General features: G+C 43.5%; 1 protein-coding gene and 1 long non-coding RNA gene across 2 annotated transcripts; one reads left to right on the top strand and one right to left on the bottom strand.

The window, feature by feature from the left end:
• The first annotated feature begins 38,506 nt into the window (after positions 1–38,506).
• ADHFE1 (alcohol dehydrogenase iron containing 1) lies at positions 38,507–102,889 on the top strand. Its single transcript, XM_040432921.1, has 15 exons — positions 38,507–38,600; positions 40,714–40,822; positions 49,030–49,067; positions 50,924–50,961; positions 52,172–52,225; positions 53,988–54,142; positions 56,430–56,626; positions 57,827–57,904; positions 76,162–76,267; positions 76,363–76,515; positions 76,685–76,783; positions 79,583–79,661; positions 87,804–87,900; positions 92,794–92,951; positions 102,353–102,889. The coding sequence occupies exons 2-15, from the start codon at positions 40,767–40,769 to the stop codon at positions 102,434–102,436; spliced, it is 1,392 nt and encodes a 463-aa protein (XP_040288855.1). The 5' UTR covers positions 38,507–38,600; positions 40,714–40,766; the 3' UTR covers positions 102,437–102,889.
• A 1,422-nt stretch (positions 102,890–104,311) lies between these two features.
• On the bottom strand, positions 104,312–120,651 carry LOC121002217. The gene is made up of 3 exons (XR_005779252.1): positions 120,480–120,651; positions 106,914–106,917; positions 104,312–104,321 (listed from the first exon to the last, which is right to left on the bottom strand). It is a non-coding gene; the product is annotated as an uncharacterized LOC121002217 (long non-coding RNA).
• Between the last annotated feature and the right edge of the window lie 23,528 nt (positions 120,652–144,179).

Below are 144,179 nucleotides of genomic sequence, written 5' to 3'. Positions count from 1 at the left end.
GCAAGTGAAATGCATGCTCAATCAGATTCAGGTCAGGTGATTGACTTGGCCATTGCATAAGATTCCACTTCTTTCCCTTAAAAACTCTTTGGTTGCTTTTGCAGTATGCTTTGGGTCATTGTCCATCTGCACTGTAAAGCGCCATCCAATGAGTTCGGAAGCATTTGGCTGAATATGAGCAGATAATATTGCCCGAAACACTTCAGAATTCATCCTGCTGCTTTTGTCAGCAGTCACATCATCAATAAATACAAGAGAACCAGTTCCATTGGCAGCCATACATGCCCACACCATGACACTACCACCACCATGCTTCACTGATAAGGTGGTATGCAGTTCCTTTCCTTCTCCATACTTTTCTCTTCCCATCACTCTGGTACAAGTTGATCTTGGTCTCATCTGTCCATAGGATGTTGTTCCAGAACTGTGAAGGCTTTTTAGATGTCGTTTGGCAAACTCTAACCTGGCCTTCCTGTTTTTGAGGCTCATCAATGGTTTACATCTTGTCGTGAACCCTCTGTATTCACTCTGGTGAAGTCTTTTCTTGATTGTTGACTTTGACACACATACACCTACCTGCTGGAGACTGTTCTTGATCTGGCCAACTTGCGTTCCTTCTTTTTAAGAATGTTCCAAACAGTTGTTTTGGCCACGCCTAATGTTTTTGCTATCTCTCTGATGGGTTTGTTTTGCTTTTTCAGCCTAATGATGGCTTGCTTCACTGATAGTGACAGCTCTTTGGATCATATCTTGAGTTTTGACAGCAACAGATTCCAAATGCAAATAACACACTTGAAATTAACTCTGGACCTTTTATCTGCTCATTGTAATTGGGATAATGAGGGAATAACACACACCTGGCCATGGAACATTGTCCCATTACTTTTGGTCCCGTAACAAGTGGGAGGCACATATGCAAACTGTTGTAATTCCTATACCGTTCACCTGATTTGGATGTAAATACCCTCAAATTAAAGCTGACAGTCTGCAGTTAACGCACATCTTGTTAGTTTCATTTCAAATCCATTGTGGTGGTGTATAGAGCCAAAAATGTTAGAATTGTGTCGATGTCCCAATATTTATGGACCTGACTGTGTATATATATATATATATATATATATATATATATTCTGTGTATGTGTGTGTATATATATATATATATACACACACACACTATATATGGTGTGTGTGTATATATATATATATACAGTCAGGTCCATAAATATTGGGACATCGACACAATGTTAACATTTTTGGCTCTATACACCACCACAATGGATTTGAAATTAAACAAACAAGATGTGCTTTAACTGCAGACTGTCAACTTTAATTTGAGGATATTTACATCCAAATCAGGTGAACGGTGTAGGAATTACAACAGTTTGCATATGTGCCTCTCACTTGTTAAGGGACCAATAGTAATGGGACAATTGGATTCTCAGCTGTTCCATGGCCAGGTGTGTGTAATTCCCTCATTAACCCAATTACAATGAGCAGATAAAAGGCCCAGAGTTCATTTCAAGTGTGCTGTTTGCATTTGGAATCTATTGCTGTTAACTCTCAAGATGAGATCCAAAGAGCTGTCACTATCAGTGAAGCAAGCCATAATTAGGCTGAAAAAACACAACAAACACATCAGAGAGATAGTAAAAACATTAGGCGTGGCTAAAACAACTGTTTGGAACATTCTTAAAAAGAAGGAACGCATCGATAAGCTCAGCAACACCTAAAGACCACGTAAAACAACTGTGGTGGATGACCGAAGAATTCTTTCCCTGGTGAAGAAAACACCCTTCACATCAGTTGGCCAGATCAAGAACACTCTCCAGGAGGTAGGTGTATGTGTGTCAAAGTCAACAATCAGGAGAAGACTTCACCAGAGTGAATTCAGAGTGTTCACCACAAGATGTAAACCATTGAGGAGCCTCAAAAACAGGAAGGCCAGATTAGAGTTTGCCAAACGACATCTAAAAAAGCTTTCACAGTTCTGGAACAACATCCTATGGACAGATGAGACCAAGATCAACTTGTACCAGAGTGATGGGAAGAGAAGAGTATGGAGAAGGAAAGGAACTGCTCATGATCCTAAGCATACCACCTCATCAGTGAAGCATGGTGGTAGTGTCATGGCGTGGGCATGTATGGCTGCAAATGGAACTGGTTCTCTTGTATTTATTGATGATGTGACTGCTGACAAAAGCAGCAGGATGAATTCTGAAGTGTTTCGGGCAATATTATCTGCTCATATTCAGCCAAATGCTTCAGAACTCATTGGACGGCGCTTCACAGTGCAGATGGACAATGACCCAAAGCATACTGCAAAAGCAACCAAAGAGTTTTTTAAGGGAAAGAAGTGGAATGTTATGCAATGGCCAAGTCAATCCCCTGACCTGAATCCGATTGAGTATGCATTTCACTTGCTGAAGACAAAACTGGAGGGAAAATGCCCCAAGAACCAGCAGGAACTGAAGACAGTTGCAGTAGAGGCCTGGCAGAGCATCTCCAGGGATGAAACCCAGTGTCTGGTGATGTCTATGCGTTCCAGACTTCAGGCTGTAATTGACTGCAAAGGATTTGCAACCAAGTATCAAAAAGTGAAAGTTTGATTTATGATTATTATTAAGTCCCATTACTTTTGGTCCCTTAACAAGTGAGAGGCACATATGCAAACTGTTGTAATTCCTACACCGTTCACCTGATTTGGATGTTAATACCCTCAAATTAAAGCTGCCAGTCTGCAGTTAAAGCACATCGTGTTAGTTTCATTTCAAATCCATTGTGGTGGTGTATAGAGCCAAAAATGTTAGAGTGTCGATGTCCCAATATTTATGGACCTGACTGTGTATATATATATATATATATATATAATATATATACTCTGTGTGTGCGTGTATATATATATATATATATATATATACACACTCACCTAAAGAATTATTAGGAACACCTGTTCTATTTCTCATTAATGCAATTATCTAGTCAACCAATCACATGGCAGTTGCTTCAATGCATTTAGGGGTGTGGTCCTGGTCAAGACAATCTCCTGAACTCCAAACTGAATGTCAGAATGGGAAAGAAAGGTGATTTTAAGCAATTTTGAGCGTGGCATGGTTGTTGGTTCCAGACGGGCCGGTCTGAGTATTTCACAATCTGCTCAGTTACTGGGATTTTCACGCACAACCATTTCTAGGGTTTACAAAGAATGGTGTGAGAAGGGAAAAACATCCAGTATGCGGCAGTCCTGTGGGCAAAAATGCCTTGTGGATGCTAGAGGTCAAAGGAGAATGGGCAGACTGATTCAAGCTGATAGAAGAGCAACGTTGACTGAAATAACCACTCGTTACAACCGATGTATGCAGCAAAGCATTTGTGAAGCCACAACACGCACAACCTTGAGGTGGATGGGCTACAACAGCAGAAGACCCCACCGGGTACCACTCATCTCCACTACAAATAGGAAAAAGAGGCTACAATTTGCACGAGCTCACCAAAATTGGACTGTTGAAGACTGGAAAAATGTTGCCTGGTCTGATGAGTCTCGATTACAGTTGAGACATTTAAATGGTAGAGTCCGAATTTGGCGTAAACAGAATGAGAACATGTATCCATCCTCTGATGGCTACTTCCAGCAGGATAATGCACCATGTCACAAAGCTCGAATCATTTCAAATTGGTTTCTTGAACATGACAATGAGTTTACTGTACTAAAATGGCCCCCACAGTCAGCAGATCTCAACCCAATAGAGCATCTTTGGGATGTGGTGGAACGGGAGCTTCGTGCCCTGGATGTGCATCCCTCAAATCTCCATCAACTGCAAGATGCTATCCTATCAATATGGGCCAACATTTCTAAAGAATGCTATCAGCACTTTGTTGAATCAATGCCACGTAGAATTAAGGCAGTTCTGAAGGCAAAAGGGGGTCCAACACCGTATTAGTATGGTGTTCCTAATAATTCTTTAGGTGAGTGTGTATATATATACACTCTATATGGTGTGTGTGTGTATATATATATATATACAGTACAGACCAAAAGTTTGGACACACCTTCTCATTCAAAGAGTTTTCTTTATTTTCATGACTATGAAGGCATCAAAACTATGAATTAACACATGTGGAATTATATACATAACAAACAAGTGTGAAACAACTGAAAATATGTCATATTCTAGGTTCTTCAAAGTAGCCATTTGCTTTGATTACTGCTTTGCACACTCTTGGCATTCTCTTGATGAGCTTCAAGAGGTAGTCCCCTGAAATGGTCTTCCAACAGTCTTGAAGGAGTTCCCAGAGATGTTTAGCACTTGTTGGCCCTTTTTCCTTCACTCTGCGGTCCAGCTCACCCCAAACCATCTAGATTGGGTTCAGGTCCGGTGACTGTGGAGGCTAGGTCATCTGGCGCAGCACCCCATCACTCTCCTTCATGGTCAAATAGCCCTTACTTTCAAAGTTTTCCCAATTTTTTCGGCTGTAATGATGGCCACTCATTTTTCTTTACTTAGCTGCTTTTTTTCTTGCCATAATACCAATTCTAACAGTCTATTCAGTAGGACTGTGTATCCACCTGACTTCTCCTCAACGCAACTGATGGTCCCAACCCCATTTATAAGGCAAGAAATCCCACTTATTAAACCTGACAGGGCACACCTGTGAAATGAAAACCATTTCAGGGGACTACCTCTTGAAGCTCATCAAGAGAATGCCAAGAGTGTGCAAAGCAGTAATCAAAGCAAAAGGTGGCTACTTTGAAGAACCTAGAATATGACATATTTTCAGTTGTTTCACACTTGTTTGTTATGTATATAATTCCACATGTGTTAATTCATAGTTTTGATGTGAATCTACAATTTTAATTCAGTGTGAATCTACAATTTTCATAGTCATGAAAATTAAGAAAACTCTTTGAATGAGAAGATGTGTCCAAACTTTTGGTCTGTACTGTATATATATATATATACACATACATACTCTGTGTATGTGTGTATAAACACACTCTATATGATGTGTGTGTGCATATATATATATATATATATATATATATACATACACACACTATGCGTGTGTATTGAGGTAAGGTGTACAGTGCTGGAAGGCGTGTTGTCCCACTCGGGTACCTCAGATGGGAGAGACAGATAAAATCCAGAGAGTGGCAGTGGTCTCAGCAAAAGCATAGTTTGCTGAGACAGTTTTGCATACATTTTCTGGGCTGGATTTTACTTGGACTGGCAGTTAGGCTTGGTAGAGGGAGCTGCCAGTCCACACTCTTCCGGCACAGGTATTGCTTTTCACCTGAGGTGATCGCAGGTGAGGCCTGCTCTAATCAGCACCTCCCAGTGTGAGATTCATTGTGTAACAGAGGCCTGCTGGAGTCTCTGGTAGAGTGGTCTCAGCCGGGCTGGCTGAGGGGCCATGGGGCTAGGTGTTAGCCGGAACGTTGGGGGACTCCGCGAGGTCCGGGAAGTGACTGTCGCAAGGCCAGAGACAGGCAGACTTCTGGACCACAATCCTCCAAAAGGACTGGACTTTGTTACAGCCTAGGAAGTGCTGGAGCACAGGCTGGAAAAGCCGCATGATCGTACCGTGTGTGAACGGTGTTATAAGTGAGGTAGGAATACTCCTGTTTAGTTAGAGCCCAGATGGGCAAGGTGTTTGTTTTGTTGTTTTGTATTTTGTTCTGTGAAAATAAACCTCACATTTGGACCTGCAACCCGGCTGTTGTGGAGATGATTGTGCGAATGACCCCCGAGAAAGAGCTAATCCCTCACAGCGTATATAAAAAAAAATAAAAAAACGATTAAAAGACCGCGCTGCTCCCAACAGATCCAGATCCGGCCAGTCTAAAGTATATAGGCAATGTTCTCTGGCAGGCTGTTCCGGCGGGTGAACAGCCTGTCGGATCCGTGCTGCCGCTAGTGCACGCGTGCGGCCGGAACTCCGCTCTGGCCTCATTCACTATAATGGGGGCGGGTTGGAGTTCCGGCTGCAGTACGGCAAACATGCTGAGAGCAGCCGGAATAAAACTATGACATATCGTAGTTTTATTCCAGCCGCCTCTTGGCATGTTTGCCGTGCTGCGGCCGGAACTCCGTCCCGCCCCCATTATAGTGAATGGGGCCAGAGCAGAGTTCCGGCAGCACGGATAAGACAGGCTGTTCATCCCACCGGAGCACCATGCCGCTATTGTGAAAGTACCCTAATACCCCTAAATAAAATCCACTGTGACCAATTTTAAGAAGTCACTAAATTGGCTTCCCATCTGCGGAAAGGCAAGCTCAGATGTGAACTCAGCCTAATTAATAATGTCCACCTGTGTGTAATTCATTCTCATTCAGACAACCTTCGTTCATGCATGCCCTTGCTGCGGACCGCAAATTGCAGACCACAATGCACAGGCACCATCCATGCGGTTGCTGTCTGTGGACTTGGGTGCATTCATTTGAATGGGGCCCACAATCTACATCCGACGGTTCCGCAACACAAAAGAGTAGTGCATGCACTACTTTTTTGTGTTCCTGATGGCATGGACTGAAAACCCACGGAAGCACTGTATTACTTCCGTGGGCTTCTGTTCTGTGCCTTTGCACAGCACCATATCTTCCAGATGGTGGATCCATTAAAATCGATGGGTCCACATCCGTGATACAGCATTCACAAGGCCAGGCCCGTATATTGGGGATCCACACATTTATTTTTTACATACGTACGCGGTCAGCATTTAATGCGGACAGCATACTGACGCATAAGAAATCTAGGTTGTGTTCACATTACAGATAAATTTTAAGTTCCATACATAGTTAAAAAAAGGGAAGTATATACAACTTTGATCCTTGTCCTGGAACAAAAGTGTCCCTGCAACTGTATGGACACGTAAAAATCATGGAGAGAACACATATAGCATCCATGTTGCATCTGTTTTTCACTGAAGACAGATAGGAAAATGCTTTTGAAATAAATTTTCAGATGAACAACGTCAATGGATTATGGATGACACACTAAGGGTAAAAACGGACATACAGACCACACATGGATCCTTCCCGGACATTTGCACAGATTAAATAATGTTATTTTTTTCATGGATGTAATAAGGGCATGGAAATGCAAACAAGGTCTAAGTACAGCAGTTCTGTGAAGGCCTAAGAGTTTTATTAGAGAACATTATTGATTAACCCCTTAAGGACCCTGGGATTTTCCATTTTTGCGTTTTCGTTTTTCACTCCCCGACTTCCCATAGTCCTAACTTTTTTATTTGTCCATTCACATAGCCTTATGAGAGCTTATTTTCTGTGGGACAAGTTGTACTTTCTAATGGCACCATTTATAGTTGCAGACCATGTAGTTGGGAGCGGGAAAAAAATTCCAAATGGGGTAGAATTGGGGAAAAAATGCAATTCTGATAAAGGTTTTTATTTTTATTTTTTTACACTGTACACTATGCGGTAAAATTATCTTCATTCTCGAGGTCAGTATGGTTCCAACGATACCACACTTGTATAATGTTTCTTGCATTTTAACCACTTCAGCTCCCCTAGCTTAAACACCCTTAATGACCAGGCCACTTTTTACACTTCTGCACTACACTACTTTCACCGTTTATTGCTCGGTCATGCAACTTACCCCCCAAATGAATTTTACCTCCTTTTCTTCTAACTAATAGAGCTTTCATTTGGTGGTATTTCATTACTGCTGACATTTTTACTTTTTTTGTTATTAATCGAAATTTAACGAAATTTCTGCAAATAAAATGACATTTTTCACTTTCAGTTGTAAATTTTTTTTTTAAAAAACGACATCCATATATAAATTTTTCTAAAAATTTATTGTTCTACATGTCTTTGATCGAAAAAAAATGTTTGGGTAAAAAAAAAATGGTTTGGGTAAAAGTTATAGCGTTTACAAACTATGGTACAAAAATGTGAATTTCCGCTTTTTGAAGCAGCTCTGACTTTCTGAGCACCTGTCATGTTTCCTGAGGTTCTACAATGCCCAGACAGTAGAAAAACCCCACAAATAACCCCATTTCGGAAAGTAGACACCCTAAGGTATTCGCTGATGGGCATAGTGAGTTCATAGAACTTTTTATTTTTTGTCACAAGTTAGCGGAAAATGATGATTTTTTTATTTATTTATTTTTTCCATACAATGTCTTCTTTACAAAATGGGGTCACTTGTGGGGTAGTTATACTGCCCTAGCATTCTAGGGGCCCTAATGTGTGAGAAGTAGTTTGAAATCAAAATGTGTAAAAAATGCCCTGTGAAATCCTAAAGGTGCTCTTTGGAATGTGGGACCCTTTGCCCACCTAGGCTGCAAAAAAGTGTCACACATCTGGTATCGCCGTACTCAGGAGAAGTTGGGCAATGTGTTTTGGGGTGTTATTTTACATATACCCATGCTGGGTGAGAGAAATATCTCGGTCAAATGCCAACTTTGTATAAAAAAATGGAAAAAGTTGTCTTTTGCCGAGATATTTATCTCACCCAGCATGGGTACATGTAAAATGACACCCCAAAACACATTGCCCAACTTCTCTTGAGTACGGCGATACCAGATGTGTGACACTTTTTTGCAGCCTAGGTGGGCAAATGGGCCCACATTCCAAAGAGCACCTTTCGGATTTCACAGGGCATTTTTTACACATTTTGATTTCAAACTACTTCTCACACATTAGGGCCCCTAGAATGCCAGGGCAGTATAACTACCCCACAAGTGACCCCATTTTGGAAAGAAGACACCCCAAGGAATTTCGTGATGGGCATAGGGAGTTCATGGAAATTTTTATTTTTTGTCACAAGTTAGTGGAATATGAGACTTTGTAAGAAAAAAAAAAAAATCATCATTTTCCGCTAACTTGTGACAAAAAATAAAAAATTCTACGAACTCCCCATGCCCCTCACGGAATTCCTTGGGGTGTCTTTTTTCCAAAATGGGGTCACTTGTGGGGTAGTTATACTGCCCTGGCCTTTTAGGGGCCCTAATGTGTGAGAAGTAGTTTGAAATCAAAATGTGTAAAAAATGCCCTGTGAAATCCGAAAGGTGTTCTTTGGAATGTGGGCCCATTTGCCCACCTAGGCTGCAAAAAAGTGTCACACATCTGGTATCGCCGTACTCAGAAGAAGTAGGGCAATGTGTTTTGGGGTGTATTTTTACATATACCCATGCTGGGTGATAGAAATATCTCGGCAAAAGACAACTTTTCCCACTTCTTTATACAAAGTTGGCATTTGACCAAGATATTTATCTCACCCAGCATGGGTATATGTAAAATGACACCCCAAAACACATTCCCCAACTTCTCCTGAGTACAGCGATACCACATGTGTGACACTTTTTTGCAGCCTAGATGCGCAAAGGGGCCCACATTCCTTTTAGGAGGGCATTTTTAGACATTTGGATTCCAGACTTCTTCTCATGCTTTAGGGCCCCTAAAATGCCAGGGCAGTATAAATACCCCACATGTGACCCCATTTTGGAAAGAAGACACCCCAAGGTATTCAATGAGGGGCATGGCGATGAGGGGCATGACTTTTTTCTCACAAAGTCTCCCTTTCCGCTAACTTGGGACAAAAATTTCAATCTTTCATGGACTCAATATGCCCCTCACGGAATACCTTGGGGTGTCTTCTTTCCGAAATGGGGTCACATGTGGGGTATTTATACTGCCCTGGCATTTTAGGGGCCCTAAAGTGTGAGAAGAAGTCTGGAATATAAATGTCTAAAAAAATTTACGCATTTGGATTCCGTGAGGGGTATGGTGAGTTCATGTGAGATTTTATTTTTTGACACAAGTTAGTGGAATATGAGACTTTGTAAGAAAAATAAATAAATAAATAATTTCCGCTAACTTGGGCCAAAAAAATGTCTGAATGGAGCCTTACAGGGGGTGATCAATGACAGGGGGGTGATCAGGGAGTGTATATGGGGTTATCACCCCCCTGTCATTGATCACCCCCCTGTAAGGCTCCATTCAGACGTCCGTATGTGTTTTGCAGATCCGCGGTGTCCGTGTTTTGCGGATCCACGGATCCGCAAAACACATACGGACGTCTGAATGAAGCCTGACAGGGGGGTGATCAATGACAGGGGGGTGATCAATGACAGGGGGGTGATCAGGGAGTCTATATGGGGTGATCACCCCCCTGTCATTGATCACCCCCCTGTAAGGCTCCATTCAGACGTCCGTATGTGTTTTGCGGATCCGATCCGTGGATCCGCAAAACACATACGGACCTCTGAATGGAGCCAGCCTTACAAGGGGGTGATCAATGACAGGGGGGTGATCAGGGAGTCTATATGGGGTGATCAGGGGTTAATAAGGGGTTAAAAAGTGACAGGGGGGGTGTAGTGTAGTGGTGTTTGGTGCTACTTATTACAGGGCTGCCTGTGTCCTCTGGTGGTCGATCCAAGCAAAAGGGACCACCAGAGGACCAGGTAGCAGGTATATTAGACGCTGTTATCAAAACAGCATCTAATATACCTGTTAGGGGTTAAAAAAATCGCATCTACAGCCTGCCAGCGAACGATCGCCGCTGGCAGGCTGTAGATCCACTCGCTCACCTACCGATCCTGTGAACACGCACGCCTGTGTGCGCGCGTTCACAGGAAATCTCGCGTCTCGCGAGATGGCGCATAGATGCGTGACTCTGCCTGGAGCTGCCGCCTCCGGAACGCGATCCTGCGTTAGGCGGTCCGGAGGCGGTTAATAGTGATTTTTTTTTTTTTTTACCTTTGAGGGGGAAAAAAAAGTAATTTTTTTTCCTGCTACACCATTTGCCGTATGCCATTAATATTGTTATATTTTAATAGTATGGGCATTTTCGCACATGATGTTTATTTTTTTTATTGGTTATGTATTTTTATTTTAAGGAAAGGTGGGTGATTTTAACTTTTATTTTTGAATTTTTTTTTATATTTGTAAAAACTTTTTTTTTTACTTTTTTTTAAGTCACCATGGGTGACAATCAGTGGCGGATTATAATTGGGGCGTTTGGGTCTGTAGCCCTGGGCCCGGCACCCAAACTACGGCGGGGCACGGGAGCGCATAGTTCCCTGCCTCCCGATCACCGCTATAGGCTTCAGGCCTAGTAGGCCTGAAGCCTATGCGGTAATAAAATCCCGGCGCAGGCGGGCGTGATGATGTAATCGTGCGCCTGTACCCAGACGCAGCACACTGGTGCGCGCCTGCACCATCTACGAGTGAGCGCCCACTGGGACACAGGTAAGTATTAGCTTTATTTTATTTTTTTTGTGTGCCAACTTTGGGGGACATTACTGGGGGGCACAGTACTACATGGAAAGCAAACTACTACATGGGGGCAAATTACTAGTGTGGGGGAAATTAATACTGTGGGGGCAGTGTGGGGAACAATTAATACTGTGAGGGCAGTGTGGGGGCAAATTACTTAATGAAGGGCAGTGTGGGGGCAAATTACCTAATGAAGGGCAGTGTGGGGGCAAATTACTTAATGAAGGGCAGTGTGGGGGCAAATTACTTAATGAAGGGCAATATCGGGGCAAATTACTTAATGAAGGGCAGTGTCGGGGGCAAATTACTTAATGAAGGGCAGTGTCGGGGGCAAATTACTATATGGGGCAGTGTGGTGGAAATTACTATATGGGGCAGTGTGGTGGAAATTACTATATGGGGCAGTGTGGTGGAAATTACTATATGGGGTAGTGTGGTGGAAATTACTATATGGGGCAGTGTGGTGGAAATTACTATATGGGGGAGTGTGGGGGAAATTACTATATGTGGCAGTGTGGGGGAAATTACTATATGTGGCAGTGTGGTGGAAATTACTATATGGGGGCAGTGTTGGGGAAATTACTATATGGGGCAGTGTGGGGGAAATTACTGTATGGGAGCAGTGTGGGGGCGTTGCTATTAAGGGACATTATTTCTGGGGACACTATACAGGTATTATTACCTGGAGAAAAATATAGGGTGTTATTCTTACTGGGGGCACTCTAGGGGACATTATAACTGCTGTAAACACTATAGAGACCTTTGGATCAAACTGGTGTAAAGTAGAACTGGCTTAGTAGCCCACAGCAACAGATTCCACCTTTCATTTTTTACAGCTCCTTTGGAAAATTAAAGGTGGAATCTGATTGATTGCTATGGGCACCTAAGACAGTTCTACTTTACACCAGTTTGATAAATTACCCCAATTATGAGAACTCTAATGTGTCTGTGTAACAAACTCTGTAGAGACGAGATGCGGCTGAAAGAATTAGTCATGGTTGTCTGGTTCAGACGGAGGAGAAGAGGAAAGAGAAGATTTACATGACAGGAGATGTCACTGGATGTAACAGGTATGTGGTGCTGTATTCCCCTATATGTAGAGCTGGCTCACTACTGTGACCTGTGTCTCATCTTCTCCTCCAAGTCTTTTTTTTATCATAATCATATGTATTTTAAATTTGGCAACTAAAATTTTAATTTGTCACCTGCAGTCCTATGTAACAGCCCAGATAACAGTGATAACGTTCTGTGTGTAGTTAATGTAGTAGATGTTCCATGCAGTCCTATGTAACACCACACAACACAATAGTTCACTGTGTTATGTGGGGTGTTACATAGGACTGCAGGTAACATCTATGACATCTGTACTCAGAGAGTTATGAGATGGTGGGGGTCAGACTCCTGGCACCCCCGCCAATCAGCTGTTTGAGGAGACCGCAATGTCCCAGTAAGAGCTGCAGCATCTTTGCTCCTTACCAAGCACAGTTCTGTCCATTTGATAGCACTATGCTTGGTATTGCAGCTTAGCCCCAATGGGACAGAGCTGCACCTAGACCATGTGAACGATGTCATATGGTCTAGGAAGAGACTGTGGCGCTTACAAAGAAAAAAAACTAAAACAAAAATGAAGGGGGGGGGGGCGAGTTGGGTAGACAGCCCCGGGCCTATCATGCACTTAATCCGCCCCTGGTGACAATAACTGGCAATCATTCAATTGCCCATAGTATTCAGTGATGGCTAAATAGCCATCATTGAAGACTTCATTTGCACTATATCAATACAAGGCTGACACCTAGTGGCCTGTATTGATATATACATCTAATTGACTCTGAAGCCTGCTTGAGGCTTCCGTCAATTAGCGCAAGGTAACAGGTTCCCCGATCTCAGCCAGGAAAAGCTGTTACCGGACCGGAAGCGCGCGACTTCCGGTTCCGGTCTGCGCAGATGCCATGGTCACATTTGACCACAGCATCTGAAGGGTAAGATGTATGCGATCAGCCTGATGGCTGATCACATACATGTGCCGCAGGTCTCTGCTAATTAAAAATAGCAAAAACCCAGCGGCTAAGGCGTCCGCTGCAAGTGCGAGTGGGCGCCATGTTTAGGGATCGGACCCATGACATACAGCTACGTCATGGGTCCTTAAAGGGTTAAAAAGCATCATGAAAATCAAGAAACACACCAGACAGGTCAGAGATAGTTGTGGAGAACTGTAAATCAGGGTTAGGTTTTAAAATAATATCAAAGCTCTGAACATCTCGTGGAGAACTGTTTAATCCATCCAAAAAATGGAAGGAGTATGCCACAACAGCAAACCTACCAAGATGGTCATCCACCAAAACTGACAGCCTGTACAACAAGTTGTAAATTATTTTTAAAAAATATATTAAAATAATAACTCATGCAACCTTGATTGTGTATATTAGATTTCATTTTTTAACTTGTGCTTTTAGGTCTATCGATTAGGACCATATTTTGGAAAATTAGGTAAACAACAAAATCAAGTAAAATATATACAAACGCAGGAACCCCTGTCTTCTAATAGAAGGTAAATCTGTTCAACAGTTAACAATAGTAAGCTAAGTATTAAAAGTAATATGTTTACAAGAAATTACAATATATATATTTTTTATTTTACATTTAGAATGCCTTCCTGTATTGTACAGGGTTGTACATCTAGCAGTCATAAAAATGATCCAAATATTAGCCTTCATATCTTCCCGAGCCAGCAACACAAAATACGCAAATGGCTTGTACAGATAGGACAATTTGAAGATAATCTTGATTCTATGGTCCAAACAGTTCCATATGGCAAAGTAAACGATGTATACAGAATGTGCTCGTTACACTTTACAATACAAGACTATATTTATACTGAAGAAAGATGTCGTCTTAAGGCAGACGCTTTTCCAACTGTTTTCAACCCATTGAAAATTACTAAATTGCACAGTAAGAAAAAACAACTCAGTTCGAGGACAGGTGAAGCAAACCCTAATCCATGCAGTACAACTGTGACAACAACCTGTACTGTATCATATACGGCTTGTTCCACCATTATGACCACAACTACTTCAACAATGAATTATACCTCAACCCGAAGTAGGCTAATGTCTTCTGGACAACAATTACACAGTATGGTTGATCCTGTTCTTCTGCCACCCACAAAAAAAATAAAAACTCATCACCTTACAAAACTTACGGGGACAACAGACAGCATTGGGTCAAATACCACTTAAAGGGAACCTGTCACCAGGATTTTGGGTATAAAGCTGAGGACATGGGTTGCTAGATGGCCGCTAGCACATCCGCAATACCCAGTCCCCATAGCTCTGTGCGCTTTTATTGTGTAAAAAACTCGATTTTATACATATGCAAATTAATCTGAGATGAGTCAGAGCTTGAAAATATGACTCTTCTCTGGTCACACAAGTAAGATATGACTCTTTTATGTTAATTTGCATATGTATCAAATTGTTTTTTTTACACAATAAAAGCACACAGAGCTATGGGGACTGGGTATTGCGGATGTGCTAGCGGCCATCTAGCAACCCATGTCCTCAGCTCTATACCCAAAATCCCGGTGACAGGTTCCCTTTAATGCACAGAGACAAATTCATTACCCTTTAGACTACAAAATCAGGCTTCTTCTTCCAATACCTTAACATTTGGTCTAACAAAACCTCCTCCATATGTTTTCATTAAAAAAGTGGAAAAAAGGGATAAACACAGACCACTTCACAAGGAAAAAAAACTTTGCGGTGAATACAGACCACCATAGAAACAGGAGAAATATACAAACACAGACATTGATCCAAAAAAAACACAGCAAAATACAGTGTAATTTGGCACCAACGATTGACCAAGAAGCTACAGTTTCAATTATAGAGCCGGATAACTGGACTTGTGAATCAACATCATATTTGGAAGAAGATGATGATCGCAGGACATCAGGCCAATGTTCAAGAAAGCAGGATTATACTGAGAAGGAGATTGATTTCAGAGATAGAGAAGACATTATGCCTAATTTTTTCACGGGTGATGGTAAAATCTCTACTTCTACACCTTTTAAAGCTAAAAAGTGTAATTCTCAACCTTCTTGTTTATTGAATGAACATGATTACACATCTTTTTCTTGGTTAGATAAAGGATCGTCTGATTGTGTACCACAAAACGAGCATGGTATTCCATTGTCACCAATTGAGCAAAGTATTTTCCCCTTATAACCTGTGCCTGACAGCAATGGTGTACCAGACAGTGCAGACACTTCTTTGGATCCATCGTTTTTTTCTTTTGAGAAAACTTTCATATTTCCCGGTGCAATGAGGATACTGATGATACTGTAATTACCTCTTGCGAAGACAAAATTGAAAATACAAACAATTTAGAGGATTTAGACACTGAGTGTTCAAATCATGCCAAAGAGGAAAAATTTGTAGTTTTTCAATATGAACTAAGGAAATTATTAATGATGGTGAAGTGTCAGTCTAAAGAAAAACTGTCAATGCAACCTTGTGGCGTTCAAGAAGCGTTATACTGGGAGTATGGTTTCTATTGAAGTCAAGTGTTCTAACGGACATGAAAAAGAGCTTTGGAATTCACAACCGAAACATAAAAAGCAACCATTAGGGATCGTTTTAATCGTATCTGCTGTCCTTGTAAGTGAATTCAGTTTTCAGAAGACGAGATATTGATATTCGAAGCTGCGATGCATTGGACAAATGACTTTTTTTTTAAATCAAAGGAAATATCTGTTTCCTGCTATTGATATACAGTAGCAAAAATAACAAACTGCAGTCCTAGAGGAGTTGAAAAATGAAACATTGTGTTTAATAGGGAATGGGCAGTGTGATTCTCCAGGTTACTCAGCTAAATACTGTATCTCTACCCTGATGGATTATGAATCAAAGAAAATAGTTTATTTTTCTGTAGAGCAGATAGTTCCTCCACTCACAGCAGTGTCTCTAGGAAAAATTGCCTTTGAAAGAAATGTGGACTATTTGATTAACAGTGCAGTTGATATCAACATAATTGCCACTGATAGGAACATTTCAATTCGTAAAATAATGCGAGACAAATATAAATCAATTAAGCACCAATTTGATGTGTGGCACATGGCAAAGTCTATTGGAAGTAAGATGTTTGCTGCCTCCCAAAAAAAAGAAAGTACAATTTTGGCGAATTGGATACAACCAATTAAAAACCACCTATTGTGGTGTTTGCAAACCTGCGGTGGGGATGGAGAGCAACTAGTAACAAAATAGAAATCATTACTGCACCATGTCGTGAATGTACATGAATGGTGTAATCCCGACTCCTACAACTCATGTCTACATCCTCCAATAGTCCCACAAACTGACAAAAATACAAAATGGCTTTTCCCAAAATCTCCTACCTTTAATACTCTTCAGGCCATTGTACAGAACAAAAACTTTATTCGGGACATAAAACAACTGAACTACTTCTGTCACACTGGTGCACTTGAAACCTACCATAGTGTATGCCTCAAGTACCGACCCAAGCGCATTCATTATTTTTAGGCTGGCAGCCTTAGATCACAATCACAATGTTAAAAGATCTCTTGCAGTCATAAAAAAATCTGTAAGTACAGGTGACCCAGTTGGCACCAATCGTCATCGACTTGAGTTTTCAAAGGCAAGAAAATCGTGGGTCATTAAAGCTCTATATGCACCAACAAGTCAAGAATTTATGACATAAATAATAGAAGAAGTGATGAGAATAGTTTGTGAAGAAACTGTCCCAACATGGAGGTCAGCTAGACTGGACCTCCCAGCAAATATAGCATCCGTGTCTAAACCAAACAAAAACAAAATGGTAAGGCAACATAAAACTCGATTTTAAATTGAGTTCATGGCGTTCACAAAATACTTATTGGAAAAAAACTTTAGACTACTATTGAAGAATTTTAATTTATTAGTCACTGTCGTGATTTCTTAGTTTCTCCAGTTACTCTTTACCTTATCAAATTGACAGAAATGTCTGACATTATTAAAGTTATACTACAGTGTACTTATTTTATTATTACTCTTTACATTTCATTTGCATAATGAAATAATTCAATCACAGCCATATAACTTTATAATCTTTATTTTGTAAGTTTAACAAAAAAGCAAAAAAAGGACACCAGTGAATAAAAATCAGTTTTGTATTGATTTAGTGGAAACCTGTCATGCTGAAACTCCACTTTTCGAACAGTTAGAAATTCAGATGAGTTTGCAGGTCACCAGTTGCATATTCTGAGTACCATCTGAATCCTGTATAGTTCTCCTCGTGATCCGGGTACAATTCTCTTAACTTCGACACGACACAAGAAGGCACAGGAATGCGGTGACTGTTCTGCTTCGCGTTATTGAACTGTTGTATAACACTAGTCAGACAGCTTAACAATAATTCAGAAGTCAAGAAACGTGAGACATCAGATCTGTATGTATTCTTTTTTCTGAATAACTTTGTAAAACTACAACATAAACAAAACATATGTGTCAGTACATAAAACATAATACTGCAGCCTCACTCCATCAGTGAGAGTATTCACAGACAATTCCATCATAAGTCCAGGAATAGATCAAAAGCATGCAGCCTGCTAGATCCAGGAGCAGTCATGAAATGGAGGAAATACAGTTCCAGGTTAAAGGTTACTGCCTCTCACTCTGAGAAAAATACACTTCCTGTAAAGTTCTGGCAAAGTAGTAACTAACTTTGACCACTAGATGGCAGCAATGTCAAACATAACATTGCAGTATAATCTTTACAGCACATTACATACATTTATTATGCACAATATGGGCAGAACACTCCCTGTCTGGCATAATTTATTATGTCACTACTTAAATATCAACTGCAATGCAAAAAAAACATATAAACAGGAAATGGAATCCTATCTAATTTGAAACTAAAACTATAATGTCAGTTATAGGTCTAAGATAAGTTTTGGAAGTCCCATTTTTTACAATCTTGACCTCCACCTTCCTAACCTTGCCATCCCTGCTTGGTAGAGCATTGACAATAAGTCCTACGGGCCACTCGTTCCTGCCCTCTTGGCTGTCCTTCAACAGAACAACATCACCCACTTTTACATTTGGGCGTTCCTCAGTCCATTTCCTACGGTGTTGCAGATTTGACAGATACTCCCTCTTCCATCTTTTCCAAAAGGTGTCTGCCAAGCATTGTACTTGCTTCCATTGTTTAGCTTGAACTTGTGTTGTACTTATGGTTCCGGATGGAGCAGACAAAGAGTTCACCAACATTGCTGGGGTAAGGACCATAGGTGTATCTGGGTCAGCTTCAGGCTCTATGAGTGGATAAACATTAGCAGTGTCTATCTGCTCACAGTGTGGTTGGTACAGAAAGGATGGGCCTGAGAACCATATAGAGTTCTGAAGGCATGCTGCTTGAGTAGGCCTAGTGGCATACTCTGCAGGGTTTTGCTCTGTAGATACATAGAACCACTGATCTGGGTGTGTAGATTGCCTGATTCTATTCACTCTGTTGGAGTGTCACGGATGGTGTTGCAGAAAGCTGGAACTTATAAATAAACATCCGACTGGCTTGATCCCAAACTAAGAGCTCTCCCTGACTGCTATGCCCATGCAAAGGTCTTTATGGTAGACGATTGCATGCCCACGTACCTAGACTGTGTGACACCTGAAAACCCTATAATAGTAAGGGGACACGACCACCGGCCCCTGCACTTAATACGGACGGAGTCAGGGTCACCTAGAATCAAGCCAGCAAGGAAACACAAATAAAGGAAAAAGACTTATCTGAGGAATCAGCAGTAGCAGCCTCCAGCAGTGAACACAATCCAGGAAGAAGTATAAACCGCAAAGTGAGGCAGTATGGGAGGGAATATAAAGGGAGATAATTAGTGTAAATAGGTGACAGCTGGGAGAAGGAAAGGAGATGACAAAGTGAAATCAAAACAAAGAACGTCATGCAATAGGTAGAGAAGAACGTCTAACAGACCTTCTCACAGTACTGGTGGTGACATGGAGACATACAGATAGAACCTCCTAGTGGTGTTGCAAATGTACCCCAGGACAGTCTTGCTATCAGTGTCTAGTTCATCTGTGATTAGCTCAGACATTTCGACTGCAAGTAGAGCAGCACACAACTCTAAACGAGGAATAGTGTGGGCTGGTTTAGGGCTTAATTTGGACTTTCCCATGACAAATCCAACATGACACACATTTTCTGCATCAATTACTTTCAAGTAAGCTACTGCACCTATAGCTGTGGTGGATGCGTCTGAGAAGATGCATAATTCTTTCCTGCAAGCTGATGATAGAGATACGGGCACATAGCATCTGTCTATCTTTAGGTGCTCTAACGCTTGCAAAGATTCTGTCCATTGAACCCACTCACTTAGTCTCTCCTGTGGAAGCAATGCATCCCATTCACTTTTCCCAGATGACAGTTCCTGGACTAAGACCTTACCTCTTATTGTAACAGGTGATACAAACCCTAGGGGATCATAGAGGCTATTTACGGTGGATAGAAATGCCTCTACGTGTAAAAGGCTTTTTCTCTGAGGAAACTCTGAAAACAAAACTATCTGTTTCTAGATCCCAACTTAGGCCTAGGCTTTTCTGCAGGGGAACGGTGTCTGTACCTAGGCAAAGATCTTTAAGGTCCTTAGCTCTGTCTGCTACAGGGAAGCCTTCCATTACTTTTTGGCTGTTGGAAGCGATTTTATGAAGACGCAGATTGGATTCCGCCAGCATTTTCTTTGCTTTACTGAGGATGGAAATTGCATCTTCAGGTGTGCTAGTAGAAGCGAGTCCATCATCTACAAAGAAATGTCTCAATACAAAGTGTTTGGTTTCTTATCCATAGCACTCTGCATTTTTCTGGGCAGCCTTTTGCATGCAGTATATAGCGACGGCAGGAGAGGGGCTATTGCCAAATACGTGCACTTTCATTCTGTACTCGACAATTTCTTTGTCTATGTCATTGTCTTTGTACCAGAGAAAACGTAGAAAGTCTCTGTGGTCTTCTCTGACAAGAAAGCAATAAAACATTTGTTGCACATCTGCTGCGAAAGCAACAAGCTCTTTTCTGAAGCGCATGAGGACACCTAGCAAAGTATTGTTTAGGTCAGGGCCACTCAACAGTACGTCATTTAAAGTGGTGTGGACCACTCCATCCTGTCATTAGACGCCGCAAAGGCGTTTGACAGGATGGAGTGGTCTTTTCTCTGGGCTACGATGTCCCACTTCGGTTTTGGAACTCCATTTTTGGAAATGACTCAGATGCTATATGCACAGCCAGTTGCACGTATTAGCATCAATGGTATGAGCTCCTCTCCTGTGTCGATGTTCAGAGGGATGAGACAGGGGTGTCCCCTGTCTCCCCTTCTCTTCGCGCTCTTTATCGAGCCATTGGCTTGTCGGATTCGTTTGGAGAATCGTATAGAAGGCTTCGGAGTGGCGGGAGTGAGCGATAAAATAAGCCTATATGCAGACGATGTGATTCTGTTCCTGGATCAGGGATGGAAAATCCTCCCGTATGTCATAGAGGTAATAGAATCCTATGGTAAATTATCAGGATATATGATCAACTGGACAAAGTCATCGCTCCTCCCTCTGAACCGGAAAGCTGTAGATGTGGGGAGCCGAGTCTGCATTTTGGCCCCTAACGATTCTTTGAACTATTTGGGGGTTAAGATCGGGGTTCCAATAAGTAGATTTTACGATCTGAATCTTGCCCCAGTTTTGAATAAAGTAAGAACTAAAGTTGGCGTTTGGCGGAAGCTAAGATTGGCACAGACAGACCGAATTGCATTGATCAGGATGATCATTCTACCTATAGTCTTGTTCCCGATGTGTGCTTCCCCTATTTGGATTGATGACATCTTTTTTCATAGATTGGAGACTCTGATTAATGACTTAATCTGGGGTAGGAAGAGAGTTCGTATAAAGCAGAGATATCTATGGTTGTCGGAGGCAGATGGTGGGCTGGCACTACCCTTCTTTCAAGGTTACTATTTTTGCGCACAGATTCAGCGGTGTTGTCATTGGAAAGAGAGTTTATTATCACGATACTTGAATAAAGTGATTGACACACCAATAGATAATATTTTTGTATGTTTGGAAACTGGTACTATGGGAATGAGGAGGTCCTTGCTGGTCCCTTACTCACTGCAGAGGGTGTAGAACAGGCTGAAGGAGATTTTTAAAGTCTCCGGTCCGTTTGGCTTCACTCCTCTGTGGGGGAATGGGGCGCTGGAGGAGTTCTTCAAAATTACAGATTTTGGTTACTGGACACGTAAAGGCATCTATATGGTGTCTCACCTTTTTTACTTAGGTCGGTTTAAAACACTTTCAGAATTTGGATTTAATTATTGTTCACCATTGGATGTATTTATGTATACACGTTTGAAACACTTATTTGAAGCCTCCAGGAACAGGGGGTGTATTTTCCCACAAGAGAATATATTCCTTGATTACTGTTATGCCCAGAAGGATGAGAAGATGAAAATATCTAGATTATACTCTAAACTCCGTATAGCATTGGTGGCTGTAACGCCTTTCAAAAGTCCAAGTAAATGGGAGCAAGAGCTGAATTGCCCCCCTTTGCATTGGTCTTCTATCTATAGGAACGTGAGAAGGGCGACAGTCTCCAGTGCACATAGACTAATACAATTCAAGATCCTCCATAGACTCTATTATACGCCCCAAATTCAAGGAAAATTTCCCCAAAATAGGGGTCGGGACTGCTGTTGTCCTAAATGTGGTCATATTAATGCGAACTATGTCCATTTGCTCTGGAGTTGCAATAAAATAAGTAAATATTGGGGCGAGGTATTCTCTGCTCTACAAAAAGAATCCTCAATGAAATATAACCCGGGGATATTGACAGTGATCTTAGGAGATTATGGTTCGGAAACAGAAGTCCCCCCCCAGGTTAGACGGATTTGGATGAGGGGTTTGATGGCGGCGAAAGCTATATTGGTGAAGCACTGGGGCTCAGCCTCCCAGCCCTCTTCAAGGGAGTGGGACTTATACCTTCAACAAATAAAAATTTATGAGGATATGGAAAGGCAGCGGAGAGCAGCACGCAGAGCCACGTAGGTAGATATTTCTGAATGTATTTACTGCTATCTCGTATCTGAGGAATTAAGGAGAACGACAGCCAATGGGGGGGGGGGGAGGGATATAAGGATATGTATGTCTGTTTTATTATATATACTGACTTACTTTAAATTGGTTTATGTATTAACTTTGTATACTTTCAAAATAAAAATGTAAAGAATAAAAAATAAATAAAAAAAGAGACTCCTTTATACTCTGCGCTGGAATCAAAAACTATTCTGATTTGGTTAGTTTTGTGTGGATGGTAAACACCAAACATTGGTAGATACCAGTGTTCCCTGTCTGTCTCAAGTGGTCCTGCAACTTCAGCGTGATCATTGTCTAGCATCCCCTTAATGAATTCAGTGAAATCTCTTTTCACTTCTGGCTTTCTCTGCAGTGTTTTGCTGAGTGAATGCAAACGCTTCATGGCTTGCTCCTTGTTACTAGGCAAAACACGTCTTGGTGTGCGAAAGGGGAGAGGGGCCACCCAACTGTGATTGTCATCTTGGTAAGCCTCTATATCCATAATCTGCAAGAAGATCTGATCCTCTATAGAGAGGGCCTGTTTATCATCATCTTTAGTTTTCTGGAACACTGTTATCCCTAGATTGTCTGTCTCAATGTTGGAATTGACTTCTTCTTTACCATATAGTGTAGAAGAGTCACAGTGTTGTGTTGACCTGCCAAAGCTTTCCTTGACAACAAAGCTGTTGTGACAGGGACTGAGAAGGGATGTGCGTCCATTTGTTAACACAGACATCTTCAAAGTGCTAATGTTGTCAGGCTGGTGCACTGTCCCCAGGCAAACTTCTCCTACAATGACCCACCCCAGGTCCAGTCTCTGTGCATAGGGGGCATTATAAGGTCCATTGATTTGCTGGTGCACCTTGTGTACCTGAAGGATGTTTCTCCCAAGAAGTAGAAGGATAGAAACATCTGGCTCAACAGCTGGGATAAGGTGAGCAATTGAGCGGAGGTGAGGGTGGTGATGGGCTACTTCTGGAGAGGGAATCTCTGTTTTGTCATCAGGTATCATGCCACACTCTATTAGGGTAGGAAGTGGAAACTGCACTTTCTTATTGAAGGATTCAATGGTAAAGTCAGTAGCTCCTCTCCCTGTGGTTTCAATTGTTCCCGCACATGTCCTTAGAGTGTATGGAACTGCACTTGCCTTAAGGTTAAAGATATCAAAGAAATCTGACTTTGCAAGGGATCTGTTGCTCTGTTCATCTAGCACTGCATACATTTTCACTGCCCTTTCTCTCTTGCCAGTGGGATACACAGTCACTAAACAGATTTTAGAGCATGATCGTGCACTCTTGCCTTGTCCACATACTTCAGTGCAATTAGACATTACTGAGGAGAGTGGGGTCTCTTGTTGCTCCCTGCCCTGATCTTTCCTGGGTTCTACAGTCTCTAGTGGGGCAGGAGCAGGGCCAGGGTGCAAAGCTGCCATATATCTCTCGCTGCCACATTCTGTACATTCTACTGGTATTTTGCAGTCTTTGGCAATGTGATAAGTAGATCCGCAGCACTTGAAACAGATGCCGTTTTGTTTAAGGAAGGACATCAGCTCTGCAATGGGTTTGCTTCTAAAGCCTTTGCATTTCTTCAGTGGATGTGGTCTTTTGTGTATTGGGCAATGTCTATCAGGGTTTTCTATGGTGTGTACCTTGTGGGTGCTTTGATAGTCTGTGACTCCTGAAGGTACAGCTGTTTTGTATGTGGATACAGAGGTCCTACCGTGAGGTCTGTGTGATTGATTGCCGCCGGTGCTGAAGGCGAAACTGGGATCACTTCGGATTTTCGCTTGCTGTCGGACAAACCTAGAAAACACAGAGAAAAGGGGAAAAGCGACTCCATAATCTTCTTTGAATTTACCTCCTACAGACATCCACTTGTCTTGCAGATTTGAGGGTAGTTTCTCTACTATGGGATTAGTGCCTCTAGCTGTATCTAGATACGAAAGTCCTTGCAAGTAGCCATCCTCTTTGGCATGTTCTATCTCTAGTAGAAGATCACTTAGTTCTTGTAGCCACACATTGTCTCTGTAGCTCACCTTGGGAAAGACTTCAAGTTTTTTCAACAGTGCTCCTTCTATTACCTCTGGGGATCCATACGTTTCTTCTAGTCTTTTCCAGGTCATGCTTTAGGGTTGAACAGGTTTGCTCTTCTCATCCTCTTAGTATGCTCTGCTGACTCGGTGCCAAGCCATTTTATCATTAAATTAAAGTATAACTGTCATATTTTTTTTTTTTTTGAGTATTGGATTGTGGTGATTAATATCACCTTGGTGGCCCTATTTCAACTTTTCACTGTGTATTCAATTACCCCTTAATTCCACAGTTTGTTCCCTGTAATGCCTACTTTTACCTGTGCTTAAAATAGGGTTGCTAGGCATGGTCCGTCTATCTGTTGAAGGACGGAGGACGCAGAAGCAGGCTGCGTGCAAGGCAGTGGCGTAGGGATCACCATAGCAACCATAGCAGTGGCTATGGGGCCCTTCGCCACTGGGGGCCCGTCCGGGCCGCCTTCTGTTGATTTTTTATTTTTTTTTATTTACATACACACCACACACAGACAGCCAGGCCCGAGCCGCGGACCGCCCGCCCACTACACTAGACTAGTGTAGTGGGTGGGGCGCGGGCGGTCCACTGCTCGGGCCTGGCTGGGGGGGAGTCAGGACTGGAACAGGGCGCACGCAGGGCCGGGCCGACACAGAGGCTGGGGAGGCTCCAGCCAGGCCACTGAGTAACTCAGAAGATCCGATGGTATATTCTAACCCCCAGGCGTTCCCATGGTGACAGGGACGCTTGCCTGGGGGTTAGAATATACAAGGGCCAAGCCACTCACAGGAGTATATTTATAAACTAATCAGTATCTAACTACTTTAACTTTAATCATTGACATTGCTGATCTCTTTACTGGGATATCTTACTCTGTCTTAGCTCCGGTAACAGCAGGCAGTGCGGGAGGGCGGCGCTCACTGACGTCACGCGCCTGCGGCGCCTAGTGGGAGGAGCAGGCGCGTGACGTCAGTGAGTGAGGGCCGCCCTCCCGCACTGCCTGCTGTTACCGGAGCTAAGACAGAGTAAGATATCCCAGTAAAGAGATCAGCAATGTCAATGATTAAAGTTAAAGTTACTGATTAGTTTATAAATGTACTCCTGTGAGCGTCGGGGAGGGGGATCTGTGGATGTTACTGTTTAGGGGAGGGGGATCTGTGGATGGCACTATTTAGGGGAGGGGGATCTGTGGATGGCACTATTTAGGGGAGGGAGATCTGTGGATAGCACTGTTTAGGGGAGGGGGATCTGTGGATGGCACTGTTTAGGGGAGGGGGATCTGTGGATGGCACTATTTAGGGGAGGGGGGGATCTGTGGATGGCACTATTTAGGGGAGGGGGATGTGTGGATGGCACTATTTAGGGAAGGGGGATCTGTGGATGGCACTATTTAGGGGAGGGGGATCTGTGGATGGCACTATTTAGGGGAGGGGGATCTGTGGATGGCACTATTTTGGGAGGGGGATCTGTGGATGGCACTATTTAGGGGAGGGGGATCTGTTGATGGCACTATTTAGGGGAGGGGGATCTGTTGATGGCACTATTTAGGGGAGGGGGATCTGTGGATGGCACTATTTAGGGGAGGGGGATCTGTTGATGGCACTATTTAGGGGAGGGGGATCTGTGGATGGCACGGGTGGGGGGCCCATAATTTTTTTTTGCTATGGGGCCCATGCATTTCTAGCTACGCCCCTGGTGCAAGGTCAGATTACTGATAGCCAGGGACTGTAAGTAAATGATTAAAGCCAGGTCCTCCCCAGCAGCTGATAACAGTGCCTGGGCTGTGTGCACTTCTCCCTGTCCCTGCGCTTGGCAGACGCTCCCTCACTCAGCAGAGCTGGAGAATGCAGAGTCGAATCAGCGCAGACCAGGGAAGGGAGATCTGCCGTCTGCTCAGTGTATAAATGAAAGCAACATGTGGTAAGAGGACCCCTTTGTGCTGCAGGAGATTAACCCTTTAGGGGGAGGGCTCTGGTTACTGACACGTTTGGGGGGCTATTGTTACTGGCTAGTGAGGGCAGGTGGGATTAGCCTCAGGGTGAGGGCAGTGGCGGCCATCTTAACTAAATAGTGAAATTGCAGTTTTATGCAGACTGGTTGCTAAGGGCTAAATCTTATTAAAGATGGGGTAAGTCAGTCTAATAGTAACTGATTCTGGAATATCATGTTATTAGTAACTACATATATGAAAATTGAAATTAGGGTCTAAGTCTGACAGTTATCCTTTAAGCATTTCTGCTGGTGATAAATTCAGACCTTCAGTGGCATTCAGAAAGGAAGATTTCCATGCCCAATAGTTTTCAGGACAGTCATCAATTTGGAGAAAGCCTGAGCTAACCATTTCTTTGCGGATGAGATATTTGGTGACATCCACTGCACATTGTTGTACGCGCATGTAATCTATAGGTTGAGGTGATGGAAACACTTGGTTTTTGTTCTTAGGGGTTTCTGGTGCTTCATTCTTGGTTTGCTGGCAGCTGCTGACCTCATGAGGTTGATTGGGCCTGCTCAGGGGGTATGTGTCACGGCGGACGGGGAACTCAGACACACAGATATACCAACAACCAGGCACTAGGCGAGAAGGAGGGGAAGGTTCACCTCCTAGCTAAACCCTGACCTCTTTCCCTGCACTGCTCAGCCCACATTCAGACCTTGAAGGTAGGAATGATGTGTCCTCGTGCCTGGGCTAAAACACCCTAGATTCCCTGAGATGGTGAAAAGGGGAAAAGGAGCAGCCTGCTCGCACAGAACCTGGATGGGAAAGATGACACAAACACAACCTAGACAGCAATCAACAAAAACTGAAACCACACTTATCTTTTCTGAGCTGGAACAGACAACCTTCCTTCCTTGCTTCCAAGGCCAGACTGATTTCTATAACCCGCTCAGAACACTGGACTAGAGTGATATTTAAACCAGTGACCCCACCCAGTGCACCTGATGTGAGGCGGGTTCAGCACGACTCCAAAACAAAACTAAACACGTGCTGCTATTCTGGCCGACCTCCGCACATAGTCAGAGCAGGGCATGACAGTATCCCCCCTTCTACGGGTGACCTCCGGACACCCCGGACCAACCGTATCCAGATGGGATCTATGAAAAGCCTTTACCAATCGGCTGGCACTGACATCCAGCGCCGGAACCCACGTCCTCTCCTCAGGGCCGTATCCCCTCGAGTGTACCAGGTACTGAAGGGAACCCCAAAGAACTCTAGAGTCGAGAACCCTGGAGATCTCGAACTCCAAATTTCCATCGACCAGAACAGGAGGAGGAGGCAATGGCGATGGTTCCACCGGTTTCACGTATTTTTTTAGTAAAGACCTGTGGAACACATCATGGATCCTCCAAGTCTGCGGAAGATCCAGCCGAAACGCTACTGGATTGATCACCTCAGATATCTTGTACGGACCGATAAATCTTGGACCCAGTTTCCAAGATGGCACTCTCAATTTAATATTTTTAGTGGACAACCACACCAGATCACCCACACACAGGTCCGGACCAGTCACACATCTCTTGTCAGCTATTCGCTTATACCTCTCACCCATCTTCTCCAAATTCCCTTGGATCCTCCGCCAGATAGAGGACAAGGCAGAAGAAAATCTCTCCTCCTCTGGCATCCCAGAGGAACCAGTCCCAGAAAAGGTACCAAACTGAGGATGAAAACCGTATGCAGCAAAAAATGGCGACTTACCCGTGGACTCCTGCCTACGGTTATTCAAAGCAAATTCTGCTAGGGACAAGAATGAGGACCAGTCCTCCTGATTCTCAGCCACAAAGCACCTCAAGTAGGTCTCCAGGTTTTGATTAGTACGCTCTGTCTGTCCATTTGACTGCGGATGAAAAGCCGAAGAGAACGAAAGTTGAATGCCCAGCCGAGAACAGAACGCCCTCCAAAACCTGGAGACAAACTGCGTGCCCCTATCAGAGACCACATCCGAAGGAATACCATGCAATCTCACAATATTATCCACAAAAATCTGCCCCAAAGTCTTGGCGTTAGGCAGACTAGTTAAAGATATAAAGTGAGCCATTTTACTGAAACGGTCAACTACCACCAAAATTACTGTTCTCCCGGAGGAACTCGGCAGATCCGTAATAAAGTCCATAGACAAATGTGTCCAAGGACGAGACGGAATTGACAATGGAAGAAGTGAACCAGCCGGTCGAGTATGAGCAACCTTTGACCGAGCACAGGTCTCACAAGCTGCCACGTAATCTTCAATGCTCTTACGTAACCCTGGCCACCAGAACCTCCGAGACACCAGATCACAGGTGGACTTACCACCAGGATGTCCAGCAAGGACAGTATCATGATGTTCCTTGAATACCTTGTATCGCAGGCCTTCAGGAACAAACAACCTCCCTGGGGGACAAGAACCAGGAGCCCCTCCTGAGCTCCCAACACCTCCATCTCCAATTCGGGGTACAGAGCGGAGACCACCACCCCATCAGCTAAAATCGGAGCAGGATCCTCTGAATCACCTCCCCCAGGAAAGCTGCGAGACAAGGCATCCGCCTTGACGTTCTTAACCCCTGGGCGAAAGGTAACCACAAAATTGAGAAAACAGTGACCATCTGGCCTGTCTAGGGTTCAGACGCTTGGCAGATTGCAAGTAAGCCAAATTCTTATGGTCTGTATATACCGTAACGGGGTGAGACGCCCCCTCCAACCAGTGACGCCATTCCTCTAAGGCCAACTTGATAGCCAGCAACTCTCTATCTCCAACATCATAATTCCTCTCAGCGACCGAGAGCTTCTTGGAGAAAAAGAGCACACGGGACCCATTTGCCAGGAGATGGACCCTGCAACAGCACCGCTCAAACCCCCACCTCAGATGCATCCACCTCCACTACGAATGGCTGAGACACATCGGGCTGCACAAGAATGGGAGCAGACGCAAAACGCTCCTTAATAGCCGAAAAGGCCTGCAATGCCTCATCCGACCAGACAGAGACGTCGGCGCCCTTCTTAGTCATATCAGTGAGAGGTCTTACAATGGTAGAATAGTTTGAAATAAATTTTCTATAATAATTAGTAAACCCCATGAACCTCATCAAAGCTTTCTGATTCTCTGGTCGGTCCCACTCCAGAACCGCCCGGACCTTTTCGGGATCCATACGAAAACCAGAGTCAGAAAGCAGATATCCCAAGAACGGAAGCTCCTGCACCGAAAACAAACATTTCTCCAATTTAGCATATAATTTATTCTCCCGAAGGATCGTCAAGACCTGTCTCACATGATCCTGATGGGTCTTCAGATCAGGAGAGTAAATTAAAATTAAAATGTCATCCAAATAAACCACCACGAATCTCGCCACCAAATGATGAAAAATGTCATTGATGAATCGCTGAAATACTGCTGGCGCGTTCGTCAACCCAAAAGGCATAACCAGATTCTCAAAATGACCCACGTGCGTATTGAAGGCCGTTTTCCACTCATCCCCCTCCTTGATTCTGATCAGATTGTAGGCCCCTCTCAAATCCAACTTGGAGAACACCTTGGCTCCAACAATCTGATCAAAAAGGTCAGAGATCAAAGGCAGGGGATATGGATCCCGGACCGTAATACGGTTCAATTCCCGGAAATCCAAACACGGTCTCAGCGATCCATCCTTTTATTTTTACAAAGAACAAGCCTACTGCCACCGGAGACTTAGATGGCCTAATATGACCTTTTGCCAAACTTTCGGGTTGAGAAAGGTTGTAAAGCCGAGACTTTGGCAACTTAGCCCCTGGGATGAGATTAACTGGACAATCATAGTCATGATGAGGGGGCAATTCCTGAGCCCCACCCTCCGAAAAGACACACGCAAAGTCTGAGAGATACTGAGGTAAAGCCGTAGTGGACACACCAGCGATAGATGTGCCAAGACAATTATCCGAACAAAACTCACTCCAACCAATGATTTGTCTCGCTTGCCAATTTATAATTGGGTTATGTTTAGTCAACCATGGTAACCCCAAAACTATAGGAGCTGGCAAATCCTTCATGACAAAACAAGACATAATCTCAACATGTGAATCACCCAACCTTAAGTGAATACCATGAACAATGTGAGTAAGACTCCTTTGAGAAAGAGGGAAAGAATCAATTGCAAAAACCTGAATCTCTTTTTCTAAAGTGCAAGTACTTAGACCCAGATTTTGAAGAAAAAGAGAGTCAATTAGGTTTACCCCAGCACCACAGTCAAGGAATACTTCAAAAAAAAATCTTTCTTGACTCTAGCGCCACCACATCTGGAAGGAGAAAACGGGAACTGCAGGGAGCTTGCATACCTGCCTGCTCCACCACACCATTCACGCCACCAAGAGTCAGGAAAGATTTTTTTTCTTTTTCTCTTCCACCTGCGGTTTAACAAAAGGACAAGCAAAAATAAAGTGACCACTTTTCCCACAGTAGTAACACAGTTTGTGCAATTTCCTAAAGTCTCTACTATCAGAACGGCAAGAAACCTGACCCAGCTGCATGGGTTCCTCTGCTACCCCAGAGCTACCTGTAACATCACCCTGGGAAGCAGTAGAGACGAAACCACTCACAGAAGGGATCCCTTGCGCGGAGGGAGCCCTACACCTTTCTCTAATACGTCTATCTAACCGTACTGCTAAAGACATTGCATTCTCCAAAGAATCTGGGTTCTTCTGAAAAGCAAGGGCATCTTTCAATCTCTCAGATAACCCCTGACAAAACTGACTACGTAACGCGGGATCATTCCACTCTGATTCGGTAGCCCATCTCCTAAACTCAACACAGTAAGTCTCTGCAGTACATTCACCCTGAAATAAATTACGTAATCTCGATTCCGCCATCGAGACCCGATCTGGGTCATCGTAGATTAATCCCAGGGGCATAAAAAATTCCTCCACCGACCGGAGGGCCCAAGAACCGGGCGGCAGAGAAAAGGCCCAGGATTGCGCGTCCTCTTTAAGCAGAGAAATGATTATACCTATCCTCTGACTCTTATCACCTGACGACGATGGACGCAGCCGAAAATACAATTTGCAAGACTCTCTAAAACGGATAAAGTCATCCGTACCCCCTGCAAATCAATCAGGAAGAGCCACTTTTGGCTCCACACAAATTTGACCTGCACCTGATGCCAGAGCATTCTGACACCGTGTGACCGAACTACGCAGATCCGCAACCTCTATGGATAATCCCTGCATGCGGTCAACCAGTGCATCAATTGACAGTATGTTGATCTCGGCCTGAATTCCTTTGCTTCAGGTTTAAGAGACTGTTCCTTTGTATGCACATCAGTAAGCTTCTGGATGTACTCACTTGTACGATCTGCAGGGAATAGAGGTTTTTCTGGAAACTCTGAGTCTTTATATGATTTTTCACTTCCTGACCGACTTGTTCCCATGTAGGCAGCGGCCTTTGCTTCAGCGACTGCAGCTGCAGCTGCAGTCTGTCGCTGCAGGATGAACAATTTTGATTCTAATTCTGCTTCTTCTTGTGCCATGACAGCTTGCCTAGCTGCTCTCTCTTGTGCTAAGGCAGCTTCCCTCGCTGCTCTCTCTTGTGCTATGGCAGCTTCCTTAGCTGCTTCCTTAGCTCTCTCTCATGCTAGGGCAGCTTCCCTAGCTGCTTCCTTAGCTCTCTCTCGTGCTAGGGCAGCTTCCCTAGCTGCTGTCTCTTGTGCTATGGCAGCCTCCCTAGCTGCTGTCTCTTGTGCTATGGCAGCTTTCTTTGCTGCTAACTCCGGCATTATAATGGCTTCTTTTTCTGCATACTGTAGCTGGACGTGGGCAGCTTCTGCCTCGGCACGAGCTCTAAGTGCTGAAGAACTAGCTGAGGACATCTTGCTAGCCTGTGAAGATCTGGACACATGCGACCGTGAATCGTCTTGCTGGGCACTGGGAATTTTCTCCCTGCCTTGCTGTGTCGGCGGTAGCATGTCATCAGCCTGGTACTTTGTCCCTGATCTTAGACTCATGCTGCAGTAATGGCGTCTCAGTTTATTCCAGACCGCCACGTGGGTTGTCTTTTTACTGTTCTGCTTCGCGTTATTGAACTGTTGTATAACACCGGTCAGACAGCTTACCAATAATTCAGAAGTCAAGAAACGTGAGACATCAGATCTGTTTGTATTCTTTTTTCTGAATAACTTTGTAAAACTACAACATAAGCATAAACAAAACATATGTGTCAGTACATAAAACATAATACAGCAGCCTCACTCCATCAGTAAGAGTACTCACAGACAATTCCATCATAAGTCCAGGAATAGATCAAGAGCTCCTCTGCATGCAGCCTGCTAGATCCAGGAGCAGTCATGAAATGGAGGAAATACAGTTCCAGGTTAAAGGTTACTGCCTCTCACTCTGAGAAAAATACACTTCCTGTAAAGTTCTGGCAAAGTAGTAACTAACTTTGACCACTAGATGGCAGCAACGTCAAACATAACATTGCAGTATAATCTTTACAGCACATTACATACATTTATTATGCACAAAATGGGCAAAACAGTGACCCTTTCCAAGAAACCCATAAACTAGGTTGGTAAACTTACGATAGCATGCCCATCTCAGACACCTAGAATAATTTCGAAAAAAATTATTGACTTTTATTGATTCACATGTTTTTACTATTGATGACCTATCCTCAGGATCAATATCAGATCAGCGAGGGTACAACACCCAGCACCCCCAACGATCAGCTGTATGAAGGGTATCCTGTCTCTCTTCCTTCCTGCTGCTACTATGTCTATGGCAAAGCAGCAGTAGAAAGGAAGAAAGAAGGGAGACGGCATGTGCCCAGTATTTATCTTGGAATCAATACAAAATTTAGTCTTACCTGTTTTCAATTCTTTCATATTCTTGTTGGGTCATTCGGGTGCTAGCTTGAAGAATCTCGATTAAAAAAATCTCTCGAATGAATCCTACTTTGAAATACTTCATGCTCTATTACACATGGTAGACCTTCTCTTATACAATCCATGGATCTAAATTCATGGCAGCAAATGCTTTCCTCCAAGGAACTCATTTGCTTGCAGTTTCCACACTGAATTTCCTTTAATCTCCCTTCAGTGTCTTCAAGTGGGCATGGTCTATCTTCGTCTGGATCCCACTGAAGGTCATTTATAAAGCACCAAGGGTTTAGGCGGTTTTCCTCGTATACCGTACTTTTTAGTCTATACAGGAGAGCTTGGAAACCCTAAAGAATAATACAGAGGGAATAGATAAAATGGAAAAGGGCATCTTTATTCAAATTTGTGCTCCTGAAACTGGATGACCTGTTGCTTGTCCTCTGTTCAGTGAAAGGCCTCTGTGTTAGGCCTCATGCACACGACCGTTGTGTGCATCCGTGGCCGTTGTGCCGTTTTCCGTTTTTTTTCGCGGACCCATTGACTTTCAATGGGTCCGTGGAAAAATCTGAAAATGCACCGTTTTGCAGCCGAGACCGTGATCCGTGTATCCTGTCTGTCAAAAAAATATGACCTGTCCTATTTTTTTGACGGACAACAGTTCACGGACCCATTCAAGTCAATGGGTCCGTGAAAGAACACGGATACACACAAGATTGGCATCCGTGTCCGTGATCCGTGGCCTTAGGTTAGTTTTTATACAGACGGATCCGAAGATCCGTCTGCATAAAAGCTTTTTCATAGCTGAGTTTTCACTTGGTGAAAACTCAGAACCGACAGTATATTCTAACACAGAGGCGTTCCCATGGTGATGGGGACGCTTCAGGTTAGAATATACTAAAAGAACTGTCTACATGACTGCCCCCTGCTGCCTGGCAGGTGCTGACAAGCAGCAGGGGGCAGCCCCCCCCCTGTAGTTAACACATTGGTGGCCAGTGCGGCCGCCCCCCCCCTCCCCTGTAGTTAACTCATTGGTGGCCAGTGGGCCCCCCTCCCTCCCCTGTAGTTAACTCGTTGGTGGCCAGTGGGCCCCCCCTCCCTCCCCTGTAGTTAACTCGTTGGTGGCCAGTGGGCCCCCCCTCCCCTGTAGTTAACTCATTGGTGGCCAGTGGGCCCCCTCCTTCCCCTGTAGTTAACTCGTTGGTGGCCAGTGGGCCCCCCCTCCCTCCCCTGTAGTTAACTCGTTGGTGGCCAGTGGGCCTTCTCCCCTCCCTCCCCCTCCTAATTAAAATCTCCCCCCTATCATTGGTGGCAGCGGAGAGTATACCGATCGGAGTCCCAGTTTAATCGCTGGGGCTCCGATCGGTAACCATGGCAACCAGGACGCTACTGCAGTCCCGGTTGCCATGGTTACTTAGCAATTTGTAGAACCATTATACTTACCTGCGAGCTGCGATCTCTGCGTCCGGCCGGGAGCTCCTCCTACTGGTAGGTGACATGACCTGTCACTTACCAGTAGGAGGAGCTCCCGGCCGGACGCAGAGATCGCAGCTCGCAGGTAAGTATAATGGTTCTACAAATTGCTAAGTAACCATGGCAACCGGGACTGCAGTAGCGTCCTGGTTGCCATGGTTACCGATCGGAGCCCCAGCGATTAAACTGGGACTCCGATCGGTATACTCTCCGCTGCCACCAATGATAGGGGGGAGATTTTAATTAGGAGGGGGAGGGAGGGGAGAAGGCCCACTGGCCACCAACGAGTTAACTACAGGGGAGGGAGGGGGGGCCCACTGGCCACCAACGAGTTAACTACAGGGGAGGGAGGGGGCCCACTGGCCACCAATGAGTTAACTACAGGGGAGGGGGGGCCCACTGGCCACCAACGAGTTAACTACAGGGGAGGGAGGGGGGGCCCACTGGCCACCAACGAGTTAACTACAGGGGAGGGAGGGGGGCCCACTGGCCACCAATGAGTTAACTACAGGGGAGGGGGGGGCCGGCCGCACTGGCCACCAATGTGTTAACTACGGGGGGGGGGGGGGCTGCCCCCTGCTGCCTGTCAGCACCTGCCAGGCAGCAGGGGGCAGTCATGTACACAGTTCTTTTAGTATATTCTAACCTGAAGCGTCCCCATCACCATGGTAACGCCTCTGTGTTAGAATATACTGTCGGATTTGAGTTTCACGATGTAACTCAAATCCGACGGTATATTCTAACATAGAGGCGTTCCCATGGTGATGGGGCCGCTTCAAGATAAAATATACCATCGGATTGGAGAAAACTCCGATCCTATGGTATATTAACTCCTGACTTTACATTGAAAGTCAATGGGGGACGGATCTGTTTGAAATTGCACCATATTGTGTCAACGTCAAACGGATCCGTCCCCATTGACTTGCATTGTAATTCAGGACGGATCCGTTTGGCTCCGCACGGCCAGGCGGACACCAAAACGACTTTTTTTTCATGTCCGTGGATCCTCCAAAAATCAAGGAAGACCCACGGACGAAAAAACGGTCACGGATCACGGAAAAACGGAACCCCGTTTTGCGGACGGCAAAAAAATACGGTCGTGTGCCTGAGGCCTTATTCCACATTTCACATGTTGCTGCATTTTTGAGAAATGTAATATTTCAAAATGTATTAATCAGTCTCTATGAACAAAAGGTGCACAAGAGATTCATCTCGGTAGGCACCTGCCCTCTTCACTTAGACCCACTGTGCCATGCAATGCCAAAATTGGGGGGGCAAGTAATTTGCTGATATAGATGAGTCTCTAGATCAGGGGTGCACAACATGCGGCCCTGGATACCATTCTCTGCGGCCCCCAACCATCTGGTAACAGACATATATGTCTATGTCTTGTGGCAGCTCACATGCATTTTTCATGTATTCTCCCATTAGATAGGAGTCCTGGAGGTATAACGAGACATTTATGATATATACTGTGTGCACAATACGCCATAAATACAGTATTTCACTTGGTAATACCCCTTTAACTTTTATTTTCGGCCCTTGGGATTCCTTCAGTCTGACAATGTGGCCCCCACCCAGAAAAAGTTATGCACCCCTGCTCTAGATGTTACTCTAATAATAAAAGTGTTTATAGAGGTGGATTGACATGACTTTTCTGAAAAATCCTGGCACATATAAACCAGGCAATAAGGCTGCTTTCACACCAGTGTTCGCCTTTCCTTTCTTCTGCTCCTATAATGGAGCACAAGAACGGATGGATTCAGCACATAACTGAGTAAAATAGAACCTACAGACCCCAAAATATATTTTTTCCTCAAACCCATCTTGCTTGTCGTTAGACTGATAATAACAAAATTTATAATAAAATAAAAAAAAACTGATATTGGGGTCATTTATCAAACTGCTGTAAAGCAGAACTGGCTTAGTTGCCCATAGCAACCAATCAGATTCCACCTTTCATTTTTCACAGCTCCTTTGGATGCTGTACAAGAGGCATTAGTGTACATTTTGATCAAAAGGCATAAGCCCACTCATTACATCAAGCTCGCCTCTTTGAGTGGCGAAAAGGCGCAGCACAATGCGGTGACAAAGCGGCACTGCCCTAGTAGGCGGCGGGACCCAATAGTCAAACAGCAACCCTGCTGTCTGACAATGCCACCCATGGCACTGGATCCCACCAACCCACCAGCACAGCGCCACAAAAACAAAGCCCACCACGCAGTACTGCACCATGTGAACAGTTGTCTAACACAACATGTCATTGCTATCAGGAACTGCAGGTCAATTGCCACTTATATGCAGACTTCTGAGAAATTAAAACCACCTGTGCCGAATGGGGGGAGTGCTGATACCAGTAATAAAGAAGAAAGATTCAACATGCGTAAATCAAGGGGAGAAAAACAGAACTGGATCGCACATCCACAATGCTATGCTTAGATCTAATTAAACTCGCTTCTCAGCGCAATATTAAAGTGTACAGCCCCCCATACTACATGCTGTACAAGAGGCATTAGTGTACATTTTGCTCAAAAGGCATAAGCCCACTCACCACGCCTTTTGATCAAAATGTACACTAATGCCTCTTGTACAGCATGTAGTATGGGGGGCTGTACACTTTAATATTGCGCTGAGAAGCGAGTTTAATTAGATCTAAGCATAGCATTGTGGATACGCGATCCAGTTCTGTTTTTCTCCCCTTGATATATGCAAGTTCTACTTTACACCGATTTCAAAAATCTCCCCCTTTTTTTTAGATACATAATTTGCTCATTTTGGATTATTTAGTACAAGAACATCCGTGTGTTGTCTCAGTTCAGCAAATGGCATTTATCATGTAGAGAAAGTTAATACAAGGCACTTATACTAATGTATTGTGATTGTCCAGATCTAAAATGAAGTGCAGCAAACAGTGGCAAAAATGTGCCAACCTTTGGCACAAATTCAGGATTTCAGGTGCAGCCACACTACTAAATGTGAGCTAATGGGGCAGAAGACCCTATTCACATGCAGTAGAAACAAATCTTCAGCATCCGTTGCAGGTTTCGCCCATAGAAATGTAAGGCTACTTTCACACTAGCGTTCAGGTGTCCGCTCGTGAGCTCCGTTTGAAGGGGCTCACGAGCGGTCCTGAACGCAGCTGGACGGCCCTGATGCATTCTCAATGGAGGCGGATCCACTGAGAATGCATCCGCCTGCCAGCGCTCAGCCTCCGCTCCGCTCAGTGAGCGGACACCTGAACGCTGCTTGCAGCGTTCAGGTGTCCGCCTGGCCGTGCGGAGGCGAGCGGATCCGTCCAGAGTTATAATGGAAGTCAATGGGGACGGATCCGCTTGAAGATGACACCATATGGCTCAATCTTCAAGCGGATCCGTTCCCCATTGACTTTCAATGTAAAGTCTGAACGGATCCGCTCAGGCTACTTTCACACTTAGAAAATTTTCTAAGTAATAATGCAGACGGATTCGTTCTGAACGGATGCGAACGTCTGCATTATCGGAGCGGATCCGTCTGATAAAACATCAGACGGATCCGCTCCGAACGCTAGTGTGAAAGTAGCCTAACTCATTTTTAGGCCATCTTTGTAGCTGAATGTTTTAACTAAAATGACTGTATCATCAGTTTGCACAGTGCTCTTTTGTCATTGAATGTGGCATATCCGTCTCATCGTTTCTTGCTCCTACCGTCACCCGAGAATACTGAAGATACATCAGTATGCATAGGGAATGTGCACTATGCTGCTGCCACAGTTTTGTCCCTGTAGTGACCTAGAGAAGGAGGAGTGCACAAGAGATCACATTACTGCCTATGAGAAAACACCAGCACTGAATGCTGGGAAAGACACTGCTTTCTAGTGAAGCAAGGAGAGGAGAAAACCGGATCTGCTGACTTGTCACAACATACACAACTTGTTGCAGGTATTCCTCTTGGCATTGTCTCCTATTCTCTGATACAATGGAATCTGCTACAATGTAACATTGTTTACTAAATATTATTACACCAGATATGTACACAAACTACAGCAAGGACTGGACAAAGGAAACTACCGTATATGAGAAAGTGTAGTATAGCAGTATGTTCTGGGTGGGCACTTGGCGGCAGATCACCTGCTGAGGGTTCTAGCTATGGATTATATCCGGCATGCTCAACCTGCGGCCCTCCAGCTGTTGCAAAACTACAACTCCCATCATTCCTGGACAGCTATCAGCCTACAGAAGGGCATGGTGGGAGTTTTAGTTTTACAACAGCTGGAGGTTGAGGATCCCTGGAATATATCAATTCCAATTGTTAGAGATTGTCTCTTTACCTGACATGCACAGTCTAGTGTAACACCTAGCCACAATGTGGTTTAGGGGCAGAGCTGCCATGTGCCTGTTCGCTACACAACTCTATGACAAGTGTCCAGGATTCGCTGAGAGAGTCCTGCAGTACTGGCACTGTCCAGAAGGTAACACATCTGTGATATTTCTGAGTTGGACTTGTCTTCCTCAGTGCTGATCTCTGACTGTACATTTATGTGGCTGCATGTAAGTTTTTGTTAGTGCAGAGAGCAATGCAGTACCATGGAAGTGATAAGTGTGTTACTGGAGTGCACCACCAATGAGGCCAGGTGAGGCGATCGCCTCAGGCAGCACCAGGAAGAGGCAAGAGGGGGGCAGCAGAAGGGCCATGGGCAATGAGCGCTTTCATTGTGGCAAAGGGGTTAGGTTAAGAAATTGGCATGGGGGGACGCCGTTTCAGTTTCCGCCTCAGGCAGCAGAAAGGCTAGGTGCACCCCTGCCGCCACTTCCCCCTTTTTTAGACCTGGCATGAGCGGGGAATAGTCACAGATTGTGGCGCAATCTGCGACAGATATACGCCAGAAAACTGGCGTATATCTGATAGTAAATGACCCCCTATGTTGTTCTGGTGCAGTGACAACTATCATCAGGATGAGTTCAGGGGCATCATTTGCATGACTAGCTCTGTAAACTCAGATAAATGGGTATGGAGACCTCCCAACTCTCCCCAACATTGTCTGGGATTGGGCAAATTGAATTTCAACACCTGATCCTTTCGTACTGGCACCACCAGCGGAGTCTGGCAGCAGGTAGTAGGGAGGTATAGCTGTCAGCTGACCAAACATTCAGCCAACAGCTATTGAAAGTGTATAGTCAACTGAGGCTAGCTTCACAGTAGCGTTTAGGATCCAGCAGGCTGTTCCTGCAGGAAACAGCCTGCCAGATCTCTCTGCATTCCGGCATTGCCGAAGCCTGAACGTCCCTATTAACTATAATAGGGACTAGCGGAGATCCAGCTGCAACCCACCAAATATGCCAAGAATCAGCAGGAAGAAAACTATAAAATATAGATTGGTGTCTGGGGGAAGATGTTCCACTTGTTTTATTACCATTATACCCTGTATACTTCCAGCCACCTTGCCAATTATTAAAGGGCTTGTACCATCTCAGAAATTGGGGGCATATCACTAGGATATGCCCCCAATGTCTGATCGGTGCGAGTCCCTATAGAACCTATACTTAGAACGGAGCTGAAAAGGTCCCAGAGGGTGCACCACGCATGTGTGGCTGCCCTCCGTTCATTCCTATGGGAGCACTGGAAGTCCCATTGAAATTAATAGGGGGCCACTGCTCTATTCACTTCTATGGGGCTGACAGAAATAGCCGAGCCAGTGCTTAGTTATTTTCGGCACTCCCATAAAATGAATAGAGGGCAACTGCACATGCATGGTGCACCCTGTGGGACTTTGCTGGCTCTCTTCTAAGTACAGGTACAAGTCTCAGGCGTGGGACCCGCACTTATCAGACATTGGGGGCATATCTTAGCGATATGCCCCCAATGTCTGAGGTGGTATAACCCCTTTAATACTGATGACCATTACTGTATTACTGGTGTGGGCTACCAGTGATGACGCCCTTTTCTGTTTCTTATCCTTATATTATGTATTGTCATTTTCAACGCAGTGTTCACTAATAATGTTTTTCATATTTTTTCATATTTTTGGTATTTTAAGGCTTATATTTTCTTTAGGTTTATCTGACATCCAGGTAGAGTCTTCATATTAGCCCTGTCTATAAAATATAATGGCTGCAGGACGGGATAAAGTGATTAATCTCCTGAGACAACTGCACAGAGCATCGTAAGCTTTTCAATGCAAATATGTATTTTCAGCCATAATAATGTGTACTGTCTGCTTTTATTTACCACCCTTCTCTAAAACAAAAATGTTTATTCTCTAGTCAGTTAGAAAAGTACATGATGTACTGTAGTGAAGGTAATTTTACTGGTGGCTGTAGTTGTGAGTTATAACCTCCCTTCTGGTCCTCAGTTGTGTCATGTGACTGACACTCTGACTCTCCAACTGACACAGCATCTTGTTTGTGGACTGGAAATCAGTTTTTCTATTCATTCCTATGAAAGCTTCAATGTCAGTCTCATAGCAATGAATAGAGAAACTGACTTCCTGTCCACACATAAGACGCTGTGTCAGCTGGATAGTCAGAGTGTTGGTCATATGACACAGCTGAGGACCAAAAGGGAGAGGATAACTGACAAATACCGTCACCATATGACCATAGAATGAGTCTTCATCCGTTCCACAATTTTGGACAAGAATAGGCATTTTCTATGAAAGTGGTGGCCATGTGAGGTCCGCAAAATGTGGAAAGTACACGGGCCAATTGTCCGTGTTTTGCGGATCCGCAATTTGCGAACAGCAAAACACTACGGTCGTGTGAATGCACCCTTTAAAATATTACTTTTACTACAATTTACATGTACCTTTCTTAAGGCTCCAAGAATAAAAAATTTTGTGGTAGTGCTTCTTTAAAATTACATTTTATTTTATTTTCGACTTAGCTATTGATGACCTGTCCTCAGAAGGCTCCCTCCAGTGTGTAGTTTCCAGTACTGCAGCTCAGCTTTAATAAAAATGGATGGGGGAACCACAACACCAGTGATCATTTGTATGAGGGTCCAAAGTCACCATCCCTCTCCATCAGCAACAGGTGGAGAGGTGGAGTTTGTATGTTTGTATGGAGCCATAGTTAAAGGACTTCTGTCACCCCACTAAAGTCATATATTTTTTTTTGGCTACTTAAATTCCTTATACTGCGATATATCAATCTATAATGCTCTTACTCATTTTCGTTCAGTAGTTTAATAAAAAAAACGGACTTTTATAATATGTAAATTACCTCTCTACCAGCAAGTAGGGCGGTTACTTGCTGGTACGAGCCGCATCCTCCTCTCATAAAGACGCCCCCTCCTCATGTTGATTGACAGGGCCAGCGAACGCGCTCGTCCTCTGACTGGCCCTGTCTGCAATTCATGCAATTCAAATCCCGCGCCTGTCTTCATTCGGCGCAGGCGCTCTGAGAGAAGGACGCTCGCCTCCTCAGTGCGCCTGCGCCGATGACGTCTTCTCTTTCGGTGACGTCATCGGCGCAGGCGCACTGAGGGAGTGCTGAGGAGGCGAGCATCCTTCTCTCAGAGCGCCTGCGCCGAATGAAGACAGGCGCGGGATTTGAATCACCCTGAAACAGCTGTCTGCAGATGAGGGGCTGTCTTATTTAATATCCGAGTCATGTCTCAAGGCTTATTGAAAGAGCTGAACATTGATTTATTGGATAGCTGCCTTAAATCTGGTGGCATTAGAGGCAGAACTTTCTAAGAGCTCATTTGCATCCCTATCTTCCCTGAATTCTAGAGGAGGATGTATGGCCTATAAGTCTCCTCACGCCGATTAAGGTGCTCTCTCCCCAAGGAGAGCTAGTACCCCACAAAACAGGGAGACCTGAGAGGTAAAGCTCCAGCACAGGACACAAACAAAGTCTAAGCAGATTCAATGAAAGCATGTTGCACAACCAGGGCAGGTCACAGAGCTCAAGAAACATTTACCAGGCAGACACAAAACTCAGGAAATATGTAGCAGACTTAACAAACTCATTAGTCCAGCAGATGCTCACACTCAGCCAGGGAAAGGGTAACTCTTGCAATACAGAACTGAGGAGAGATATAAGGAGTCTGATCAGGAGTCACATGATCTCAATTTTAAAAATAACAGAGGCTGAAAATACATCAGCAAATAGATATGTACGTTTGTTAAATAAACCTTGTGCTCGGATCGGCTCATGCTGAGAGGGTACCCTACCTAAGCCTATACTCCACCCCCCCAACCTAGAAGCAGCAGAGTTATGCCGGAACTGCTTATCGAAGGGTAGCCTAATGGGGGCTACCCCAATGATGAGACCTGAAAGAAGGGAGGGCTCCTGGGTGGGTTGAAATCGTTCGAACCGACAAGTGGGGGGAGGAGGGCCAGGTTTAAATAGTGAACGCCCCGCCTCCCCTCACACAAATGCGGCACTCTTAATTGCCTACCACTTGTGCTCGGATCGGCTCATGCTGAGAGGGTACCCTACCTAAGCCTATACTCCACCCCCCCAACCTAGAAGCAGCAGAGTTATGCCGGAACTGCTTATCGAAGGGTAGCCTAAAGGGGCCAAAAGAACCATGCATAGGAGTTAGAAAACTTGATAACAGAAACTACAGACCAAAACTCGAAAGCCAATGATATTTCGTATAAGGATCCGGGATATTACGCATAGAACACGCGGAACTGCGACGACCCAACCGTTTGATGACATGCACTGGCACCTTATGCATGGACGCCGCCGCTGCCGCGCCCATGCGGAAGGAATGTCCTGTGATCCAGCGAGGACCGACCCCTGAACCTGTCAACTAACCTGAATGTACGTAAGAAAGGCCGCGGTGGTTAGCCGGGCATTGCCTAGTTCGAGTACGGGAGAACATGCCGCTTGGACTAAATACTACGCAGCCAAGCCTCCAAGGCCTGCACCGGACACCATCTGCTGTCCGTGGGAAAGTATCTGACCGCCACTGGTTGCCCCGGCCGTGACGTCTTGGACGAGGCCAAGGTGAGGACATAGATGGACCCGCGCCGGATGAGCTGACCTTTCCGCAGGCACCCAGCCAGCGTATTGGTGCCCATGAGCTCGTCTGACCTGAGGAATCCATGGAAGGCCAGGTACAAGGCTGTTTCTACCAGAGCGCTAACCTGTGGCCCGAACGGTTTGCCCCTGCAGTTTGCTTGTCACGGCCTGAACAAGCTACCGGTAAATGGCTGACGCCCATGTCGTTTCACAACAGACATCTTGCGCAAACCCTTCAACGCCGCTTTGATCGGATGGGCGGAGAAGAGTGACGGTAGGTCCGGAGGTAGCTTGTACCAATGGTGCTGAATACCTGCCATGTATAGTTAACAATGCTATAGGACAAGTTTAATTGAGAGTGGCAAAAACCCTGACAAAGCCCAATAGGTGTGTGATAGGCCCTGTTTTTTTTTTTTTTTAATCTCCATGCGTGAGAGACTCTAATGGCGGAGTCCTGTGTGTAAACCTAAAGCGGAGAAGCCATGCGTGAGAGACTAATGGCGGAGCCATGCATGAGAGACTAATGTTGGAGTCATATGTGTAAAACTAAAACGGAGAAGCTCTGCGTGAGGGACTCTAATGGCGGAGTCATATGTGTAAAACTAAAACGGAGAAGCTCTGCGTGAGGGACTCTAATGGCGGAGTCATATGTGTAAAACTAAAACTAAAACGGAGAAGCCATGCGTGAGAGACTCAGATGGCGGAGTCATTTGTGTAACCTAAAACGGAGAAGCCATGCATGAGAGACTCTAATGGCGGAGTCATATGTGTAAACCTAAAACGGAGCAGCCATGCGTGAGAGATTCTAATGACGGAGTCATATGTGCCAACCTAAAACGGAGAAGCCAGGCGTGAGAGACTAATGGCGGACTCGTATGTGTAGAACTCACATTGAGAAGCCATGCGTGAGAGACTCTAATGGCGGAGTCATATGTGTAACCTAAAACGGAGAAGCCATGCGTGAGAGACTCTAATGGCGGAGTCATATGTGTAACCTAAAACGGGGAAGCCATGCGTGAGAGACTCTAATGGCGGAGTCATATGTGTAAACCTAAAACGGAGAAGCCATGCGTGAGAGACTCAGATGGCGGAGTCATATGTGTAACCTAAAACGGGGAAGCCATGCGTGAGAGACTCTAATGGCGGAGTCATATGTGTAACCTAAAACGGGGAAGCCATGCGTGAGAGACTCTAATGGTGGAGTCATATGTGTAAACCTAAAACGGAGAAGCCATGCGTGAGAGACTCTAATGGCGGAGTCATAAGTGTAAACCTAAAACGGAGAAGCCATGCGTGAGAGACTCTAATGGCAGATCCGTATGTGTAAAACTAACACGGAGAAGCCATGCGTGAGAGACTCTAATGGCGGAGTCATATGTGTAACCTAAAACGGGGAAGCCATGCGTGAGAGACTCTAATGGCGGAGTCATATGTGTAAACCTAAAACGGAGAAGCCATGCGTGAGAGACTCAAAAATGTATTTTTTTTTTTTTTTTTTTTTTTATATATATATATATATATATATATATTTTATTTTATTTTTTATTTTTTTTCCACTATCAACCACTTAAGCAGCTCTCGTATGGGCACAGCTCTGAGTACGAGCATGAAGAGCATGGTATAACGCAGATCACCTGCACGGACTAACTAACATCCTGTGCCTAAATAACCCCCTTGGAACCTAATGTACGGCCGGCAGCAGGAAGCCAGCCACCGCCTATGATCTGCTCCCCCTGACCGAGCCTAGTACTCCTTCCCCTGATCCCTGCCTACCTAACGGCACGGCGGCCCGTGCCAGACTTTATTGAAGATGAGGAGCCTTACCCCCCAGCCGCGTGGGGAGCTCACGCTGCTCCCTGGCAGAATGCACCAGTGCGGGGGAGCCCCCCATCTCAGCTAGGGCCGACCCACCGCCGGCTGGACACTCGTACCGCGTGGGGAGCAGCGCCACTCCCTGGCAATGTGCACCGGATCAGAGGGAGCCCTTCCTTTACCGTGGGCCCCGGCCCCCGCTGGTTTGAACCGTGTGCCGCGTGAGGAGCCGCACAGCTCCCTGGCATTGTGCGCCGGTGCGGGAGTGCCCCCCCTCACCTAGGGGCTGGTTATTGTGACTGGAACCCACTGTGAGACTGAAGCCTAACTGGACCTACCTGTGACCGTGAAGGCTGACCTCCCAGGCCGTGGCTGACCCACGTGCGTAGTCGTGACGCAACTACCCGTAGATGCCCACCCAGTGCCTGTAGTTAACAGGAGTGCGACCGAGTCTGTGGATGTGACCGACTAGCCCCTGTAGTAGTGAGGGGACCCTACATCGAGAGTAGCGGTAACGGACCATCGCCTGTAGACGTGGTAGTATTACCTCATGAGTCTGTTGACATGAGACTAATGCCTGCAGTCGTGGCCGGTCTTAATAATGAGTCTGTAGTCGTAATTACCAGGAGAACGTGCATCAGGATCGGCTGTGAGGGATTTGCGCTCCGCCATGTGGAACATTGCATCCCGTGCCCACCGCTATCGACTATTTGTACAGGGAAAGCCGCGGCGTATTAATCGCCCATAGGTTTCGGCTTCCGTCCCCTGATCCTGCAGCTGGACCTCCGCTTACTGATTGCAGCTAATGAATAGATCCCTGTGTGAGCGGACGGCGTTTTCCTCTACGGCGGAACGTTCTGATACGGGAGTGAGTGATATATAACGCTGCGTCGTGGAGCCGACGGCCGGCGTGACCGATGCTCAGGGTATGCGAGCGGACGTCGTGACCCGTCGCTGCTGAGCCACAGGTGAGGGGTGCCTGCCTGGGGGACGCTGCATGTGGGAGCGGGGGTGCTTAGCGCAGGGCCTGGAGCGGATCGGGGTGCCTGTCTCGGGGTGCCGGAAGCGATCGGGAGTGCGGGCAGTCTCCAGCGCAGCTGGGGACCGGCGGCACGCTCGGCAGCCCCACATGTTATACATAGCGAGACGGGTGTGCAAGCCACCCTGCCTACCTAATCACCGTTGCGACGAGCTCGACGCAGCCGATCCCCCGATCCTCCAGTGACCCATGCCCTTCTCTGGCACCAACCCACAAGCCGATTTGAAATCGTTCGAACCGACAAGTGGGGGGAGGAGGGCCAGGTTTAAATAGTGAACGCCCCGCCTCCCCTCACACAAATGCGGCACTCTTAATTGCCTACCACATTACGTACAGGGCTGGTTTTAGAAAAAACGTGGCCCTGGGCAAAATCGAAAGTGGGGCCCCTCAATCTTGTAATAATGTACTAACAACACAGTTACATTCTGTCGATTCCGGCCCTCCCTCACAGATTTATACCCCATTAAGCTCCTCACGCAGATCTGCACCCTCAGGCCCCCAAAATATGCCACATGCCCCCTCGCCTCACAGTAATGAGTTCCATTCACTCACGGTATCTAAGACTGTTAAGAACCGTTTCAGCGCACTTTCCCCCCAGCGGAAATCGGGGAAAGCACCCTGTTCTAAAAATGAGCCGCAGCCTGTACTAGGCTTCCAGGCTCATTGTTAGTATATCCCATGTCCGGCCACTAGATGGCAGCACTGAACTGTGATATAGTGATTTCTATACAGAAAAATGGAGCAATTTACATTATTCAGTATAAGTTGCAATCTGATGATTGCAAGTTGTGGTCCACTTGGGGACCTAACAAAAAGTAATAAAAAAAAAAGTAAAAAAAAAAAAAAGGTTTTAAATTATAAAAAAAATTATTTAAAGTAAAATCACCCTACTTTCCTCAAAATAAAAATAAACAAAAAAGAAAATAACATTATGGGCATTGCCGCATGCAAAAATGCCTGTACTATTAAAATATTTAAAAAAAGTTAGCCCATATGGTGAATGGCGTAACAGGAAAAAAAAAGGCTGATTGATTTGCTGTTTTTTCATCACTTTATCTCCCAAGAAAACTGAATAAAAAGTGATTATCATACACACCCCAAAATGGTGTTGTCAAAAACGACAGATCGCCCTGCAAAAAAATAGCCCCCACACATCTCCGTAGACATAACTATAAAAAAGTTATGAGGGTCAGAATATTGCAATGATAAGAGTGGGTGTGCTGCTAGGGTTGCCACCTTTCCCAACAATATATACTGGTTAAAGTTAAAAAGATTGGCCTGGATTAATACGGGTGTTATTTGATAATATTTTACGTTTTTCTCTATTTTTTTTTCCAAAAAATCAAATATGGAGTCAGAGTAGGGACTCCTAAGCTGGGAAGTTCGGACTCTGGAGTCCTGACTGTAACGGTGGCCTTGATTACATATACCATCTCACTTCCATAGAGCAGACAAAAAAAATCTGTGTTCCTGTTTAAGGCCTATTGCACACGGACGTTTTTTTTTCCCGTTTACTGGACGTTTTTTGCGTTCCGTATAAGGTCCGTATACGGAACCATTCATTTCAATGGGTCCGCAAAAAAAACGGAATGTACTCCGTATGCATTCCGTTTCCGTATTTCCGTTTTTCCGTTCCGTTTTAACATAGAACATGTCCTATTATTGCCCGCAAATCACAGTCCGTGGCTCCATTCAAGTCAATGGGTCCGCAAAAAAACGGAACACATACGGAAATGCATCCGTATGTCTTCCGTTTCCGTTCCGTTTTTTGCTGAACCATCTATTGAAAATGTTATGCCCAGCCCAATTTTATCTATGTAATTACTGTATACTGTATATGCCATACGGAAAAACGGAACGGAAAAACGGAACAGAAACGGAAACACAACGGAAACAAAAAACGGAACAACGGATCCGTGAAAAACGGATCGCAAAACACTGAAAAAGCCATACGGTCGTGTGCAATAGGCCTAAGTGTTAGGGTTCGTGCACATGGTTGTATTATAGCTCCATTTTGTAGGGCTGCTATATAGATGTATTAGCCTTCTACTGTGCCTTCACATGCCTCTGATTTCATATGGATTCATATAAATCCTAATGGATCTATCAGGTTACAGAGGGTTTTTGCCGGGTAATAGACAGTGTGGAGTTCTTTAAGCCATCAAAAGAAAAAAAAAAGAAAAAAAAAAAGAAATAACAAATCTGATGGCGTGAAGGCTATCTGATGCCAGCCAATTGTATTTGACATCAAATTATCCCATTGAATTGTTGAAATTTGGATTATGTTTTTCTGTAAAAATGATGGTAAAAATGAAGGTACATAAACAGGACAATGTCAATAGATTCTATATACTTATATACCCATGATGGCTAACCTCCGGAACTCCATCTGTGGTGAAACTACAACTCCCAGCATGCTCCATTCATATGAAGTTCTGAGAATTGCCAAGCAAGTGTACATCTTGGGAGTCGTAGTTTTACCACAGCTGGAGTGCCGGAGGTTAGCCATATAGTATTAATGCTCTTCCTTTCTTTATGTTTAAGGTGCAGATGTCCAGCTCATTCTCACACTTACTCCCAAGGTAGGAACTGAACCCCATGAAATAAATTTGAAACCCATAATTCTGTAGGTCAGACAGGAATATATATATATATATATGCGCATACATATTTTCTGCAGCTGATTTGTTGCAGACTATGTTGCATACAGTAGGTCCCTTTCTGCTGCTGATTATTTTTTTTTCTACAGTGTGTGTATTGGTTCAAATCTCACCCGCTTTGTTGGTACTGTAAAATGCTATGGATTTTCCATCCGAAATTCTGGAAATTATCTACAATACCAAACAGCCTATGGGCTAGTGTGGTTCTGCCTCTGGAGGGAAGCGGCCATGATTTTCTAATCTCATACAATCCCCTTAAAGAGGACCTTTCACCAATTATGACATTGTGAACTAAGTATACCGACATGGAGAGCGGCGCCCGGGGATCTCACTGCACATACTATTATCCCTGGGCGCCGCTCCGTTCTCCCGCTATGCCCTCCGGTATCTTCGGTCACAAAGTTATGGTAGGTGGATATTTCAGTCACTAAGTTATGGTAGGCGGAGTCTGCCCTTGTTCTTCTGTAGCGCTGGCCAATCGCATTGCAGAGCTCACAGCCTGGGAGAAAATAACCTCCAAGGCTGTGAGCTCTGCACTGCGATTGGCCAGCGCTACAGCAGAACAAGGGCTGACTCCGCCTACCATAACTTAGTGACTGAAATCTCCACCAATCATAACTTTGTGACCGAAGATACCGGAGGGCATAGCGGGAGAACGGAGCGGCGCCCAGGGATAATAGTATGTGCAGTGAGATCCCCGGGCGCCGCTCTCCATGTCGGTATACTTAGTTCACAATGTCATAATCGGTGAAAGGTCCTCTTTTTTTTGTAAAGAGGTTATTTAAAAGCGTTTTCCCATGACAACAACTAATCTACTATCCACAGGATAGGGGATAAGTGTCTGATCTGTGAAGGTCCAACTGCTGGGACCCCTATCAATCACTAGAACGGGGGCCAGTGTTCCTGCATGCAGTCCGTTAGCGTTGAGCGAATCAAAGTTAATGAAGTGGACTTCAATCCAAATTTCAGGAAAATTTTTATTTGTCACGAAGCCGAATTTGGTGTGTTTTCTTTAATCAGGATGGCCATGACGGCCTCTCTGCGAGCAAATGGATGAGGTGAGCATGAAAATTTTTTTTTTAACCCCATGAAAGGCCTGAATGTGACTGTCAGATGCCGCGATTAGCATTGAAAGCAGCATCTCAGCTGTTCAATGACGGGCGGCGGCACAATCGCCGTTCCCTGTCATTGCGCCCACTACATACAATGGAATGAGACTCGTGACAAACTAATTCGTAACTAATCAAATTTGTTTGTGAACTTCGGTAAAGCAGCCAAATCAAATTTTTGATAACTTGGCTCATCTCTAATGTCGACTCTTGATTCAACATGCACTCAGCTATCCCCCATAGAGCTGAATGGCCAAGCATCCATGTCTGCCGCTCTATTAGGGGGAACACCCTCACCTACTGTATCCTTCTCCCATACCATGTAGATTGTAAGCCCTCACAGGCAGGGCCCTCTCTCCTTCTGTACCGCTTTGCAACTCGTCTTGTTTATGCTTAGTGCAATTGACGGTATTATGTGTGCATACTCCTTTTCATATGTACAGCGCTATGGAATGAATCGCTTTAATAGTAAATAATAATAATAACATAGTCCCCTGTTCTAGCGATTGGCTGGGGGCCCAGTGCTCAGAGCCCCGCTGATCAGACACTTATCCTCTTTCAACACCTTTAATTTTGTCAGCCACATTTAGGATGTTTTGTTCTTTATAAAATGGTCGTAGAATGTATTTTATTTGTTTCACTGATGCATTTAAAATACTTTACTTTTAGCTCCATCATCTGAGATAACAACAGATTATGCTTTTGAGGTAAGTGTGCTTTATGAGAGACGAATCTTGTACAACTTTAACAACGTCAGCCGGACACTTGTTCACCTGTCAGCTATTCCTCTTGAATCCCTCATACAATTACACATTCAACTTGGCTGAGCATGCATGTATTGTCAGTGGGGAGAGTGGACTAAGTGTAATGACCGGCGTCACGCACAGGGAGGAAAAAAGGAAAGCCCTGCCCAAGGGAGAGGGAAAGGTGGTGACCCCTAACTCACCTTGCGGCTGGCACCTGACTGCCCTGACGTCCCTAGAGGGGTTCCTCACCCGTGCGGCGATCACGTGCCTAAACCCTGGCTTTCCCTAAAATGAGCCCTAGATAGTGAACGGGCCGGTGGGATCGCTAGTCCGCACCACTGTCACTAAGAGGGAAACACCAGGGAGAGGACAGACAAAACAGACAAACACATACACCCAGGTGGGCGACCACAATAGACCACAAAGGTCCAACAGGGATCCGGAGGGTAGCATTCTGGACCAACTACCAGAGAACGCAGCAACACAGCTCCAGAGGGTCAGAATAGATGTCCAGGCAGGAAGCTCTATATCTGGCAACCAGAGAAGTGTGAGAGGGGAATATAAGGAGGTTTGGGAGTGCTGGACAAGGAACAGCTGAGGAGAAAGGGCTACGGATCCCTGAGTGAGCCAAAAGGGTTTGCAAAGCAAACCCAGAAAGCTACCATAAGGAAACAGCCCTATCTACATAGAGCGTGCAGCCAACCGCTGCGACTTCCTGACCCCGGGTATAACGGAGTCAGGTGTGGTTCTTGACACCCTCGTGACACTAAGCTGCCGTCAGACTCCTCTAGTGGGAGCTTATCGTCCCAAAGAACAAAAAATAGACTAGGTGTTGAAATTTAACATGCATGATCATGCAGGAGAGAGTCCCAGAGGCCCCTGTACACATAGTTGGCTGCTACTGGTCTCATGCACACAACCGTATATTTAGTCAGCATCTGATCCGCATTTTCTGTGTGCTGTCCGCATCTGCTTGTCAATTTGGCAGACAAGCATAGACAATTTTATAACAGTGTGGGACGGGAAAGTGTGGAACGCACTTGGCCGTTACTCGAGTTTTGCAGATCCGCGGTTTGCTTACCACTAAACACATACAGTCGTGTGAATGTAGCCTTATATGAATGGGTGTCTTGGGGAAAATTCATTTCCATGTATTTTTTTTTCCTTTCAGATGGCTGTTTCTAGCATCAGATATGGTGAAGGTGTTACAAAAGAAGTGGGAATGGTAATGAAAAAACACCTAACAGCCAGAACTGAATTCAATGGGACACATGCATCAAATGATATAAACACTTCATACCTTGTGAAATGCTGCATGTTTCCAAAAGATGTTCAATTTTCTGGGATCTTTCATTACCTCTATGTTCTACCTCATAAAACACTTACCAACATTTCCGGCATTTTTCAAGCTAGAAAAGATCATAGACACCCACCGATCAGATAATGATGACCTATCCAGAGGAAAGATCATCAGTTAAAATGTCTTAGAAAACCCCTTTAACAAGAGGCTTGTATGTGCTTTTTAGGTTTGTATGTTATATTCCAGAGGTCGGCAACTTTCCCCAATATAGAGGGCTGCCCTAGACTCCATCAGAAGGCCACAAAGTACATTTAGGACAGAGCAATGGTTGGTCAAAGATACACTAATAATGCTTGGTTACATGGTCGTCCAAATTCCCTCAGTATTTTTTGTATCCAGCAGAGAAAACAGAATACATTTTGCCTCTCTTTGGTCAGATCTTAATTTTTTTTAAAAAAATTACGTACATGGTGATTTTGATGGTGGTGATGGTCACAATTTCGGTTGTATTAGCAAAACCCTATTTTTGTGTGTGTGAGTATATATGAATATACACTCTACCTTTACACCAGCTGAACATGAGCAGATCCAGGTGCTGTGCCCTCATAAAAGTCACAATCTGGTATCAGCTGGCTGTCCCAATATACACGGCAGATCCCACTAGCTAAATCCTCGTTCGGCTAATTTTCCCACCCCATCCCATCCAAGCACTTGCCTGCTAGGTTTGTCTGAACATGCATGTATCCTGAATGGAGAGGGGGAGAAATCCGCTGCCAAACACCTTCTGGCGACAACTTATCTCAGTGAGAACAAAAGGATCAGGCAGTTAACATCCAATAGTTACAAAGTTGATACAGTTGAAAAAAGACATAAGTCCATCAAGTTCAACCAAGGGATAGGTGGGGATGCAAATCCCAATAGCACAATCTCTATCTGCCCCCCGAGATCAGCCATTGGAGAAGAGTCAGGAGACCCCCATACACATTAGATGGTAGGCGGTCCTGCCAAATCCAGCGCTTATGTAATGTCCAGGGCCACCTTTTGTCAGTGGAAGCAGACAGCTCCATCCAACACATGTTTATTGGAGAAAAAATATGGACATAGACTGGTTTGAGCTCAGTAATAACTGGAGCCAGAAGTGTCTGGCAGCTGCTCATCTCTCTGTAATCTATTGGGATAGCATGCATATTCAGCCAAACAATTGAAACTGATAGTTGTTGGCTGAACAGCTACTTGGCTAGGAGCTATGTAATGTACATGGCCTGCTTACAGGGTCTATTACAGTGCCTGATGTTCAGGCAGTGAGAGCGCATCCTTGTTAATCGGCTGCTCAATTATACGGGCGAATTATCAGGAAAAACCCTTCGTCTGACCGATTGTCCCCAATAATTGGCCTGAAATCCTGCAGTCTAATAGTGCCTTTAGATACTAGATATTTGCTCTTTCTTCTCTTCCCTAACATCATGTCCAGGGAGAGTCAGGAGCGCTCTATACACATTACATTGTTGGCTGGTCTTGCGTTCGACCTACAATACACTAATGTGTATGGAGACCTTTATATATTTATATATATATATATATATACTCTTCTAAGGAACATTTTGAATATAAACATATATATGAGGTTTTATTTAATTGATGCTTTAGTACAAAACTAATAACTATTTATGTATTATATTTTACAAAGGATTTGGAAAATATGGGTGCAAAAAATGTTTGTGTGATGACAGACAAGAACCTTGCATGTCTCCCTCCTTTACAAGCTGTGATCAATTCACTGACAAAGAATGGCATCAAGTTCTGCTTGTATGACAAGGTCAGAGTGGAGCCTACAGATACAAGGTGATGACCCATTCAATCTAAATGCTTAGGTTTGCTTGGTGTATATAATAGTAAATCAAATAAATGGTGCTTAAAGGTTTGTGAATTTTCTATATTTCTGCACTACTGTGTTTCACAGGTTTTTGTGCTGGAATGCACATAATGCTTCTCATTTAAACAAACAAGTTCTATTTTAGTCTCATCCACATTGTTCAAATAACCTTCTGGCTTGTCCAGGTGATCTTTAGCAAATTGCAGGCGGGCAGCAGTGTTCTTTTTAGAGAGCAGAAGCTTTCTCCTTGCAATTCTGCCATGCACACCATTGCTGTTCAGTGTTCAGTGTCCTCAGGACTCATGAGCATTAACTAATTTGAGAAAGGACTTTAGTTGCTTAGAGGTTACCTTGGGTTCCTTTTGTAGACTACTACATGCCTTGCCCTTGGCATGATCTTTTTTGGTCAACCTCTCCTGGGGTGAGGGTAATAATGGTCTTGAATTTCCTCAATTTATACACAATCTGACTGACTGTAGTTTGGTGGAGTCCAAACTCTTTAGAGATAGTTTTCTAACCTATCCCACACTGATAAGCATCAACAACTCTGCTTCTGTGGCCCTCAGAAATTAGTTTGTTTATGGCATGATACACTCCTACAAACATTTGTTGTAAAGACCAGACTTTAATAGATCCCTATTAATTCACACCTGATGGTAATTCAATTGATTGAAAACACCTGACTCTAATTTCACCTTAAAATTATCTGCTATTCCTTAAGGTTCACATACTTCTGTCACTCTCAGACATGTCTAATATTTTTGACTCATTGTTTGATTTGATTATCTTTATCTACTTTTAGGACTAGTTTGAAAATCTGATGTAGTTTCAGGTCAAATGTATGCAGAAATATAAAAAAGTCTGAAGAGTTCACAAACTTTGTGGTGATATATATTAAATATTACTTTTCTCATATTTAACCATAAGCCACATGTGCGTTGGAGGATCCATTAGGAGCTTCCTTCACAGATTCTAGAACATTTGATCGAAAAACTCACGCTGTTTGACTGAATACATAAATGGATTCTGTTTGAAATGATCTGAATTCCAGTGTGAGAACATAATGTTCTAGGATTTCGAACAATGGCAAAAATTATTCTCCTTTAGTCTATATTTCAGTCAGCAAACGAATACCTTCCATGTGCATTCCACGTTTTTCTCACGCCCATCAATAGAAGTGACTATTCTCGTCCACAATGCAGACTAGAATAGGACTTGTGCTATACTTTGTGGAACGGCCACTCGGATCTGCAAAAACATAGATGTGTTTAAGGCTCCATAGCAATGAAAGAGTCAGTGTGCTATCCGCAAAAATGCTTGTGCGTGAAGCCTTAGTAAGTGCATGCAGACAGCATCTATCCCATGTAAAATTAAGGACACAATGATAGAACCAAACATACCCCATTGTAAGTTAAAGAGGTCCATGAGGCGCCAGTGGTGTCTCTCATGTGATGATTCATCCCAGCTTGAGTAGCATTTTTTCTGCAAAAACAGAATTGATCACTTAGATGTCAACTCAGCCTAATAGGCAACGCATGAATAGGGTGTAGACAAAGAAAAAAGATACAGCAGCACTAAGACATACGCAAACATTGAATGCATGGATTATTTTTAATTGCATTACTGCTGTATTTACTGTATGTATAGGTTTGAGGTTCTAATCAAATTGTTCTGATCAGATTGTATGAGCCCATCTGCCTCCACAGGGTGACGTCATCAGATGGGACTCTGAACCAATCAGCCTAGCTTTCTTATGGTGCCTTTACATGCTGCAAGGAGCAGGCGATTATCGGGAAGGAAGCATTCCTTCCTGACAATCGGCTGCTCGTTATGTGGAGGTGAAGTACTGCATTTACATGCAGCGATCACCTCCACAGTATGATGACGATTGATGGGAGCTGCTATCACTTGTCCCCATACAAAAGCAGAGTACTTTTTAGACAGCATGATGTGCTGCCCGGGAACGATGATTGAGGTGTCCGCATCTCACATCATTTCACCCGATGAAAGAGCGTTTTGCTCGTTCATCGGGTGATCTCCGACACTGTTAGATGGAGCATCGGGCCGTGTAAGTCCAGTTTTAAACCTCCAAAATAAATTCAGGGCAGATAGCATCCAGATATATGCTGGACAGTATTTTGTATTGTACATCTCAGCTTTGCATTCCTTCAGCACAAGCAACTACCATAGAAGCAATAAAGAAAAAGTAAAATATATATATATATATATATAAACACTGTTCTTATTTGTCTACAGCTTCATAGATGCAATACAGTTTGCGAAAGGTGGATCATTTGATGCCTATGTCGCTGTTGGAGGTGGCTCTGTGATGGACACCTGCAAGGCTGCTAACCTCTATGCGTCTAGCCCTGACGCTGACTTTCTGGACTATGTCAATGCCCCTATTGGAAAAGGAAAACCAGTGACTGCAACTCTTAAGCCCCTCATTGCAGGTAAAGAGAAATATTTGACTTTACGGTTTATTGTTATTATTTTGTTACTTTTGTGTTCGAGAAAATGTTCATGGAATCAGAGGATTTTCTTGAAAATTTATAATACTGACGGTGGTTCCAGATACAGACCTTTCATATGTCTTTTCAGTGGCTAGCAGTGATTAAGGGCACTTTTACGCTGCAGTTTATGCTGCCGGAAGTTTGGCGTAGACTCCATGCCAAAATTCCAGGGGCATCCGCGTGGCGTCCACCTCCCATTGTCCATCGGTTTAAAGCCACGAATGCGCCAAGAAGGGACATGTCCCTGCTTGGCATGGTGTCTGGATGGATGCAGCTAGAAGCCGTGTCGGGTGTCCATTTGCAGTTGAGCTCCATCCTGGCGGCTAAACAAGTGGGTGCAAGTGGGTCCATGGCATCCAAAGTGAAAAACTGCAGGAGAAACCATGCAAAATCCATCATGTGAACCTAGCCTTACAGTATATCTTGGCTGAACAAAGTGATCTGATGTGTTAAACTACAGCATGCCTATCCTTCTTTCCCACGATATCTGCCCTCAGGCCTAGTCAGGAGGCGCTCATACACACAGTTCATCTAATACATATGGGTAGCTTTACGTATACTGGGGGAGATTTATCAAACTGGTGTAAGGTAGAACTGGCTTAGTTGCCCATAGCAACCAATGAGATTCCACCGTTCGATTTCCAAAGGAGCTGTGAAAAATGAAAGGTGGAATCTGATTGGTTGATGTGGGCAACTAAGCCAGTTCTATCTCCCCCACTGTCTCTATATGTATTGCCCATATGTAGGATTACCCATGGCCACTGTACACTTTCGATACCCATAAACTGAGAAATAAACTTAAAATGGTTATGAGAGCATACCAAATTATAACCTGTTATTAATATAAGAGCAGTGAGATATAGGAATGCTCTGCCAGATGAAACAGACAGATTTCAATGGGGGTCTGAATTTGGACCATGTAAGGTATATATGGTATAGTTACTAGATTACTGGAGAAGTTTGACCCAGAGATCTGATCTGATTTCTGCCATATTTGGCAAGGAGTTTTTCCCCCTAAGATGAGGAAAATTGGCTTTGGACTTATGTGGATTGTATTGCTTCCTCTGGATGAACACTGTAGGACGATAGGTTGATCAGGATGGACTTTGTAACTATGGTACAATGTTTCTTTATTAACAGTACCAACAACCTCTGGGACTGGAAGTGAAACCACAGGGATTGCCATCTTTGACTATGAAAAACTCAAAGCCAAAACTGGTAAGAGGAAATGTAATATTCCAAATCAATCTATGCTTTCTTCATATTGCTGTGTCTGTCCTGACATGTAGACACAACACTTTCATTTGGATGTTAACCTTTTGCTTACCACCGCAAGACGATATACTGTACGTCGTGGCAGTAAGCTCTTATCTGTAACCTGATGTATAAAAGAGATCTCTCTGACCGCACTGCGGTCACAGTAAGTGACACGGAGACCAGGCAAAGTATCCATTGCAGTGTAAAGTCACAAAGCCGGAAGGGGTGCGTTCTTCTTGATGTGAGAGCACTACTCTGCTGGCTAAAAAATTCATTGTGACCCTGCAGTTTGTGAATTAACCCCTTCCTTCCATGACTGTGGCCAGAAGCGGTTGATTAAAGATCAAATAAAAAGTAAAAATAAATAAATAATAATAAATAAATAAAAATTAAGGAAATGTCACCAAGTTAAAACCAGATAGCAACAATCTCTTTTTATTTTCCGATTACAGATGTATTTATTCTACATCCCGCACATGATTATGGGTTCGGCCATCTTGCCTGAGCTGTTCTTAACAGCATTTAGAAAGCATTATGAATTGCTTTATGGCAGCCCCATGGGCCATAGACACAATGGTCAGGAGGGGACATCACTGACTTCTATGGGAGAGTTTTCTAGGCATGCTCTGTGATCTGTGCAGAGGTCATTGTACTAGAAAAGAATAGATAGGCTTTGAGAACTACCTATTGTGAATGGTGGAGCCTGTCTTATATATACACAGAGGTGATATCATTACAGGCAGGATTAAAATGACAGATAAGCAGAAAACTACAGTACAGTGTTTTGTAAAGACCAAGCCTATTATTAGGCTTAGTGGCCAGTGGGATAACTTTATGGGTTTTGTTTAAACATGGAACATAACAAATTAAAAATAACATCACCAAAAATTCTTTAAAAATATGTTAAACATAAAAACGGGATTTAAACAATAGTTTATTTTCTGATTAGACATTCCCTTTACTAAAAAAAAGTACACACACATACACACATTTTTATAGCAGACTTTGTGTGTGGAAAATATAGAAATGTACGCACCTTTCTGCTTTCATAAAAAAAAATTATATATAGGTATTAGTCTTAGCTACTGTATATTTAGTATGTGGGGGGAGGGGTTATGAGTAAAATATGCAAATACACACATATTTTTTCCATTTATAAAAAAAATTTAACAAAAAGCTTAAAATGTCCAAATTACCCCATAGAGGGTCAACAAAAAAAAGTCAATTTGAAGGAATTTCTAATGTTTTGGCGCTGTAAAAAAGAAATATAGGCTGTCAAAATCCAAAATGCGCTCTAGTCATTTGAAGTCTTGCAGTGGACCCAGCCAGTAGATAAAGTACACAAATTGCATCCATTTTCACAGCACAAACACACGGAAATGGTTTTGGAAATATTTTGTTTTAAAATCTTTTCTAACAATTTTTTTTTATAAGAACGGAAAAATATACATTTAAAAAAAAATAAAATTGTGTAGGCTCAGAAATTAATTAAGTACCCGTATTTTTCACCCTATAAGACGCACCGGTCCATAAGACGCACCTAGGTTTTAGAGGAGAACAATAAGAAAAAATATTTCCATTACACCTCAGGTCAGACCAGCAATCAGACCCCCAAAGTTAATCAGACCTCAGCTTACAGCCCCAATCAGACCCCCAATGTCAATAAGACCTCAGATCAGACCCGTAATGTCAATCAGACCTCAGATCAGGCCTCCAATGCCTCAGTTCAACCCCCAACCTTCAGCCATCTATCAGCCCCCATATGTCAGCCAGCAGCCCCCATATGTCAGCCAGCAGCCCCCATATGTCAGCCAGCAGCCCCTATATGTCAGCCAGCAGCCCCATATATTCAGCCATCAGCCCCATATATCAGCCCCTATATGTCAGCCATCAGCCCACATATGTCACCCATCAGCCCCTATATGTCAGCCATCAGCCCCCATATGTCACCCATCAGCCCCCATATGTCAGCCATCAGCCCCCATATGTCAGCCATCAGTCCCCATATGTCAGCCATCAGCCCCTATATGTCAGCCATCAGCCCCATATATCAACCCCTATATGTCAGCCATCAGCCCCCAGTGCAAATAAAATAAAAAAACTCACCTCTCCAGCTCCTGGTCCAAGGCCGCCCTCACGCTGTGAGCAGCCTTGCGCAGCCGATAGCCGAGGACCAGGAAGTGGTGAGTACAGAGCCTTCCCCGCTTCCCGGTCCTCCGGTACTAATGAAGTACTTCTATAATGGAAGCGCTTCATTAGTATTCGCCCACTTATGGGGGGAAAAGTGCGTCTTATGGGGCGAAAAATACGGTAGTTATTTGCCGTTAGATAGGCCTATTGCTAAAACTTAAAAATTGTCCTAGTAAGGAAGACGGAGTTAACACTCCGGTAAATGAAGTGATTAACCCTTTCATGCCCAGCACCGCACATGTACGGTGCTGGGCAGGTGTTTAAAGATGGCGCCCGCTCCTGCCCGCTGCGGGCACCATAGCCGCGGGTGGCCGCCTGCTTCTACTAGTAGACACCAGCGGCTAATGTCCGCAACCGTCAGTAATGCCGATTGCGGACATTTAACCCCTCAGATGCCATAGTCAATCCTGACCATGGCATCTGAGCTCGCTGAAACCGAAAGTGCGCACTTTCGGTTGCGCTCCAGCTCCCCGTGTGGTGATCGGAGGAGCCGGAGCGTGTATGTAGCAGCCTCTGTCTTTATGAATGACAGGAGGCTGCTGCATAGTATTTTCTATGGAGCCCTTGCCATTGGAATCTATGATAATAACAATCAGATGATTGATTGTTATAGTTCCCTATGGGAATTGTAAAAAGTGAAAAAAAAAAAAAAAAGTTTCAAAATAAATGTAAAAAAAGATTTAAAAAAATGCACATCATGGGTGTCGCAATGTGCGAAAATGCCCACGGTATAAAAATATATTCCCCATACGGCAAACTGCAAAACTGAAAAAAAGCATCCAAATGGACGATTCGCCGTTTTTGGTCGCTTCATTTTCTACAAAATTTTTTATAAAAAGTGATCAAAAAGTCATACATACCCCAGAATGGTATCAATGAAAAGTTCAGATCGCCCCTCAAAAAATGGGCCCCATACAGCTCCGTAAACATTATTACAAAAAGGTTATAGGGGTCAAAATATGGCGACAAAAAAATAAAACAGATTTTTTCTGATTTTTAATTTTTTTTATCACTATCAAAACGCAAGAAAAACTATACATATAAGGTATCGCCGGATTCGTACTGACCTGTAGAATAAAAGTAACCAGTGAGTTTTATCGCACATCAAACGTTGTAAATAAAAAAACTGCAAAATTGTGGTGGAATTGCTTTTTTTTTTGCAATTTCACCCCATTTGGAATTTTTTCCCCGCTTCCCACTACATAATATGCAATATTAAATGGTGGCGTTAGAAAGTACAACTTGTCCCGCAAAAAACAACCCCTCATATGGCTATGTGAACACACAAATAAAAAAGTTATGGCTCTGGGAAGGCAGGGAGCGCAAAACGAAAATGAAAATAAAATAAAAACTCTGGGCCTTAAGGGGTTAAAGAGCACCTGAATGATAAACCAAATAAACTGGAAGCTTCATCACTGTTTCCTGATTCAAACATTGTCCTACCCACAGATCAGTGCCTCCGTTGCTGAGGTAAATTAAGCCAGGCAGTGGCAATGTAGTCTTGCCTGGACCTCCGTTTTCACCCGTGCACTAACGCTTCAGGAATTGGCGCACGTGCAGAATAGCCGTGATGTTTGGCATTCAGTACTATGCAGCCTTAGCAAGCATCAGGGCTATACTGCCAGCGCACATGGCCAGTCAAAATTACATCACCACAGCCGGACCCCGTTACTCATAGATGGGGAGTGTAGCTAAGCACGATAGAGAAAGATGCTGTTGGTGTGACAAGGTGCAATGGTGATGCCTTTGTTGCAACAATCAGTTCATTTGCACAATAGAAAAAGCTTAAAGGGAACCTGTCATCAACTTTATGCTGACCTCACTGAGGGCATAAAATAGTGACAGAAATGCTGATGTCAGCGGTGTGTCACTCATGAGCCTAAAGTAAGTGGTTGCTGAGAACCAGCATCATAATCATTGCAGCCCAGGTCTTGAGAAGAGTCAAATCAACCTGAGAAGAGTCCTGGTTATCCATAATCTCCTGCACTATCACCCATCTGCTGATGATTGGCAGTTCTCTCCTAAAGAGAATGGGAGAAAACTAGGTAGAAGACTGTCAGTCATCAGCAGGTGGGCGGGAGAGCAGGAAGTCATGAATAACCAGGACTCTTCTCAGGTGGCCATGACTCTTTTCCGGGCCCAGTCTGCAAGGATTGTGATGTCGGTTCTCAGCAACCACTTACTTTTAACTTTTAAATGACAGACCGCTAAAATCAACTCGCTTGTCTCTACTTTATACTGCTGTTAGTATGGGCAGCATAAAGTTGATGAAAGGTTCCCTTTAATTTCTTAGCAATGGAGGCACTGATCTGCAGGGGGGACTACAATGTTTGAATTAGGAGACCATGATGAAGCTGCCAGTTTATTTGGTTGTCCTGATTGCCATGCAATCAGGATAACCATTTTTTAGATTGTAGCCTCTTTTCTAACCCCTGGTGATCAACTGACCACCAGGAAAAGTTTCACTGCAGAGAGAAATGTAGTATTACATAGCGCCGTTTCATGTCTGTCTATGTGGTCCTGAGTGAGGAACTCCCATCTACAATATCAATGGCCTAGATTTACTAATCCTGTAAATGGTGTAAACTTAGACAGCAGTCTAGACCTGCACCAGATTTATCACAGCAGCTCAGGCTAGATGATAAATGTGGTGCAGGGTTAGCTCCTTTCATTTCTGACCCTATATCAACTATTGGTTGACTTTGAGACAGATTTTTATGCCAGAATTGTGCCAAAAGTTTGGCACAAAATGGTGCATGTTAGGTCTGCCCCTTCCCACAAAGCCCCATTCCACTTGTCATTAGGCCCCACCCCTTTTGGGGCATGTCGAAAACAAGTGTAAAAAACCTAGATGTCCCACATTGCACAAATTTGTGCCATTCTGTGCCACTTTTTTGGACAGATTTCTGGCGCAGATACAGTAGTAAAGATGGACCAATATGTCTTGAAAGGGTTTATAGAGCAAAATTGTTCAGGTAGGATAAGCCAGTTAATCCCATAGTTAACCCTTTCATGACCAAGGGTCATTGATGCCCTAATGTCCAGGTCAAAATTTACAAATCTGACATGCGTCACTTTATGTGGTAATAGCTTTGGAACACTTTTACTTATCCAAACCATTCTGAGATTGTTTTCTCGTGACATATTGTACTTCATGATAGTCATATATTTGAGTCAATATATTTCACCTTTATTTATGAAAAAATCCAAAATGTACCCAAAATTTTGAAAAATTCACAATTTTACAAATTTCAATTTCTCTGCTTCTAAAACAGAAAGTCATACGTAATAAAATATTTATTACTTAACATTTCCCATATGTCTACTTTATGTTGGCATCATTTTGGAAATGTCATTTTATTTTTTTAGGACGTTAGAAGGCTTAGAAGTTTAGAAGCAATTCTTAAAATTTTTAAGAAAATTTCCAAAACCCACTTTTTAAGGACCAGTTCAGGTCTGAAGTCACTTTGTGGGGCCTACATAGTGGATACCCCCATAAATGACCCCATTGCAGAAACTACACCCCTCAAGTTACTCAAAACTGATTTTACAAACTTTTTTAACCCTTTAGGTGTTCCACAAGAATTAAAGGAAAATGGAGATGAAATTTCTAAATTTCACATTTTTGGCAGATTTTCCATTTTATTGCATTTTTTTATTTAACACATTGAGGGTTAACAGCCAAACAAAACTCAATATTTATTACCCTGATTCCGCGGTTTACAGAAACACCCTACATGTGGTCGTAAACTGCTGTACGGGCACACAGCAGGGCGCAGAAGGGAAGGAATGCCATACGGTTTTTGGAAGGCAGATTTTGCTGGATTGGTTTTCTGAACGCCATATGTTTTTTATTTTTCTGCCGATCGTCTTGTGCAAGGGCTCGTTTTTTGCAGAAAGTGTTGAGGTTTTAATTGGTACCATTTTTGGGTACATAGGATTTTTTGATCATTCATTATTACACTTTATAGGGCAAGGTGACCAAAAAATTGGCTGTTTTGGAACAGCTTTCATTTATTTATTTTTACAGCGTTCATCTGAGGAGTTAGGTCATGTGATAGTTTTATAGAGAAGATCGTTACGGACGTGGCAATACCTAATATGTATACTTTTTCTTATTTATTTAAGTTTTACACAATAATAGCATTTCTGAAACCAAAAAAATTATGTTTTAGTGTCTCCATAGTCTGAGAGCCATAGCTTTTATATTTTTTGGGCGATTGTCTTAAATAGGGTATCATGTTTTGCGGGATGAGGTGACGGTTTAATTGGTACTATTTTGGGGGTCATAAGCCTTTTTTATCGCTTGCTGTTGCACTATTTGTGATGTAAGGTGACAAAAATAGCTTTTTTTGGCACAGTTTTTTTTATTTTTTTTAATAGTGTTTATCGGACTGGGTCTATCATGTGATATATTTATAGAGACGGTCGTTACGGACGCGGTGACACCTAATATGTGTATTTTATTTTTTCATTTTTTTTATAGGAAAAGGCAATTTCTTTTTTTAATTTACATTTTTATTTATTTATTTATTTTTCATTTTTATTATTTTCACTTTCCTTTTTTATCAAGTCCCTCTTGGATCATGAAGATCCAATGGGGCTGATGGCTGTACTATACTTTGCAATGCTCTTGCATTGCAAAGTATAATACTATTAGATACCCTGTAGGTGGCAGCACCGGATGCCTTTGCCATGGCAACCGGACGCCTTTGCAAAGCGTCCGGTTGCCATGGCAACCATCGGGCGCTGCTATCAGCGCTGCAGCCCTGATGGTTCAGAGAGGGAGCTCCCTCCCTCTATTAACCCCATGGATGCTGCAACCGCGGCATCTATGGGGTTACAGCAGAGTGTCAGCATAGAGCTGACACTCGCTGCTGATGGCGGTGGCTCAGGAATGGATCCGCCGCCATCACACACAGCGGGGGCACAGGATCGGGGGCAGCGCTGGAATGGGGGGGGGTATTGGGGTACGGCGGCTAACCTTGAGGGTGAGGGAGGCTGGGGCAGGAGGGGCGGGGAGACAGCATGGGGCGGACCGCATCAGGGAGGGACTACATGAATATGGATCGGGCGGGGGAACTACTTCATCAGGGGCAGGCGTGCACAGGGGGGTGTTGGAGGCAGATCGGGGGGCACAGATTGGGGGCACAGATTGGGGGCCACAGAGACACTACCTGATTTCAGGCTGTGATCTGCAGAGCGCAGATCAGAGCCTGAAACCGGCATTTTTTCCACTGCCGCGATCCGATTGGTTAGTCTGCACAGACTAACCAATCGGATCGATTGTCGGCAAGGGGCCACTCTGATTGGTCCCTTGCCGACATTACTGAACTGTATGCTGTCCGTGACAGCAGCAGGGCAGGGGCAGAAGCTTTAATCCAATCGATTTGCAGCGCTTGGATTAAAGAACTGTCTTGACGTTTATAGACGTGATAGCTGCACGGGGCATGTGCAGCTATCACGTATATATACAGATTGCAGTCGGGAAAGGGTTAATCATTTCTGAAATATTTGCAGGTTCGGGCTTTGTGATAATGATTAGACAATGGTTACCACCAGCTCTTCAGAAACAAAAGATTTATGACTTAGATACAACAAGTCTGTATTTTTTCTGAATGCAGGAACCTGTCAACAGATCAAAACATTGTGGCCATTCTACAAGACTGCAATCAGCATACAAAGCAATACTTACCAATACCAATGTGTGTCTTTTTATTCCGTGTATTTCACTATCTCTTGTTAAAAGGTTTTGGTTCCAATGTGAAACCGACTCTTCAGTGGTTTAGCCGATTTAGAGGTTTAACACATTTTTTTTCTGCCTGGCTTGACTGGGTAGGAATTTGGTAGGGATATATTCAGTGTCAGACTGGGGTTCCTTGAACCCACCGCAGAAAATTATTCTTGGGGCCCAACTCATATATCATCAATACAGTCTAAGGGTCCATTCACACGTCCGCAAATGGGTCCACATCCATTCCGCAATATCGGGAACGGGTGCAAACCCATTCATTCTCAATGGGGCAGGAATGGATGCGGAGAGCACACTATGTGCTCTCCACATCCGCATTTCCGGTGGGCGGCCCCAAACTTCCGGGCCGCGGCTCCGCAAAAAAATAGAACATGTCCTAAAAATAGGCAGTTCTATGGGGGGTGCCGGCCGGGTGTATTGCGGATACGCAATACACTGCGGACGTGTGAATGGGCCCTAATAGGTTTTTATTCAAAGAAATAGACCCCAGTGGCAATTGATTACAGGGTGGGCCATTTATATGGATACACCTTAATAAAATGGGAATGGTTGGTGATATTAACTTCCTGTTTGTGGCACATTAGTATATGTGAGGGGGGGAACTTTTCAAGATGGGTGGTGACCATGGCGGCCATTTTAAAGTCGGCCATTTTGAATCCAACTTTTGTTTTTTCAATAGGAAGAGGGTCATGTGACACATCAAACCTATTGGGAATTTCACAAGAAAAACAATGGTGTGCTTGGTTTTAACGTAACTTTATTCTTTCATGAGTTATTTACAAGTTTCTGACCACTTATAAAATGTGTTCAATGTGCTGCCCATTGTGTTGGATTGTCAATGCAACCCTCTTCTCCCACTCTTCACACACTGATAGCAACACCACAGGAGAAATGCTAGCACAGGCTTCCAGTATCTGTAGTTTCAGGTGCTGCTCATCTCGTATCTTCACAGCATAGACAATTGCCTTCAGATGACCCCAAAGATAAAAGTCTAAGGGGGGCATATCGGGAGACCTTGGGGGCCCAATCCATTTACATAGCACAGCCCCGCCCCCACATCCTGTTACATAACACAGCTCTGCTGCCCCACCCCCATATCCTGTTACATAGCACAGCCACACTCTCACATCCTGTTACATAGCACAGCCCTGCCCCCACATCCTGTTACATAGCACAGCTCTGCTCTCCCACCCCCACATCCTGTTACATAGCACAGCTCTGCTCTCCCACCCCCACATCCTGTTACATAGCACAGCCACACTCTCACATCCTGTTACATAGCACAGCTAGCAGCCACTTACATATAGGCTGCTGGAACTACCAAGTGACCCCCAGAGGAAGGTTTCAAATCGAAACGCGTGTCGGGGTGTGCAGTCTTCCAGTGGATTTGCTACTTTTTATACACGGTATGTGACCTTGTCTTTTCAAACCGCATGATTTATGTAACCTGTTGCGGTTCTTTTGCCTCTTGATTTAACATTGGTTACGTCTCTTGTTCATTATTTTTTGCAGCTTGCACATGCACTTTACTGGTTGCTGCATTTGGCTAAATGAATATATATATATATTTTAAAGACCCATATTGGAGAGTTGCTAGTCCTTCTTTTGCTTACAGTATATAGCATGCACTTGCACATTATATGTGACACTATTAGGCTGCGTTCACACGGGCGAGATTTCCGCGCGGGTGCAATGCGGTAGGTGAACGCATTGCACCCGCACTGAATCTGGACCCATTCATTTCAATGGGGCTGTTCAGATGAGCGATGATTTTCACGCATCACTTATACGTTGCGTGAAAATCGCAGCATGCTCTATATTCTGCGTTCTTCACGCAACGCAGGCCCCATAGAAGTGAATGGGGTTGCGTGAAAATCGCAAGCATCCGCAAGCAAGTGCGGATGCGGTGCGATTTTCACGCACGGTTGCTAGGTGACAGTCTATACACTGTATTATTTTCCCTTATAACATGGTTATAAGGGAAAATAATAGCATTCTGAATACAGAATGCTTAGTAGGTGATCAATTGAGGGTTAAAAAATAAAAAAAATTAACTCACCTTGTCCTCTTGTTCGCGTAGTTCTCCCGGTCTTTAGTTCTTTAAAAAGATGAACTATGGGCTAAAGGACCTTTGGTGACGTCAGATCACATGCTCCAATCACAGGGTCCATCACCGCGGTGATGGACCATGTGATTGGAGCATGTGATCTGACGTCACCAAAGGTCCTTTAGCCCATAGTTCATCTTTTGAGAAGTAAAGAAGAGACCGGGACTTACGCGAACAAACGGAGAAGGTGAGTTAATTTTTTTTATTTTTTTTAACCCTCAACTGATCACTTACTATGCATTCTGTTTTCAGAATGCTATTATTTTCCCTTATAACCATGTTATAAGGGAAAATAATAACATCTACACAACACCGAACCCAAACCTGAACTTCTGTGAAGAAGTTCGGGTCTGGGTACCACAGTCGGATTTTTATCACGCGCGTGCAAAACACATTGCACACGCACGATAAAAACTGAACATCGGAACGCAATCGCAGTCAAAACTGACTGCAATTGCATTCCTACTCGCGCGGGTTTGCCGCAACACGCCGGGACGCATCCGGAACTAATCCGGACACGCTCGTGTGAACCCAGCCTTACTTGCACTCTCATCAATAATGGATAGTCTTTTCAATATATGTTTTACACAGTGGGTTCTCTACCTATAGACGCCTACATTTAGGTCACTTACCTTACCATACTGTTGTACTTAATAGACTCTCCCAGGATTGTACTGTACTTTTTTCATTTGTCTGTCATCTCATTTTAATGACATACTTAATAAAATTATATTTTTAGCTTAGTAGTTCTCAGTGTCCTTCTATAGGTTTTCAAGTGACTTGGTAGTAAGATTTCATTCCAATCCACAATATGGTGAGTCTTACAGTATGATACAGTCTGTAATCAGCAGATCTATTTCTCCCTTTCCATTCTGTAGAAAGTCCATTATTCGTAGACACAATAGATATTTCTGCTGATAACGTTAGTGCAGCGATCTACAGTCAGAGCCATGGCGTTATAAGCAGAATATAGATCTCATTGCTGACAGCTCTCACTACCTGCAGTCTCTTCTGAATACAGTATTGTGTGCAGTACACACAGTGAGCGGTCACTTTTCCCACACAGATTAGTACAGTGTGATGATACACAATGCAATGTACACATAGAAACATAGAAACATAGAATGTGTCGGCAGATAAGAACCATTTGGCCCATCTAGTCTGCCCAATATATCTGAATCCTATTAATAGTCCCTGGCCCTATCTTATATGAAGGATAGCCTTATGCCTATCCCATGCATGCTTAAACCCCTTCACTGTATTTGCAGCTACCACTTCTGCAGGAAGGCTATTCCATGCATCCACTACTCTCTCAGTAAAGTAATACTTCCTTATATTACTTTTAAACCTTTGCCCCTCTAATTTAAAACTGTGTCCTCTTGTGGTAGTTTTTCTTCTTTTAAATATGCTTTCCTCCTTTACCGAGTTGATTCCCTTTATGTATTTAAAAGTTTCTATCATATCCCCTCTGTCTCTTCTTTCTTCCAAGCTATACATATTAAGGTCCTTTAACCTTTCCTGGTAAGTTTTATCCTGCAATCCATGTACTAGTTTAGTAGCTCTTCTCTGAACTCTCTCTAGAGTATCTATATCCTTCTGGAGATATGGCCTCCAGTACTGCGCACAATACTCCAAGTGAGGTCTCACCAGTGTTCTGTACAGCGGCATAAGCACTTCACTCTTTCTACTGCTTATACCTCTCCCTATACATCCAAGCATTCTGCTGACATTTCGTGCTGCCCTATTACATTGTCTTCCCACCTTTAAGTCTTCTGAAATAATTACTCCTAAATCCCTTTCCTCAGATACTGAGGTCAGGACTGTGTCAAATATTCTATATTCTGCCCTTGGGTTTTTACGCCCCAGGTGCATTATCTTGCACTTATCCACATTAAATTTCAGTTTCTAGAGTTCTGACCATTCTTCTAGTTTTCCTAAATCCTTTTCCATTTGGCGTTTCCCTCCAGGAACATCAACCCTGTTACATATCTTTGTGTCATCAGCAAAAAGACAAACCTTACCATCGAGGCCTTTTGCAATATCACTTATGAAGATATTAAACAAAATTGGTCCCAGTACAGATCCCTGTGGAACCCCACTGGTAACATGACCTTGTTTTGAATGTTCTCCATTGACTACAACCCTCTGCTGTCTGTCACTCAGCCACTGCCTAATCCACTCAACAATATGGGAGTCCATGCTCAATGACTGCAGTTTATTGATAAGTCTTCTATGTGGGACAGTGTCAAGAGCCTTACTAAAATCTAGATATGCGATGTCTACTGCACCTCCACCATCTATTATTTTAGTCACCCAGTCAAAAAAATCTATAAGATTTGTTTGACATGATCTCCCTGAAGTAAACCCATGTTGTTTTTCATCTTGCAATCCATGGGATTTTAGATGTTCCACAATCCTATCCTTTAATAGGGTTTCCATTAATTTGCCTACTTTTGATGTCAGACTCACTGGTCTATAGTTGCTCGATTCCTCCCTACTACCTTTCTTGTGAATGGGCACGACATTTGCCAATTTCCAATCTTCCGGGACGACTCCTGTTACTAATGATTGGTTAAATAAATCTGTTAACGGTTTTGCCAGCTCACCACTAAGCTCTTTTAATAATTTTGGGTGTATCTCATCAGGCCCCTGTGACTTATTTGTCTTCACTAGAAGTACACAGGGGGGGGGGGGGGGATTTATCAAAACTGTTGTAAAGTAGAACTGGCTCCAATAAAGCTGTGAAAAATGAAAGGTGGAGTCTGGTTGCTATGGGCAAGTAAGCCAGTTCTAATTTACACCAGTTTGATAAATGACCTATATATATTTTTTTTTTAATGCAAGGAAAAAATGGCCGCACTCTCAAACACTTTATTCACTCCTGTGGTCGCAATGTTTTCAGCTCATCCACAGAGTCTCTTTTTAAGCTATGAGCTGAAACAATGCGACTAGTGTTGAGTGAACTTGTGTTTCAAGTTTGGCGTACAAGGTTCAGGTTATCTGAGAATTCCGTTATGGATTCCGCTACCACCGCCCATCCGCAACTGTTTTGCGGTCCGCAAATTGAGGATCCGCAAAACATGGACACCGGCCATGTGCGTTCCGCATTTTGCAGACCGCACATGGCCGGCATTTTGATAGAAATGCCTATTCTTGTCCGTGGCTGCAGACAAGAATAGGACATGATGAAGTGTGGATGCGAACAGCACATGGTGGGTCTGTCCGCATCTTTTGCGGCCCCATTGAAAATGAATGGGTCCGCACCCCTTCTGCAAAATTGCGGAACGGATGCGGACCCATTATGCGGACATGTGAATCGACTCTTAGTTATGGCCCGTGGTAGCAGAATCCATAACGGAATTCTTTCATACCCCAAACCTAAACCTAAACGCCAAACTTAAAACACAAGTTCGCTTATCCCTAGTTTGACCACAGGGGAGAATCAAGTGTTTTTATTTTCACAAATTTTTTGTGAGAGTGCTGCCATTTTTTTAATTCTTACATTGTCCTGGATTTGTTGCCGGATCCATTGGCCTGCACCTCCATATTGATATTTGGCTTGATGTGCTGCCATTGTTATATATAAATATTAGGGTTATTCCTGCAGTATATATGTCTTTTGCTAGAGGTTGTTGTGCATTATGTGTGTGTGTGTGTGTATATAATAAATATATATATATATATATATATATATATATATATATACAGTATATTACCCTTTTTGTGAGGCAAGGTAACCAAAAAAATGGCTGCTCTGGTACAGTTTTTTTTTTTTTTTTTTTACAATGTTCACTTGACATAGTAGATAGTAGATAATTTGATATTTTTTATAGAGCAGGTCGTAACGACTTAGCGATACCTAATGTAAATTTTTTTATTTTATTTTGGATTTGCACAATAATTTATTTATTTTTTTAAATCATGTTTTTGTGTTTCTAGTTTCTGAAAGCCATAAGAAGAGAGGATGGTTTGAGTGGTACCATTTTGGGGCACATATGAATTTTTGATCGCTTGGTATTACACTTTTTGTGATGTAAGGTGATAAAGCATGGCTTTTTTGGCACATTTTTTATGGCATTCATCAGACGGGTTGTATCACATGCTATTTTTATAGAGCAGGTTGTTACTGACACAGTGATGCCTAATATGTGCATTTTTTTTTTTTTTTTTTACACAATAAAACAATTTGAAAAAAAAAATCATGTTTTTGTATTTCCATTTTCTGAAAGGCATATTTTTTTATTTTTTGGGCGATTGTCTTAGGTAGGGCTCATTTTTTGTGGGATGTGATGATGGTTTAATTGGTACTATTTTAGGGTACATATGACTTTTGATTGCTGTTTATACCATTTTGTGGGAAGTGCGATGGGCAAAATTGCAATTCCATCAGATTTATTCTTTTTTTTATGGCGTTCACGGTGCAGTAAAAGTACGTGATTCATTTATAGATTAGGTCTTTACGGACGCGGTGATACCAAACATGTTTAGTCTTTTTTATTTTTTACATTTTTATTATATGTGCAGATATAGGAAGAAGTTCTTTTTGTTTTGTTTTTTACTTTTTTACACTTTTTTAACTCAGACCCACTTGGTTCTTGAAGATCCAGTGGGTCTGATGCCTCTACAATACACTGCAGTACACTGTATAGTGTACTGCAGTGTATTGTCATTCACCGTAAGCCTGATCAGGCTCAGCTATACCATTGCAATCCGGATGCCATGGTAACCATCGGGACGCTGCCACAGCAGCGCAGCTGCCCGATGGTGGAGGGAGCTCCCTCCCTCAGTTTACCCTTCAAGCATAGGGCGACTGCCACAGCGGCCCGATAGTTATCCCCTCCATGCAGCGGTACCTAAGGACCCGATGTCGGCCGTTTCAAGCAGAGTGTCAGCTGTATGTTACAGCTAACACTCTGCCCCACTACCGCACTGCAAACCTTAACTTGGGGGGGGGGGGGGGGGGGGCTTTTTGCGTCGCCAGCCATCCTGAACGGGAAGGGGGAGGGAGGGCATCGGGCCGCTGCCACAGCAGAGCAGCGGCCCGATGGTTAGCCCCTTCCATACAGCGGTCCCTAAGGACCATGGCATGGAAGGGGTAATGTCTGCAGTTTGAAGCAGACTGTCAGCTGTATGTTACAGCTGACAGCAGAGGTTGCACTACATTTTTTCCAGAAGAGTAAAAATACTCCTCTTTTTGAGGAGTATTTTTAGCCAAGGAGGAGTACAAATTTTGTGGTAATTCATATATACAGGTGAAACTCGAAAAATTAGAATATTGTGCAAAAGTCCATTTATTTCAGTAATGCAAATTAAAAGGAATTGCATTAATGCAGCTTAAAATTAGAATTTTGTGAAAAGGTTCAATATTCTAGACTCAAAGTGTCACACTCTAGTCAGCTAATTGATCAATACACCCTAAGCAAAGGGTACCTCAAAATTGTGACTTTAGGGTTTCATAAGCTGTAAGCCATAATCATCCAAATTATAACAAATAAAGGCTTGAAATATCTCGCTTTGCATGTAATGAGTCTATCTCATATATTAGTTTCACTTTTTAAGTTGTATTACTGAAATAAATGAACTTTGCACGATATTCAAATTTTTTGAGTTTCATCTGTATATATATAATGCATAGGCCCACCTAACGTCATGAGGCTGATATTTCTGCAGGGAAACCATTGCTAGTATCCCATGCAGAAATAAATGTAGACAATTTTACATTTATCCAACATCATACACTAAACATAAGACCACTGCTGCCATACACAGCGCCCACCTGATGCTGCCCTACACAGCGCCCACCTGACCCTGCCCTACACAGCGCCCACCTGACGCTGCCCTACACAGCGCCCACCTGACACTGCCCTACACATTGCCCACCTGACACTGCCCTACACATTGCCCACCTGACGCTGCCATACACAGCGCCCACCTGACGCTGCCATACACAGCGCCCACCTGACACTACTATATACATATTATCTAAACAGCTGTACCACATGCCCATTACACAGTTAGTTTACTATATACACATTACACACAGCTCTGCTACATGTCCATTACACAGATAGAACTACTGTGTGCATATTACACACAGAAAACTGTAAAATAGACTGGTTACACTGACATAGCCCTGCTTTATACACAGCTTCCATACATAAAGTACCTCTGCATTCTCCACCAGCACAGTCCTACACGGAGCCTGTGTTCCCCTAACTCCTCCCACACACATGGCTGATCACATGACTGTGACATCACCACAGGTCCTGTAACCACAATGTAGTCTGGAGCTGGGTGAGAGAGCTGTCTGTGAGGGGCGGGGCTTCTCAGGATAGGGGCGGGGCTTCATGTGTGTTGGACCAGTGAGCCTCTCGGAGTAAAATGGCCTGAATAGGAATCTATGATACCCATGAGTCTTTTTACAGGGAGTAAAATGGCCTGAATAGGAATCTATGATACCCGTGAGTCTTTTTCCAGGGAGTAACATGGCCTGAACAGTCTGCTCTGGACTGCTCTGCCATCCTGGGGAGGGAGACAGTGCGCACTCCCTTGTGCACACAGGAGGAGTTACAGAAAATCCATCAGATGACGGATTCTCTAAACTCAGTGAGAGCAGCCTGCTGTGCATAGGAAGCAGGCTGTAGAACAAAAATGAAAAAAGATAGATAACTAGAACCAACTGGAGAAATTATTTTCTCCACAAAATAAATTAATTAGTGTCATTTTTATTTTTTATTTTTACAAAGGTGTCCAAATCCTTTTAAGCGTCCCTGTGCTTTGGATGAACATTTGATGTGTCATAGTGACATGTCAAAAGTTTTGATCAGTAGGATTCCAAGCTCTGAGACCCCTGCTAATAAGGAGAGAGAAGAGCTCAAATGGCATGTAATCTCTCCTCAATGAAGGCATTGGAATTTAGGTGGGCCCATAGACTTTCTACTGAGTCCGTCTCCCTTCTGTCTCCTATAGTGTGAGAGAGTGCTGAGATCTGTCTCCTGTAGTGTGAGAGAGTGCACTATGTGAGTGCTTCTGTTGCTAACAATAGGTGGGGGTCTCAACATTCATGTCTCCACCAATAAAAATGTTTGAAATGTAGCTATGACATATCAAAAGTTTTCCCAGGGTACAGAGAGAGTCGCTATACTTTCAGACAATTTAATTCTTTTTAATAGAGAACAGTGTAACTAGCAATTTCTAAATCAGTTCATTTAAAAAATAGGCCTGCATCCACCTGAAAAAAAGCTGTAAAGTCATGGCCATTAGGGGCCTCACCTCCACCTGATTTGCAGTCCACTGCCTGTTGTCAGGCAAGATCCGTCCCTGGTAACAGAGACCCAGGAGACGACTTACAGGAAATGAGGGCTTGCCAACTAGCCAAAATCCTGAGCCTAATAAAAGAACTGCTTCTACACAGTTTTTGAAGATTATAGGTGCTTTCTTTGTGTGACTTTCCCCTCCTTATCTGTTCTGTGAGCTGCAGAGCTGAAAACAAATATAGTGGGAACTTGGAAGTAAAGAAAAGGACATCACAGCAGTACAGTGCTGGCAGAAGGGAGATGCCCCTGCTTCTGAGTGAAATGCATCTAGCTGTGTAGCTGAAACAGGGAATTATATGACTGATAAAGACATTAGAGAAGCCCAAAAAAGACCTGTTCCTTGATTGTACAAAGAAGCATAGCCGTTATGCGACCTTTTTTTTTTTTTTTTAACTCAGGTACACTCTAAGATATGCATCAATATTAGAGTGCTGGGGGACTGACTCTCAACACCACTGCCTATCAGCTATTTGAATGGGCTGGGGCTTCTTCAATGTTTATTTCAATTCTTTTACCTGCAACTCATATATAGTAGTTCAAGGGAATGAAACAAAGTTGCAGTCCTCTGCACCTCCACTACTAAGTAGTCAGTATGCAGCTCAATGAACCAAAGTAGACATTGAAGGGGCTGCAGTGTTCGCATGAGCACCAAGGCCTTTTGAAACAACTGATCGGCTAGGGGTGCAGAGAGTCAGACCTCCACCAATCAGATGGCCTGAGGATAGGCCATCAATATGCTGATCCCAGAAAATAACTTTAACCTTGTACTGAGGCAGTATAGTTATTGTACAATCTGTATGCAGCCTCATATATGTACTACAAATAAAGTTGTTGTGATTTTTTTTACCTGTAGGTATTGCATCAAGAGCCATAAAGCCAACTCTGGGACTGATTGACCCAGAACACACGTTACACATGCCAGAAAGAGTGGTTGCCAATAGCGGATTTGATGTATTATGGTGAGAATCTATAGGTCTCTATTACTGTTATTATATTTTTTATTTTATTATTATTTTTATATAATGAACAATGAGACATTTGATATTTATTACAGCCATTCTCTGGAATCCTATACTGCCATCCCATATAATATGCGCAGCCCTTGTCCTACAAATCCAATTAACCGCCCAGCCTACCAAGGGAGCAACCCAATTAGTGATGTGTGGGCCATACATGCATTGAGGATTGTCGCTAAGTACTTGAAACGGTAGATTCACATTTGCTAACTTCTATACAAGCTTCTATGATCACTTAAGCCGCAGTTACTGCAGAAATAGTTCATTGTTTTTTGTATGATATATTCCAGAAAATGCAAACATTTTATTATTTCTATACAGTTAGAATTTAGTAATGCACTTCCATTTTACTGTTAACAGAGCTGTGAAGAACCCAGATGACCGTGAAGCTCGTTTCTCGATGCATCTGGCAAGTTCATTTGCTGGAATAGGCTTTGGGAATGCAGGGGTACATCTCTGGTAAGTTTTAGAACCCACGTACTATATCCTGTAACTTTTGTATACTTCCACCGCATCATCTAACAGAAATGTGTTTTCTATTATCAATGAGATCCAGAAAGCCTGTAAATAGCCTTTCCTAAAGGGGTTTACATATAAATTACTTTAATAGACATGTCGGGTTAGGAGAAGAGAGTTAACTAAGCTAGGCCCATGGCTTCATTGATAGGTAGTTGCTAGGGGTGGGCTGGCTCCACTGTAGTTTTTCAGAAGCTGCTGTGCAGTTAGTCAGTAAGCATTTAGTCAGTAAGCATTGTGTGAAGAAGGAGCAGAAATAGCCTGATACAGAAACATAATCTGAGAAAGACACTGAGCTTTGCAGAAGATCGAGCGACCACTGAAAAGGGAGAGTGCTGGAAATATTTGTCAGAAATGTTAATGCCTGCACTTTGGGCTATAGACTTTCCTGCATATTGACTGAGGCAAAAAACCTCAGGGCCCTCACCATAATTAAGAGGCAAACTGGCCATCTGTTTGAAGGAAAAAAAAATACACCCTGCATTTTGAAGAGAATAGAGATTGAGGGGGATACAGATATATTGAGAAACTGCACCCATTAGGCTGTACTGAAGAGATTGTACAGTCTGATTGGAGAAAGAGAGACTCAGAGTGGACTAGTACACTGCCTACTCTTCCCTACACACAGTCTTTGGGAAAATTGCATAAGCCACCCGTAAAGAGTGTGCTTAGGTTTACATGCTTGTGTCAACCATCTAGCCAACAGCCTCAGAAAAGTTAACTGTTTGCACTTACATCGACCTCATCGCTGTGTGCGCCAACACCTGCATTGCTACAATACCACATTGTGCAGTAGACGGGTTTCGGGTGGCCCCAACACTACGCTGGGTCCCCTGGACACGACACCGTTGAGGTGTCACCACGTGTTGCTGCTCTCCGTAAGGGATGGTAAGGCGTGGTGCACGCCAATGGGAATAAAGTCCAGAGAGTCAGGGTCTGCAGTAAACCAGTGTGCTTCTTTACTGGAGGAATTCAGGTACAAAACAATACAGGTGAGGCATAGGGCTGGCTTCTCCAGTCTCCTCCCTGGCAGAAGAAGGGTTTGATGCTGAGGAAAGGCCTGAGCTAGCTGTCCCTCTTTCTCTTCAGAAAGGCTGGTGATCCAGGGTCTGTGGCAGCGTATCCCCGTCTCAGCATCTTCTTCTGGTCACTTAGTAGTCTGGCAGAGTCTCCTCTTCCAAGCACTGTTCCCTAACTGTAGCACACTAGGGGCTCTGACTGCTCTCCTAATATACAGTTTTTGCTAGAACCGTCTAGTGGAAGGGATGGAGTGGTCTAGTATAGACTTACATTAGAGCTTCAATGATACTCAATGGCAATGACACAGCAGGTTTTCCAGACAAAAACAAGTTTCCAGACATAACAACATAGCTAAAACCAGACATTTAAAAGGTTAGGTTGTCTTCTTTTTGGTGGTAAACAAGCCTGGGTTTTTCCCTGAAAAACATGGTCTTCTTTAAACCCTATGGCAGCTGTGGAAAATTACCAGCTTCTCAATCAAAGCCCTAACAGTCTCTCAGTATTCATTAACCCTTTCCACAGGGCCATGTAAATACAGTGATAATTAACAGGATGTATATCACAATATATATATATATATATATATATATATATATATATAAAATGCAGTAACACAGTAATAAACAGTATAAGTTAACCCTTTCAAGAGAAATAATGTAAGTAACTTTGCATAGGGGAAATAGGCAAATGTCCAAAAATTTCAAAGTACTCCCTGTTTCTGGGCACTACAATTGCCTCGAACTGTACTGGGACCCTGCCTTGCACCCCTAAAAACTCACCTACGTCAAGGGCACCCTGAACCACCATCAGTCAGGAAAACCCCAAAACCAGGGTGTGTTGGTCTGGGGAGTAGAGAAGAAGCTTCCCCCTGCTGCTGAAGAAGCTTCCCCCTGCTGTTTGATTGACAGGGCCAGACATTTTGCCCAGCCCTGATAATTTTGCGTCTGCACAACTGCTGCTCCAGGAGAGGAAGCAGAGCCTCTGCACTAGAGCTGCTACTTGGAGCAGTGGCGCAGCAGCGCAGGTGCAAGATTGTCAGGGCTGCTCAAGATGTCCAGCCTGTCAATCAAATGGCAGGGGGATGCTTCTTCAGCAGCAGGGACAGCCCCTTGCAGGTTAGGAACTGAATTGATTCCCCCATCACTACTGGGGAGCCATTAGCTGGCATTTTTCAGCAAGATAATGCTCGCCCACACACAGTAAGGGTTTCTCAGGAATGTCTCCACCAGATTGCAACACTTCCTCCCTCCCTGTGGGTACCCTGTAGGTACCCTCCCTCCCTGTGCGCGTTCACAGGCGCTGCATGTAAAATTACGGTACCCTAGTTGGTTGTGCGCAGGTGCCAACACGCCTTCTTTTCAGCCCGTAAATCATAGGTACCCTCCCTCCCTCCCTGTGCGCGTTCACAGGCGCAGCATGTAAAATGACGGTACCCAGGTTGGTTGTGCGCAGGCGCCAACACGCTTCTTTTCAGCCAATCAGGCGTCGGGCTCTAAGATCACACCTCCTTTTTAAGCTTCCAGTGCGCCTACGTCACTACCGGAAGTGACGAGGATACCAGATTGTAACAATTACCATAATTTCACGGAACACCAGCAGGCAGGCAGCTGACAGCCTGACACCCGGGGCAGTGGCCAGCAGGGCTCAAGAGGGAGCTGCCTTTTGCCCCTTGTTAAAGACGGCCCTGAAATAACAATCCATGATTATATCTTCTTTTTGCAGCCATGGGATGTCATATCCAATTGCAGGGCTAGTGAAGACATACCGAGCCAAAGATTACAATGTGGATCACCCAATTGTGGTAAATATATCTTTAATGTTATTATTTTTCCTTGATTTTGCCACTTTTTTTCTTGTAATGCAAAAATCGGTTCTGTTCTTGTTTTATGGTTTCAGAAATATGTGATATATTTCTTTCATGAGGCATTATGTACTAGAATGATGTCACAGGTGGAGCCACGAAATGTCACACAAAATCTGAATTTATACACATAGATTCCTTTCTTTACAGTTTTTCATAGTAAATCCAGTGGGCTGTGGTAGGCTCCAACCCTTTCAGTAAGCCCTGCTCTTTTTCTCGCCAGTCCCTCCATACTTTTGCGACCATGATGTATAATTATGTTGTTGGTCGTTCATGAGTTAAGCAATTGCTTCCTAATATAACTGCTTGCTATAGTCACATGGTATGGACGGGATGCCCATTTAGATGGGTGGTTTAATTGGCAAGTAATCAAGCAATTATATTGATATACAGAGATTTTCAGATCTTATGATCGAGATTTTGAGCAGAAAATTATAATCGCAAGTCATGGTCGATAAGTATTTACACATTGAAACCATGTAAGTTGTAATCTGAAGTAGTTAAACGCTACATATTAGCGAAACACGTAATGGTTCCCGAAGAGCTAATGCCCCTTCATTCTTGGTGGGACCACCCAAAATCAGACGGTAGGAGCTGCCCCCGGTGTGTGCACAGCACCGGCACTGCATCGGCCCAGCCGCAAGTGTCCCCGCCTCCTCCCTCCCCACTGATACATTACTAGAAGGCACTTATGGGGATATCTATGGAGGGCACTGTTGTGGGGGATCTGTGGAGGGCACTGTTATGGGGGGATCTGTGGAGGGCACTGTTATGGGGGGATCTGTGGAGGACACTGTTATGGGGGGATCTGTGGAGGGCACTGTTATGGGGGGATCTGTGAAGGGCACTTATGGGGGATATCTGTGGATGGCACTGTTATGGAGATATCTGTGGATGACACATATATAGCATAAGATGCTATATACGTGTCATCCACAGATATCCCCATAACAGTGTCATCCACAGATATCCCAATAACAGTGTCATCCACAAATATCCCCATACCAGTGTCATCCACAGATATCTCCAAAACAGTGTCATCAACAGATATCCCCATAACAGTGTCATCCACAGATTCCCCCATAAGTTCCCTCCACAGATCCCCCATAAGTGCCCTCCACAGATCCCCCATAAGTTCCCTCCACAGATCCCCCATAAGTTCCCTCCACAGATCCCCCATAAGTGCCCTCCACAGATCCCCCATAAGTGCCCTCCACAGATCCCCCATAAGTGCCCTCCACAGATCCCCCATAAGTGCCCTCCACAGATCCCCCATAAGTGCCCTCCACAGATCCCCCATAAGTGCCCTCCACAGATCCCCCATAAGTGCCCTCCACAGATCCCCCATAAGTGCCCTCCACAGATCCCCCATAAGTGCCCTCCACAGATCCCCCATAAGTGCCCTCCACAGATCCCCCATAAGTGCCCTCCACAGATCCCCCATAAGTGCCCTCCACAGATCCCCCATAAGTGCCCTCCACAGATCCCCCATAAGTGCCCTCCACCGATCCCCCATAAGTGCCCTCCACAGATCCCCCATAAGTGCCCTCTACAGATCCCCCATAAGTGTGTGTCATCCACAGATCCCCCATAACAGTGTGTCATCCACAGATCCCCCATAACAGTGTGTCATCCACAGATCCCCCATAACAGTGTGTCATCCACAGATCCCCCATAACAGTGTGTCATCCATACATCCCCCATAACAGTGTCCTCCACAGATGGCAGTACAGCAGGATTGCCATCCAGAAAAATCGGCCTGTCCCGCACAAAGCGGTACTGTTGGGGGGCATGTTGGGTGAATGGTAGGAGAGGTAGTGGGGGGGGGCAGCGTCGGGTTGGGGGATGGATGGGGAGGGGGCCCCATGGATCAGTTTTGCACCGGGTCCCCAAGGATTGTGTGTACGCCACTGTAAAGAATTTATTTGTCATGCACTGCCAAACATAAGTATGTGAACACCTGAGAAAATCAGTGTTAACATTTGGTACTGAAGCCTTTGTTTGCAATTACAGAGGTCAAACGTTTCCTGTAGTTCTTGACCAGGTTCTATTGGATTTAGGCTAGGCCACTCTACTTAACATTTAATATAATAAATATAGAAAATAGGTCCCACGATAATTGGATGCAAATAGTACAAATATACAAGGAAAAAGAGCAATGCGGTGGTTCACCACGCCGGTAGTTAGGTACAAACAACCAGAACACGTTAATGAATTAAGAGGTGCTCGGCGGCACCAAAAAATAACCAGATAGTCCTACCGCTCTGATGAGGTGCTCCTTGGTATCGCGACTGCCTGTCCGGTGCTAATGGATGTACACACCGTTATTGACGGCAGACGTGTAATGCAGGGTTAGGGATGCTAGGTTTGCTGACCCTAGTGTTACCCTAGGGCCCTACAATGACCTAAATGGCCTGACCACGGATCCCCGTGACCAGCCAGGAGCAGGAACCTAACCCTGGAATTTGTGTGCCCTAGAAAGCCCTCGCCTGCCTGATCCCTACACGCATGTTTCGCAGACAAAGATGAGTGAATAGCTCATCAGGGGAAACACGGGAGCTTGGGCTGAAACTGTGCAGAGTACGCTGACAATAGTATCGAATGCGAGCACTGCACAGAGGCAAAGTTTGACCACAGTCCAGATATGGAGGTATGTGGCCAGACTAACTGTAGGGTAAATAGGGCAAGCTGATACTCAACCCCTCTCCTACTAATACACTCTTGGCGCAATGGGCTGATGTAGATGCGAGTGTATTAGTAGGAGAGGGGTTGAGTATCAGTTTGCCCTATTTACCCTACAGTTAGTCTGGCCACTTACCTCCATATCTGGACTGTGGTCAAACTTTGCCTCTGTGCAGTGCTCGCATTCAATACTATTGTCAGCGTACTCTGCACAGTTTCAGCCCAAGCTCCCGTGTTTCCCCTGATGAGCTATTCACTCATCTTCGTCTGCGAAACATGCGTGTAGGGATCAGGCAGGCGAGGGCTTTCTAGGGCGCACAAATTCCAGGGTTAGGTTTCTGGCTTTACAGTCAGGTCCATAAATATTGGGACATCGACACAATTATAAAATTTCTGGTTCTATACACCACCACAATGGATTTGAAATGAAACGAATAAGATGCGCTTTAACTGCAGACTGTCAGCTTTAATTTGAGGGTATTTACATCCAAATCAGGTGAAAGGTGTAGGAATTAAAACAGTTTGCATATGTGCCTCCCACTTGTTAAGGGACCAAAAGTAATGGGACAATTGGCTTCTCAGCTGTTTCATGGCCAGGTGTGTGTTATTCCCTCATTATGCCAATTACAATTAGCAGATAAAAGGTCCAGAGTTCATTTCAAGTGCGCTATTTGCATTTGGAATCTGTTACTGTCAACTTTCAAGATGAGATCCAAAGAGCTGACACTATCAGTAAAGGAAACCATTATTATGCTGAAAAAACAAAACAAACCCATCAGAGAGATAGCAAAAACATTAGGCGTGGCCAAAACAACTGTTTGAAACATTCTTAAAAAGAAGGAACGCACCGGTGAGCTCAGCAACACCAAAAGACCCGGAAGACCACGGAAAACAACTGTGGTGGATGACCAAAGAATTCCTTCCCTGGTGAAAAAAACACCCTTCGCAACAGTTGGCCAGATCAAGAACACTCTCCAGGAGGTAAGTGTATGTGTGTCAAAGTCAACAATCAAGAGAACACTTCACCAGAGTGAATACAGAGGGTTCACCACAAGATGTAAACCATTGGTGAGCCTCAAAAACAGGAAGGCCAGATTAGAGTTTGCCAAGCGACATCTAAAAAAGCCTTCACAGTTCTGGAACAACATCCTATGGACAGATAAGACCAAGATCAACTTGTACCAGAGTGATGGGAAGAGAAGATTATGGAGAAGGAAAGGAACTGCTCATGATCCTAAGCATACCACCTCATCAGTGAAGCATGGTGGTGGTAGTGTCATGGCGTAGGCATGTATGGCTGCCAATGAGACTGATTCTCTTGTATTTATTGATGATGTGACTGCTGACAAAAGCAGCAGGATGAATTCTGAAGAGTTTCGGGCAATATTATCTGCTCATATTCAGCCAAATGCTTCAGAACTAATTGGGCGGCGCTTCACAGTGCAGATGGACAATGACCCAAAGCATACTGCAAAAGCAACCAAAGAGTTTTTTAAGGTAAAGAATTGGAATGGTATGCAATGGCCAAGTCAATCACCTGACCTGAATCCGATTGAGCATGTATTTCACTTGCTGAAGACAAAACTGAAGGGAAAAAGCCCCAAGAACAAGCAGGAACTGAAGACAGTTGCAGTAGAGGCCTGGCAGAGCATCACCAGGGATGAAACCCTGCGTCTGGTGATGTCTATGTGTTCCAGATATCAGGCTGTAATTGACTGCAAAGGATTTGCAACCAAGTATTAAAAAGTGAAAGTTTGATTTATGATTATTAATCCGTCCCATTACTTTTGGTCCCTTAACAAGTGGGAGGCACATAAGCAAACTGTTGTAATTTCTACACCGTTCACCTGATTTGGATGTAAATACCCTCAAATTGAAAGCTGTCAGTCTGCAGTTAAAGAACATCTTGTTTGTTTCATTTCAAATCCATTGTGGTGGTGTATAGAGCCAAAAATGTTAGAATTGTGTCAATGTCCCAATATTTATGGACCTGACTGTAAGTTTTAAATTTTGATCACTTACTCTACACTGCGTGCAGAATTATTAGGCAAATTAGTATTTTGACCACATCATCCTCTTTATGCATGTTGTCTTACTCCAAGCTGTATAGGCTCGAAAGCCTACTACCAATTAAGCATATTAGGTGATGTGCATCTCTGTAATGAGAAGGGGTGTGGTCTAATGACATAAACACCCTATATTAGGTGTGCATAATTATTAGGCAACTTCCTTTCCTTTGGCAAAATGGGTCAAAAGAAGGACTTGACAGGCTCAGAAAAGTCAAAAATAGTGAGATATCTTGCAGAGGAATGCAGCACTTAAAATTGCAAAGCTTCTGAAGCGTGATCATCGAACAATTAAGCGTTTCATTCAAAATAGTCAACAGGGTCGCAAGAAGCGTGTGGAAAAACCAAGGCGCAAAATAACTGCCCATGAACTGAGAAAAGTCAAGCGTGCAGCTGCCAAGATGCCACTTGCCACCAGTTTGGCCATATTTCAGAGCTGCAACATCACTGGAGTGCCCAAAAGCACAAGGTGTGCAATACTCAGAGACATGGCCAAGGTAAGAAAGGCTGAAAGACGACCACCACTGAACAAGACACACAAGCTGAAACGTCAAGACTGGGCCAAGAAATATCTCAAGACTGATTTTTCTAAGGTTTTATGGACTGATGAAATGAGAGTGAGTCTTGATGGGCCAGATGGATGGGCCCGTGGCTGGATTGGTAAAGGGCAGAGAGCTCCAGTCCGACTCAGACGCCAGCAAGGTGGAGGTGGAGTACTGGTTTGGGCTGGTATCGTCAAAGATGAGCTTGTGGGGCCTTTTCGGGTTGAGGATGGAGTCAAGCTCAACTCCCAGTCCTACTGCCAGTTTCTGGAAGACACCTTCTTCAAGCAGTGGTACAGGAAGAAGTCTGCATCCTTCAAGAAAAACATGATTTTCATGCAGGACAATGCTCCATCACACGCGTCCAAGTACTCCACAGCGTGGCTGGCAAGAAAGGGTATAAAAGAAGAAAATCTAATGACATGGCCTCCTTGTTCACCTGATCTGAACCCCATTGAGAACCTGTGGTCCATCATCAAATGTGAGATTTACAAGGAGGGAAAACAGTACACCTCTCTGAACAGTGTCTGGGAGGCTGTGGTTGCTGCTGCACGCAATGTTGATGGTGAACAGATCAAAACACTGACAGAATCCATGGATGGCAGGCTTTTGAGTGTCCTTGCAAAGAAAGGTGGCTATATTGGTCACTGATTTGTTTTTGTTTTGTTTTTGAATGTCAGAAATGTATATTTGTGAATGTTGAGATGTTATATTGGTTTCACTGGTAAAAATAAATAATTGAAATGGGTATATATTTGTTTTTTGTTAAGTTGCCTAATAATTATGCACAGTAATAGTTACCTGCACACACAGATATCCCCCTAAAATAGCTAAAACTAAAAACAAACTAAAAACTACTTCCAAAAATATTCAGCTTTGATATTAATGAGTTTTTTGGGTTCATTGAGAACATGGTTGTTGTTTAATAATAAAATTAATCCTCAAAAATACAACTTGCCTAATAATTCTGCACTCCCTGTATACTGCTATTTGATTTAGGTGGTCTCTAACAATTATCTATACTGGTGTATTTTTAGTCCACTCTACTGGCTAGGCCACTCCAGAACCTTGATATGCTTCTGACGGAGCCACTCCTTGGTTATCCTGGCTGTGTGCTTCGGGTTGTTGTCATGTTGGAAGACCCAGCCATGACCCCCTTTCAAGGCTCTGACTGAGGGAAGGAGGTTGTTGCTCAAAATCTCACAATAAATAGCCCTATTCATCCTCTCCTCAATACAATGAAGTCGTCCTGTCCCTTTCGCAGAAAAGCACCCCCAAAGCATGATCTTACCACCCCCATGCTTCACAGTAGGGATGGTGTTCTTGGGATGCAACTCATCCTTCTTTTTCCTCCAAACACGACGAGTGAAGGTTTGATCAAAAAGTTCTACTTTGGTCTCATCTGACCACATGACTTTCTCCCATGCCTCCTCTGGATCATCCAGATGGTCATTGGCAAACTTCAGACGGGCCTGGACATGTGATGACTTGAGCAGGGGAACCTTCTGTGCAATGCATGATTTGAAACCATGACGGCGTAGTGTTATACCGACAGTGACCTTTGAAACTGTTGTCCCAGCTCTCTTCATGTCATTGACCAGCTCCTCCCTTGTAGTTCTGGGCTGATTCCTCACCTTTGTTATCATCAGTGATACCCCCACGAGGTGAGATCTTGCATGGAGACCCAGTCCGAGGGAGACTGACAATCGTCTTTAGCCTCTTCCATTTTCTAACAATTGCTCCAACAGTTGATCTATTTTTACCAAGCTGCTTGGCAATTGCCCGTAGCCCTTTCCAGCCTTGTGGAGGTCCACAATTTTGTCTCTGGTGTCTTTTGACAGCTCTTTGGTCTTGCCCATGGTAGTAGTTGGCGTCTGACTGACTGTGGGGTGGACAGGGGTCGTTAAAGAGCTTAGACAGGTGCTACTAAGTTAGATTAATGAGTGGAGTAGAGGTGGACTTTTTAAAGGCACAGTAACAGGTCTTTGAGAGACAGAATTCTTGCTGTTTCTCAGGTGTTCAAATACTTATGTTCAGCAGTGCAAGACAAATAAATTCTTTAAAAAACAATATGGTTTCCTGATTATTATTTTTTTTTTATTCTGTCTCTCAGAGTGGGAATGCAGCTACAATTTTAATTTCAGACCCCTCCATTTCTAAGTGGGAGAACTTGCAAAATCGCAGGGTGTTCAAATACTTCTGTTTCTCACTGTATAGTGTCTCATAGTGTTGGGTGTGAGCAGATTATTGGGCATGGAGACTGTGTTGCCTTTTAAATAGAGACTTATTTTACTTTTGCTATAAATCTTCTAGTTACAGTACATATATTTTCTTAAAGAATATTTTTATTTCTTGTAGGTTAATGTTTTAGAAAGTTAAACAGAATTACATTGTTTTTTTTTAAATGTATCACCTTACTTAAAAAAAAAAAAACAGGTCAGAAACTGTTGAAAATAAAGAAGAGTTATTACTCACCTCCACCGATCTACCACCGCTACTGTTCTGACACGGCTCTGGTCCTCTCTGTTCTCCACTTCCTTTTCCAGCTCGACATGCCTGAAATGCCAGGAAAATCCCCATCAGCTAATCACTAGCCTTAGTAGTGACCGGCATCAGTCAGTGATTAGCTGAGCTGGTATTTTTACTATGTCGAGACAGGATAAGAAGTGGAGATCTGGGGGAACCAGAGCAGCATCGGAATGGTAAAGGTGAGTAAAGCTTCTTTTCAGAAAATAAATACTGACCCCAGAAAGCCCCTTTAATCTGGTTCTAACAAATTTGTCTTTTACCAGCCTCATGGACTTTCAGTAGTGCTCACATCACCAGCAGTATTCTCCTTCACTGCAGCTATGTGCCCAGAGCGCCACCTGGAGGCAGCAGAGATTCTTGGTAAGAATTTCAAGAACTATTAGGATTAACTTAAAAGGAGATTCCTTCTAAGATTCTAGATTCTTTATGCAGTGTGTGGATTACATTTTTTCTAATCTCATCCACTTAGCTACTACTGTAAAATGCAGCAGATTTTCTGCCTGCAAGTCTGCAGCTCCCTTGAGGAAAAGTCTGCAGCATATAAAACGGATGTGGATGTACACCACTAAAGCCTCATTCACACGTCCCTGTCCATGCTCAAATTCATGAAAAGGTGGTCATTGATGCCTCCGTGAAGATGTCTATGAAGGATACGAGTGTGGTCCATGTGTCTGTTTTTTGCTGTCATTGTGTCATTCGTGTTTCATTGACACTGTGCAGCTAAAAAATAATTTTCAAAGCATCTCTTCTTAAGGATCCGTAAAACACGGATGGCATCCGTGTTGCATCCATGGTTTTCACGGACCTATAGACTATAATGGGCATGATGGACAAAATATAGCATGCTTCCGTGCTAAAACCACAGACCCATGGACCGTGCTAAAACACAAATGTGTGAATACACACATTAAAATGAATGGGTATGTGTGCAGTGTGAATGAGGCTTTATACAAGTGACCAGCTGAACTGATGACATCACCAGGGGAAGGTGCAACTGCTCACACATTGCCCTGGCCAGATAATACATGGACGAGGTGGGTCTGCTATTTTTGTTAGGATCCCTCTTCTCTGGCTAGTGTAGTGTGTGTGCTATAACTCAGGGATCTTTAATATCCTTGATATTATTATGGCAATAGTGATAGAAAAACTGATCATTTTTGAAACAATCAAGCTGTAATGTAATATAGCTACTGTTTTAAACATCATTCAGTCGTTTATTACCTAGATACTTTTATTATGGACAATACAGCCAGTTTTGCACTAGTTGGTAGAAGCCTTAATTTACAGACCTAGGCCTCATGCACACGACCGTTGCGTTTTTTGCGGTCTGCAAACCGCGGATCCGCAAAAAAACGGAAGCCGCCCGTGTGCCTTCCGCAATTTGCGGAACGGGCGGCCCATTGTAGAAATGCCTATTCTTGTCCGCAAAACGGACAAGAATAGGACATGTTATATATTTTTTGCGGGGCTACTGAACGGAGCAACGGATGCAGACAGCACACGGAGTGCTGTCCGCATCTTTTGCGGCCCCTATTGAAGTGAATGGGTCCGCACCCGAGCCGCAAAAACTGCGGCTCGGATGCGGATCAGAACAATGGTCATGTGCATGAGGCCTTACAGTATTTGAATGTTGTTGCTGTCATTACCTCACATTACCACTAGGTGTCACTGTATAATCACATTCCTCTTTTGAAATTAGAAATCAATGTACCAGTAAAAAGAAAAATCTGACACATTTGTTAATACAGTCACAAAGATATTTATGGGACCGATAAACCTTTGAGACTGATGAATATTTGGAAACAGACACAAGGCACAATACATTTCTGCCATTAGACACTGATAAATATGGTGCACACTTTTAGACCTAGCAAGTCAGACCCACTGCTTCATCTTTTATGGAAGGCAAAATTCACATTAGGGCGACTTCACAAAAGTTCTGCAACTGAATATCACTTTCACTCATCTGAATGCACATGGATTTCTGCAAGCCCCATTCAGGTGCTGTTTAGTGGCATTCTAGTTGTTTTATCCTTGTGTTTTTGTTTTTTTGCACAAATCTCAGCAAAAAAATGCCACAAAACTGACACAACTACAGTTGTAAAAAAAAGAAAGTAAGTGAACCCTTTGGATTTATCTGGATTTCTGCATTGATTGCTAATAAAATGTGGTCTGACTTCTCTAATTCACAGTTATAGACAAACACAAAGTACCTAAACTAATTACTTAAATGTAGTTGTTCCATTCATGTCTGTTATTGAGAACATCCAGTAAACATCCACAGTGCAGGGAGAAAAAGTAAGTGAACCCTTGAATTTAGCAGCATGCAGCTACAAATAAGGTTTGCAGGATATGGTGGAGAAATTTTGGAGCTTTCCTCCCTGCAAATAATGTCTTTCAGTTCATCAATATTTCTGGATAGCATTTTAATAAGATTAAAGGGGTTTTCTGGGATTTGAATACTGATGACCTAGGATCAGGATAGGTCAATAATACCAGATTGGCAGATATGGAAGTTATGACTGATACAACTATATGTGTGTTACTAGTTTAAGTAGATCAGACCACATTTTTGCAGAAATCCAGGTAATTCCAAAGGGTTCACTTACTTACTCTTTGAACTGTAAACACATTCTATGACAAGTTAAAACTGCATATCATTTTGGGAGGCATGCCTCAACCATGTATGTGACGGTCTGGCAGCAACAGACAGACAGTGACTCCCTGTAAGTCCCCTTTCACACCGGCGAGTTTTCCGCGCGGGTACAATGCGTGAGGTGAACGCATTGCACCCGCATTGAATCCGGACCCATTCATTTCTATGGGGCTGTGCACATGAGCGGTGATTTTCACACATCACTTGTGCATTACGTGAAAACCACAGCATGCTCTACTTTGTGCATTTTTTACGCAACGCAGGCCCCATAGAAGTGAATGGGGCTGCGTGAAAATCGCATAGCATCCGCAGGCAAGTGCGGATGCGGTGCGATTTTCACACATGGTTGCTAGGATGAAAGTCTATTCACTGTATTATTTAACCCTCAATTGACCTTCTACTAAGCATTCTGTATTACTGAACCCAAACCCGAACTTCTGTGAAGAAGTCTGGGTTCGGGTCTGGGTACCAAACATGCCGATTAAAACGCTTTGCACTCGCAGGGAAAAATCGTGCATGTTCCCGCAACGCACCCGTATCTTTTCCCGCAAAGCACCCGCAACACCCGTGTGAACCCAGCCTAACTCAGTCAATATCCTCTGCTCTTGACTCTCAGGCGTGCGCAGACGGACAGCATACACGCCTGACTGCTGCACACCAGAGTCTCTGGCTTTCTGCTCTCTTGTCTGCTGCAATTTCAAATCGGCACCAATCTCACACTCGACCTACAATAGTTCTGACACTGTTGACATTCCCAGGACTAGGCAGACCTTGCAAAGGACAAGTATCCAAACCAAACCAGACCCCCAGAGCCATAGTCACAATAGTCTGAGGTGGACAGCTTTCTAGGCATTTTCTGTCACCTGTGCAGAGTTCAGGAGGCAGTAGATAAGCTGTGATATCACATATTGTGAATGGTGGATCCCATGTTATCTATACAGAGGTGATAACTGTCATTATAATCCTGTCTGTAATGATAAGTAGATAACTGCAATAAATTGATCTGTACAGACTATGAAGTGGCACCTATTATTGTCACGGCTTTGTCACGGTCGTGTTGTTGTTTGTCGTGCCATGATAGCCGTGCATGCTGGTTGCCTGGGGCAACATGTAGTTTATGCAGCATGTATGTAAACTTCTCCTTTAAGGTTTGTTTCCCTTCCCTGTCTGGTGGTTGTGCGGTTAACTACCTGGCTGTGTGTGGTCACTAGATGCTTATATTGCCTGTGGCTGGTAGCCTGGAGTTTCAGTTGTCCTCCAGCCTCTGTTGGTGCTAAAGTTATGCTCCTGTGCTGGAGATTCCATCTGTCCAGTGTGAGGGCCACCTGGTTTGACATTATTGTCTCTCCAATGTCTTCCTGTTGTTATTTCCTCTACCCTTCCTTACGTGTCTCTTTGTATGGTGTGTCTAGTTGTTGTTACATGTCTGGTCTGTTGGTGTTTGTAGTCCAGCATGTTTGCTAGACTTTCCCCTGTCTGTCTGTGCCTTTGGTGAGAGGGCTCCTGGGTTCCCTGGAGGGGGAACCACAAGTCAGTGAGCAGCTCTGCCTGGTGCCGTCATGCCTCCTGTCCGCATGGGGGTCCAGGTAGTTATTGGTGTCGGTGTTCCATCCTGCTGCTGCGGCAGGTAAGTGCTAGTTGTTCTGGTGTGTTGTTGTATCACTAGGTTCTTACCTGCTGATCCAGTTGCTGTTCACTGACTTCTCCTCTCCTTGCTGCTAGGCCTGTAGAGACTCCTGTTCATCATTGTTGTGGACGGACAGGGTGTCTCAGTACTGACTTTATTCCAGGGATCTTCAGGGTCAGCTAGGGCCCAGGTTCCTGTGTATGAGACCTCCTACCATCTAGGTTCGCTCATACGGATAGGAGTCAGGGCAAGGATTAGGGCTGCTTTAGGGGGTGACCTGCTCCCTTATCCCACTATCCAGGCCTAGTTTCTGTTCCGTTTTCCTTACGGTGTTTGGTGGGGAGTTTTCCCCCACTCTCCACCGCGACAATTATTAGGCTTAGCGGCCAGTGTAAAAATGGAAGGATTGTATGTGTTTTTTTTTTAGATACATATGCACATGGAAAATTAAAAATTATTTAAGAATGTTTAACATAAAAACATGATTTAAAGGAGTTGTCCACTTTTGGTATATTTTTGACCTATCTTCAAGATAGATAATCAATATCAGATCGGCAGGCCTTGACTCCCTGCACCACTGCTGATCAGCTGTTTGCAGAGAACACAGTGCTCACAGGCGCGCTGCCTTCTCTTCACTGTTTACCTGTTCGCCGTCTACATAGCAGCGGCGAGCAAGTGTAATTACAACTCCAGTTTCCCATTCACTTTAGTCGGACGGCTCCTTCCTATTCACTTGAAGGATAGGTCATCAATATAGCAAAAGTGGATAACCCCTTTAAACAAAAGGTCACTTTCTGTTGACACATTCCCTTTAAGAGAATGTCCTCACAGATTTATGTTATAGCTAATGTTTGTGATGTTTCCTAATCAAATAAGAAAATGAATGTCTTATAGATTCAGCTTGCAAAATGATCCAGTGCCTTCTGCACACGTCTATAACCTACAGGTAACACTTTATGTTTTTATTTAGGAGCCGACGTCCGGACTGCCAAAACCAAAGACGCTGGGCTTATCTTGGCAGACACTTTGCGGAAATTTCTTTTTGATCTGAATGTAGATGATGGTTTGGCAGCTGTGGGTTACAGTACAGCCGATATTCCTGCATTAGTGTCAGGAACTTTGCCTCAGGTATGACATCTAAAAGTAGCTCTCTAAAGTCAAGCAAATAAATCTTCCCTGTTGCCATATTTTTAGAGAACAGGACATTTAGCTCCCAGGACCTCTTGGACTGCTGCTTCCTTGTATAAAGTACGACTGACTCCTGGGTCAATGAAAGACACAAATGATCAATATTATTGAGGTTGTTTCATGTTAGGACATATAGCGGTCAGAGTCAGGGTCTCCTGCTCAAGATGTTCCGCTATTAGTCAGAGCAGAAAGCCACTAATAGTGAGCTGCTCTCGCTCTGGTAGACCTAGCCATCCATGTATTACAGTTACAAGGTAACTGTATCCTGCAGAACATTCGCCAACAGATGTTACAGCTGGTCCTGTAGATCCTGGACACTTGTAGGTTAGTGAAGCAGGTGCCCCAGCCGGTCCCATAAATGTTCGATTGGTGATAAAGCTGGAGACTGGACAGGCCAAGGAACGTAATCTGGCGGAATCATTCATGAGCAACCATTGATGTATGTGGGCAAACATGATCCTGCTGAAAAATTGGAAGCCCTGCCATGACATTGACATTTTTATCTGGATGCATTATTATTTTTGATGATGAGTGTATTAGAAAGTACTCCAGCTCTGAGAATCATTCAGATTGGCCCATATTCTAATTGACTCACCACTAGTATAGAAGCCTTCTACTGGTCTAGATTCATAAGAAGTAAATTAACTTACCTATGTATTGAAAATGCAGATGAAAACTGGAAAATCAAAAGAAAACCAATACATATACCCACTTATTATGATAAATTTAAAGAGGTTTTCCCGGACTTAGATATTAATGACTTATCCTTAAAATAGGTAATCAATATCAGATTGGTGGGGGTGCAACTCCTCCCACCAAAAAGCTGTTTTGGGCAGCTTCCAGCACTGAAAACTATACGGGGACAGGGCCAGAAGGGGACAACTCTGTCCATTATGTAGTGGCCATGTCGGAGTACTGCAGCTCAGCTCTCATTCTAGTAAATGGAACCTGAGCTGCAGTATTCCAGTGTCAGATACTACACAGTGAATGGGGCCTTCTGCTTCTAGCTCCATCCACTGTATAGTTTCCAGCACCCGCAGCTACCCAAAACAGCTTATTGTGGGGGAGTGTTGGGTGTCGGACCCCCACCAATCTGATATTGATTACCTATTTTGAGGATAAGTCATTAATATCTAAGTCCTGGAAAACCCCTTTAATAATCTAAAAGCATACCAAAGTATCAGGCTCGGACTGGCCCACAGGGGTACAGGTGAATCCCCTGGTGGGCCCATGAACATGGTGGCCCCCTAGTCTCCCACCCCCTGGACCAGTGGCACATAACACAGTAGACTTACTGCACTACAAACATATATTTAATGTACAGCACCTCAACCAGCCTATTTTCATATAAAAAAAACTTGATAGATTACCCCCATATTCAATCATCTGGTAGCATCTTGCTGCTGTGTGAGCAGATACTATTTAAATGTATCCGTACGGTGGGCCCCCAAAATAAATTTTACTGGTGGCCCAAGGCACCCCAGTCCGACACTGCAAAGTATAAACAGTACAACGATTGAGCATCCTAATGGAAGTACCAGCTCTGGTTAGATGACTTAAAGGGAACCTGTCACCTGGATTCTGGGTATAGCGCTGAGGACATGGGCTTCTAGATCGCCGCTAGCACATCCGCACTATCCAGTCCCCATAGCTCTGTGTGCTTTTATTGTGTCAAAAAAACGATTTTATAGATATGTAAATGAACCTTAGAGGAGTCCTGTCTCCTTCATGCTTCAGAGAGGCGTCCAGCGTTCTCTGACTCTGAGCCCAGCCACACCACTGTGAAGGAGCCCAGCACCGCCCTGCATACTCCGAATCTCCTCCTTGCTCCCCGACGTCACAAATCTAGTGCACCGTAATCTCGTGATGCGCGAGCTAGCGCATGCGCAGTTCGTTCCCTGAGGCTGATGCCAGCACAGGGAAAGAACACTATGCCGACACTACGCATGCGCTAGCTCGCGCATCGCAAGATTATGGCGCTCTGGCTTTGTGACGTCGGGGAGCAAGGAGGAGATTTCGGAGTATGCGGGGCGGTGCTGGGCTCCTTCACAGTGGGCGTGGCTGGGCTCCAGAAACGTTAGTAGCCTAATTTACATATATATATATATATATATATATATATATATATATATTTATAAAATCTTTTTTTTTACACAATAAAAGCACAGAGAGCTATGGGGAATGGATATTGTGGATGTGTTAGCGGCGATCTAGCAGCTCATGTCCTCAGCTCTATACCCAAAATCCAGGTGACAGGTTCCCTTTAAAGAGACATTGGTGGTATATTTCTGAGGCCCACAGCTATCTCCAGAACAGGACCCCTGAAGTGAGCAGTGAGGAGCCACACGCGCGCTGCGGCCCTCCATTTATTTTTTATGGGAGTTCTGAAAATAGATGAGTGCTTAATCGACTATTTCCAGCAGTCCCATAGAAGTGACCTGCACCTATCTGAAGGTATATCCTAGAGCTGTGATGGCTAACATCCGGCACTCCAGCTGTGGTAAAACTACGACTCCCAAGATGTAAACTTGCTTGGCTGTTTTCAGAACTCCATAGAAATGAATGGAGCATGCTGGGAGTCGTAGTTTCACCACAGCTGGAGTGCCGGAGGTTAGCCATCACTGTCCTCAGTTGTAGAGAAAATCAAGTCATATGCAAGTGGTAAGTGTCCACTGGGTAGTCCCAAGCACGGTAAGTCCTGCCCTGTTCCATCCCTTGGCTCATGATTGGAATCTCCATCGCTATTATAGGTCACACATCCCTGCGCTGAAATCTCACATACACATGATGAAAAATCCAGGACTGTGCATGTGCAGTTCATTCTCTTCTGCAGGCATTGGCATCATGGCCTGGTAACACCTGTGCAGTACATACTGATGTCTGATACTGGTGAAGAAAGAAATGTATTGCGCATGGGCAGTGTGGAGGCTTTCACTGTGCATGCACAAGATTTCTATGCTGGGATATGTGAAGTAATACAGCAATGGAGATTTCAATCATGAGCCAGGGGAGGAACGGGGCAGGCTTGAGCACTTGCCATGCTCCGGACCACCCACTTGGCACTGACCGAGTCATTTGCATATCACATCAAAATAGATTTTCTCTATAGCTGAACTCCGTTTATGGAAAATAAAGGAATCCTTTCACAACTATGGAAGTCCTGTATCAAGCAATGGTATTACTGTTATAAGCAGAATGGAGTAGACAGACTTCCTTAATGAGTGAACTATATACATAAAGTAAACTTGGGTGGTCTCCAAACCGTCTCCACTAAGTGTACACTGTTGTGATAGATAATGAAGAATGCGTAAGGTTCAGTTACATAAAAAGTCCTATCCTCACTGAACATAGTGTATATACAGGGGTAGGAGGAGCGCCCAGGATGAGGTCTGTGCTTGACTGGTGCTTCTTTACCAAGGAAACAGCTGCCAGTGTGCTTGGCCCCTCTTTTGCAGTAGATATATCATGATTTGCATTTCTTACGAGAAGAAGTCTGAAAATACTGCACATCTGTCACTATTTCCAAGTGACTAGTGGGGTTACCTATTATACCCCCTGAAATGCTGCTGTTAACTTGTCACAAATACAGTAAGTGCATATTTATTGGCATTACCATCCAGAAACAAATGGGAAGTTTACATAATCATAGGGGTTATTAGCAAAAAAAAACTGCCTTAGGTTATTCAGCCAATATAGTATCTAGTAGCAGTGTTTGATTTCAGACCGGGTCCCGGCACAGGCACAGGTAAGGGCTTACCTGTGCTTCGCCGGACGGGTGAGTCTACCTGACTAAAGATGGCAGCCCGCATGTGTTCGCTGGCGAACACTGCGAACTGACCATCACTGTCTAGTAGACCTCTACCTTTCATTACATTTCGCCTGTGTATAGAACACATTTATTACTTATTTATTTATTTTTATTAACATTTTCTGAATATTACCATAAACCACACAATGTGGCTGATTATGGGGTGCACTTTTATCCAGAAATGTAAAAAAAAATCTAATTGAATTGAGAAGAAATGAGCTTAGCATGATGCTTCTAAGTTTGAAAACTCTTCCATTTACAGATCTGAATTATGGATCTGTGTTGTTTGGATCCATAATATGGCACTCATAGCTTTATATGTGCCCATATAGTACCTCCGTGTGTCTCCAGTTTCATACAGAAGTTTGTTTGTTTTTTATCTAAGGGATTCTATGAGAATCCACTAAAGAAAAATCATGGCTTGTCGTATTATGATGATGTTGACAACTTGAAGCATTGCTGTTAGAGGAGGAGAATACGGTGCTTCATGGAGGCACCGAGTGGCAGCACGTAGAGCGCCTACAGGTTTGTAATACTTGCATTACTTTAGGTTTTATGCTGTATATAGTGTGTTTGCAGCAATGCCCAGGTCTTAAAACCTAAAGTAATGCAAATTATAGACACAAATGTACTTTTAGAATAAACCTTAGTGGGAAATAGGTTATGAAACCACAATGTGCCAAAAAGAGCAAGTCTAAAGACAGAACATACAGGTGTAGCCTTATGGTCCAAAAGTTCTTTCAAATAGAAATCAGAAGGGTTAAAGGGGTTGTGCAGGGGTTTTATATTAATGACTAGAGATGAGCAAAGTTATCAAAAATTTGATTTGGCTGCTTCACCGAAGTTCACAAAGAGATTCGATTCACTACGAATTACTTCATCACGAATCACATTCCATTGTATGTAGCAGGTGCAATGACAGGGAATGGCGATCACAACCGCCTCCCCGTCATTGAACCCTTCATATGCCACATTCAACACTGATCGCGGCATCTAACAGTCACATTCAGGCCTTTCAGAGGTTAATCAGGGGTTAAAAACAAAAATACATACTCCCCTTATCCATTTGCTCGTTGAAAGGCCGTCGTGGCCATCTTGATTAAAGAAAACACGCCAAATACGTCACGCGTTAGCATGTGCAAGATTTGCAGTATTTTCCTCAATGAAGATAGTCGCAACTGCCTTTCCGCAAGCAAATGGATGAGGTGACTGTATTTTTTTTGTTTTTTACCGCCATTTTAGGAAAAATGGATTTGTTACCACGAAGTAGGAGGAAATTCGGCTTCATGACTAATCAAATTTTTTCCTCAAAATTCGAAAAGAAGTACACTTTGTTAACTTGTTAATGATTTGCTCAACACTATTTATGGATAGATCACCAATATCAGATCAGTGAGGGGCCGACACCTGGCACCCCCTGCCGATCAGCTGTTGGAAGAGGAGGTAGCGCTGCATGTAAGAAGACTGGCAGTGTAAGGAAGAGAAAGTAGAACTCGCATGGAGCGCCGCCTCCTCTTCAAATAGCTGATTGGTGGGGCTGTTGGGTGTCAGATATGTTGATGACCTATCCTGAGGATATAAATATAAAACCCTTGCAACCCTTCAACCTCCAGCACTTTGATTGCTGGCTTGTGTATAAAACAGAGAATGCAATTACCATGAACAGTTCCACTCATTCTTAATAGTTTAGGACCTAGCGCTTCTCTATTAGCCTTGGAGTTTTGTCTTCAGAAGGAAACACGATGATGGCAATGCTGCATTTGGCATTGGTATACCGTTAAGTTTAGTATGTGATCTGTCTATATCAGGCGATCATCACATTTTTGCTTTACACTACTTTTTTGGAACTGGCCAACTCTGTATAAGTGAATAATTGGGTATGGAGAGTGTATCTCCCTCATGCCTCTAGAGTGATATGCATACTGTATATGTAGATTCTGTAAATATATATTTGTTGTATTTCAGAATATTATTCATTTTATTATTTTAAGAGTTAGTCATTTATCATTTTAATGAGTTAGTCTATGTCACATGCATGCGTTATCCCTTCGGGAATGAATCTGTTTAGAGCATTAAAGGGGTTACCGGGGACCTGACCCACACTGTCTTAGAAGTAGTCCTATGGTGTGTGATAAAAGTTTCTGAGTTTCAAAGAAGATTATCTTTAGACACATAATACAGCTAGTTTAGGGTCAAATAGAGACAGTTTTAGGGAAGATATAGCAGCTGGTTAGTTAGATGTAATTAACTGAGGGTACTTTGACACTTGCGGCAGAGGATTCCGGCAGGCAGTTCCGTCACCGGAACTGCCTGCCAGATCCGGCAATCCGGACGCAAACTGATGGCATTTGTCAGATGGATCCGGATGTGGTATTACATTTTTTTTGCATTTTTAAAGGTCTGCGCATGTGTTTTGCCGGAACACTTGGGTCCGGATCCGGCACTAATACACTTCAATGTAAATAAATGCCGGATCCGGCATTCCAGCAAGTGTTTATGATTTTTGGCCAGAGAGAAGACTGCAGCATGCTGCGGTATTTTCTCAGTCCAAAAAACGTAAGATGGACTGAACTGATCCATCCTGAACGGATTGCTCTCCATTCAGAATGCATTAGGATAAAACTGATAAGTTTTTTTCCGATATTGAGCTCCTGTGACGGAACTCAATACCAGAAAACAAAAACGCTAGTGTAAAAAGTACCCTGATAAAGAGGTTTTTGCTAGGGACAGGATAGGGTCACACAGTGTAGTGTCACACAGTGTAGTGTGCTAGTGTGTGATATTTGCAGACTCTATACTGGCAGGGAATGTCCCACAGGATTGGCGCATAGCAAATGTGGTGCCAATATTCAAAAAGGGTCCAAAAACAGAGCCTGGAAACTATAGGCCGGTAAGTTTAACATCTGTTGTGGGTAAACAGTTTGAAGGTTTTCTGAGAGATGCTATATTAGAGCATCTCAACAGAAATAAGAAAATAACGCCATATCAGCATGGCTTCATGAGGGATCGGTCATGCCAAACTAATTTAATCAGTTTCTATGAGGAGGTAAGTTCTAGAATCAATGGATGTCGTATATGTGGACTTCTCCAAAGCATTTGACACTGTACCACATAAAAGGTTAGTATATAAAATGAGAATGCTCGGACTGGGAGAAAACGTCTGTATGTGGGTAAGTAACTGGCTCAATGATAGAAAACAGAGGGTGGTTATTAACGGTACATACTCAGATTGGGTCACTGTCACTAGTGGAGTACCTCAGGGGTCAGTATTGGGCCCTATTCTCTAATATATTTATTAATGATCTTATAGAAGGCTTGCATAGTAAAATATCAATTTTCGCAGGTGACACTAAACTGTGTAAAGTAATTAACACTGAAGAAGACAGTATACTGCTACAGAGGGATCTGGATAGATTGGAGGCTTGGGCAGATAAGTGGCAGATGAGGTTTAACACTGACAAATGTAAAGTTATGCACATGGGAAGGAATAATGCAAGTCACCCGTACATACTAAATGGTAAAACACTCAGTAACACTGACATGGAAAAGGATCTAGAAATTGTAATAAACAGCAAACTAAGCTGCAAAAACCAGTGTCAGGCAGCTGCTGCCAAGGCCAATAAGGTAATGGGTTGCTTCAAAAGGGGCATAGATGCCCGTGATGAGAACATAGTCCTACCACTTTACAAATCATTAGTCAGACCACACATGGAGTACTGTATACAGTTCTGGGCTCCTGTGAACAAGGCAGACATAGCAGAGCTGGAGAGGGTCCAGAGGAGGGCAACTAAAGTAATAACTGGAATGGGTGGACTACAGTACCCTGAAAGATTATCAAAATTAGGGTTATTCACTTTAGAAAAAAGACGACTGAGGGGAGATCTAATTAATATGTATAAATATATCAGGGGTCAGTACAGAGATCTATCCCATCATCTATTTATCCCCTGGACTGTAACTGTGACGAGGGGACATCCTCTGCGTCTGGAGGAAAGAAGGTTTGTACACAAACATAGAAGGGGATTCTTTACGGTAAGAGCAGTGAGACTATGGAACTCTCTGCCTGAGGAGGTGGTGATGGTGAGTACAATAAAGGAATTTAAGAGGGGCCTGGATGTATTTCTAGAGTGTAATAATATTACAGGCTATAGCTACTAGAGAGGGGTCGTTGATCCAGGGAGTTGTTCTGATTGCCTGATTGGAGTCGGGAAGGAATTCCCCCCCCCCCCCCCCCCCCCAAAGTGGGGAAAATTGGCTTCTACCTCACAAGGTTTTTTTTTGCCTTCCTCTGGATCAACTTGCAGGATGACAGGCCGAACTGGATGGACAAATGTCTTTTTTCGGCCTTATGTACTATGTTACTATGTTACTGGGATACAGCCGTTCAATGGGGCTCTTCTTGCACTGCCAATCAATATTTAAAGCTACAGTACTAATTTTTATTCTTAATGTGTATCAGCCAGCCATCAGCCCAATTTACATAAAATAAATTCACAGACAGAAATCTTCTACAATATTAATCGTGGCACTGATAATTTACTGGCTGATATAATTCTCTGCTTAAGTTGCACTGAACTTGTGACAGTTCCTTAAAAACCTCAATTGATCTCAGATAAGTGTACCTGACCTGACCTGGTGTTCTGCGTCACTCACTATTATATTGTAGTGGAAACACTTGTAAACATCTTCCCCAAAAAGGGACAATTTTTCATTCTAAAAAGCATAACCGCAGTGTTAAACAGCTGGTTGTTACCACCGGCTACCATCCATTTACCCATATCCATATATCATGTGTTGCTGTCACTTTGATATTACTTATTTTACCTTGGTGTTAAAGAGCTTGAAGGGGGTTGGATACAGTCATTGAAGACCTCAGAGTGTCATACATGACTTTTCAGGGCAATCTGAGCACTTTCAATTGCCCTGAAATTTCAATATAATTTTAAGAAATTCTCTGAGTTCTATTTACTGCCAAGTTCAAAGGGGTTGTCCCACGAAAAATAGTGTACTGATTTTCAAACTAGCACCTTGATCTGAATACTTTTATAATTGCATGTAACAAAAAATTTGCATAGCCACTGAGTTATTAACCAAAATGTATCTGTATAGCGCCACCTGTGTTTTTTTTTCTTATTTCTTTGACCTTCTCACTGAGATGGCCGCACATGCTCAGTTTCATCCTTCAACTGCCTCCTGAGCTGGGATAGGGAGAGCTGAGACACGCCCCCTGAGCTGTGATAGGGAAAGCTGAGACACGCCCCCTGAGCTGCAGCAGGAAAGACACTCCCCTTGAGCTGCCAGCTTGGTATAAATCTAGCAGAGCAATAAAAGGGGACATCTCTGGATCCATGTGAGATACAGGGCTCGTTCTAGCTTTGTTGGAAAGAGATTGTCATGTATTACATGATGATTGATTCTAATTTTTTACATTAGTCATGGGATAACCCCTTTAAAGCAACAGTGGAGACTCACTTTAACTCTTATTAAATAAGAAATATGTTCAGACAATGATACATTTTCTTTTACATTTTAGGAAAGAGTAACAAAGTTATCCCCCAGACTGCACTCTGAAGAAGACCTTTCAAAGTTGTTTGAAGCATCAATGAAACTTTATTGACCTGGAGCATACTTGGTAGATGTAAAGGGTATTTATACATAACGTTTATTGCAATTAGTACAATACCTTGACTTGTGGACAATAGGCACTAGAACATTGCTGGTTGTCCGGTATGCTGCAGTTTTTGTCCAACCACCTCTCAGCATGTTTGCTGTGCTGCGGCCAGACCTCCAGCCCGTCCCCATTACAGTGAATGGGGCTGGAGCGGACTTCCAGAAGCACACATGGGCCAGCATTCGTACAGATCCGGCAGGCTGGTCCCCCGGCGGAACAGCCTGCCGGACCCAGCTTAAACGCTAATGAGAAAGTAGCCTAAATCAAACACAGCAGTGAAGGAGGTAAATATACATAGACTATCCTGAGCAAGGTCCTGCATGATTTGCTGTGAAAGATATGACATATATTACAATGAACGAATACAGGGCTTGTCCCAATAAACATTATTTATAAAAACTAAGAATGCCCTTTTAACTACAGTACCATTCAGGGAAAATATTGCATTGAGTGTTGATTATTTCATGTAAAAGCATACGCTTTATAAACTGTGAATTTCAATCTGTGATGTGCCACATTGGGAATATCCATTCAACCTTTGGTTAATGAAACAGAATAAAAAAAAATAACTTGAACAAAAGTTGTATTGCATATCTAAACCTTATTATTGTGGAAAATTATTTAGCTCATTAAATTATTGCTGCAATGATTCATATTCTGTAGTCATTGCTTTTATCAACACAATTGCAAACACAATTGCAAACCTACAGTAGGAAAATAAATAGGTAAACTTCAGAAATAGCAATTTCCTGGTATAATCCTCAAAGTAACTCCCTTTAACACTGAGAGTCTTATAATACTAGACCAGCCTGCAAGGAAAACCAAACAAATTAGAAGTATTCTGGTCAGAAGCATTTATCACCGATCCACTGGATAGTTTATAAATACTAGAACGGTGGAGGTCCAACTGATTGCCCAGGTTCTTATTTTTCCCAGACTGTAGACTGCAGCTAGCTGGAGTTTGAATTGAGCAGTGAACTGAATTCTTATCATATTGATGGCATGGGCCCTGCCGCTCCATTCATTCTCCCCTGGAAATAGCTGAGTTCTGTACTGGATTGTCTCCAGCAAATCCATAGAGAATGAATGGAACAGCAGGGTGAATGCCCAACCTGTCACTCCATCAGATTGGGGAACCAGGCCCCCCGTTCTCGGAATTGGTGGGTGCCCCAATGGTCAGACCCCCAACAACAGTTAGTTATCTCCTATCCTGTAGATGGAGGATACCTTCTAAGCTTGGCACATCCCTTGTAACTTTTTTTTAGGATTGCATGTTACTCATTTTTGGCTAAAAATCTTTTTTTTCAATTGGCCTTTATTAAAATTATTGAGCTGTTCTGTCACAAAGGGTTAACTGTTTTTCTAGCTGTGTGATTGGTACTTTCACTTTGTGCCAGTCATCTAAAAAAACTTATCTATAAACTGCTGAGAGGTCATAAACACTTAATTAAGCCACATTCTTATCAGTAAGATAAGAACTGAGCTATAATGACTGTTTATAAGGAAAATGAAAAAAGACTCCAGCATAGATAGTATATTAAGGTGATTTCCTTTATTTTCGCGATTACTGCAGCTTTTTTTGTAACGTTTCGGCCTTATGGCCTTCTTCAGACTGCAGTAAAATAATTTAAAAATATACACTTAAGTACATGTTATATATTGTAAAGAGAGTATGTAACATTTGCATATTTAAAGCAACATATGTCTCATATAAACCCGTCTGGGTGTAACAGTACATGAGATATACACTGCGTGCAGAATTATTAGGCAAATGAGTATTTTGACCACATCATCCTCTTTATGCATGTTGTCTTACTCCAAGCTGTATAGGCTCGAAAGCCTACTACCAATAAAGCATATTAGGTGATGTGCATCTCTGTAATGAGAAAGGGTGTGGTCTAATGACATCAACACCCTATATTAGGTGTGCATAATATTAGGCAACTTCCTTTCCTTTGGCAAAATGGGTCAAAAGAAGGACTTGACAGGCTCAGAAAAGTCAAAAATAGTGAGATATCTTGCAGAGGGATGCAGCACTCTTAAAATTGCAAAGCTTCTGAAGTGTGATCATCGAACAATCAAGTGTTTCATTCAAAATAGTCAACAGGGTCGCAAGAAGCGTGTGGAAAAACCAAGGCGCAAAATAACTGCCCATGAACTGAGAAAAGTCAAGCGTGCAGCTGCCAAGATGCCACTTGCCACCAGTTTGGCCATATTTCAGAGCTGCAACATCACTGGAGTGCCCAAAAGCACAAGGTGTGCAATACTCAGAGACATGGCCAAGGTAAGAAAGGCTGAAAGACGACCACCACTGAACAAGACACACAAGCTGAAACGTCAAGACTGGGCCAAGAAATATCTTAAGACTGATTTTTCTAAGGTTTTATGGACTGATGAAATGAGAGTGAGTCTTGATGGGCCAGATGGATGGGCCCGTGGCTGGATTGGTAAAGGGCAGAGAGCTCCAGTCCGACTCAGACGCCAGCAAGGTGGAGGTGGAGTACTGGTTTGGGCTGGTATCATCAAAGATGAGCTTGTGGGGCCTTTTTCGGGTTGAGGATGGAGTCAAGCTCAACTCCCAGTCCTACTGCCAGTTTCTGGAAGACACCTTCTTCAAGCAGTGGTACAGGAAGAAGTCTGCATCCTTCAAGAAAAACATGATTTTCATGCAGGACAATGCTCCATCACACACGTCCAAGTACTCCACAGCGTGGCTGGCAAGAAAGGGTATAAAAGAAGAAAATCTAATGACATGGCCTCCTTGTTCACCTGATCTGAACCCCCTTGAGAACCTGTGGTCCATCATCAAATGTGAGATTTACAAGGAGGGAAAACAGTACACCTCTCTGAACAGTGTCTGGGAGGCTGTGGTTGCTGCTGCACGCAATGTTGATGGTGAACAGATCAAAACACTGACAGAATCCATGGATGGCAGGCTTTTGAGTGTCGGTGCAAAGAAAGGTGGCTATATTGGTCACTGATTTGTTTTTGTTTTGTTTTTGAATGTCAGAAATGTATATTTGTGAATGTTGAGATGTTATATTGGTTTCACTGGTAAAAATAAATAATTGAAATGGGTATATATTTGTTTTTTGTTAAGTTGCCTAATAATTATGCACAGTAATAGTCACCTGCACACACAGATATCCCCCTAAAATAGCTAAAACTAAAAACAAACTAACAACTACTTCCAAAAATATTCAGCTTTGATATTAATGAGTTTTTTGGGTTCATTGAGAACATGGTTGTTGTTCAATAATAAAATTAATCCTCAAAAATACAACTTGCCTAATAATTCTGCACTCCCTGTAATGTCCATCTCTTTGCATTCTTCCTTTTAATGGAGTCCTGATATTAAATTCCATATCGTTTTCTCCATAGTATCATAAGAGAGCTGTTTATATCTTATCTCCTGAATCTAAGTCCAGGTAAGTCATCCTTTGATAAAATCGACCTCTTGGTAGTTGCCCATCTTACCACGCACGTCTAGTCACACAGTTATCAACAAACAGCAGTCACTCAATTTCACTGATCGCTAGTTGTCTAGTAGCCCCGATATGAATACAGGTGGTTTGAAGTATCTGCTAAGTGTTGTTAGGTTAAGGTAGATGACACTTCATAATAGGCTAGTAACTGCTTGATGGCTGAGTCATATTGTCAATGTAAATGATAACAAAACGATAGGCAGTATCATCGGTTAATAAAAATAAAGTAAATGAATAGTATAGCCATGTAGGTCAAAAGACCTACCGGCGTCCGGAAACCACTTACCTAATGCCGCTGGTGTGAGAGTAAGGAGGTTGAGGTGCAGTGAAAAGTTGCGGATGTACCACAAGTGGGAGAAGCGCTGCAGTGAGTGAAAACCCAAAGGTTTAAATAGCGTGTGTCCCTGGGGCGTGTGAGTCATTTCCGGGACTCACTGCTAGAGCGGAAGTACGGCAGGCGGTGGAACGCAGCATCACCTCACTCTGCGTTTCACCGGCCGGAAGTGAAGCTGTAGGTGAAGCGCAAATGCGCTTCAAGTGAACGCATGCGCAATGTGGGTAAGATGCAAGGAAGAGATAAAGAAAGTATACCAGCTTTTCACTGCGTCTCAACCTCCTTACTCTCACACCAGCGGCATTCGGTAAGTGGTTTCCGGACGCCGGTAGGTCTTTTGAGCTACATGGCTATACTATTCATTTACTTTGTTGTCATTAACCGATGATACTGCCTATCATTTTGTTCTCATTTACATTGACAATATGACTCAGCCATCAAGCAGTTACTAGCCTATTATGAAGTGTCATCTACCTTAACCTAACAACACCTAGCAGATACTTCAAACCACCTGTATTCATATCGGGGCTACTAGACAACTAGCGACTGGACGTGCGTGGTAAGATGGGCAACTACCAAGAGGTCGATTTTATCAAAGGACGACTTACCTGGACTTAGATTCAGGAGATAAGATATAAACAGCTCTCTTATGATACTATTGAGAAAACGATATAAAATTTAATATCAGGACTCCATTAAAAGGAAGAATGCAAAGAGATGGACATTATATCTCGCGTACTGTTACACCCAGATGGGTATATATGAGACATTCACTCACCTAAAGAATTATTAGGAACACCATACTAATATGGTGTTGGACCCCCTTTTGCTTTCAGAACTGCCTTAATTCTACGTGGCATTGATTCAACAAGGTGCTGATAGCATTCTTTAGAAATGTTGGCCCATATTGATAGGATAGCATCTTGCAGTTGATGGAGATTTGAGGGATGCACATCCAGGGCACGAAGCTCCCGTTCCACCACATCCCAAAGATGCTCTATTGGGTTGAGATCTGGTGACTGTGGGGGCCATTTTAGTACAGTGAACTCATTGTCATGTTCAAGAAACCAATTTGAAATGATTCGAGCTTTGTGAGATGGTGCATTATTCTGCTGGAAGTAGCCATCAGAGAATGGATTCATGTTCTCATTCTTTTTACGCCAAATTCGGACTCTACCATTTGAATGTCTCAACAGAAATCGAGACTCATCAGACCAGGCAACATTTTTCCAGTCTTCAACAGTCCAATTTTGGTGAGCTCGTGCAAATTGTAGCCTCTTTTTCCTATTTGTAGTGGAGATGAGTGGTACCCAGAGGGGTCTTCTGCTGTTGTAGCCCATCCGCCTCAAGGTTGTGCATGTTGTGGCTTCACAAATGCTTTGCTGCATACCTCGGTTGTAACAAGTGGTTATTTCAGTCAACATTGCTCTTCTATCAGTTTGAATCAGTCGGCCCATTCTCCTCTGACCTCTAGCATCCACAAGGCATTTTTGCCCACAGGACTGCCGCATACTGGATATTTTTCCCTTTTCACACCATTCTTTGTAAACCCTAGAAATGGTTGTGCGTGAAAATCCCAGTAACTGAGCAGATTGTGAAATACTCAGACCAGCCCGTCTGGCACCAACAACCATGCCACGCTCAAAATTGCTTAAATCACCTTTCTTTCCCATTCTGACATTAAGTTTGGAGTTCAGGAGATTGTCTTGCCCAGGACCACACCCCTAAATGCATTAAAGCAACTGCCATGTGATTGGTTGACTAGATAATTGCATTAATGAGAAATAGAACAGGTGTTCATAATAATTCTTTAGGTGAGTGTATGTTGCTTTAAATATGCAAATGTTACATACTCTCTTTACAATATATAACATGTACTTAAGTGTATATTTTCAAATAATTTTACTGCAGTCTGAAAAAGGTCATAAGGCCGAAACGTTACAAAAAAAGCCGCAGTAATCACGAAAATAAAGGAAATCACCTTAATATACTATTTATGCTGGAGTCTTTTTCCATTGATTAATTGGGGTGGGAACCCTACTCCAAGCAGAAGGGACAGAGTGCGACAAAGCTTAAAAATATTATGTTTATAAGAGCAGAGATAAGCAGTCCGTCTGCTCCTGGTCTGACGGAAAAGACAGAAAATCCAAAGGGTGCTATTAAAGCATGTCAGCTCTGTACAGAAAAAAGGACGCCATATTTTTAGCTCAAAATGAGTACAATGCAATAATAAAAAATTGCCCCCAAAGGTGTACATAACCTTTAAATGAGTGTTGATCTCAGGAATTCAGAGATAAAGTCCACAGACTGAGCCATCAGACAGCTGCACTGAGGGATTTCACCACTAGGAAAACAGAGCAGCCTGGAATATATTTGATAGTATACAGACTGCCAAAGACAAAGAAAAAACCTCATCACAAGTGCAAATACAGCCTGACAAATTTGAAAAATTTAACTTTATTTCACTTCCCCATTTCCATATCTGGCCATATGGTACCTTTTCTTCCATCTCATTTGAAACCAATTGTCTCCAATATCCCAACTTAGGCGTTGAACTAGACAAGATTAATATTCGTTGTCTGATGAATCCTATGTTCACTATTCATGGGCTGTTCTTGTCACTCCCACAAAGCCAGAAGGCCATGAGATTCTTCCTTTTTGTGGAAGTTGGTAATAATTACTTATTGACTCAAAGATGAATACAAGTGAATGTGCTGGTCTTGTTGGTATCATCTATCTTGTATGTAATGATTTTATTTAAATTTTTTTACTTTATCCTATGAAAGCTTGTTCCAGATAATTGGCTGAAATATTTCTCAGTGTAGTAGGGTCTTTATCATTCCAGCTCACCCAGCTCTTCCAGACATAGTGATAAGGTACATGAGCGCATTCTGTATCTTCATAGCTATTTCCATAGATGGATGTTTCCATCCAGCTTGGGAGCAGGGTAAAAATCATCTGGTAGCTTTTAAATAATGAATAAAACAAACATAAAAGTGGCAAAAGAAATGTAAAACCTGGTAAATATTTTGGGTTATATATTTTTTTCAGATTTTTTTTATGTATTACACATAGGCATAACGCTTGCCAAATCTGTAAAGGGACTGCCCATCTTCCATGTGCTATGTGTAATACTGGCATCATGTGGCTGTGGAGTCTTCTGGCTTCCTCCAGATACATGGCCTGGGGGGCGACTGCTACCTCTGTTCCACTGACCTACATATTTGTATAAAAGTAATCTATTCAGCCTTCATAGACCTGTTAGATTTTTCCAGGGATGGCAACATTTCTGATGTTTAAGCACTAAGCTGTGGACAGATTATTGAATCTTACTCATGTGCCCTTCAATAGAACAATTCCCTGCCCCCAGAGCTCATGATCCCGGGACACAATAAGCAGACACATGGAGCTGATTTTTACACAATATTATGTTTCCTACAGAATTAGCACAACCTTCTGCACATAGCATATTAAGGGCACATATTGCCCCTAGGATTTAGTGACACTCTAAACCACAGACATGGAGCACTGGGCCCCTTATTAACCAACTTCTTAGCAGATGTTAGCTGAAAATGATGATACAGATACTGGGCGATATTGGTTTACCTATCATTTTCATATGTATTGTATCTAAGCCTTATACATATCTATAACAGTGATAGTTTAGTAGATAACAAAAACGTAATAAATGTAAGGTTCTATTCAAATTACATGTAGAAATTACTTTGGAGGTATACATCAGGAAGATATCATGGTATATACCTCTGACTAAAGACCATAACATATCACTATATAGACATACAGTCAGGTATGTCACCCATAGCCTCCAATTATATATTACACAGTATATTTTTCTTTACTGTATACCTTTGTATAGCATAGTGTAATCAAAAGGACATTTGTTTAGCCTATAAATATGTTTGGGGTATATATGCCAGGAGGCTCCTAAGGTGATGTGAACAGCCTCATGAATGTAAGACCCTTCAAAGGGCGTTAGCCATCTTCACTTGTGTATGTTTTTTGAATATCAGTTTTGATACATGCTGTATGTGTATTATTCTGTGCTATGAAATTGTTTAAAAAAAAACGAACATTTAAAAATTCATTCAGCTGTTTCCTAGTTTGCTTTTATGTCCCCAAGATTAAAAAAGAATGGACGGCACACTGCGCATGTGCAGGCGCACTCCATTCATTTCAATAGGGCCGCCAAAAATAGCCAAGAGCTGGCTCGGCTATTTCCGCCTGCCCCATAGAAATGAATGGGAGCAGGGGCCACGCGTGTGCGGTGCATTCCCATTCACTTGTATAGGAGCAGCGCTTGGTGGTAGACAGACCCCGGGTAACACAAGGTCCTCCAGCCACAGCTCTCCCCACTCCTTTCTCCTTGTAGGTGCGGATCCCAGAGGTAGGACACGCACCTATCAGACAATGGTGGCATATCCTAGCGATATGCCCCCATTGTATGTGATGGGATAACCCCTTTAACATACCTTAATTATAGCTCCTTGTTATTTTTTCTTTTACAGCTTATGCAAGGTGCTGAATCTCCTTAAAGAGAAGAGTCCTGTGTGGAGACTTTCTAGAAGTGCTCCATGGTATGGAGATTTTTTTGGTAATGCTCTATGAGAAAGGAATATGTAAGAGAGAATCCTACTCTGTACTGACAACAGGCAAGCCCCCGAAACAGCCGTCTACAGATGGATATCTGGTATGGATATATTCCCTTGTCAAATCCTAAGGCTTGTCTCATAAGGAGCCACTTCCAATAAGTGGCACTGACAAGATGGTTCTCTTTCTTGGGAGATACCACTTGGCATATTTGTTTCCCATGGAGCATTGCTAGTAAGTCTCCATACCATGCAGTACTTCCAGTAATTATCCATACATGGCTGGTCTCTTTAAGGAGATTCAGGATCCTGTCTAAGCTGCTTCCAAGGAATTGCACTGAGCCAGCCAGAATCCTACTCCATACTGATGAGGGGCAAACACCCTGAAACAGCTGTCTATGGATGGATATCTGCCATAGCTATATTCCCTGGACAAGTCCCAAGACTTGTTAGAAAGTCGGAACTTGACTCACAAGGAGCCACTTCCAATAGGTGGTGCTGGCGAGGTGGCTTTCTTTCTTGGGAGATACCTCTTTTCTTTTACCACATAGCACTAGCAGAGAAGCATGGAAGACTTTGTCCTCCTCAATATAAGCTTTCATTGAGATAGGAGTTTGGATCCTTTGGAGAGTGTCAATATTATAGCCCCCCCCCCCCCCCTTGGTTAAAAAATTGTTGATCACCAATGAAGAGTACAAATATTATTTGTATCTGCAATGTAAAATCATTTTTAAATCTTTGGAAATAACGAGGTTCCACCAAGCACATTATCACCCCAATGGCTACAGACCATGCATACTGTATATCCCTATACAGTACATGGAATGAAGTCATAAATAACAAATCATTTTATCATTATTATTTATACGCTAATATTTGATTGTTTGTATTGGATTGGAAAATTGTGTAACTTTACAAACATCTATAATCACAAAGGTATATACACGCGCAGCAAATCTGATGCAGAAATGTCTGTGACTGTGCCATTCATCTTGCTACCAAAACGGCCCTATGCATATGAGTGGGATTGATTTTCAGTTGCAGAATGCACCAGTCACCCTTTTAATCACTGGATCACAAGTCAGAGTTGCGCTACATCATAGCCCCAGCCTAAATCACTGAGCTTTGGATTTTAATGTTATGCTTTAACAAGGTACGGATACAGTTTGTGTGTGACATCTTCCCCAAATCTTCCCTGTCACATTAAATACCTTCATTTGGAGTGGATTTCAGCGACAGTGCGCATTACGCTTATGGCAATTAAAGCATTAAATCCCTGCTGTACTACACAAGTCCCATTCACTCCGGGATGGACGGGCTCCTGATCTTTTTATGCGTGGGTAATGGATTTGTTGTGATCACTTGAATGAGCATCAATGGGAGGATAAACAATTCCTTTCTGGGACATGCAATTCCCCATCTGCTGAGAGTGTTTAGTGCTGGGGAGAGTCAAGCCTGAAGCAGATGAGCACGCCAGCCAATCTCATGCTAATGACATGCAAGGCAAAAAGCTGGACGCGTGGCTCAATAAATCACACCGTAATTGAGTCTTCGGGTCACGTTTCACAACCCCCCTATCAGTTGTGTAATTTTGAATGCAACAAAAGCGATGGATTTCAGAGCTGTGGACTTCATAAATAATTCTCTTAGGATATATAGATCATGCAGATATAGATATAGATCATGGTGTTCAACACATTTTTTTTTTATGATGATTTTGATTTGTATATTGAATTTGCTCCATTCATCTGCAGCACACATATAATGACAAGCTCATCTCGTCTTCACTTGTATTTATACATAGGACCATGTGTTATATGAAAATTAACCTTTTTCCGAAACTTGTGTTTCCCTGTCAGTACATATGGTATATGCAGATGTAGCAGAGCTCATTTTGTCATGGTTTATGACTTCATTGTTTAGCTGTCAATCTCAGTTATTGTATTTATATGCAATTAGTAGCTATACTATGGAAGGCCACAGATAATACATTTTGAAATCATGGTAATTTGTGCCAAAGGATACACACAGGTGTGCTACATCTGCATGTTATCTGTATCTATATATCGCATTGTTTTATATCTGTAACTTGTAATTATGAGCACTTTCTTTAAACTACACAAAAATGTACAGGACTCATAACTGAGGTATGAGAGACGCTGCCGTACAGCCAATCGGTTCATTGTCCTATGGGTGCATCTTGTTTCTGCATGCTTGTTATAATATCTCACAATTATGTTTCTGTCATATTCTGTACTATACGCTATTCAGTAAATCACTAGATGTGACACATTTTATAACAAATGGTCAATGCTCTTATTGTTGTTATTTTTTATAATTATCATTAGTTAATTATTAAGTAATACATCACATTACTAGAAAACAGGACAAGCCAGGTCACAACCATCTTGCTTAATAAGGAAATCATTTCAGTATATTGAATTATGGGATATACGACGTATCCTTTAAATTATTAAGCAAGATATTGGTAAAATAAGATTAAATTCAGCAAGGTTTAAAAAGGCATCAAAATATTTCTATACACTTTACCATAAAATTAATTTTGGGCTATTTTCATGGAGGTAGGCTCATTTTGGAATATAACCAATATAGTTCTAAAATATGTATGATTGATATTTTGTAAGTCTATAGAGGCAAGTAGAATCCTTATCCCATTACAGCTTTCTTTATATGATGCATTTTAAAGAACATTCATTTCTAAAAAGAACAAAATGAAAACTAGGTTTCCTCAACACGGATTTCATAGCACTTTATGTTGACCAAGTGATACATTGTTGATTTTAATATTCTGGACCTATTTATTGCTATTGCCATTGCTATTGCATAGGATTAGAGCACATTGACATTCTGCTTTCTGCTAAAGCATAACTCACTCAAATTTGTGACACACTCATCCCGTCAAAGAAGTGTGCCAGAGTGATATACAAAGCCTTAAAGAGACAATGCAGGAAACTGCCCTGGGGTGTTTACTATTCACATTGGCAACAAACCTTTGTATGAAGAGAATTCTAGGCAAGACAGATGGGAGTAAATAAAGTTACAATGTGGAATAAGGAATGAGATGAGATCACAGCTCCAGCCTGGCCATCCTTTGTAAACCTGGACAATGATCAGGGGTGCAGAATTCTGCAACCTATTTATGAGAGGCTCAGATCAGTTTGATCGAGCTGCTGGACGCATCACTCTACCTCAGTGAAAATGAGCACAATATGCAGCCGCAAGGAGGACACTTTACAGACCTTACAGACCTATAATACAGCTTTCCCAACCAAAGGTAAGGAACATAAATGGTTTAGCTGTAAATGGTATCTCTGTACTGGTCAGACATATCAATATATATATATTTATATTTATATTTATTTACTGAACTGAATGATTCTATACATATTATATCAGTTGAATATATGGTATAATATTAGTACTTATTGTGGACTGTGTATGTGTAATTCCAACTAGCATGATGCTGACATAATTCTGAGCTATTGGAAAGTATATATATATATATATATATATATATATATATATATAAAAAATAGAAAAAGTAATCAGCACCAAACTGTAAACAATACTGCGGGGGCAAGCTTACCCAAAAATCCAGTCCAAAAAAATAGAGCAGCACTCCAGGATAATGTGGAAAATAGTGGTTTATTCACCCCTTGGTGACACAACGTTTCGGCTCCAACATGAAGCCTTGAGAAATTGAAACTGTCAGAGAGAGAGGTAATTACCACCAGCTGACATTGCTGGCTGGTTTTTTTATATAGGCCAGACTGGAACGTGGAGAGTAGTCACCCACCCAGCATTTTGACTACTCCCAGTAAGAGCCGTCCCGGATCAGCTATTACAGCTATACTAAATAGCAAGGTGTCAAACAGCAACTGCTGCTGACACATGAAAACTGGCTCTTACTCCACCGAGGCCAGGAATCTCGGTGACACATACTTTCTGTCAACGACGGTCCCTTGCGCCTTCCTACTATATATATATATATATATATATATATATATATATATATATAGAGAGAGAGAGAGAGAGAGAGATACAAAAAGCACACCTGATGAAATAGTCAGTAACAAGGCGTGCCAGCGGTATTGCACCTAACCAAGGTGATAAATCGATAAAAAATAAATACACCGCAGCACTTCCAATAGGTGAAAATAGTGGGATCCTTTTATTCACCCATGCGTGCCATGCAACGTTTCGGTCCACTTGTAAGTGGACCGAAACGTTGCATGGCACGCATGGGTGAATAAAAGGATCCCACTATTTTCACCTATTGGAAGTGTTACGGTGTATTTATTTTTTATTTCACATCTAATATGTAAATATTGATATATACATATATGTAAATATATCTAATACGCAAATATAAATATATAAAACATGAATATAATATATATACACATGTATAATACATTAGTATAAATATATAATATATAAATATATAGAATGTACACATATATATATATTTTAAATTAACAATATGTGGTGATGTTTTGGCACCTTTCATAGCCTGTATGTGACATTATAAAGCCACCGATCGTATTAAATGAGCACATTGTTACAGAACATATGTTTTTGATGTTTTTATAACATCAGTTTAGGGGGACTTTATAATCCAGGACCTAGATGAAGATTTGTCAATTTCATTAATTGTATATTCTGGAAAATGCTACATCATGTATCAAAAGTGTCTGTCTTTTGCTGTTCCTGCACACCCCCTGGTCACATATAGATAGATATAAGGCAGTGTGATCCATACTGACGTCACATGCGGGAGGTCATGTGACATAATCAGGTGACCACATAGTTCAGTGGATCTTGTGCTTTATACATTAAACATAAGTTTAAGAAACTTGTCCTTGAGAAATGCTGCTGCTCATATTTTTTGTATTTGTTCTGGAATACAACATGGAATATTGTACATTATCAATCAGAAACATTTTTTATAGACTTTGGGTCGTCATTTATTTAGACCAACATTTTAGACACCGGTCTTTATACCCCATTAGCTGCCGGTGGATGTGGCGAATTTATGTAGAGGCACTGGCCTCTACATAACTTCGACGTATCCACAGCCTGCCTAAATCTACACCAGCTTCCTTGTTGGCATAGATTTAGACCATTTTCTACGCCTAAAACAGGTGTAGAAAATGGTAAATGAAACAGGCCTGCCAGCCCATCCCCTTCACTTCTCACACCACACCCACTTTTTTAGACTTGCCATGAGCAGGGAAAATTCCTAGATTGCAGCTTAAATAACCTTTGGGCTGCAATCTGCGACAGATATACGACAAAAAGTGGTGTATATCTGTTAGTAAATGACCCCCTTTGTGCTTCTATAGGAGCAATCCGTCCCATTGAAATGAATGGGATGGCTTTGGTGTAATTACACCTGCTCACCACTGCGGATGTGACGGCGAGCAGGTAAATAATGAAGAGGAGGCAGCGTTGGCACGGCGCGCGCCTTCTCTTCAAACAGCTGATTGGCGGGGGTGCCAGGAGTCGGACCCCCGCCGATCTGATATTGATGGCCTATCCTGAGGATAGGTCATCAATAAAAATAACTTGGACAACCCCTTTTACTCGTTTTTTATCAATAGCTATGAAGTGTACCCACAAAAACATGGTGTATCATTAAAAGGGTTTTCCAAGATTTTAATACTGATGACCTATCCACTGTATAAAAAAAATGGAGGGGTGGAAAGCACACCTAGTAAGTCAGTAATAGTGGAAAAAGTGGTAAGTTTTCCCCACGGTAATCAGACAATCCAAATGGAAAAAGGAAAATGGAGACAGCACGTCCTATTTGAGGTGGTTTTAATCCAGATGCAACGTTTCGGCTAGTGAGCCTTTGTCAAGCATTTTCCTTTTTCCACTTGGATTATCCTTTGGATAGGTCATCAGTGTCTGATCAGTGGGGGTCCAGCACCCAGGACTCCTGATGATCAGCTGTTTGAGAAGGCACCGGCTCTCCTGTGAGCACCGTAGCCTTCTCCATGCTCACCAGCACAGTGCCATACATTGTATAGCGGCTGTGCCTGATATTGCAGCTCAGCTCCATTCACTTCTGTGGGGACATGTCGTCACTGGCCTAGGGATAGCTGCAAGATGGCCGCGGCACTCAGGAGTGTTGGTGCCTTCTCCCAGGTGTCAGACCTTTACCGAACAGATAGTGATGACTTATCCAGAGGATAGGTCATCAGTTATAAAGTCTTGGAAAACCCCTTTAAGGCTGACCCTACACATTTGATAACTGTTGAGCAACAACTCTCTCTCCTGACCCCTCCTACACACACACACACACACACACTCCAAAACATATATACACACATGAACATTTGGTTCGGCCAAGCATGCATGTGTTCTGAACCAGAAGATGTACGGAAGCCACTGCCATACACCACTGGTGGTGGCTTATCTCCCTGAGAACAAAAGAATCGGGCAGTTGAAATCCAACTGATGACCCTTCTCTACTGACATCTTCCATCAGGGAGAATCAGGAGGACCCCATACACATTGTATTTTCAAACAGTCCCACTGAAATCGGTGCGTATTTGTTTGGCCAGCTTAAAATGTGGAAACAAAGCTTGATCATTAGAGTTAAAGGGTTTCTCCGGGAGTCAGATATTCATGACCTATCCTCAGGATAGGTCATCAATATGTGATCAGTGGGATTTCTACACCCGACTTGAATGGGACTGGGCCGCGCTTAAACTACATGACTGATGAACATGACATCACAGGCCTTGGAAGAGGCAGCAGTGCTCACCGAAGTGCAACAACCACATTGAAACTGATTAGCGGGGTGATGGGACTTGGATCCCCACCAATCAGATATTGATGACCTACGCTGAAGGTAGAAGAAAAAAAGAGACAATGCAGCAGCACCTTGCAAATCAGATAAAGTACAACAATGCCATAGTCACAAAAATAATGATTACAAAAATTATGGTGCTAATGCTACGCTTATTTATAAAGTGAGATGCTTGGCCAATGCATTTTGTACAAAACCATCTGAGCCCGTCGGCCGTACGTCAAGGCGATATCTGTTAGACGGGTCCTAACACTAAATACTACCTGTTATGCGCCATAATGGCCGCCATAAAATTCAGGGAGTGTTGGATCCACATGCATGTTGGATCTACTCTGCCTTTTTCCATTTTTTGTGCCATAATGGCCTCAATTACAAGGGATGCAGGTACCAACATGCATGCCGAGCCCACTCTATACCTTTCCTGGTGCTAGACAGCTTCCAATGAATGTAGTGAGAGCAGGCTACAGCTTTATACTGAGACTAAATAAAATCAGCCTATGGGGCAGACAGGCTAATCAGGAGTGCACGACTCGCTGGAGTGCCACATCTCCAGCATAGTAAATCTTCAAAAAAAATTACCTGCATCCCTTGTAATGGAGGCCATTATGGCACAAAAAATGGAAAAAGGCAGAGTGGATCCAACATGCATGTGGATCGAACACTCCCTGAATTTCATGGCCATTATGGCGCATAATAGGTAGTATTTAGTGTTAGGACCCGTCTGACAGAGATCGCCTTGACGTACGGCAGACGGGCTCAGATGGTTTTGTACAAAATGCATTGGCCAAGCATCTCACTTTATAAATAAGTGTAGCATTAGCACCATCATTTTTGTAATCATTATTTTTGTGACTATGGCATTGTTGTACTTTATCTGATTTGCAGGGTGCTGCTGCATTGTCTCTTTTTTTCTTCTAGGTCTTTGCCATGGCAGCGTGCACCTGCGTACTGGGAGGTGCTGACTAACCCCCTTTTTTTTTTATCCTGAAGGTAGGTCATCAATGTTAAACTCCCAGAGAACACCTTTGAATAGATAATATGAGAAAATTCTGCAGGCCCATAGCCCTTCAATCAAATGCAGGACTCAATTAAAGCAGAATGATTCTGTTATACAGTAGGTTACATTAAGGTACCATTCTTTTATTTTCTTCTTCTCAGCCCACAGCATCTCCAGAAGAAGACTGTCAAGTAACCAGAGAATTCCATCAAATAATGTAAGAGCATATGCACATCTTCTCTAATAAATGTCAATTTACAATAACATATTTTATAGCAAAAATAATTGACAATTTGGAACAAAGCCCCCCCCCCCCCACCCCACCCCCCATAAAAATATATATATATATATCTCCTGGTATTTACAGGACTGCATTCTGTACAAAGGGTAAGTTGGGCTCGTTCAGACACATGGACCATAGTTAGGCCTCTGCAGTCTCCAGTGAACCGATACTTCAAACAGCTCCCTAGATCTGTGCTGTAATAAGTGATACAGAAAAATCACTGTGACTGCAGTGACCACCTGCCAGTTGCGAGAGGAGGCCACACCATTTCCTTCCATGACCATACGAGACTTTGATGCTATGCCATTATACATGTGGATGGGGCTGCCAAAAACTATGGATGTTGGTTCATCAATCACATGCTGCCAGTTCCGCTATTTAATGATAACTAATGTGAAAAGATGCACGAAACTTGACTTTTACAGAATACTTTAAAAAAGGCATGCAAGCCTAAGTGCAATATCAAATTTTCAAAGCAGATCTCCCATACATTTTTATTTGGGCAATGACCCAAACATGTGTTACCCCTTATTCCATCCTGCAGGTAATTGATCCTCACTGGACAAAGAAGTATCTTCCCCAGCAAACTGATCTTCTACATGTTCTATGCAAAAGTGAAGACGTTTGGAGGCTTCCTCCACCAGAACCATTTAGACGTCGCCGGTCTACAAAGCATAGTATGTCAAACTCATAGATGGCATTATGTACAGGTTAACACTATGGGGGGGGGGGGGGGGGGGGCAAGGAGAAACTGGTTTATTTGCCTATAACAACCAATCAGATTCCACCTTTCATTTTTCAGAGCTACTTTGGAAAACAAAAAGAACAATCTGATTGGTGCTTTGGGCATCTAAGGTTGAGTTCACACTTTGGTTATTTGGTCAGTTATTTTGATCAGTTCTATTCAATACACCTGAGTACCATCTCTGAGTAGGCTTCACTACTGGTTTTGGCTCACAATAAGGGTCCATTCACATCACCGTTTAGCTTTCCGTTCTTCTGATCCGTCAGAAGAAGAGAGACAGAAAAAAAAAACTGGATCCTGTAAAAACAACGGATCCTGTTGCATCAGTTGTCATCAGTCCTGCATGCATTACTTTTTTTTCCATCTAAGTAAACGGATCTCAGACGGAAATGGCTGAAACAGATGACATCTAATGCGACAGGATCCGGTTTTTTTCCCTCTCTTCTTCTGATGGATGAGAAGAACGGAAAGCTAAACAGTGATGTGAATGCACCCTAATTGATAGAAATAACTGTCCAAATAACTTAAGTGTGAACTTGGCCTAAGTCAGTTTTCTTTTGCACCAGTTTGGAGAAATCTATCTCTTTATTTGTTTACAAATAATATGCACAAGGGGCGTAACTACTATAGCGGCAGATCATGTGACTGCTACGGGGCCCAGGGCAAGAGGGGGCCCAGTTGGGATCATCTCCTCCTCTACTGGGGGTGAAAACTTGGTCAGGACTCTACTCTCTAAAGGAACTACTTTTAGCAAATAAGGCAGTGGAAAACATGGTCCAAAGGTCATTGAAAGGGGTTTGGGCAGAAACCCTTCTGTCCTGTGGGGGGGCTGGTTTGATTCTTGCTATAGGGCCCTTACTTCTCTATGTACGACACTGCATATGCAAAAAGTTAAATTAAAATAAACATTGAATTTATATTTTACAGATGTGTGTATGGAAATCAAAACACCAAAATCTGCCAAGACTAAGCCAAATGTGCCACTTCCAAATGTAAGGCTGCATTGAATTTCTATATAGTATAATAATGTTATAAAATTATGTTATTTATTTATATAACGGCAACATATTCTACAGTGCTATACAGAGATTGTCATTCTGCACTTCTATACTTGTCACCCTTGGAGCACACAATCTAAATTCCAAATTAGCGTATATTTTAGTATGCTTTTGTGGCAGAAATGGTATTTGTTGTCGTTTATATTTTTTGCTATGTTTTTGCTCTGTTTTATTCACATCTTGCTGATATGATAGGTCGAACTTGTCATACATTGGCAGTATAACTGGCATAATACATACTAGAACATAGTGTGGTTGAAAAAAGAGACAAGCCCCATCGATAAACTTTGTCAAGTCATGCCATGTGAAATGAGTATACCCTCCTGACGCCCCTAATGATGTCAGCCAATGAATTAGAATGGATAATTAGGTCCCAGCTGCATGCCATTAGTATGACATGCCATAAACAGCATGCAGCTCGTAATACCTGTCATTGTCTTTCATAAGAAATTGTTAAAAAAATTCTATATAAACAAATGACGTGTAATTAGAAAATAATTTTTGACAGCTATATTACAATTGCCTACAATTCTATTCCTACGTGTTATAATGCGAATTTACAAATATATTAATGCACTGAAATATAAATAAAGATAGATATATGATAGATAAAATAAAAGATGAACAGCAACAATGAACGCTCCAAAAATGTGAAAAAAAAAAGGGGTACATTTATTAGGACAGGCGTTTTAAAAAATGTCCATAGCTGGCGATGGTTTAGCTAAAGTTATGAAGAAGCGCCGGCCTCTCCATAACTTCGGCGCATCCAGCGCTAGTTCTAAATGTAAGACAGCTTCTGAGCGGTCTAACATTTAGACTATTTTATATACGCCCACGCCACACCCACAATTTTAGACCTGGCATGAGCTGGGCGAAGTCGCAGATAGAGGTGCAACTAACCGTTGCAGCAACATTTGCACCTAAAATATGCCTATAGGCGTATTTCAGAATAGTAAATGACCCCCAGAGTTCTTTTATTCAGCTAAAATGGATACTGGGTGCATAAGAGAGCTTTATTTTTTCACATTTTTGGAGCATGCTGTTTATCTTTTATTTTTTATTAAGTGGACCTGTGGTCAAGTGTCCTGGACAAGCACCTCCATTGTTTTCTTATTCCTTAGGCCTCATGCACACGACCGTTGTTTGGGTCCACATCCGAGCCGCCGCATTTATATTGCCGGCGCCCGTTCCGTTCCGCAAATTGGGGAAGGCAACACGGGCAGCTTCCATTTTTTGCGGCTCCGCGGTTTGCGGACCGCAAAAAATGGAATGGTCGTGTGCATGAGGCCTTACCTTGTGCTGCTGGATTTGTGTATTTCTATCTATCTATTTATCTCTATACTTTATCTATCTATCTAATCTACCTATCTATTTATCTATCTATCATCTATAATTATCTATCTATCTATTTATCTATCTATAATTAGCTATCTATCTATCATTATGTATCATTTTTAGTTAGATAAGACAGAGATATATATAAATAGAAAAATAATATGTAAAATATTTACCGTGTGTGTATATACAGGGTGGGCCATTTATATGGATACACCTTAATAAAATGGGAATGGTTGGTGATATTAACTTCCTGTTTGTGGCACATTAGTATATGTGAGGGGGGGAACTTTTCAAGATGGGTGATGACCATGGCGGCCATTTTGAATCCAACTTTTGTTTTTTCAATAGGAAGAGGGTCATGTGACACATCAAACTTATTGGGAATTTCACAAGAAAAACAATGGTGTGCTTGGTTTTAACGTAACTTTATTCTTTCATGAGTTATTTACAAGTTTCTGACCACTTATAAAATGTGTTCAATGTGCTGCCCATTGTGTTGGATTGTCAATGCAACCCTCTTCTCCCACTCTTCACACACTGATAGCAACACCGCAGGAGAAATGCTAGCACAGGCTTCCAGTATCCGTAGTTTCAGGTGCTGCACATCTCGTATCTTCACAGCATAGACAATTGCCTTCAGATGACCCCAAAGATAAATGTCTAAGGGGGTTAGATCGGGAGACCTTGGGGGCCATTAAACTGGCCCATGACGACCAATCCACTTTCCAGGAAACTGTTCATCTAGGAATGCTCGGACCTGACACCCATAATGTGGTGGTGCACCATCTTGCTGGAAAAACTCAGGGAACGTGCCAGCTTCAGTGCATAAAGAGGGAAACACATCATCATGTAGCAATTTCGCATATCCAGTGGCCTTGAGGTTTCATTGATCAAGAATGGCCCCACTATCTTTGTACCCCATATACCACACCATACCATCAATTTTTTTGTTCCAACAGTCTTGGAGGGATCTATCCAATGTGGGTTAGTGTCAGACCAATAGCGGTGGTTTTGTTTGTTAACTTCACCATTCACATAAAAGTTTGCCTCATCACTGAACAAAATCTTCTGCGAAAACTGAGGGTCCTGTTCCAATTTTTGTTTTGCCCATTCTGCAAATTCAGTGCGCCGATCTGGGTCATCCTCGTTGAGATGCTGCAGTAGCTGGAGTTTGTAAGGGTGCCATTTGTGAGTAGCTAATGTCCGCCGAAGGGATGTTCGACTAATGCCACTCTCCAGTGACATGCGGCGAGTGCTACGCTGTGGGCTCTTGCTAAATGAAGCTAGGACAGCCACTGATGTTTCTTCATTAGAGACAGATTTCATGCGTCCACATTTTGACAAATCCAACACTGAACCAGTTTCACGAAACTTAGCAAGCAGTTTGCTAACTGTAGCATGGGAGATGGGTGGTCTCGTAGGGTGTCTTGCATTGAAATCTGCTGCAATGACCCGTTTACTCCGTTCACCAGACATCAACACAATTTCTATCCGCTCCTCACGTGTTAACCTCGGCAACATGTCAATGGCTGTAAACAAAGAGAAACTTGTAAATAACTCATGAAAGAATAAAGTTACATTAAAACCAAGCACACCATTGTTTTTCGTGTGAAATTCCCAATATGTTTGATGTGTCACATGACCCTCTTCCTATTGAAAAAACAAAAGTTGGATTCAAAATGGCTGACTTCAAAATGGCCGCCATGGTCACCACCCATCTTGAAAAGTTTCCCCCCTCACATATACTAATGTGCCACAAACAGGAAGTTAAAATCACCAACCATTCCCATTTTATTAAGGTGTATCCATATAAATGGCCCACTCATATACACTCACCTAAAGAATTATTAGGAACACCATACTAATACGGTGTTGGACCCCCTTTTGCCTTCAGAACTGCCTTAATTCTACGTGGCATTGATTCAACAAGGTGCTGATAGCATTCTTTAGAAATGTTGGCCCATATTGATAGGATAGCATCTTGCAGTTGATGGAGATTTGAGGGATGCACATCCAGGGCACGAAGCTCCCGTTCCACCACATCCCAAAGATGCTCTATTGGGTTGAGATCTGGTGACTGTGGGGGCCATTTTAGTACAGTGAACTCATTGTCATGTTCAAGAAACCAATTTGAAATGATTCGAGCTTTGTGACATGGTGCATTATCCTGCTGGAAGTAGCCATCAGAGGATGGGTACATGTTCTCATTCTGTTTACGCCAAATTCGGACTCTACCATTTGAATGTCTCAACAGAAATCGAGACTCATCGGACCAGGCAATATTTTTCCAGTCTTCAACAGTCCAATTTTGGTGAGCTCGTGCAAATTGTAGCCTCTTTTTCCTATTTGTAGTGGAGATGAGTGGTATCCGGTGGGGTCTTCTGCTGTTGTAGCCCATCCGCCTCAAGGTTGTGCGTGTTGTGGCTTCACAAATGCTTTGCTGCATACCTCGGTTGTAACGAGTGGTTATTCCAGTCAACGTTGCTCTTCTATCAGCTTGAATCAGTCGGCCCATTCTCCTCTGACCTCTAGCATCCACAAGGCATTTTTTCCCACAGGACTGCCGCATCCTGGATGTTTTTCCCTTTTCACACCATTCTTTGTAAACCCTAGAAATGGTTGTGCGTAAAAATCCCAGTAACTGAGCAGATTGTGAAATACTCAGACCGGCCCGTCTGGCACCAACAACCATGCCACGCTCAAAATTGCTTAAATTACCTTTCTTTCCCATTCTGACAATCAGTTTGGAGTTCAGGAGATTGTCTTGACCAGGACCACCCCCCTAAATGCATTGAAGCAACTGCCATGTGATTGGTTGACTAGATAATTGCATTAATGAGAAATAGAACAGGTGTTCCTAATAATTCTTTAGGTGAGTGTATATATATATATACACTGCCTGTCCAAAAAAAAAAATCACAACCTGGATTTAACTAAGCAAATAGTTATGAGCCTCCTATTGGATAATTACTGCATGGGCGATTATCTTTCAGCTGGCAACAAGTTATTTATCCCCAACTGGTGCAATGAGTTGCTTCTCATTTCTTAAACAACCATGTCGAAAGACACATCTCGTGGTCGTGGAAAAGATGTTAGTCTGTTTGAGAAGGGTCAAAACATTGGCATGCATCAAGCAGAGAAAACATCTAAGGAGATTGCAGAAACTACTAAAATTGGGTTAAGAACTGTCCAACGCATTATTAAAATAAAAACTGGAAGGATAGTGGGGACCCATTGTATTTGAGGAAGAAATGTGTCGGGAAAAAAATCCTAAATGATCGTGATCGGCGATCACTTAAAGGGAATCTGTCACTAGCATATTAGCAAAAATTTTTTTTAGGAATCCATGTGTAATAAAGTACCTTATTTCCATATGTCTTGTTCTTTTTATTCTGTGTCTTGTCATTTCTTAAAAAAAACGCTTTTTATGATATTCAAATGAAGCTGTAAGGAGCCCAGAGGGGCGTTATTCTTTGTCCACGGTGCCTAGGAACGCCCCTCTGAAGTGCCGTGCCTGCCTAAATTTGAAAACTAAGAACTCCTCCAAGATCGCCTAAATCGCCTCCCAGAGGCGAGGCTAAGTGCTCCCCCCCCCCCAGCGCCACGCTCTGCGCGATGATAAGACGACTAAGGGCAACAGCTTCAACATCGTCACTGGGCATGCGCCGATCCCAGTGACGTGTTCGCTGTTTCCTCAGCCAGCTGGGATCGGCGCATGCCCAGTGACGCTGTTGAAGCTGTTGACCTCAGTCGTCTTATCATCGCGCAGGCAATCGCCAGCACTGCGCCTGCGCGGGATTTCGCATGCGGGCGAGAGGAGGATCGGAGGTGTTTGCCGCAGAGCGCGGCGTTGGGGGGGGAGCCCTTAGCCTCGCCTCTGGGAGGCGATTTAGGCGATTTTGAAGGAGTTCTTAGTTTTTACATTTAGGCGGGCACGGCACTTCAGAGGGGTGTTCCTGGGCACCGTGGACAAAGAATAAGGTACTTTATTACACATGGATTCATAAAAAAAAAATTGCTAAAAAACAACAGTAGAACTCAGGGCTATGTTTAATAGGGAAAGTAAGAGCATTTCCACACGCACAATGTGAAGGGATTGGGACTGAACAGTTGTGTAGCCGTAAGAAAACCACTAATCAGTGAGGTAAACCAGAAATAAAGGCTTCAATTTGCTAGGGAGCATAAAGATTGGACTCTGGAGCAATGGAAGAAGGTCATGTGGTCTGATGAGTCCAGATTTACCCTGTTCCAGAGTGATGGGCGCATCAGGGTAAGAAGAGAGGCAGCTGAAGTGATGCACCCATCATGCCTAGTGCCTACTGTACCAGCCTGTGGGGGCAGTGCTATGATCTGGGGTTGCTGCAGTTGGTCAGGTCTAGGTTCAGCTACAGTATGTGCTCCAAGAATGAGGTCAGCTGACTACCTGAACATACTGAATGACCAGGTTATTCCATCAATGGATTTTTTCTTCCCTGATGGCATGGGCATATTCCAAGATGACAATGCCAGGATTCATCAGGCTCAAATTGTGAAAGAGTGGTTCAGGGAGCATGAGACATCATTTTCACACATGGATTGGCCACCACAGAGTCCAGACCTTAACCCCATTGAGAATCTTTGGGATGTGCTGGAGAAGGCTTTGCGCAGCAGGTCAGACTCTACCATCATCAATGCAAGATCTGGATGCAACACTGGATGGAAATAAATCTTGTGACATTGCAGAAGCTTATCGAAACAATGCCACAGCGAATGCGTGCCGTAATCAAAGCTAAAGGCGGTCCAACTAAATATTAGAGTGTGTGACCTTTTTTTTGGACAGGCAGTGTATATATATATATATATATAAACTTTTTTATTTTTTTATTTAGCTACATTATTCAGTCACGGATTGTACAAGGTACATTGATATGTGTCCTATTAATGAGAAATTAGAAATGACTTTTCTTTTAATCTTCTTTCAGAAACCTCTTCCCTTGCCATCGCCAGCCCTCAGTGTGACCAAACAGACTGCCAGCACTTTGCCTACAGCCCACGTCACTCCTGTCACAGTAGGGTGAGTCCCCTCCCCAGCTAACTCTAAGAAAGCAGCTGCTGCTTGTGTGACAATAGCCGCACTGTGTAATTGAAGTAGGTCAGGTCCCTAATGTCCCCTGGACTTAAGAGAATAACAGGTGGCTTGGGTTAGGGATCAACTATTTACCATAAAATGCAGGCAACTACAAATGATCTAATTAGAAACTTCAGTCAGCGGAATCATAATCATATATTGCCTGCTGATTGGAAGCAGAAGAGCATTTCAATGACAATGGACATCACAGACAAAAAAAAAGTACAGCGCCTCCCGTGCTAAAAATAGAAGACCCACTACAAACCATTGTACTGAATGAGCCCAGGTTTCCACTGTATTCATGACTTGTCCTGTTCCTAATAAGAAGTCTTCAATATGCAAGGGGGCATTGTTTTACAGTAATTTTATTGACTCTCAGTATAATAACTGCACTTTTAAGGTGGCCAAATAAGGACACTTTGAGCAATTATTCTAAGCAGGTGCACATTTTATATTAGTTATACCCGTTCATCTTAGCATGCGTTTGGGCTTAAATTAAACCACAGCTTAATATACAAAGCACTTAATTATACAGTTGAGGGGGATATTCTGAATCCATTAAATGATTGTAGCCTTTTAAAGGAGTTTTACAAAGGAACTAAATAAGGTACACTTGGAGAGATGAACGGCACAGGAAGTCGCTTTCGCAGAAGAACACTTTGCACAGTATGCACTCTTTAGTACGGATGCTATTTGTCCGACTGCTATCTGGCATCATGAATCTACATTTTCTGTAAAAAAATAAAAAATATATATAATTTTTTTAAATAAAATTGCTTCCTATTGTTGTATCACAGGTGCCATGATCCAAGGCTTGTTGACTCTGAAGAGGAAATTATCTCTGAAAATGAGGCCTATTTGCCCCTAACTGCCGACTGCACGCCAAAGAAATCACCAAGCTTACTCCAGAAAATGGGCTTAAAGTTCAGGAAGTCTGTGGAGTATATTGGTGCTTCAAATGGTGCCTTTCAGGAAGACTGAACAATGTATGACATGGGAGGCACCAATCTGATCATTAATGCCAAAAATGGACCTTTTCGCTTTACTATTTTTTTTTCTACAAATGCACTTGATTGAAACATGGTAACCGTGCCTGAACGAGAGGAGTTGATCCCAGGGAAGAAGGTGCTGTTGTTTTGGTACTATAACATCTAGCAGTATTGAGTTTGGAAAGACCCTGTTGGGACATCGACAGACTATTGAGAGCATCGCCTAAGCATTGCAGTCAATAATTTAATGCACTAGATGTAGGAGCATATGAGGTCCTGGGTGGTAATCAAAGGTGGGTAACTTGACTTAAAGGGGTTCTATCATCAGATACGTTGCAATAAAACTGTCTCATCTACCTGTACAGCATGTGCGCCGAACAAGCTCCCGCAAGACTTCAGGGCCAGGCTTGAGTACATCTTCATTACCTGGTCCTGTCAGTGGTGGGGGCGTGGTGTGAAGGACAGTGAGTGGAGCCTCTGAGAGCAACAAGGTGCAACGGCACCACCCTTGTTCCTCCTAGAGGCTCAGTTGCATATCATAAACATCAATTTCCTCTAGAATGCAGGCCCATAGGAAGATGGGACCCAGACCATGATGCTCAACTCTCAAGTGCGCATGTCTTAAGTGAGATGGTATTATTGAGACGTATCTGATGACAGAACCACTTTAAAATGTAACTCACCTGCTTACTTGAATTTTCAACTTTTGCTTACTTTTTTATTATGTCTATGCATGTGGGACATTGAGAGAAAATAGCTGTATTCTGAGTGCCTGATCATGGTAGTGGTAGAGCACCTTAGTTCCCTTAAAGCTCCAGGCAGTTCACCCTTATTCATTAGTGGTAGCCCTGTGAGAAACCAAGGCCCCGCAGGCTATGGTGTAATTAGACAGAACAAAAAAATGTTCAACCAATAAAGCCAAATGCTGGCTATTTCCAGTGTGGCACTAAATGGTTGTTTTCTTGGAAAACAACATTTATGGCTAGGTTTTCAAGCAGATAAAGCACTCTATTAGATAACGCTCTCCGGTGTCCTGTATGCTGTTATACACCTATTGTATAAATGTGAAGGCATCCACAGCATTCATATCTTGCCATGTCTTTTATTGTTGTATTGGTGGTTTTTAGGAGAACCTTGCACTATACCAATGCAGTGCAATCTGCAGGCAGGATGCTATAGTGCATGAAGAGCTGAGTAGATTGATATATAGTTTATGGGAGAAGATTAAAGGGGTTGTCTCACTTCAGCAAATAGCCTTTATTATGTAGAGGAAGTTAATATATTGTTAGTATCCATATTGCCTCCTTCGTTGGCTGGATTCATTTTTCCATCACATTATACACTGCTCCTTTCCATGGTTACGACCATCCTGCATAAATTTATACTGAATATTTTCCTGTAAACTATATATGAACAGGGCTGGTGCAAGGATATATGCCACCCTAGACAAAAGAAAATTTTGCCGCCCCCCCCCCCCCTTGACTCCGCCCTTTGACCCGCCACTTTTTTGTCGGCCACTTATTTAATAATTGTTGCATGCAACATTTTACTTGACCAGCTAATTGTAGATATTCTACAGCAGTCCCATTACAATTCCCCCTCCCCAATCAGCCTTTCGACCAAATAATAAAAATAGTAAAAAAAAACATTTTAATTGTAAACATTTTCTCATATGCAAAATATAAAATAGCAGCATTGCACATATACAGCAGCACGTGCCTCTCACATCCAGGGCCTCCAGGTGACGTCTCCTCCAATGTAGATCTTCTCTGTCATCATCTTCTCCATTCGGTCCGGACACTTCTCTCAGCCGCCTCGTCTCTGCAGAGTCCCACCAATAGTAATTCCCTTCTAGAATGCCCTCATTAGTAATACTGCCCCACATTAAGTAATATGCCCCCCACACTGCCTCACATTAAGTAATTTGCCCCCCCACACTGCCCCATATTAAGTAATTTGCCCCCCCCCCCACACTGCCCCACATTAAGTAATTTGCCCTCCCACACTGCCCCACATTAAGTAATTTGCCCCCCACACTTCCCCACATTAAGTAATTTGCCCCCCCACACTGCCCCACATTAAGTAATTTGCCCCCACTCTGCCCCACATTAATTAATTTGCCCCCCACACTGCCTCACATATTGTTTGCCCCCCACACTGCCCTTCATTATGTAATTTGCCCCCCACTAAGTAATTTTCCCCCACACTAAGTAATTTTCCCCCACACTAAGTAATTTTGCCCCCACACTAAGTAATTTTGCCCCCACACTGCCCTCCATTATGTAATTTGCCCTCCATTAAGTAATTTTGCCTCCACACAAGTTAATTTTGGCCCCAGACTGCACTCCATTATGTAGTTTGCCCCCCCTCCCCCTGTACTTGTGTCACTGATCCTGTAAGTCTGTACTTGCCGGCTGCGCGAGCATGAGTTCAGTTAAGTTCAGTGTCTTTGGTGCACAATGCCGTCCTGCGGCGCGATCCCGCAAGACCCACCTCGGGCGGTCACAGGTCTTGCGGGATTGCGCGCCGAAGTGACTGAACTCATGCCTGCGCAGCCGGCAAGTACAGGATCAGATCAGCGACACAAGTACAAGGGGGCGGGTACTAGTGGTGTTGGGAACTTGGGTCCCGCGGGTGACACCCCATCAGACTGGTGTCATCCGGTGCGGCCCGCACCGGCCGCACCCACCTCGCAACGCCACTGGTGGCCAGACTCCAGAGCGCCGGCGATCCCAGCAAGAGTGGCGCTCTACGCGGTGGCCTACTCTGCTTATGGGTGGCGCCGGCCCTGTATATGAATCTGCTCAGCTCCTACTGCTCTATAACATGTTTCCTGCAACTTGTCCTGCATTTTGTGGTGATAGGTCCTCTTTCATACATGAGTACTACAGTTTTTTTTAAGTATTCTTACTACTCTACATTGTGTAACAACTGTAGACCATAAATCACATGTGTGACTAAATTCAAACTCTAAAAACTGAAAAATTTTACCATTCGAAGGGATGTGCAATGAACAAAGCAACATTAATAAGTAGAAGAAAACATACTATTATAATACGTGCTGCCTTGTTAATGGAGAAACTAGCAGATAACTAGTTTCCAGCCTTTAAGGGGTTATACGTCAGGACCCCATGCGCGGATGAAAACATCCGGCGTTGGGGGGCGGGGAAGGGCTTTATAGCCAATAGCAGGCAGTGACGGGGACGAGCCTCCCTAGCTTCGTGGGTCGGATAACCCCTTTAATTCTGTCTGGAGGGCTTTTGAAACTTTTTGGGCCTATTTGCACAAAAAATTTGAGACTCTTTACAACACTCACTCCAGTTTTGAATAGTGGGCTGGAAAGTTGCTGCTGTGAGCTATGTTAATTAGTTCCATTCCAGATTTATAATTTTTCCATTTTTTTTTTTTTAAGTCACTAAAAAATCTGCAAACTTACTCCACTAGCATTTCTAGACAAGTGTTAGGTGTAAAGATTAACCAAATGTTAACAATGTGCAACATTTGCTAAATGTGGGACAAAAAACGCCAACACAGTATATTACTCGGATGATAAATTCAGCCCCGTGTTTTCGTAAATGAGTGTTATACTTGCACTAACCAACAACTGTTTTTTTTCATGTGCTACAGTATAAAAGCATAGTAAAAGACTTTTATACCTATGTTGTTTTTTTACAGACTAAGTAGTAAGACACCCCACCAATGACACTTTTTAAGTTTAAGGCGCTAAAAAGTGATAACTAAATAGCTACATGCTCCTAGACCTTTAAGACGTCGGCTCTACAAATTTCTCTTTGTCGCTGCATTTTATATTTGTAGTATATAATATTGTACAAAAGGTCTCCCATGATAATGCTTTAATGAGGCAAAGCCCAGCATTGTGATCTAGTATTATATCTTGTGCTATGTATTGTGTTACCGGATAAGATGCTGCCTGGTAATGAATCTCTTTATTAAGCTGTCTCCCTTGAAAGATCAGATTATAGTTATAATGGAGGATAATCTGCAGAACTCCAGAGCTGGGAAGGCTGGTTCTTTTTCAGCACTATTATATTTTAATTTGCCAAATGCTTGGCTGGTGTAAAATGATCAACCTTTAAGAGGGGGCTCACAGGTGGGCCACAGGTTGTGCTCCTCCCCAGACATAAGGTACGACATTTTGCCCACGTCAGTAAAGCTCCTTATCCCATTCATAAAGCCAAGCATGGAAAGGGTTATTTATAGGTTTACATATTTATAAGGAAGAAATGTAATGTTTTCTGGTTTCACGTATTTATTTCTAACTGATATGCACAAGGGATTGTCATATAAATGCGACCTAAATATTTTATAATGAATGCAATACAAATGCTTCAATATCCTCAATATATATATGGTTGGATGTTACTGTGTATGACTATGAGGGGATGAATGATGTAAATAGGTTGATATTTTGATATGTGATTTTCTTTTACGTCAGTAAAACGATGTACATGAAGATTTGTGCATACAATGGCATGCAAACATTTGGGCACCCCTAGTCATGATTACTTACTGTGACCAGTTGGCAAGTTGAAGAATAAATGATCTCTAACAGGCATAAAGTTTTTGTTTTTTTTCACTTTTCAACATTTTAAGCAATATTAGTGTATTATTTTGGTTTTGTACAATTTTAGAGTGAAAAAAAGGAGAGGAGTACCTTGCAAAAGTATGGAAAACCAATGATATTTAAAACACTCAGATAACTTTGAGGTCTCAGATGTCTCAGACCTTTAAATAGTCTTTTAGGGTTAAGGCCTGTTCACAATCATCGTTAGGAAAGGCCAGAAGATGCAAATTTCAAAGCTTTACAAATACCCAGACTCCTCTAACCTTCTCCCAAAAACAGCAGCCATGGGTTCTTCTAAGCAGCTGCCTAAAATGGTTGAAGCTCGCAAAGGAGGAGAAGGCTATAAGAAGATAGCAAAGTGTTTTCAGGTTGCCATTTCCTTAGTTCAAAATGTAATTAAGAAATGGCAATGTAACAGCGGTTAAAGAGCGCCGGTGTTCGCCTACTCACCACCGCGGTCCCAGGCTCCATACTCGGGCGAGCACTGCCCTCCCTGGCTGCCTCCGTCATTGCCAGTGTCCAGCTGCATTACAGAGCTGGTAGCAGCAGTGATCTGCTGCCGGTGTCTTTCCATGCACTGCTCCTGTCCTGGAATCTGTGCCTGCAGATGCTGTACCTTATGGAATCCTCTCCACAGTTTCCTTTCTGCCCTGGACACAGCATCCCCTCTTCTAGCCTGTTTCCTGTATGGCCGGAGTGCGTCACTTGCTGTGATGTAAGGGTTTTATACATGTGACCTGTGCGACCAATCCCAGCCATCCTGTATCTATTTTAGTGGTCCAACCCCCTTCCCTGGTGCCTGAGCGTCAAATGTTCTTGTGTCCTGCAAAGGTTGCTGTTATCTGTATACCTGACCCGTGCTTGTGTTTCTGGACTCCGCTACCTGTTTTATCCTTGCCTGCTTGCTTCAACTCTACTGACCCGGATTGCCAGACCTGTACCTGTGCCGCCTACCCATTGCTTGTTGCTTGTACTTCGCCTCTGCGTCATCCTTTGGTCCTGCACTATTGCTGCTGGTTAGAACTGATTACGTCTGTACCTCTGGTACCCCCTGGTCCGCCTGGACCAGCTGCCTCGTGTGCCAATCCTCCTCAAGAGTTAGCCACCTAGTGTTCCCCTCGGGAAAGTCTATCCCCAATGAGGGGTTCACTTAGATAACGCCCTTAGAGGAGGCTGGTCACGTGGCACAGTAGGTCCACACCTGCTGGTTCGTGACAGGCAAATAACAGGAACAGTGGTGGTCAAGAGAAGTAGTGATGGACGAACATCTGCCGGGATGGTTCGCGAACGCGATCAAATGTTCTCGAACCGCAAGTTCGCGGCGGATCCCATTCATTTTAATGGCAGACGAACCTGAAAAACCTTCAGCTCATATTTGCAGCTAAGAAATAATTACTAGAAGTGCACAAATAGTCCCACAACATGGACAGTGACATAACAGATGTATTATTCGAATTTGCGATCTCCATTCATTATTTTTTTCAATGCAAAATATCGGCAATATAATTTTCGCGTACGCGCATGCGGAAATGCACTATACAGTACCCAAATGCACTATAAAGAAAGTATATTGGTATATAACACCCCGCTTCAATCAGTTTTTTGGGGGGACGACTGGTATATGACACCAGTAGAAATTATTTGTTCCAATAACGCTTGTCCCTCTATATACCTGCAGTATCGCAGCAGAACCGCACACAACTGCCGCACGATACAAATGCACTATAATATACTTTCTAACATAGAAAGTATATTATAACATTGTACAAGGAAGGCAATCCATTAGAATATACATAAAGATAAAACGTAACCTTTAATAATGTTACTATGAGAGTCCATTCACACGTCAGTAAGTGTTTTGCAGATCCGCAAAACACGGACACCGGCAATGTGCATTCCGCAATTTGTGGACCGCACATCGCCGGCACTATAATAGAAAATGCTAATCTTGTCTGCAATTGCAGACAAAAATAGGACATGTTCTATTTTTTTGCGGAAACGGAAGCACAGATGCGGAAGTGCGGATCCGCAAATGCGTATGCGGACAGCACATTCCGGCCCCATTGAAAATTAATAGGTCTGCACCCAATCCGCAAAATTGCGGAATGGATGCGGACCCATTTTGTGGACGTGTGAATGGAAAAGATATCCCTCAATATGAAAATAAATTAAATTATTAAAGCTAAGCAAAAAGCATAGATGTGGTAGGCAATAACAAGTGCTCGGCGGCACTAAATCTGAAAACCATATGTCCTACCACAATCTGGGGGGTTCCAGTGCACATCCATGAATCCCGGAGGGAAAGCAAAAAACATCTATCCCTGGGATAGATGATAATGCGGTATTGAAGGACAGGGTGGGCAAAGAACTGTCCCTGATATTGCTCTACAGGGGGGTGCTATTCTGGCCCTGATAGCCTAACCACAGACCACCCGCCCTGATAAGAGCGACCCCGTCCGGAACCTTACCCTATATAAAAATGGCCCTAGTAAGCCCCTAGCCCCTAAGCCCCTAAGCCCCTGACTTCCAGCTGATCACTATATAGATCTATGTGTTTTTGACTCATTATAAAAGTATATTATAAGTATATTGCACCCCTCTGTGTATCACACATATTGATAGTACACCTATACTAGTCCTTAAAATGACTTTTGTGGCTCTATTAGCTAGCGTTAGGTGTCCCTAACAGCCTGTCCCTGCTCCACACAGCAACCTCTCCCTACACTGGCAAAACACTGAATGTAAAATGGCTGCCAGATCAGGTTTATTTATAAGGTAGGGGGTATGTCCATGTGCTGAAATGTCTCAATTGGCTGTCCTGTACTACCTGATGGATGTGTCATGGGTCAAAGTTCTTCACAATGTAAAAGAAAATGGCGGGCGAGAATTTCTCCATATGTTCGCATGTTCGGCGAATCGCGAACACGCAAAGTTTGCCGCGAAACGACCACTGGGAGAACCGCAAGGCCATCTCTAAAGAGAAGCTCTGGAAGACCAATAAAAACTTCAAAGACAGCTTCTTATAGGATTGCTAGAAAGGCAAATCAGAACCCCCACTTGACTGCAAAAGTTCTTTACGAAGGTTTAGCAGACTCTGGAGTTGTGGTACATTGTTCTACTGTTCAGCGACACCTGCACAAATATGGCCTTCATGGAAGAGTCATCAGATGTAAACCTCTCCTGCATGCCAGTCATTGGCTGCAGCGGCCAAGTGACCTGTGTCAAACTAGATGTTGACACAGCGAGACTGGAGAGGTGCAGCACAGGAACAAAGGAGCCGGAACCCAGTGATGGAGAGCAAATAAATATGCTTCCCTCCGCAAGTCCACCCACATCAGGAAAGGCCACCTGAAAGTCCCTTGGAGGTGAACAACCCCTTTAATAAGTTTGTTTTGTGTGTGAGGACTTAGGTTGCGTTGTTGTAACCTTCCATAAGTTCACAAGAGGCATTGATATGTTTTTTGGCGCATGGACATCCAAAAGATGTGTCTCTTAATACATTTGGTACCCTATTTTATGTTGGATTAGGACTAGCACAAGAAATTTCTTAATCCAGGAATTGCTCTTTAATGCATATACCCCTGCCTGTGTCCTATACACAATGGTATTATCTGGTGTCAGGAATGCATCTCTACTAGAGTTGAGCGAACACCTGGATGTTCGGGTTCGAGAAGTTCCGAACCCGATCCGAACTTCGTCCCGAACCCGAACCCCATTGAAGTCAATGGGGACCCGAACTTTTGGGCACTAAAAAGGCTGTAAAACAGCCCAGGAAAGAGCTAGAGGGCTGCAAAAGGCAGCAACATGTAGGTAAATCCCCTGCAAACAAATGTGGATAGGGAAATGAATTAAAATAAAAATAAAAAAAATAAAAATGAACCAATATCAATTGGACAGAGGTCCCATAGCAGAGAATCTGGCTTCACGTCAGCAGAGAATCAGTCTCTTCATGCCATAGCAAAGAATCTGGCTTCATGTCAGCAGAGAATCAGTCTCTTCATGCCATAGCAGAGAATCTGGCTTCATGTCAGCGCAGAATCAGTCTTCATGTCATAGCAGAGAATCAGGCTTCACGTCATCCACCACTGGAACAGGCCACTGTCACACATTTAGGCCCCGGCACCCAGACAGAGGAGAGCGGTCCCGTAACAAAGAATCTGGCCTTATGTCAGCGCAGAATCTGTCTTCATGTCATAGCAGAGAATCAGGCTTCACGTCAGCCACCACTGGAACAGGCCACTGTCACACATTTAGGCCCAGGCACCCAGGCAGAGGAGAGAGGTCCCGTAACAGAGAATCTGGCCTTATGTCAGCGCAGAATCTGTATTCATGTCAAAGCAGAGAATCAGGCTTCACGTCACCCACCACTGGAACAGGCCACTGTCACACATTTAGGCCCCGGCACCCAGACAGAGGAGAGGTTCATTCAACTTTGGGTTGCCCCACAATATAATGGTAAAATGAAATTAAAAATAGTATTGAATGAGGAAGTGCCCTGGAGTAGAATAATATATTGTTAAGGGGAGGTAGTTAATATCTAATCTGCACAAGGGATGGACAGGTCCTGTGGGATCCATGCCTGGTTCATTTTTATGAACGTCAGCTTGTCCACATTGGCTGTAGACAGGCGGCTGCGTTTGTCTGTAATGACGCCCCCTGCCGTGCTGAATACACGTTCAGACAAAACGCTGGCCGCCGGGCAGGCCAGCACCTCCAAGGCATAAAAGGCTAGCTCTGGCCACGTGGACAATTTGGAGACCCAGAAGTTGAATGGGGCCGAACCATCAGTCAGTACGTAGAGGGGTGTGCACAGGTACTGTTCCACCATGTTAGTGAAATGTTGCCTCCTGCTAACACGTTCCGTATCAGGAGGTGGTGCAGTTAGCTGTGGCGTGGTGACAAAACTTTTCCACATCTCTGCCATGCTAACCCTGCCCTCAGAGGAGCTGGCCGTGACACAGCTGCGTTGGCGACCTCTTGCTCCTCCTCTGCCTTCGCCTTGGGCTTCCACTGGTTCCCCTGTGACATTTGGGAATGCTATCAGTAGCGCGTCTACCAACATGCGCTTGTACTCGCGCATCTTCCTATCACGCTCCAGTGTAGGAAGTAAGGTGGGCACATTGTCTTTGTACCGGGGATCCAGCAGGGTGGCAACCCAGTAGTCTGCACACGTTAAAATGTGGGCAACTCTGCTGTCGTTGCGCAGGCACTGCAGCATGTAGTCGCTCATGTGTGCCAGGCTGCCCAGAGGTAAGGACAAGCTGTCCTCTGTGGGAGGCGTATCGTCATCGTCCTGTGTTTCCCCCCAGCCACGCACCAGTGATGGGCCCGAGCTGCTTTGGGTGCCACCCCGCTGTGAACATGCTTCATCCTCATCCTCCTCCACCTCCTCCTCATCCTCGTCCTCCTCGTCCTCCAGTAGTGGGCCCTGTCTGGCCACATTTGTACCTGGCCTCTGGTGTTGCAAAAAACCTCCCTCTGAGTCACTTTGAAGAGACTGGCCTGAAAGTGCTAAAAATGACCCCTCTTCCTCCTCCTACTCCTGGGCCACCTCCTCTTCCATCATCGCCCTAAGTGTTTTCTCAAGGAGACATAGAAGTGGTATTGTAACGCTGATAACGGCGTCATCGCCACTGGCCATGTTGGTGGAGTACTCGAAACAGCGCAACAGGGCACACAGGTCTCGCATGGAGGCCCAGTCATTGGTGGTGAAGTGGGTCTGATCCGCAGTGCGACTGACCCGTGCGTGCTGCAGCTGAAACTCCACTATGGCCTGCTGCTGCTCGCACAGTCTGTCCAGCATATGCAAGGTGGAGTTCCATCTGGTGGGCACGTCGCATATGAGGCGGTGAGCGGGAAGGCCGAAGTTACGCTGTAGCGCAGACAGGCGAGCAGCGGCAGGGTGTGAACGCCGGAAGCGCGAACAGACGACCCGCACTTTATGCAGCAGCTCTGACATGTCGGGGTAGTTGCGAATGAACTTCTGCACCACCAAATTCAGCACATGCGCCAGGCAAGGGATGTGCGTCAAACCGGCTAGTCCCAGAGCTGCAACGAGATTTCGCCCATTATCGCACACCACCAGGCCGGGCTTGAGGCTCACCGGCAGCAACCACTCGTTGGTCTGTTGTTCTATACCCCGCCACAACTCCTGTGCGGTGTGGGGGCCTGTCCCCCAAACATATGAGTTTCAGAATGGCCTGCTGACGTTTACCCCGTGCTGTGCTGAAGTTGGTGGTGAAGGTGTGTGGCTGACTGGATGAGCAGGTGGAAGAAGAGGAGGAGGAAGCTGAGTAGGAGGAGGAGGAGACAGGAGGCAAAGAATGTTGCCCTGCGATCCTTGGCGGCGGAAGGACGTGCGCCAAATAGCTTTCCGCCTGGGGCCCAGCCGCCACTACATTTACCCAGTGTGCAGTTAGGGAGATATAGCGTCCCTGGCCGTGCTTACTGGTCCACGTATCTGTGGTTAGGTGGACCTTGCCACAGATGGCGTTGCGCAGTGCACACTTGATTTTATCGGACACTTGTTTGTGCAGGGAAGGCACGGCTCTCTTAGAGAAGTAGTGGCGGCTGGGAACAACATACTGTGGGACAGCAAGTGACATGAGCTGTTTGAAGCTGTGTGTGTCCACCAGCCTAAATGACAGCATTTCATAGGCCAGTAGTTTAGAAATGCTGGCATTCAGGGCCAGGGATCGAGGGTGGCTAGGTGGGAATTTACGCTTTCTCTCAAATGTTTGTGAGATGGAGAGCTGAACGCTGCCGTGTGACATGGTTGAGATGCTTGGTGACGCAGGTGGTGGTGTTGGTGGTACATCCCATGTTTGCTGGGCGGCAGGTGCCAACGTTCCTCCAGAGGCAGAGGAAGAGGCCGAGGCGGCGGCAGCAGCAGCAGAAGAGGCCGAGGCGGCGGCAGCAGCAGAAGAGGCCGAGGCGGCAGCAGCAGAAGAGGTAGCAGGGGGAGCCTGAGTGACTTCCTTGTTTTTAAGGTGTTTACTCCACTGCAGTTCATGCTTTGCATGCAGGTGCCTGGTCATGCAGGTTGTGCTAAGGTTCAGAACGTTAATGCCTCGCTTCAGGCTCTGATGGCACAGCGTGCAAACCACTCGGGTATTGTCGTCAGCACATTGTTTGAAGAAGTGCCATGCCAGGGAACTCCTTGAAGCTGCCTTTGGGGTGCTCGGTCCCAGATGGCGGCGGTCAGTAGCAGGCGGAGTCTCTTGGTGGCGGGTGTTCTGATTTTGCCCACTGCTCCCTCTTTTGCTACGCTGTTGGCTCGGTCTCACCACTGCCTCTTCCTCCGAACTCTGAAAGTCAGTGGCACGACCTTCATTCCATGTGGGGTCTAGGACCTCATCGTCCCCTGCATCGTCTTCCACCCAGTCTTGACCCCTGACCTCCTGTTCAGTCTGCACACTGCAGAAAGACGCAGCAGTTGGCACCTGTGTTTCGTCATCATCAGAGACGTGCTGAGGTGGTATTCCCATGTCCTCATCATCAGGAAACATAAGTGGTTGTGCGTTAGTGCATTCTATCTCTTCCACCCCTGGTGAAGGGCTAGGTGGATGCCCTTGGAAAACCCTGGCAGCAGAGTCTTCAAACAGCATAAGAGACTGCTGCATAACTTCAGGCTCAGACAGTTTCCCTGATATGCATGGGGGTGATGTGACAGACTGATGGGCTTGGTTTTCATGCGCCATCTGTGCGCTTTCTGCAGAAGACTGGGTGGGAGATAATGTGAACGTGCTGGATGCACTGTCGGCCACCCAATTGACTAATGCCTGTACCTGCTCAGGCCTTACCATCCTTAGAACGGCATTGGGCCCCACCAAATATCCCTGTAAATTCTGGCGGCTACTGGGACCTGAGGTAGTTGGTTCACTAGGACGTGTGGCTGTGGCAGAACGGCCACGTCCTCTCCCAGCACCAGAGGGTCCACTAACACCACCACGACCATGTCCGCGTCCGCGTCCCTTATTAGATGTTTTCCTCATTGTTCCCGTTCACCACAATTTTGAGAATGGCAAATTTGGGAATGCTTTTTCAACCCAGAACAAAAAGTCTGCTTTGACGGTCACTACAAATAACTTGACCAGCTAAAACTGTGCAGATTTGGTTGAATAGAGATGTGAGGCCTGTTTTTTTTTGCGCTGTGTGACAGTTATAGGTTTAATCACAGAATGACACTTCTATCAGCACGCTAGCGTGTGTCTTAGGTTTTTCTGAATGATACTATCAATAACTTCAATGTAAGATTTTCTTTTTGGGATAGATTTCAAGTAGGCCTGAAATACCACAAACTAGTTATTTTCAGAATGGCAAATTTGGGAATGCTTTTTCAACCCAGAACAAAAAGTCTGCTTTTACGGTCACTACAAATAACTTGACCAGCTAAAACTGTGCAGATTTGGTTGAATAGAAATGTCAGGTCTATTTTTTAGGCGCTGGGTGACAGGCTCAACTTGCCCCTGATGTAATATATGGCCAAAAAATAACCAGACTGTTGATGGTTAAATGCACTTCGGTGACACAGGCTCAGCCTGCAGCTGATGTAGTATATGGCCAAAAAATAACCAGACTGTTGATGGTTAAATGCACTTGGGTGACACAGGCTCAGCCTGCAGCTGATGTAGTATATGGCCAAAAAATAACCAGACTGTTGATGGTTAAATGCACTTCGGTGACACAGGCTCAGCCTGCAGCTGATGTAGGATATAGCACAAAATAACCACACTATCGATGGTTAAATACACTTGGTGATAGCTCGTGCTGGCGCACCACAAGTCACAAAATGGCCGCCGATCACCCCAGAAAAAAAGTGATCTAAAAACGCTCTGGGCAGCCTCAAAAAAGTGAGCAAGTCAATAATAGCACTTCAATGATCCACAGCTGCAGATCGATCACAGAATGACGTCTTTTGGAGGAGTTAATCTGCCTAATCTCGCCCTAACGTCGCAGCTGCAACCTCTCCCTATACTGATCATAGCAGAGTGACGTGCGGCGCTACGTGACTCCAGCTTAAATAGAGGCTGGGTCACATGGTGCACTGGCCAATCACAGCCATGCCAATAGTAGGCAAGGCTGTGATGGCCTCTTGGGGCAAGTAGTATGACGCTTGTTGATTTGCTGCTTTGCAGCCTTTCAAAAAGTGCCAAGAAAGCGCCGAACACCGAACCCGAACCCGGACTTTTATGAAAATGTTCGGGTTCGGGTCCGTGTCACGGACACCCCAAAATTCGGTACGAACCCGAACTATACAGTTCGGGTTCGCTCATCCCTAATCTCTACCCTTAAAGGGGATTTCCAACCAACACATACAATTTAGATTACTTTCACACCTGCGTTTAGGTCGGATCCGTCTGGTATGTGCCCAGACGGATCCGCAGCTATAATGCAAACGCTTAGATCCGTTCAGAACGGATCCGTTTGCATTACCATGAACAAAAAAAATCCGTTTTCATGATAATGCAAACGGATCCGTTTTGACTTTACATTGAAAGTCAATGGGAGACGGATCCGTTTGAAAATTGAGCCATACTGTGTCAACTTCAAACGGATCCGTCCCCATTGACTTAGGCTACTTTCACACTAGCGTTCGGAGCGGATCCGTCTGATGTTTCATCAGACGGATCCGCTCCGATAATGCAGACGTTCGCATCCGTTCAGAACGGATGCGTCTGCATTAAAACTTAGAAAATTTTCTAAGTCTGAAAGTTGTCTGAGCGGATCCGTTCAGACTTTACATTGAAAGTCAATGGGGAACGGATCCGCTTGAAGATTGAGCCATATGGTGTCATCTTCAAGCGGATCCGTCCCCATTGACTTCCATTATAAGTCTGGACGGATCCGCTCGCCTCCGCACGGCCAGGCGGACACCCGAACGCTGCAAGCAGCGTTCGGGTGTCCGCTCACTGAGCGGAGCGGAGGCTGAGCGCTGGCAGGCGGATGCATTCTCAGTGGATCCGCCTCCACTGAGAATGCATTAGGGCCAGACGGATGCGTTCGGGGCCGCTCGTGAGCCCCTTCAAACGGAGCTCACGAACGGACGCCCGAACGCTAGTGTGAAAGTAGCCTTACATTGTAAGTCTGGACGGATCCGTTTGCCTCCGCACGGCCAGGCGGACACCTGAACGCTGCAAGCTGCGTTCAGGTGTCCGCCTGCTGAGCGGAGCGGAGGACAAACGGAGCCAGACTGATGCATTCTGAGCGGATCCGCATCCATTCAGAATGCATTAGGGCTGGACGGATCCGTTCGGGGCCGCTTGTGAGAGCCTTCAAACGGAACTCACAAGCGGAGCCCCGAACGCTAGTGTGAAAGTAGCTTTACATATTCTAGTAAATCAGTAGTTACATCAGTCATCAAATTTAAGTTTATTTCACTTACAGAGATTCTGTCATTCTTCTGTTGTGTTGCAACAGTCATTCATTTTCTTAATAGGTTCAGTCAATTAAGGTATGATTTGTTACTTGCAGATTTTGTTGCAGATATGCCCCAGATTTAGAGGCATAGCTAAAGGCACATGGTCCCTGGTGCACGAGTTCGGCTTGGGCCCCCTTCCTTCAGTGCTTCGTGGCAAGGGGCAGGGGTAGACTGAAGTAAAAATTGAAACAGCGCCCCCCCCCCCCCCATGCCAAATTCTCAACCTAACCCTTCCCTCCTGCCCTACTGTTAAAGACATACATGGAAAACATTACATACAGCTCTACATACAGGGTAATATAGCACCACATCTCTTACATCCAGTCACATCTCCTCTGACGTAGATGTTCTCTTTTCTCATCTTCTCCTTTCAGAGCAGACCGCCATGATGATTTCTTTCAGCCATGTCTCGTCTCTGCAGAGTTTGACAAACAGACATCTTAGTTTCCTACTTTTCCATCATCCTTCCGCCTTCTGTGAACACCCTGTCCTGCCACCCTCAATACTGTGCCTATTGTGCTCTCCAGTACTATGCTGCAGAAACAGCCCCCCTGAAAATACTGCATGCACATAGTGCCCTCTTCAATAATTATTGGCACAAATTGCCCTAAAAAATAACTGCACCCAGCAAATAGTGCCCCTGACACTAATAGTGTAAACATAATGGAAGCGCTCATTAAGGGGGTTCTCTGGGAGTTAAGAAAATGAAAATATTTAAATATTACTTTATTATAAATATATTCCCAATTATTTCCATTAGTTATAATGGCTCATTTTTTCTGGGGAGCAATCATCAGGGGAAATAAAATGGCCACCATCCTATTAGTACACAAAAAAACTGTCCTAATCACACAGCAGGAGAAGTTACTTCACAATACTAAAGCTAAAGATCTGCCTCAGCCT

Source organism: Bufo bufo, chromosome 5 (genome assembly GCF_905171765.1).
Source record: "Bufo bufo chromosome 5, aBufBuf1.1, whole genome shotgun sequence".
Taxonomy (NCBI): Eukaryota; Metazoa; Chordata; class Amphibia; order Anura; family Bufonidae; genus Bufo; species Bufo bufo.
This window is presented reverse-complemented; position numbering and strand designations above follow the sequence as displayed.

What these genes read in the sequence shown, in the direction of transcription:
- ADHFE1 (XM_040432921.1), top strand. Translation starts at nt 40,767, where the DNA reads ATGGCTGCAGGACGGGATAAAGTGATTAATCTCCTGAGACAACTGCAC. An exon ending in GTGGAGCCTACAGATACAAG is followed by an intron (nt 54,143 to 56,429) that starts GTGATGACCCAT and finishes ATTTGTCTACAG; the next exon opens with CTTCATAGATGCAATACAGT. An exon ending in AAAACTCAAAGCCAAAACTG is followed by an intron (nt 57,905 to 76,161) that starts GTAAGAGGAAAT and finishes TTTTACCTGTAG; the next exon opens with GTATTGCATCAAGAGCCATA.